Source organism: Zingiber officinale, chromosome 5B (genome assembly GCF_018446385.1).
Source record: "Zingiber officinale cultivar Zhangliang chromosome 5B, Zo_v1.1, whole genome shotgun sequence".
NCBI lineage: Eukaryota > Viridiplantae > Streptophyta > Magnoliopsida > Zingiberales > Zingiberaceae > Zingiber > Zingiber officinale.
The window spans coordinates 126,011,048-126,149,880 of record NC_055995.1 but is presented as its reverse complement, the minus strand read 5'-3'; the positions used below and the strand labels follow the sequence as shown (position 1 = coordinate 126,149,880).

Here is a 138,833-nt window from a genome sequence, read left to right as displayed (position 1 = left end):
ATAGTATTATTTTAATTATCTCAGCAAGCAAAAATATTTTTTAAAAAGAGCAAAGATGATGTGATAGCCGATGCATTGTTGAAGCTCAGTCAGTTAAGGTAACGTAGTTGCCAACCTAAATTCTTAACCCACATGTCAACAAAGGATTATTATTGGAGTTTAATGATAATTTTTTTATTTTCAATTTATTAAATACCATTGACTGTATACTTGTGTGTAGGGTGACGGTGCAACCAATATGGGCAAATGATAATTTCTCCTTAGATATGCAATCTTTTATGACAATATTTGATTGGACACAATATACCAATGGGGATTGCATAAATGTTTATTGGAATATTCTTGCTAATGAAGCCAAACACTCTAACTCACCATACCACCCATCCATATTTTGTGGGGTTGGATTCCCAGTATGTCCCTTATCTCATTGTAAATTGTTTAAATTATATATTGGATGCAGTCACCATAATAGCTCTATTATTTGCATAGGACTTGTTCGGAATGATGCACGTGGATACATTGAAACAAACTGCAAAAACTGATGGCGACAAGGACATTAGATATATTTTTTGTCCTCTACATAACCAAGATGATCATTGGCATCTAATGGTCATGGACCTGGAGGAACGACAAATAATTCATTATAACTCTCTTGGCACCACAGAAAATTACACTTCTGTTTTTAATCAAACTGTAAGTAATAAATTTATTATATCCAATAATCATTGTTTATGTATTAATTACTATGGTTTGATATTTGTAGGTGTTGTTTTTTAAGGAGCTGAACTGGTCATACTATCACATATGGCATAAAGGTTTAGAACCATTCTCCGGGAGAGAGTATAAAACGATGCAAGTTATTGGCCCCACACAAAGCAAATCGTAAGTATTAGTGTATGTTTCATAATAATTCTATTTGCCATTTCTATGATGGATTGTGCATTTGTTTTGTAGGTTGGATTGTGCTTTTTTTATAATGCGCTATGCAGAGAGTTTGCTGTTCCGGAGATCTACAGACTTTGTACAAGCTGATATGAGAGCTTATAGATTTAGACTTGGACACAAAATCATGTCTGACAAAAACTTTAAACTATAGAAATAGTGAACAATTGTAATAATTTATTGTAGTAATGATTTGCTGTTTGTGTAACTAAAATTTATGGTGAATAAAATTATTGTAAATTAAATTTATAAGAAAGGATACCATACCAAGGGCACTTTGGGCCTGATATGTTTGGATATCAGTCCCACGTTGGCCCTGATATGCACACATATCAGGCCCACGTTGGGCCAGATATCCAAGCATATCAGGCCCAACGGAGGTTGATTGTATTTTAAATTTTTCCCAGCACCTATAAATATTTAAACAATTATTTGCCACCAGATTCTGAGTCCTTGCAACTCCAGAATACCACTAGAGCTAAAATGGGTCCAATCCGATGTGTCTAGGTCCATCAGTGGGTTTTGACCAAAACCCACTGATGGCCCTCCCCTACTTGGATTTTCATGAAATCAAGTCCCCTGTGAAGGTCTTGGTTGGGAGATGGTATTTATGGTGTCAAACATAATTTATACACCATGGATTACGAAGTATGGCTCCGTGCCAGTTGCCATTTATAAGTGTCAAGGCCACTTTGGGCCTGATATGCTTGGATATCAGGCCCACGTTGGGCCTGATATCCAAGCATATCAGGCCCAACGGAGGTTGATTGTATTTTAAATTTTTTCCAGCACCTATAAATATTTAAACATTTATTTGCCACCAGATTCTGAGTCCTTGCAACTCCAGAATACCACTAGAGCTGAAATGGGTCCAATCCGATGTGTCTAGGTCCATCAGTGGGTTTTGACTAAAACCCACTTATGACCCTCCCCTACTTGGATTTTCATGAAATCAAGTCCCCTGTGAAGGTCTTGGTTGGGAGATGGTATTTATGGTGTCAAACATAATTTATACACCATGGATTACGAAGTATGGCTCCGTGCCAGTTGCCATTTATAAGTGCCAAGGCCACTTTGGGCCTGATATGCTTGGATATCAGGCCCACGTTGGGCCTGATATGCACTCATATCAGGCCCACGTTGGGCCTGATATCCAAGCATATCAGGCCCAACGGAGGCTGATTGTATTTTAAATTTTTCCCAGCACCTATAAATATTTAAACATTTATTTGCCACCAGATTCTGAGTCCTTGCAACTCCAGAATACCACTAGAGCTGAAATGGGTTCAATCCGATGTGTCTAGGTCCATCAGTGGGTTTTGACCAAAACCCACTGATGACCCTCCCCTACTTGGATTTTCATGAAATCAAGTCCCCAGTGAAGGTCTTGCTGGGGAGATGGTATTTATAATGTCAAACATAATTTATAAACCATGCATTACGAAGTATGGCTCCGTGCCATTGGCACGGAACAGTACCAAGGCCACTTTGGGCCTGATATGCTTGGATATCAGGCCCACGTTGGGCCTGATATACAAGCATATCAGGCCCAACGGAGGCTGATTGTATTTTAATTTTCTCCCAGCACCTTTAGAAATTTAAATAATGATTTGCCACCAGATATGGAGTCCTTGAAACTCCAGAATACCACTAGAACTAAAATCTGTCCAATCCGAGGTGTCTAGGTCCATCAGTGGGTTTTGACCAAAACCCACTGATGCCCCTCCCCTACTTGGATATAATAGAAATCAATTCCCCTGTGAAGGTCTTGGTGGGGATATGGTATATATGGTGTAAAACATAATTTATACACCATGGATTAGAAGGTATGGTGTTGGGATCTTAGATGGCTAGAGGGGGGGTGAATAGCCCCTTTAAAAACTTAAACAAAACTTCTACACAGATAATTGTTAGCACAACGGAATTAGACAACTAAAGGAAAGAAAAACACAAGCACACTAACACTAGGATTTACGAGGTTCGGGGATAACTTGCCCCTACTCCTCGGCGTGTCCGTAAGGTGGACGACTCCTTGATCTTCGGTAGATCGCACCCCGGATAACTTCCGGCTACAAATCCTCCTTCTCGGTGGAGTAACCTCCCCACAACATCTCAAGAAATATCTAAGTTAAAGCACGAGACTTACAGAAGCTCGGTGGCAAAGGAGAACAAAAATGCTTACAACCACGCGAGGATCAGTAGCAGAACAGAGATCGCAGTTCACCCGAGAGCTCAAGAACTTCGCACAACAGCACAGACTTTTCTTTCAAGCTTTCTTGTTGTTGTTCTATTCTCTCCTCTCGCTGTTTTTACTGCTTCTCAAACCTGATCTCTGCTGTCACCGATCTGGTCAAAAACTGCGCAAATCAGCGCTACAACCAATCCCTCTTCCTCCTTACCTGGTTCTCTGAACTCACACCAATGATATCACAGTCATCACTGGCGTCTTCTGAGCTCGAACCAATCCCCAGGAGTCAAGCAGATCGCAGCCAGATCACAGCAGTATCCGTTGATGCCTGAAATGCACTATGCGCCGCTGAAACCAGCAGAAAGACCATTTGTCGCATTCCTCTTATGAACTTAATTTGAAATTAGGCTTGGAATGATACCTGTTAACCTGCAAACTCAAAAGCTAACAGCACAGAGGATTATATCACATAAATGAATGAGGTATATCAAAAGCGATGAAGGAATCGATACAATGAACCAATCGAGTGTGTGGATCGGTCACCGCCGATCATACAGCTTGGACCGATCAGCAACACCGATCGGTTCGAATCGGTCGTAGGACCGATCGATTGAGTGTGGATCGGTCCACGACCGATCCACCCCTTTCTCTCTTCTGCAGTCTCCGATCGGTCTCCCGACCGATCGATTGCACTCGATGTGCTCGAGTGTTCCGATCGTCCGCACCGATCGATTTCACTCAGTGCTCGAAGTGTCATCCGATCGGTCATCAGACCGATCCATGGAACTCAGTTTCACTGGATCGGTCTGCCGACCGATCCACTGATTCATGTGTCACTGGATCGGTCTACCGACCGATCCAATGTGCCATGGAATGTCCACTTAGGTCCCTCTCTGACCTAATCCAGAGAACGAGCTACCGTGCCCTCTCCGAGTCCATCAGGTCCAGAGAACGAGCTACCGAGCCCTCTCTGACCTAGTCAGGTCCAGAGAGCGAGCTACCTAGCCCTCTCTGACCTAGTCAGGAGAACGAGCTACCGAGCCCTCTCCGACTCCATCAGGTCCAGAGAACGAGCTACCGAGCCCTCTCTGACCTAGTCAGGTCCAGAGAGCGAGCTACCTAGCCCTCTCTGACCTAGTCAGGAGAACGAGCTACCGAGCCCTCTCCGACCTAGTCAGGTCCAGAGAACGAGCTACCGAGCCCTCTCTGACCTAGTCAGGTCCAGAGAGCGAGCTACCTAGCCCTCTCTGACCTAGTCAGGAGAACGAGCTACCGAGCCCTCTCCGACTTCGCGTGCCAAGTTTCCAACTTGGACTTTTTCCTTCCACCTGATCACCCTTGATCAGTTCAATTAACATCTGATACAAACTTAAATCAGTGTCAACATCAAAACAACAGCCAGGTCAGACTGTATCAACAATCTCCCCCTTTTTGTTGTTTGACAACACGATTTAAGTTTAGATCAGAGATATTCTTATTTTCATAATTTTAGGGGAATCAAGATCCTCCCCCTAAGGTGGATACACCACCAAGTCAATGATGGGAATCAAGATCCTTCCCGTTATCCTCTCCCCTAAAATCAAGCTTTCATACATTTCTAAACTTAGGTATCCTCTCCCCCTTTGTCAAACACCGAAAAGGTGCAAATGAGGTGACAAAAACTCAAAAGGCTTCCCCTTAACCCATACTGCCTTCTCTTAATGTACCTAGAGTTCCCTCTAAGGTCACAATATGACAATAAGAAAGACATAAGATACAATCAAATCATGGCATAGGAACAACATATTAATATGAACTGAAGCATAAGTAAAAGCAAGAAATGGACAAATGAATAGCAAAAATATAAGAGTAGCATAATATATGAGTAGCATAAGTATCGAGTCAGACAAAGATATCCATCAAATAGCATACAAAAATACAGACAGACAAGGTGACACACAGACTGTATCAATCAACGTCCTCAACATGAGGAGCATCATCATCATCTGCAGGAGGCTCGTAACCCTGAGGAGGTATGCTGGAGCCCGAAGGTGGATGACCATAGTAACGCTGCGGAGGTGGGTAGTTGGCCATCCAGCCCAGAAGCAGCTGCTGCGTCACCAGCTGCTGACTGCGGAGATCATCATAGCGCTGGTCAATGCGTACGCGCAGTCCATGGAGCTCAGCTGCCAGTAGCTCATCGTGCCGATCGAAACGGCTCTCCAGCTCCGCAATCTGCCACCACAGGTCAGGGTCGGCCTCACCAACAACAGGAGGAGGAGGAGCAGCAGCCTGTCGAGGAAGTGCCCGTGGTAGCTCTCCCAGAACTCTCCCATCCTTCCACCGAACTGTCCCATTCTCCCCCAAGATACCGGACTTGGAAAATGCTCGTTTCCCAAGTCTACAGTCCTGTCTAACCATCTTCACTATCCTACCCTTAGACACATCTATCTGAAGGGTCTCGAGCCAATATGTAATTATATGCCCATAAGGCATATAAATGATGGAGCTGCTAGGCTGAGAATAAGAGATGATCGAACAATAGATGCTCGCCATGATATCAAAATCAAGACGGCGACGCAAGCCATAGAGCATCAGGCAGTGGTATGATCGGATCTCTGCCAGAGGTTTGGATGTGATCGGAAGAAGACAATTGGTGACTATCTTAAACAGGATATAGTCAGGAGGAGATAGTCTCAGGGCCACAAAAGTGGGAAACTCGACATCCAACTCATCCAGTCTATCTGGTCTAGGATGTCCAAAGAAATACTCATAAATGGTATCAGGTGACACATCAAAAGGAGGAGGTAGTGGGTCCGGTAAATCAGGATACAGAGAAAAAGGATCCCCTGAAGACTTCCGACAACCCAGATACTCAAAGAATCCTACAATGGAGAAATCAACAGTCCTCTTGGCAACTCTGGTCCTATAAGCACCAATATCGATCTGCTGAAGATTGTTGTAAAATTCCGAAACTAAGTCATAGTTGATATCCCTCTCTAAGTAGACTAAGGAATCAAGTTTATAGTAGGCTAGGGTCTCGGTTATAGTGGGACAAAACTCATCCATGAATTTTCGATCTACAGATCGACATGGAAGCAGCTTGAAAGTCCTCTGTTGAAAGGCCTGTTCAAATTGTTGGTTCGGGAACCTTGAAGAAGAGGATGGTTGAGGTCGGGAGGGTGCATGGGACTTGGATTTCTCAGCTGGGGACTTAGAAGAACCCTCACCAGTTGCTTTCTTCCTAAATAGATAAAGATTTGGAAACGGTCGGGGCAAATGGGAGTCCACGGGAGCCACACAGAGAGAACCGAGACAACACACATAGAGAAACTGTGAAAAGAAGCTAAAATGCTAAGAGTGAACAAATCTCGGGAAGAAGGAGAGTTACCTGGGCGCCATTTGAGGTTTTCGGAGAGGATGAAGAGAAGAGTCGGGACTGAGGAGGGGTTCGGCTAGGGTTTCGGCGTGAAATGAGAGAGCGAGGGATGGGGAGAAGTTAAAAGAGGGTCAGAAGATCAGAAGATCGGACGGCTGTCCGATCAGGAGAAATCCTGACCGATCAGGGAACGTCCTGATCGGTCAGGGAATTCCCGGATCGGTCGTTGAGACCGATCAGGGAGCCTCGCGTGCCATATCCTCCTGATCGGTCGTGGAGACCGATCAGGGAGCCTCCTGATCGGTCCCTGGACCGATCAGAGGTCGATCAGTAACTGAGCATACGCCCCTGATCGGTCGTAGAGACCGATCAGTGTCTGATAGTCAGCGATTTCAGCCTCTGAAATTCTTATCAAAAGCTCTGAAATTTTGGTTTAACAGCTTCCAAGTTCAGAACCTAGGATCCGGAGAGCCCACAGAATATATTCAGTGATACCAATGAATATTTTCTAATGATGAGCTCTAATGGTTTGGAATTATTTAGGGCTCGAAACTTTTTCAGACACATCATAACAGATGTGCTGAATAAGTTTACTTTGTTTGCTTGTTTGTTGAAACTATGATTTATAGTGAAACAAGTACTCAGGCTATCGGTTCAAAATATCTCCTTGTTATGAGTAGTTCCAAGTTTGTCAAAATAAATTTTTTTCACCAACTTGTCCTAAATTCAAACAGGAAGGTATCAAGCAATGGTATCAATCAACACAACAAGGTTAGAGAATTTCTAGACATAGGTCCAACCAAGATTCCTTGGTTGAAATATATGAGTAAGATCTAGGAACCAATCACACATGAATTGTGTAAAGGTCTTCCCCATACTCAATCTATATCTCTTCAACCTAATTATTCAAGGGATGCATTATACATTTTGAATAATTTGGTTGATCCTAGCATCTCACCCCATTTCTAGCAAACAAAAATATTTTGTTAAACCTTATAGTTTGTGTGAGATGTTCCCAAGTAATCCAAATTATTTTCCCAATTTCTCTTGTCATTTCAATGGTCCTTAGTGATCATGATGTGGTCAAAAGGACTTATTGAGCCAAACACATCCCCAACTCCCTCCTTAAGTGACTAAATTCATTTTCCGGGAGGGGTTTGGTGAAAATGTCCGCTAGGTTTGACTTTGACTCAACATATGTGAGTGCAATGTCTCCCCTAGCTACGTGATCTCTAATGAAGTGATGACGCACTTCAATGTGTTTGGTCCTTGAGTGATGGACTGGATTTTTCGTTAGGTTTATTGTGCTAATGTTGTCACACAACACTTGCACTCCTTTATACGAGAGTCCATAATCTTCTAGAGTGTGAATCATCCACAACAATTGTGATACACTCTCTCCCATGGCAATGTATTCAACCTCGGTCGTGGAGAGAGCAACACAATGTTGCTTCCGACTTGACCAACTGACCAATGATGAACCTAAAAATTGGCAACCCCCACTAGTACTTTTCCGATCCAATTTGCATCCAGCATAATCGGAATCGGTATAGCCTATCAAATCAAAAGACTCCGTACGAGGGTACCACAGTCCTACTCTCATTGTGCCTTTGAGATATCTCAGAATTCTCTTAACTGCAGTTAAATGAGATTCCTTGGCACAAACTTGATATCTAGCGCACATACCCACAGCAAAAAGTATGTCCGGTCGACTAGCTGTGAGATATAGAAGACTACCGATCATGCTTCTATATTGCGTTAGATCAACTGGTTTCCCACTCTCATCATTGTCAAGGCGAGTGCTTGTCGCCATTGGAGTGGTTACTTCCTTAGAGTCACTCATTTTGAATTTTTTGAGCATCTCTTGAGTGTATTTCGTCTGATGGACATAAATTCCATCTCGAGTTTGTTTGATTTCAAGTCCAAGGAAGAATGTCAATTCTCCTACTAGACTCATCTCAAACTCACTTTCCATGTGAGAAATAAATTCATTCAAATAGCCCTTATTATTTGATCCACAAATTATGTCATCGACATACACTTGGGCTACAAAAATGTTTTCACCATCTCTACGCAGAAATAGTGTTGGGTCTATTTGGCCTCTCACAAATCCCTTTTCTAGTAAATATGTTGACAACCTTTCGTACCAAGCTCGTGGTGCTTGCTTAAGCCCATAAAGTGCTTTCTTGAGCTTGTACACGTGGTTTGGAACTTCGGTATTCACAAACCCCGGTGGTTGTTCAACATAGACCTCTTCTTTGATGAATTCGTTTAAGAAGGTTGATTTAACGTCCATTTGATAGAGCTTGAAACCTCTATGTGCAGCAAAAGCTAGCATCAAACGAATGGACTCTAATCGGGCCACGGGAGCATAAGTCTCATCATAATCGAGACCTTCGACTTGACTATAGCCCTTGGCTACAAGTCTTGCCTTGTTTCTTACAACTTCTCCCTTTTGATTTAACTTATTTTTGAAGACCCATTTAGTTCCAATAATGGTGGTCTTCTTAGGTCTATGAACTAAGTCCCACACTTGGCTCCTTTCAAATTGACCTAACTCATCTTGCATAGCTATGATCCAATCAGGATCGCGCAATGCCTCATCAACTAATTTTGGTTCAATCTCTGAAATCAATGCGACTTCATTAGACTCATTTCTAAAGAATGACCTAGTCCTAACCCCTTGGTGGATGTCTCCCACAATTTGGTCTTGGGGATGACTAGTGGCTATCCTAGATTGTCTTGGTGTTGGTGGTGCCTCATGAATGGTCTCACTAGGCACAGGCAAGGACTCGATATCAGGCAAAGAGTCAGATTGAATTCTTTGTTGCCTTTGCTCATCACCATCAGAGTCAATTTCGACTCTTTCTATGTTTTGATCATTCAAACTTAGCCTTCTAAGTTCAAATTGAATTTCTTCTACATCCCTTGATTGATCATTTGAGTTAGGGATTTCTTCAAAAGCTACATCAGAGGACTCCTCAATCAATTTAGTCCTATTGTTGTAGACCCGATAGGCTTTGCTGGTGAGCGAGTACCCAACCAGTATCCCTTCATCAGCCTTGGCCGAAAATTTTCCAAGATGGTCCTTGGTGTTCAAAATAAACACCTTACAACCAAATACCCTAAGATGTTTAATTGTAGGTGGTTTCCCAAACCAAAGTTCATGGGGAGTCTTTCCTAAAAACATATGTATCAGTATTCGGTTTTGCACATAGCAAGCTGTATTCACAGCTTCAGCCCACAAGTAACTCGGTAGTGAGTACTCATTGAGCATGCTTCGTGCAGCCTCTTGTAAGACTCGGTTCTTTCTCTCCACAACCCCATTTTGCTGTGGGGTCCTTGGAGTTGAGAACTCATGTCTATACCCTTTTGCTTGACAAAATTCTAAAAACCTATGATTTTGAAATTCACCACCATGATCACTTCTAATGGTTTTAATTGTTGTCGATTTTTCATTTTCAGTTCTTCTACAAAAGGAAATAAAAATATCTATGGTTTGATCCTTAGTTTTCAAAAAGAAAGTCCATGTATATCTAGTAAAATCATCAATAATTACTAAACAATATCTACTACCATTCAATGAAATAACATTGTTACAATCAAACAAATCCATATGTAATAAGTCTAAGGCAGTAGATGTACTCACAGTGCTTTTACCTTTATGAGATGCTTTTGTTTGCTTACCCATTTGACATGCATCACATAGTTTGTTCTTTTGGTACTTGATGCTGGGTAAGTCTCGCACTAATCCTTGGTTGGCCAACTTCCGGATGTTCTTCATGTTTACATGTGCCAACCTTCTATGCCATAGCCAAGACTCTTCTTCTTTCGACATGAAACACTTAATCAAAGCATTAGTAGCACTTTTAAACGATACTTGATAAATATTATCAACCCTTGTGCCTACTAGTACCGTGTCAAGTGTGTCAATGTGTTTAACCAAACATTGACTTGAATGAAATTCAATTGTGTAACCCGTATCACACAATTGACTGACACTTAGGAGATTAAAAGTCATCCCCTTGACTAGAAGGACATTCTTGATATGGAGACATTCGGATATATGAATGTCTCCAACTCCTACAACCTTAAGGCTACCATTATTACCAAAAGACACATTACCTCTACTTTTGTTTTGAATGGTTGTAAACAGTGATCTGTCCCCGGTCATGTGCTTGGAGCATCCACTATCAACAAACCAAGTTGATAGATGCTCCCCCTCGACCAATGCCTACAAGACACGGAAGATAGAGGTTTTAGGTACCCAAATCTTGGGACCTAATGCTTCTACAACAAAAGACCTAGGAACCCATGCCTTGGTCATACCTTTCCTAGTTCCATGAGCCTTAGAAACATGTGTTCTACTATTTTGAGTTCTAGACATTAGAGAAATGAAACTCGACTCCTTGGGTTGATACCCTAGCCCGGCCTTGTTGTAGACTGCCCTTTGGGCATTTAGAATCATGTCTAGAGTCTTAGAGCTAGTTGAGAATTTCTCAAGCATTTTCTTGAGTTTCTCAACCTCACCCTTTAACGCCTTGTTCTCATCCTCAAGGACTTCTAGATGTAGGTCATTGACCTCATCTTCCCTAAGGGTCCTTAAGGTTTTTACTTCTTCTTTTAACACTTTATTTTCTGTTTTTGACTTTTTAAGCAATGTAGATAAGTGAGTGATAGTCTTATAACACTTTTCTATATGAGAAGAGGTTACCTCTTCATCATCCGACGATGATGAAGCTGCGGTTGAAGCGTCGCTCGAATCTCCCTCACTTTCGGAGTCCGAAACCTCCCTTGCCATGAGTGCTAATTGTCGTGTGCTCTTTTCCATCTTCTCTTCTTCCTCCGATGAGCTTGATGAGGACTCATCCCAAGTGGCCTTGAGAGCCTTCTTCTTCTTGCCTCTTTCCTCCTTCTTTTTGGCTCGTTCCTCCTTCCTCTTTAACTTCGGACACTCGCTCTGAATGTGTCCTTTCTTGCTACACTCATAACATATAACATTAGATTTATCAAAATTTTGATCATTAGTTTTACCTTTTTCTTTGTATCTTCGGCTTCTTCTCATAATCCTTCTTACGAAGTTCGCCATCTCACTTGATGATGATCCACTTTCATCATTGGATTTGGAGGAAGAGGTGGATGAGGAAATCTCCTTTTCCTTCTTCTTTTCCTTCTTCCTTCTTCCCTCCTTGCTCTTTGGTCCTGCAAATAAAGCAATACCCTTCTCTTTTTGACCTTTGTTAGCAAGCTCATGAAGTTCCATCTCACAGAAAAATTCATCTAGTTTAACAATGGAAAGATCCTTGGATACCTTGTAGGCATCTACCATAGATGACCACAAGGCATTCCTAGGAAAGGATTTAAGAGCGTACCTTACTAGATCGCGATTCTCCACTCGTTCGTCCACAGAGTGTAGACTGTTGATGATCTCCTTGAATCTCCCATGAAGCTCACTTACCGTTTCATTGTCCTTCATGGTTAGATTTTGGAGTTGATTCAAGAATAGGTCCCTCTTGGCAATCCGAGAATCTCAAGTTCCCTCTTGGAGCTCGATGAGTTTGTTCCATAGGTCTCTTGCACTCGAGAACGGACCTATCTTGATGAGTTGGTCCTTGGCGATTCCACATTGCAAGGTGACCATAGCCTTGGCATCGGCTTGTGCTTTGCGGAGTTGTTCGGTAGACCACCTTGACGAATCGAGTTCCTTACCTTCTTCATCCTTTGGTGGTGTGAAACCTTCCTTGACTGAGAACCACATGGCAATGTCGGTCTTGAGGTAATACTCCATGCGGCCCTTCCAATATTGAAAATCTACTCCTTCGAAGTAGGGTGGTCGATTTGTGCTAAAGCCTTCCTTCATAGCCATCCTTGTTTGCTCTTTTGGGTGTTAATCCAAATCAAAGAGCCCCTTGCTCTGATACCACTTGTTGGGATCTTAGATGGCTAGAGGGGGGGGGGGGGTGAATAGCCCCTTTAAAAACTTAAACAAAACTTCTACACAGATAATTGTTAGCACAGCGGAATTAGACAACTAAAGGAAAGAAAAACAAAAGCACACTAACACTAGGATTTACGAGGTTCGGGGATAACTTGCCCCTACTCCTCGGCGTGTCCGTAAGGTGGACGACTCCTTGATCTTCGGTAGATCGGACCCCGAATAACTTCCGGCTACAAATCCTCCTTCTCGGTGGAGTAACCTCCCCACAACATCTCAAGAATTATCTAAGTTAAAGCACGAGACTTACAGAAGCTCGGTGGCAAAGGAGAATAAAAATGCTTACAACCACGCGAGGATCAGTAGCAGAACAGAGATCGCAGTTCACCCGAGAGCTCAAGAACTTCTCACAACAGCACAGACTTTTCTTTCAAGCTTTCTTGTTGTTGTTCTATTCTCTCCTCTCGCTGTTTTTACTGCTTCTCAAACCTGATCTCTGCTGTCACCGATCTGGTCAAAAACTGCGCAAATCAACGCTGCAGCCAATCCCTCTTCCTCCTTACCTGGTTCTCTGAACTCACACCAATGATATCACAGTCATCACTGGCATCTTCTGAGCTCGAACCAATCCCCAGGAGTCAAGCAGATCGCAGCCAGATCACAGCAGTATCCGTTGATGCCTGAAATGCACCATGCGCCGCTGAAACCAGCAGAAAGACCATTTGTCGCATTCCTCTTAACTTAATTTGAAATTAGGCTTGGAATGATACCTGTTAACCTGCAAACTCAAAAGCTAACAGCACAGAGGATTATATCACATAAATGAATGAGGCATATCAAAAGCAAGAAGGAAGTGAACAATATGATCGAGTGTGGATCGGTCACCGATCGATCCAAATGTTCCCAATCGATCGGTTGAGGTCATTCTGATCGGTCGTAGGACCGATCGATTGAGTGTGGATTGGTCCACGGACCGATCCACCCATTTCTCTCTTCTGCAGGCTCTTCTCCCGATCGGTCTCCCGATCGATCAGGGCCATGCTTCCCTCGATCGGTCCGCAGACCGATCGAGCAGGGCATAGAATCGTAGTAAGTGATCGATCCGTGGATCGATCATCGATTCCTCCGATCCATGATCGGTCGACCGATCCACGATTCTGTAGCCACTGATCGGTCCCACCGACCGATCCAATGTGCCATGGAATGTCCACTTAGGTCCCTCTCTGACCTAATCCGGAGAACGAGCTACCGTGCCCTCTCCGAGTCCATCAGGTCCAGAGAACGAGCTACCGAGCCCTCTCTGACCTAGTCAGGTCCAGAGAGCGAGCTACCTAGCCCTCTCTGACCTAGTCAGGAGAACGAGCTACCGAGCCCTCTCCGACTCCATCAGGTCCAGAGAACGAGCTACCGAGCCCTCTCTGACCTAGTCATGTCCAGAGAGCGAGCTACCTAGCCCTCTCTGACCTAGTCAGGAGAACGAGCTACCGAGCCCTCTCCGACCTAGTCAGGTCCAGAGAACGAGCTACCGAGCCCTCTCTGACCTAGTCAGGTCCAGAGAGCGAGCTACCTAGCCCTCTCTGACCTAGTCAGGAGAACGAGCTACCGAGCCCTCTCCGACTTCGCGTGCCAAGTTTCCAACTTGGACTTTTTCCTTCCACCTGATCACCCTTGATCAGTTCAATTAACATCTGATACAAACTTAAATCAGTGTCAACATCAAAACAACAGCCAGGTCAGACTGTATCAACATATGGCTCCGTGCCAGTTGGCACGGAACACTGCACAGCTTTTCTTTTCTACCGTATGGAAAGTGACTTTTAAAATTGATGTTATTTTATTATTTTGATCAGGCCCCTGTTAGCATGCGTTCCTTTCTTTATATTAGGGGGAGAAAGAATAATGCTTTATTAATTGATACTCATATCAGGCCCACGTTGGGCCTGATATCCAAGCATATCAGGCCCAACGAAGGCTGATTTTATATTGTTTTTTCCCAGCACATATATATATATAAATAATGATTTGCCACCATCTTCTGAGTCCTTGCAACTCCAGAATACCACTAGAGCTGAAATGGGTCCAATCAGAGGTGTCAAGGTCCATCAGTGAGTTTTGACCAAAACCCACTGATGGCCCTCCCCTATTTGGTTCTACCTGAAATCATGTTCCCTGTGAAGTTCTAACTGGGAAGATGGTATATCTGGTGTCAAAACGTATTTATACCCCATTTCTAATAAGGTATTGCTCCGTGGCAGTTGGCACGGAACCTAGTGACGTGCTCTGGAAACCGACTGTTGGTCCGAGCCTATTTGATTTTTTAAACAATCCCAACCGTTACCATGTTTTCAGTTTTGAGAATATAGAAATGGTGTGCATTACAACTTATATACATTGTCTCTTTCCACTGATAAGCACCAGCATTGCATTTTGTATTTTGTGATTTATATTTATGACTAATCACTATGCAATATTATTAATATTCCAGTGACAGTTTCTAATCTTCTCATACACTACATACCACCGTATTATACAACAAAGACTACATACAAAGATATTAAAAGTCCTACACTACGTAATAATTGCATTTACATTCTATACAAGTTTTTGCCTTACAAGACTGGATATTTAATCCAATGTTTGAAAATATTTATCCCTCAAAATTGCTACCATTACATCAATTCTAATCTTTTTCATGTCTCCTTGTTTGAAGTCCATCTTCATATCATATAGGAGACATCGAATGTATTGCATCACAAAGAAGTCACAGTCAACGCTGTAAAGAACAACATCATTTTAATTGTCAATATTTTTTTATCAATTATTTATATTCACACGCTGTGCTCGATTTACCTTGCTTGTTGTTGTGGACATTCAATTGTGCGAGAGACCCATCTATCAAACGGATAATGCCTTTCCAAGTTTGGATGAATAGCAGCAACGTGCTCACGACTATATAATTTAAAATCTGATACCTGAAGATTGAAGAGGAAATTTCCATTTTCCATCAACTAGCATTTATATTAAAATACAAATAATATCATTATTATTAGATGCTCACCGCTGCTTCAAATTCATATTTGTATTTACTTCCACTTGCAAGAGAATTGTACTGATTGAACGTCATTGATTTGGTGTCCGCCACCAGCAAGTGGAAGTGTGCATTATCACTGCACAAAGGTATAAATATATACCTTACCTCTTCATCTCGTCTATCCGTCTTTATCATGTGTTGGAAGGCAAACTTACTTGACGATTTCATTAATGACTACAAATATGCAAAGTCATACATACATAACCAACTAATAAAAAGAATTCTATTTTTTATTATAATCAAATCAATTCCTTACTGTGAAGAATATTGAACAATATATTGACTTGTTGTATGTGCTTCCAGACGGGAATGCCCCCCTAAATAAAATTTTACAATACGTGTCGATTACATCCCCTCTTGTCAACATTTCTCCATTCACACCAAATAAAAGGGAATACAAATTTAAACAAAAGGGTGGTTCCTCCCAAACTATATCATTTGTAAACCTACAAAGTAAACAAATCACAGATTATTTTTACAAATTTCTTTTTGATAACCTTAGCCCAAATATGTAATCAGATATGCATATATTATACTTTACTATTCAACTATTTAATTTACATACTTTATTTCCTCCAAGGCTTTTAACAAGTACGCCACCTCTTCGTCTTGTTTTTTTTTCTTGGAAGACTTAAATTGCTTCTTCACATACTATGCATACAAACAAAAAAGGCAATTAGATAATCCATTATATCTAACAAATTGCAAAGAAATTTGCATATATCGTCTTACAGCAATTGCTTGTTTCCTCATTTTGTCATATTTGGCAAACATTTCTACATCCTTGTCTGCCTCTTCATCAGATTTGTCTTCCATCATTTGTACAATATTAATTTCTTCTTCCATTTCATCCAAACCTATTTTTCCTTTCCCCTTGCCCACAACAACATATTCTTTGACAAATTTTTTTCCTTCTCCTATACTTGTAACTTTTTCCGCAGGCTCACTTATATGTATATTTCTACGCTGCCTCTTAGGTAAAGTTTTGAGCCACAATGGACTATCAATTGGAGTATCCTCATAGCGACTTCTGTCACGTCCTATCCTACTTCTTGTTGTAACACCTACAAGTTCAATTTGAGGATCGTCTACAGGCTCGCTATATTGAGATTCCATGCCTTTTTTTTCAACTATTTTAAGTAACTCTTTCACCCTCTCCTTCAATTGCATGTTCTCCATTGTTAGCTCTTTATTTATGTTTGCTTGAATAATGCAATTACAACAATCCTTATTAATCTGCCTTCCTCCTACACTCACTTCAATTTGTGATGCCTCCATTGCATGTGGACTGTCATCAACGCCAGCAAGGTTCTCAACCAATGATCTTTCATCTTGGTTAGGGATTAGGTCAATCACAACCTGTAAGAATATTAAACCACATGTTAAAACCATACTTTTTTACCAAACTATAGTCAAAGTATTCTAAATTTACCTCTTCAGATGAAACTTGGTTAATCATTTCTCTCACCTTACTAATATGTGAAGGAATATTCCTCCACTTATTTATTCTGGCTCCTTTTATTTTGTATGGTTTTTGGATTGGAACATGCTCCAAAAACCATGCCTGATTCACCATGACAAGGGTTAACTATTTTATAATTGTTTGCAAAATATTAAAATTTTTCACACAAATTAAACACTTACTGCCAAAAGACCAGCAAATCCCTTTAGGTAAGGGAGGTTGGTGTTAGCATGTTTTGTCTCAGTTGATGAAAATATGTCCCCAATCTTAGGTAATTGTGGAGCCATAAATTCATGGATTGATTCAACCCAGTTGAATCTATCAAGATTCTCAAAATCATCTACTATATCTATAAGACTTAACGGGACCTTATATGTACTAGAAGAAAATAAGACACAAACAAATATATACAAAATATAGAATTTGCAAAATAATAAAACATCATCTTCGCCTTCAATGCGATTGCCATAAAATTTAAGCAACTCCTCAATTCTTGATCTAGTAGCTTCTTTTTTGTTTGAGAAGTAAGTTAGAAAAAGGTCACTGGATGTTTTAGCTGAATCAATCGGAATTGAAGCTCCTCGGTCTGCAATACCGAGCAGCAATGAAACGTCTCCTCTTGTGAAGCAAACCGGAACACCTGACCAAGTTAAATTATTATTAGAATTCTACCAACACATACAAAAGTATTAGGAACACCGTGGACATGATACAATGTCATATCAAGAACTGATACTCCATCGTATCAGCCCCACGTTTAGCAAAAGCTTAAATTTTACCATACAACTACTTTGTAATTAAAATATAAATTTATAAATTGTACCTGAGAATCTAAAGGTTTGACTACTTGAATCCCAATTTTCAAATATATTTACCAAAATCCCACGGATGTGCTGCATATCTTCTATGTCCAAAAAAATACGAAAGGGTGACTGTTTGATCAGCACTATGTGTCGGTCATGTAAAATAACACCACCGCCTCCATGCGTTCCTTTCTTCGTGGATGGTTGAAAAAAACTTTTAAAGTGACCGAGGACACTGTTCCAATGCAGTTTCTGTCCAACATCAACTGAACCCTATACTTTATAAAAATAAAAAAATTTAAATCATACTAGTTCAGCTTCTCAATATCACAGAGTTTGTAAAATGATAACCTTTACAGCTAATTGATGTGGCGAGGATGATGATTCACCCGATCGACGTCTTTGCGCCATTATGATACTAGCTGATTAATGTAATGTAAATCCTAGAATTCTTCACTGATGGCTCACGAACACTCCTGGTTTTTAATTAAACTGAAATGCTAGCTAGATGGCGCTTGAGAAAAACTCGAACTGATGGCTCACGAACACTAAACTAGGGTTTCACAAGACCGAACTGCACTCGCATGTCACGAAGGAGGGAGGTACCCTAATGATCGTTTTTTTTTAATATCTAAATTTTTTAAAAATATGGTTCGGATGCCTGAGAATTGATGACTGATCAAAGGTGTTGATTGGCGGTAGGAATATATTCGGTAATATACATCACTTAACCTGTGCCTTTTGGTAAATACAAAATCGTGATGCACTTTTTGATAAATACAATAAGTGTAGTACGCCTTTTAGTAAATTGTCGAAAAAAAAACTTATTCAGGAGCAAAAGGAACAGATGAGACAGTATATAGGAACAAACATGTACGCTGTAACAAATTGGTCAATATAAATCAATAAATGGACGAACAACAAAAACAAAAAATCCCTACTTTTAGACAAAAGATATGATGGAGGCGAAAGATACAGATGAGACCATTGCAGTATGGCAAGCACTGCCCAAAACATCCCCAAGTTTTCCAGGAAATTAGACCACGACCCCAATCAAGACCGTCACAGGCTTCAGGAAGCTGATGTGGATTATCCAAGTGACAAAGCTCGCGGTAGAAGTTGATCCCAATCACGCCCAAGCCGAGGACCCATGAGACCACAATTATCTAGCATTAAATGAGCAGTCAGTAATAATGGAAACATGGTGGCTTAATTGCGAGAAAGAAGAAAAAAACAATAGTGTGAGCTCACGTAGATGGAGTTCTTGTGAGGGCCCCATCTTGGTGGTGCTGCTGCTGAACTTGAGAGGGACAGGGCGAGGGGCAGCTTGAAGGAGAGGATCATCTACCAAGCCAAAGGAGCAAATATTAATATCTTATAATTTCTAAGAGTAAGATGTAATATTCTGTACCGATGCTATGATTATAAGTCTCCCTAATCCTGCTGTTCCTCCTATAATGGCTACGAAAAGGCTAGGACAGATTGCGATGCATCAAGTCACAAGGTTTCGCAACCAAATTCTTATTTTGATGTCCAGAAAACACTAAGCAAGCAGTAGATATAATGAATTTAAGAACCAAATGATTTTTAGTAATATGTCTAATAATATGTCATGGTTACCTGCATAATCTATTGATCAGCGTTTGTGCCTGAGATTGAAGAGCTTTGGCCGGAGGCCAATAAAGAGATTCCATGGATGATGGAGCTTGATTTGCCTAGCACATTCTGTGAAAACGCATCGCGAGCAGAGTTAGGGTTAAAATTTGCTGCTGTATTGATCCAGAGCTTAGTTACATACCTTGAGCAAAAAAGACGCAGAGTTCAGGGTCAAATCGCTGCATCTATCGGAGTCTTCAGCAGAGAGATCAGTAGTAGCGCACAAGGTTCCGGAGACTGAGGCCACTGCGATGTTGATGAGCAACGCCACGAACGATGCGAAGCCACGCTCTAGCAAGAACCCGAAATAAAAAAGAAAAAATGAGAGACAGAAATATGTTGCTTGATCAAATAGATTTGATTACGTTGACCACAAAGGTGACGTCTTCCTTGAGAGCACCAGTGCTGAATGCAGAAATAAGTTGTGCTTGCAAAGGCCAGCGTAGCATGAGGATTATGAACTGTGAGGTGCATTTGGTTGAGTCTGTTTGCTTACAGTATGACAAGTGCCCAGGAGGGAAATGACGTCTCCGGTGGCAATATCGCTCTGCATTCTTGGGACAAACAGGCCTTCATCACCTCTACTGCAGGGGGCTTCACATAGCTCACCTCCCCGAATTATCTGGCGGTCATCAAAAACACTAGAACTGATATCAACAGCACAAGCTTTCTGATCTGCAGGAAATTATAATTGCAGTAATCAGTAATGAGGCAATCCTCATTTTGATAATAGGTAGTAGGTCTTTTATTGGATCGTACAGTGATAAACTGACCTCATTTTGAGGAGGCAGAGCCAATCCTATCTAATCAAACCAGTTGGTCAATCTATGAAGGGAACGATATGAATAAAATAAAGAAGAAAAGATGGAGCAAGCAATTTGTTCATGGTTGTCATTCTGCTGCCAATAATGCACAACAATGTAAGTAAAAAATTTGGAATAGGCTATATAGCTCAGGATAGCCTCTACCTGCATCCGTCTCTGACTCCTTGCCCCTCCCTGCTCCATCGAAACCTCCAACTTCTAGTCGAAGGTCACCATCCTGTCCTTCTTGAACATCAAGTAGATCAAAGAGATCACGTAAAATGCCATCGCAGGAAAGACCATGACCCCAATCAAGACCATCACAGGCTTCGGGAAGCTGCTGTGGATTATCCAAGTCACAAAGCTCGTGCTCAAGTAGTAGATGTTGATCCCAATCACACCCAAGCCAAGGACCCATGAGACACAATTATCTAGCATTAAATGAGCAGTCAGTAATAATGGAAACATGGTGGCTTAATTGCGAGGAAGAAAAAAAACAATAGTGTGAGCTCACGTAGATGGAATTCTTGTGATGCCCCATCTTGGTGGTGCTGCTGCTGAACTTGAGGAGAGGGACGAGGACGAAGGACAACTCGAAGGAGAGGATCATCTACCAAGGTGAGGAGCAAATATTAATATCTTCTAATTTCTAAGGGTAAGATGTAATATTCTGTACCGATGCTATGATTATAAGCCTCCCTGATCCTGCTGTTCCTTCGATAATGGCTACAAAAAGGTTGGGACAGATTGCAATGCATCGAGTCACAAAGTTTCGCAACCATATTCTCATTTTGATGTCTAGAAAACCCTAAGCAAGCAGTCGATATAATGAATTTAAGAACGAAATGATTTTAGTAATATGTTGTTGTCACCTGCATGATATATTAGCCAGTGTACATGCCTGTGATTGTAGAGCTTTGGCCAGAGGCCAATAAAGAGATTCCATAAATGATGGAGCTTGATTTGCCCAGCACATTCTGTGAAAACGCATCGTGATCAGAATTTAGGTTTGAAATTCAATGCAGTATTGATGCAAAGCTTAGTTACCGACCTTGAGCAATTAAGACGCAGAGTTCAAGGTCAAATCGTTGCATCTATTGGAGTCTTCAGCAGAGAGATCAGTGGAAGCGCACACAGATCCGGAGACTGACCACTGTGATGTTGATGAGCAATGCCACGAACAATGCAAAGTCACTCTCGAGCAAGAAATATCCGCAAGCATCCTAAAATAAAAACAAAAATGCACATAATCTTGACATCCGAACACAACACCTTTATGTATATCAATAGCAAGCACAACCAACTAGAGGCAATACTTAACAAATATAGGGTACTTAGCTTTGTGAGAAAAAAAAAAGAAAAGTTATAAGTGATAATTATACCTGTAGTCACCCCCAGATAGGCCGACAATAACTGGATAATGAGTGCAAAGATTAGGCCAATTAATATCACCCACAAAAGCTCGTATCTATGATTTGCTCCCGCTTGCAGATTAGTCTCCACTGTCTTAAAACAACAAATCAATTCATACATTAAAAAGACATAAAAAAGGTTTAGAGAATGAGAAAAATGTTTTAGTTTCCCGGATCAAGGTAGGAAAAATTATTTTTCTCCAACTAAATATATATGAGGAGATATATTTTACTCATTGAATAATATTTTTCCAACACCTCCCATGCCAACTTGCACGCAAAAAGAGCAAAATATTTTTCTCTTCTTTCTTCTCGTAGTTCCATGGGTAAGTATAAACATGGTAAACTCATCCTCAATTCTTCTAGCAAGTTGGGGCATCTCACTCCATAAGAAAGCTTGCTGACTGTAAAAAAAAATAAAATACATTGCTAGGTTTTGTTTCCAATTTCCCTCAGATGTCTGATATTGGAAAAAAATGAACGAAGGAAAAAAAGAGATAGAAAGAATGAGTACCAAGGATTGTTCTTGGATCGTAAGGGTTAGGCCACTCGGAATCGCGACGATCTGCCTCAGCCCTGTCAATCAACAGCCAGAAGCTGGTCGTGGTAGATGGGCTATCTAGCAAAAGAGAATTCATGATCAACTAAATTAAAGTTTGGTTAACCAACAATTACAGTAGCCACTGGATCATGCCAAAGAAGATTAATGCCTAACTCATCCTCAATGCCTAAGTCCCTTTTGATTGTAATCTGTGAAGATTAATATGCCAAAGAAAATTAATTTGTTAACTAAAGATGAATAACAATCATCGAACAGTAAAATATTGAAAATTAGGGCACCTTGTGAAATGTTGGTTGATCGAGGCTAGTCAACACACTTACACTAAAATATTTTCGTCGACCAATAAACTAGAATTGGTCAACCACCTTTCACAGAAAGTGTCTTAGGCCGGAAATAGCTCAAATGGACATCATCAAAGTCCTAAATACTTTCAATGTCATTTAACAACTGGACATTACCATTGATTAAGCACAATCCATTGATGGATGGAACTTAGATAATCGACACAAAGTCATGTGTGACAAGACTTGCAAAAATAAAGGTTTTCTAGATAATCACATTACTAACTAGATCCCTCGAACTGGGGAGACTGGAGATCCTGAAGCGAGAAAACCAGGCGGGTTTCGAAAAGCTAGCGAACTGGTGCCTGCAAACGCTCCAATGCTGCAAATATTAGATGTTCATGGATCACGATAAGACTGCAAACCTGACAAAAGCACGACGAGCGTTGTATGGGCTGGGCGACAGAAGCGAGGAGATAATCATACCACATTACATGGATCCAGAAATGGAAAGAAACACACCGGGGTCAGGTGCGTATTAAAGCATTCCTTTTGCAAGTAAGAAACCAATTCCAAGAGAGGAACAAGAACAGGACGGTGTCTCACTACATTTACCTTGTGCATGATTTAATTTATGAAAGTTGATAATGTGAAAAATAGAATTCATTCTACTGTTATCCTTACTCTCACCACTTGATTTTTCCTATCACGTCTTGCCCTTTTATTCTTTAGTTGATTCCTATCTTGTTTGTTTTTTTATTTGAGATCCAAAAAAAAATAGATTACCTAATTAATTATGCTAACTAATAAAGTAAGAAACTAATTATATCAATAGTTTAGCTCCGTGTTTTAGAAATTACTCTAGCACTGATATTAATTAATAAAATAATAGATGCAATAATTATATTTAGAGTTTTGGACTATATGCCCTTGAAAGAGGCACATTATCATTGACATTAAATTGTCAAGATAATAAATGTAGCCTTTACATTATAGAATTTCGGCTCCATGCACAAAGAGTTGTGTGATTACTTGTAGTATAGAGCAGTAGACTCCATGCACAAAGAGGACTCTTAAGTCTTTTCACGCGTTCCTAGGCTTCTACCAAATTGAGTTGATTTTCCTCATTGGGTCGATTGTGGACTGTTCACTCTATTCTTATGTGAGGCATCTCACGAGATGACTTGCAGGTCATTCATTCAATTTTTATGAGATCCACTTTCGGGTAGGGTGGTAAACAAGCTGAGCTGAACAGTAAGAGGTTCGAGCTCGGGCTCGGTTCGTTATCCCTAAGCTCGAGCTCAGCTCGAGTTCAATTCGAGCTTTAGTTCTTAAGATCGAGCTCAGCTCGTAATAAAATTAAATAGCTCGAATTCGGCTCGAGCTAGACTCGAAAAAAAGCTCGTTTAAGATAATTAGCTATAATAATTAATAATAAATTATATATATATATATAAACGAGTTTCTTAACGAACATGTTCGCGAGCCTCTAAACAAACATATTTACGAGCTCACGAATCAAATACTGTTAAACTCGATCTCGGCTCGATAATATTTTTGAGCTCGAAATCAGACTCGAGCTCGGCTCGTTAACTTAATCGAACAAACTTTTTTTTCGAACCGAGACCTGAATAGCTCACGAGCAGTTTGGCTCGTTTACACTCCTACTTTCGGGTGGGTTGTAGGTCGTTCACCCTATATATATGTGTTTGTATATGCACATTCACATGATGTATTTTGTATTAGGTGGATTGCGGATCGTTCATCCCATGTACATACGATACATCCCTTTTGGTGGATTGCAGGTCGTTCACCATACCTATGTATGTATAGGTGCATACATATGATCATTTTTGTTACGAGTGGATTGCAGGTCATTCATGCTCCCATACGATGCATCTTTCTCGAGTGGATTACAAGTCGCACACCTTGATATTTTAATTTATACACGATGCATTCGTATTAGTTGGATTGCAAGTCATTTCACCTTTACTTATACGACACATCCTTGATGAATATATTATATATGTGATTAATAAACTATATTGAATTGTCGGATAAATAAGACTATAATGTGGATAATGTTGGAAAATAAGAAATTAAAGAAAACTGATGAAATGAATTAAGAAGAGAATAAAAGACAAATGATATGGAAATATAATTTGTAAATTATGTTGTTGCTTTCGTTGATTATGTTTTCATGCATATCTCTTATTTCCACTTTGTGCTCACTCTCCTTTCCCTTTGACCTTCAGGTTAATTGTTGAAATATATACATAACATTAGTGAAGTTACTTGCATGTTGTTTAGTTAGTTTCTCTCTGTATTTTGTTATAGTTCAAGCATGGAGAGTGAAGCTAGCAAATGGCAAGCGTAGCTCGTATGGGGCGTGACAACATGATATCAGAGCTTAGGTTTAGGAATTTGTTAGAGCATCATATGCATATGCATATTTGGTGAACATTCTTGACTTGGTCTTGTGCAATGCAATAATCTTCTTGAGTTGATCATGGAGTTAGTGATGTGGGTTCACATTATGATTGAGAATGTGAAGTGTTGCTCCATTTAATTGCTATAACTAGGTTGCTACTATGAATAACATTAACAAAATATATTTCTTCAGGTTCCTCTTACCGAGGGCCAAGATTTGATTTATGATTGATTAATAGATTGTGTCGTGCAAATTTTGTATGCAGAAATCAGAATGCATCCCTACCAGTGTTGCCATTCTAAAGTTTACACATTGTATGTGATAATGGTCTAAATCTCAGAAACGCTATCTACCTTATATCTACGAAAGATAGTGAGTTGATTCAAGTTTTGAAAATTAGGATTTCAAACGAGGATACTTTAGGATGTTGACTTTAGAATGGTATGGCTAGAATCTCGAAAACCTAATCAAATTTCATATACGAATAATTTAGATGCTAGAAATTACAAATATACTGGTTTGGAAGTACTAAAACAAAAAGATTATTAAACTTGTAAATCGCTTGATATCCATATGCGTGTATTCTAATTGGCTCATTATTTTGATATTGCATACATATGCACTGATGCAAATTTATATAAAACAAATGATGATATTATGAAAAGTTATTATTAGTATCACTATCATTATTACTACTAAAAATTGTATTAGAAGTTCCTGTTAATGGGTTGTGGATCTCTAGCTTTAGAGGTTAACATCAATACGTCTATTGAACCTCTTCAGAATTTTTTTTAAAAAATTAACATTTCAAAGTGCCCAATGCCTTCTCTACCAAACAAAATTTCTAAACCTTCCATCACCCCACAATCTAACTTTTGGGGGATCACCTAGGTTATTATGTTATATGCATTCCACAAAAAAAAAAAAAAAAGGAACAAAATTGTCACCATCCTTCCTATGTGCCCGGTGTTTGGAGTCAGTATCTATCAGAGCAGAGCTCTGAGATCCGAGTCAGTATCCTTCCTGTTTTGCAATAGAAACGCACTTTCGCGTTCAAATACAACACGACGACCATAAACCAGAGAAAAAAAATCTAGAACGGAAAACCAACTAAGATTACGAAAAAGAGGAGCGCACATTTTCCACGATCACGCGGTCTGGAAGCCCTAGAACTGTGGAGACTGGCGATCCTGAAGCGAGAAAAGTGGCGCCTGCAAACGCACTAATGCTGGATCCCGATAAGACTGCGAACCCTATAGGCGCTGTATGGGGTGGGAGAGAAGCGATCGAGGAGATAAACCGATTCCAAAAGAGGAACAAGAAGAGGACGGTGTGGGCTGGCATTCACTCGTCCAAAATTTATTGAACGATTCCCCAAGTACGACGTCGACAGAGGAATCCGAAGGCGTTTGTTCGCGGGCGTTCCGGACGAGTCCCGTGATTCATGGGCCAGCTTTGTTGGGCCAGACCAATCAGGTGATAGCAATGAATTAATGATGATAAAAAATGAATATGTTCGTCTCAGCGTCCCTACTAATTCGTCTCAAGATCAACACGGAAGAAATAAATCATGGGCAGTTACTAATCTTCGGAGTAGTGACTAGCACACGAAGAAAATTTTGTTGAGATTTAAATCTTAGATTTCATAATGACAACATCTCATGTACTATCCATCCAAAGGAACTGATAGCAATGAATTAGTCCCTTTACATTAATTTAACATGAGACAGTTAATTGAACAAGAGGAGATGCCTGTACTAATCGGCTCAGTATGACTCTAGATACCTCTAGTAAAAAAATGATCATTGTCCCTTACGATTTGATGCAATGGTAAAATTTAGAATGTATTGGCACGACTTAAAATAAATTCAATTTGATCCTCTCAAAAACACAAGTATTATTTCATTGAAAAATGACACATGGCTACTAATTGACTCAATTTAAACATTTATTAATTCATTAATTAATAAAGTGAGCAAACATAAAGAATAAAAACTCAATAATGCAAACTCAAAAATAGAATTATCCCAAAATTAGATAGCTTCCAAATGTGCGATCACTTCCACCATCAACTATACATTAATAATTATGAAGATTAATTAATCAATGAATAACTTAGAAAAATAAACAAATAAATAAATAAGGAGGAAATTGAAATTGATACTTTTTTTAATTATTAGTGGCACAAGTTTAGACCCAACAATTCGATTCCCTGTGAACCAAATCTGCTAAGATTCCATTGGTCGAATTAATTATAAGAATATATTTTTTAAATAATAAAATACTTTTTTTTTCACATGCACTGTCTACAACAAAAGAACACTCAACATTCCAAAAGCCATCGTATGGTTTTCTTTCACCTTCAAGACAAATCTTTCCTTTTTATTGATGAGACATTATAATTTGCCACAATTCCATATAAAAAAACCCACAATCAAATTTGATTAATAATAATAATAATAATTATTTTGGATTAAGTTGGAGTGTAGGAAATATATAGCTAAAGTTGAGTTTTCTTTTTAAAGGAAAAGAAGAAAGCATTCTTTATATTGTAGAGAGTGAGGGAAAGAGGTTGGGCTTCCTCTCAAAAGTTGGCATGATCTCATGGCATGTTTTGGTTCGCAAGGAATCGATTTGGATTTAGGGAATGAGTGGTAGGTGCAATGGTGTAATTAGGGTTTAGGGAGGTTGAGTCTACCTAATCGGTGCAATTAGCATCAATTGTCATTTTTCGATTAGAACAAAGATATGTTTCTCAATATATATAGTTGGGTTAGTCTTAAACGTGATCCATATTTTGCGTTTCTTTTCCAACTATTCTAATGAAAGAAAAAAAAAATAAGAAAGTTAATTAAGTTATTAAAAATATTTAATAACCTTAAAGAGCTCAAATTCACGTTCTAAGTCTTATTATTTTTGTGCCCTAATTTTTCTAATTTCTCATTATGGTTGGTCACTTACATTGGGCCCAAAACCGAATAGTTCAAATTCACGAGGGTGAATCATTTTGGACTTGGAGTTATAGTTTAAATCCATCTCTCAATCCATAGTTTAAATCACTAAAATTTAAATTTAAACAAAATGATAAAGTATATAGTCTTTGAAATAATCATAACAAAGAATGTGAGTTGGATGGCGAAGCTACCTACAATTTGAACAAACATGATAACCATTTTGCCATTGAATTAAAGTGGAGAAGAAAAGGGAGGGAGATTCAATGATGGGATGGCCAAAAATCCAAGAAGATGTGCAATGCAATGGAATGCAATGATGGGGTATAAGTGTTAGAGTATATACTAAAAGTCTAGTATTTGTATAAACATTTATTTAGAAATAAAGAATCACATTGGTCAAATGTCTATATTTATATGCTAAACGTAGTTGTTCAATTAATTTATATTGTAGATAATATGGTGTGTGGTGTCACACACAGAAGATCATGTTATCAGTTCCTTATAAATTATAAACAGTGGCTCACGACTAAGATGGATAGGAACAAACCATTGGAATAGTCGTAGTGTAATTTGGTATTAGTTTATCTTGACTATAAAATTACACTAGGACACTCTGAGCGTATTGAGTAGGACCATTTGAGGTAGTTTCCTTTTATACTGACTAAATAAAAGAACAATACCTCTGTTATTATGGAAGTGTGTATTCTTAATCCTAATATAATAACAAGAACATATACTTAATATTTATTTCTTTAATTTATCAAAGGGTACGACTTAGTTCGATAGATCAATAGGCCGGATAAGTTGGGAAATGATATTACTTATAGTATATGTTGTTGATTATAGAAGGAAACTGTGTCCTAGAAATCTATGTTGATAATATCCCCAAGAGGAGCTCATAAGAATTGTCATGTTAAACCCTGCAGGTGGACTTAGTCCGACATGACAATAAAGTTGAGTGGTACTACTCTTGGACTAAGATATTAATTAAAGTGAGTTGTCAGTAACTCAATTAATTAGTGGATATCCGACATCTTAAACACATGGAGATTAACACACTCATAATAAGAAGGAGCCCAAAATGTAATTTGAGATTGGTGTGGTAGTTCAATAATAATTCTTTAGTGGTATGAATTATTATTGATGAAATTAAGTTGGGTGTTCGGGGCGAACACGGGAAGCTTAATTTCATCGGGAGATCAAAACCAATTCCTCCTCTCGGTTCCTATTGTAGCCTCTTATTTATAAAGTATTATACCCCACCTATACCCACCTTCTTATCCAACCTTAGGTGGCCGACCAAGCATGCTTAGAGTCCAAGCTTGGGCCGGCCAAGCCATAGGTTGAGCCAAGTATAGGTGGTCGGCCCTAGCTTAGAGCCCAAGCTTGGTGTGGCCGGCCATGTAAAGAATAAAAGGGATTTTATTTAAAATCTTTCTATATGTGGATACCATGACTTTAAAAAAGAGTTTAAAATTTAAATCTTTCCTTTTATAGCTTTCTACAAAAAATTAAGTGAAAGGTTTGATATCTTTCCTTATTTGTAGTTAAAAGGAAGATTTTAATTTTTGATAAAACTTTCCTTTTTGTAACCATCTTGATGATATAAAAGAGAGTTTTAAAATTAAATCTTTCCTATTATAGTTTCTACAAAAGATTAAGAAAAGATTTGATATCTTTCCTTATTTGTAGATTGTGAGGAAGATTTTAATCTTAAAGATAACTTTCCTTTTTGGAAATCATCCACATGTTTTAATAGAGAGATTTTAATTTATAAAATTTTCTTTTATAACCAACCATGAAGGGAAAAATTATTAGAGAAAATTTTATTTTAAAATTTCCGGAAACAAATAAGGAAGTTTTAATTTTGTGTTTAAAACTTGCCTTATTTGGAGGACATGAGGTGGCCGGCCATGTGGAGGGTTAAAAGGAATTTTCAATAAATTTTCCTTATTAACCAAGACAACACCACCCTTCTTCTCTTCTCGGTTTCCAAACCGCCGACTACAAAAGGAGGCTCTAGGATGGGGCACCTTCTAATCTTCTTCCTTCTCTTCTTCTTCCTCTTTTTCAAGCCGCTGGCCACCAATGGATTGCTAGGAAGGGGCGCCGACCCTAGCTAGGAGAGGAAGGGGCGCGCCGACCCTAAGCAAGGAAAGAGGGGGGCGACCCTAGCAAGGTGAGGAGGGGCACCAGCTTTAAAGATAGAAGAGGATTATGGAGAATTAGAAAATTATATTTTAGGGGTCACCACCTACTCTTTTTATAACCTTTGCCATTAGTTACAAAGAAGGAAAAATAACAGAATTCTATTTAGAAAAAATCTCCCTTTCTATAACCTTGTCGCCGACCCTAGGAGGATGGAGAAAACTAAACCAAAACCAAGTTAAACCAAACCAAGTTATGGATGGGTGGATGCGAGGCTACAACAGGGAGCTAGAGGAGGAATTAGTTTAGGCCTCCTGATGGGCTTGGGCTTCCTGTGTTCGGCCCGAACACTCAATTCAAGTCCATAATAATAACTCATACCACTAAAGGGTTATTATTGAACTACCGCACCAATCCCATATTACAATATGAGCTCCTTCTTATCATGAGTGCGTTAATCTCCCTGTGTTTAAGATATCGTATATCCGTTAATTAAATGAGTTACTGATAACTCAATTAATTAACATCTGATTGCAAGAGTAGTACCACTCAACTTTATTATCATGCCGGACTAAGTCCACCTGTAGAATTTACATGATATCCTTATGAGCTCCTCAAGAGGACATCATCAACCTAAATAATTAGGACACAGATTCCTTCTATAATCAACAACACACCATATAAATAGTACTATTTCCCAACACATCGGGCCTCTTGATTTAACGAATAAATCTCACCCATTAATAAGTTAAAGAAATAAATACTAAGTATACGTGCTTGTTATTATATAGGGATTAAGAGGACGCGCATTCATAATAACAGAGGTTCTGTTCTTTTATGTAGTCAGTATAAATCGAACAACCTCAAATGGTCCTGCTCAATACACACATAGTGTACTTGTTGGGATTTTCTGGCCGCGAAAACCGCTTTCGCGTCGCGGAAACCCCGAATCTCCCTAGCCAACGAATCCGTGCGAAGAATAAAATTTTTCGAAAAACTACGAGTACGAGTTTACCTAGATCTACACTTAGATCTATAAGGGAAAAAGGTTATACCTTTGAAGCGAAGCCCTTCGCGTTCCCACTCGTCCAAATGGTGCCGGATCTCGAAGTTGTCAACGTAGACAACTCTCTATATGTATCCACACAAACAACTCAATGGAGAGAGAGCCTTAGAGTGTGCTAGCACTCCAAAGGGTCTCGGCAATGGTAGAGGAGGAGAGGGAGAGGGAGAGCTTGAGGAAGAGAATGAAGTGAATGTGCCTTGAATGAAAAATTCATTCCATGCCATCACAATAGTGGCCGACCACTTTCAAAAAGGTGTAACCCCCATTTCCACATTAAGTGCAATTAATGTGGAGCCATTAAAGTGAAGAATTGTAACCTCCATGAGGTGACATCTCACTTAAGTAACCATGATGATGTGGAGCATCATCATTGGTACACATCTTGCCAACTCACTAATGATGTGGCAAAAAGTCAAGTCAAACTTGACTTTTCCTCTTCCTCTCAAGTCAAGTCAAACTTGACTTAATCTCTCTCATGGTTGATCTAATCCAACCATTTAATTTAAGCCAATTTAATATAATGAATCTAATTCATTTAATTAAATTGATTTAATGAGTCATAATCTAAATTAGACTTATTGAACACATGAATCAACTTGAGTCCAACTCAATTAGCCCAATTAGGATTACTCTTAATCCAATTTGATTCATCAAATGAATCTAATCCTCTTGGTTCATCATATGAACCTAATCTCCATCTAATTGTCCTTAGTGTGTGACCCTATAGGTTCTTGTAACGTTGGCAATGCCCTAAACCCATTTAGGAGCATAAGTAATGAGCGGTATCTAGCAACACATCATTACTACCCAAGTTACAAGAATGTTGAGATCCAACATCACCTTGTGACTACTAATTGTGACTCCTCACAAAATATGACAAGTGTCCTTCTATCCTAGACATCTAGATTGATCAATGTGAGGCATAGACCGTGTCATCCTCTGATCAATCTAAATCCTGAACTCCAAGTAGACTCACTAAATCAAATGAGCTCAATATCTCATATTGACTCATTTGGGCATGGCCATGCACTTCGTGGTCTCACTCTATCAAGAATACCGATGTCTCTCCCGTCATATAGGAGGGATAGATCCCATCTACATCACTCACATCCCTCCGCATAATTTGTTACATACCCAGTAATCGCCTTTATAGTCCACCCAGTTACGGGTGACGTTTGACGAAACCAAAGTACATAACTCCTTATGTAGGGAACCATGGTGACTTCAGGTCTAAGGACTAGTAGTCATACTAATAGCCACATGAGAAAGTATATGACACTCATATAACGATCCATGATACTTTCTCATGGCGGGTCATTCAGTATACATTCTCTAATGTATACCCATGTGTCAACTTGATATCTCTATATCCATGACTTGTGAGATCAAGTCATCGAGTTGACCTACATGCTAGTCTTATTGCATTAACATTGTCCCTGAATGTTAATACTCGACTAGGAATGATTAAGAGTAGTGTTCCCTATATCATCTCACTATCGGTTCAACTAACCGATTGATATAGGTGAGAACCTTCTACTCAAGGATGCTATTATACTTAGTTTATTTGACATCAATACAAGTAAGTATAATAACCAAAACAAATGCCTTTTATTTATATAGAATATGATACAACAAGTCCATAATACAATCATCAAATGATTGACTCTAGGGCTCTAACTAACAATCTCCCACTAGCACTAGTGCCAATCAGTGTAGGCTCTAAGCCCCAATGACCTAGTGTGACCATCATGCTTCCTCTGTGCCAAAGCCTTGGTCAAGGGATCTGCGATGTTAGCCTCTGTAGGTACTCTACATATCTTCACATCTCCTCTCTCGATAATCTCTCGAATGAGATGGAAGCGCCGTAGTATGTGTTTGGTCCGCTGGTGTGAGCGAGGTTCCTTCGCCTGTGCTATAGCTCCATTATTGTCACAATAGAGCTCAATGGGGTCAGCGATACTGGGAACCACCCCAAGTTTAGTGATGAACTTGCGGATCCAAACTGCCTCCTTTGCTGCCTCTGATGCAGCAATGTACTCGGCCTCTGTCGTAGAATCAGCTACTGTGTCCTGCTTCGAACTCTTCTAGCTTACAACACCACCATTAATGCAAAATACGAACCCTGACTGTGATCGATAATCATCCTGGTCGGTCTGGAAGCTAGCATCACTGTAACCCTTTACAGCTAGCTCGTCATTACCTCCATATATCAAGAAATATTCTTTAGTCCTTCTCAAGTACTTAAGAATATTCTTGACCACTATCCAGTGACTTTCACCTGGATCTGACTGGTATCTGCTCGTCATGCTCAAAGCATATGAGACATCAGGTCGAGTACATAGCATGGCGTACATGATAGACCCTATGGCTGAGGCATAAGGGATCTGATCCATGCGGTCTCTCTCCTCTCTAGAAGAGGGACCTTGAGTCTTCGAAAGACTCACGCCATGTGACATCGACAGAAATCCCTTCTTGGAGTTCTGCATGGCAAACCGAAGGAGTATCTTGTCAATATATGTACTCTGACTTAGGCTAAACAATCTCTTAGATCTATCTCTATAGATCTGTATCCCTAGAATGCGGGATGTCTCACCTAAGTCCTTCATTGAGAAGCAACTCCCTAGCCAGGTCTTGACAGACTGAAGCAAAGGGATGTCCTTCCCAATGAGTAGTATGTCATCCACATACAATATGAGGAAGACAACTATATCTCCTACAACCTTCTTGTAGATACAAGGCTCATCTTCGTTCTTGATGAAACTAAACTGTTTGATTGTATCATCGAATCGAAGATTCCAGCTTCGAGAAGCTTGCTTTAGTCCATAAATGGACCTATGCAGCTTGCATACTCTGCTAGTATACTGTGGATCCACAAAACCCTCAGGTTGTGTCATGTACACATCCTCAAGCAGGTTTCCATTCAGAAACACGGTTTTGACATCCATCTGCCATATCTCATAGTCATGGTAAGCTGCAATAGCAAGCGTGATCCGAATGGACTTAAACATCGCTACTGGAGAAAAGGTTTCATCATAGTCAATACCATGAATCTGCTTGAAACCTTTAGCTACCAAGCGACCCTTATAGATAAGTTCATCCATGTCAGTCTTTCTCTTAAAGACCCACTTACACCCAATGGGTTTTACCCCTTCAGGTGGATCAACCAAAGTCCATACTTGGTTGGTGTACATGGATTCCATTTCGGATCTCATGGCTTCTAGCCATTTCTCAGAATCTGGTCTCATCACAGCTTCCTGATAGGTGGTATGCTCATCCTCTATGAGCACAACGTCATCATGGTCAGACAAGAGAAATGAGTATCTCTCAGGCTGACGACGTACCCTATCAGACCTGCGAAGAGATATGTCTACTTGAACTGGTTGTTGTTCCTCAACTCTTTGTGGAACAACATCATCCACAACACTTTGTGGTTCCAGTTCAACTTCCATCGAGGCTTCAGTGCTAGGATCCGCATCTTGAACTTCTTCAAGATCGAATATACTCCCACTAGTCTTTCTAGAAATAAAGTCCCTTTCTAGAAAGACTCCAGTCTTTGCCACAACTATCTTGTGCTGACTAGGAATATAGAAGTAATATCCCTTAGTTTCCTTGGGATATCCTATAAAGTAGCACTTGTCGATTTTGGGTCCTAACTTGTCTGAGACTTGACGTCGAACGTAAGCCTCACATCCCCAAATCCTCATGAAAGACACCTGGGCATTTCTCCCAGTCCATATCCTATATGGTGTCTTTATCACGACCTTGGATGGAACTCGGTTGAGTATAAAAGCTGTCATGTCTAGAGCATAGCCCCAAAGGAATGTCGGAAGATCTGTGTGACTCATCATAGATCGTACCATATCTAATAGGGTACGATTCCTCCTTTCGGATACACCATTCCACTATGGTGTTCCAGGAGGAGTGAGTTGGGATAGAATCCCACACTCAGCTAGATAGTCACGAAACTCATGGCTAAGGTATTCTCCACCTCGATCTGATCGAAGTATCTTAATACTCTTGCCAAGCTGGTTCTGTACTTCATTCTTGAATTCTTTGAACTTTTCAAAGGATTCAAATTTATGTGCCATCAAGTACACATAACCATATCTACTGAAGTCATCAGTAAATGTGATGAAGTACCTATAACCGCCTCTAGCAGCGACATTGAAAGGGCCATATACATCACTATGTATGAGTCCTAACAAATCAGTCGCTCTTTCGTTGTGCCCACTAAAGGGAGTCTTGGTCATCTTGCCTAGTAGGCATGACTCGCACGTCTCATAAAATTCAAAATCAAATGAGTCCAGCAAACCATCCTTATGGAGCTGGGATAAGCGCTTGTCATTTATATGACCTAAGCGACAGTGCCAGAGATAAGTTTGGTTCAGGTCATTTGACTTGAACCTCTTGGTATTTATGTTATAGATAGGACTTTCAAGATCTAGAATGTAGAATCCGTTCATCAGAGGTTCACTACAATAGAACATATCTTTTAAATAAACAGAACAACATTTGTCCTTTATAATAAAAGAGAAACCTTTCTTGTCCAAACAAGAAACTGAAATTATGTTCTTAGTCAAGGCAGGTACATAACAACAATCATCTAATTCTAGTACAAGCCCAGAGGGTAGAGATAGATAGTAAATTCCTACAGCAATAGCAGCAACTCGTGCTCCATTGCCTACTCGTAGGTCTACCTTGTTAGGATCCTACGTACTCGGCTAGAGAGGGGGGTGTGAATAGCCGCCCCAAATCGCTTGTTTCTTCCTACAATTCGTTAGCGCAGCGGAAAACTAAACTAGAAACGAAAGGAAGAATATCAAACCTTAACACAGCGATGTACGAGGTTCGGAGATGATACTCCTACTCCTCGGCGTGTCCGTAAGGTGGACGAGCCCTATCAATCCGTCGGTGGATGAGTCCCCGGAGAACCGGCTAATATAAACTCCTTCGGGGTGGAGAAACCTCACCACAATCTTTGCAACAGCAATAAGGAGTACAAGAAGAACAAAAACACAAGAACAACAGGAATGTAAAAACACTTGCTTGCCTCTTGTTGTCGATTGGAACCCAGATGAAACAGCAGCTTCTAGGATCCAAACTCAGCTAGAAAACCAGCAGGAAACTCACGCAGAGCTTCAGCACAATGAGAGCTCAGCAAAGCTCTAATCGCCGTAATCAGGAAGAAGAAGAAATAGAAGCAGAGGCTCGATCTCCTTTTATAACCTGTGAAGAAGAAGACACAGAAACTAGCCGTTGTGTCGCAACGGCTAGGACTGGACCGATCAGGCTCCACCTGATCGGATCAGTCCGATCGGTCATGGGACCGATCAGGCATCCTGATCGGTCCCGGACCGATCAGCCATATCTTCACAGAGCTATCGATCATGCTCGATCGGTGCGTGGACCGATCAGTTTAGGCCGATCGGTCCCAGACGATCGCCCAACTCTGTGAGAGTTGGCTTCTCGATCGGTCTCGGACCGATTAGAAGAGCCTCGAAGCCATCGATCGTTATCGATCGGTCACCGCACCGATCGATACCAACAGATCGGATCGATCCATCGATCGATCCGAGCTTGGTTTTGCCCAAACCAAGTCCAAACCAACATCCGGTCAATCTTGACCTGTTGGTACATTGCGCCTAGCATCCGGTCACTCCCTTGACCTGCTAGGACTCCCCGTTAAGTGTCCGGTCAATCCCTTAGACCCACTTAGACTTTTCTCTCCGTACCAAGTATCCGGTCATTCCTATGACCTACTTGGACTTCCCATCATCAGATGTCCGATCACCCTTGATCCATCTGGATTTTCCCTTGCCCGGCTTCACTTACCAGGACTTTCACCTAGCTTCACTCACTAGGGTTTTCACCTGGCTTCACTCACCAGGATTTCCACAACTGCCTGGCTTCACTCACCAGGACTTTCCAACTGCCTAACATCCCAGTTAGGACTTTCCCATTCACCTAGCTTCACTCACTAGGATTTTCACCTGGCTTCACTCACCAGGATTTTCTCGAATGCCTGGCTTCACTCACCAGGACTTTCACCTTCACCTAGCTTCACTCACTAGGATTTTCACCTGGATTCACTCACCAGGATTTCCCGACTGCCTGGCTTCACTCACCAGGACTTTCCACACTGCCTAACATCCCAGTTAGGACTTTTCCGTGCCAAGTCTCCATACTTGGACTTTTCCAGTGCCAAGTCTCCATACTTGGACTTTTCCCGTGCCAAGTCTCCATACTTGGACTTTTCGCGTGCCAAGCTCCCTGCTTGGACTTTTCCAGTGCCAAGTCTCCATACTTGGACTTTTTCCCGAATCAGGTCAACCAGGTCAACCTTGACCTACGGTTGCACCAATAATCTCCCAAACATCTATTCTTGTCCCATATCAAGAATACAACTCTTCCACGAGTGTCAAACATCAACATGCAACTCAACTAGGTCAACCTTGACCTAAGGTTGCACCGACAATCTTCCTAAGTCAAACATCAAAATACAACTCGAGTCAGGTCAACCAGGTCAGGTTGCACCAACAATCTCCCCCTTTTTGATGTTTGACAAAACCCATAATCAAGTTAGGTTAACCCGACAACCTAACTTAGGTTTTCCAATCATCTTCCAATGTCCAATGTTCTTTCCTTGAACATTCTCTGGACATTCTCCCCTTAGGTTAACCCGATAACCTAACTTGGGTTCTCCAATAATTCTCCCCCTTTTTGACACACATCAAAAAGAATTTCAATGTTCTTCCTTGAACATTCCTTGACATTCTTCCCCTAGCTTAGGTTAATCCGATAACCTAACTTGGGTTTCTCCAATAATTCTCCAATGAACACTCTCCCCTTTTTGACACACATCAAAAAGAATAAGAGGGTATCAAGGTCAAGAGTTTCTTCCTAATGAAAGTCCCATACCTTTCATTGAAACTCTTAATTTCCCCCTTGATACTAAACTCAACAATCAACTTAGCGATAATCCCATATCACTAATCCTCAAAAGTCTTAAGGAGTAAAAACTCCTCCTAAAAGTCAACTCCCCCTTGACAATTAGGTAAAACTCCCCCTAAAGGTCAACTCCCCCTTGACCATTGCACCAACAATGTCTTTGTGAGTTCCAAACCTTTAGAAATCCAAAAACACCATTTCCATAACTGAAATTTCAGACAACAGCTGAAGAATCAGAAATTCGGCACGCCCTGATCGGTCCCCAGACCGATCAGCCCTTCACCAGATCGCACTCGTGCTACTGGAACTCACTGGATCGGTCTGCAGACCGATCCATGCTTCTCTGGATCGGTCCACAGACCGATCAGGACTTACCTGGATCGGTCCCCAGACCAATCCAGACTCTGATAGGCAGATTTCTGAAATTTCCTTCCCGAAATTCAGAAACTCCTAGAAAATTTCAGAAAATTCGAAAAATTGTGAAATTTTGAGGATACATTCTTCATAACATATACTATCATGGAAAAATAGTTTTCTATGAAAATAGTTTCCATTTTTCAATCTTGATACAAAGTTCAAAAACTTTGAAATAGTTCAAGTTTAACTTAACTTTGTATCACAATGTTCAATGATGAATGCTATCACTAGGAAAGCTTCATCAAGGTTTTTCAAATCAATTTTAAAATGCTTTTAAAACCATTTGAATTTAGGACCATAATCTTAGGGCTCGATGTACATGACTTGTACACAAGCTTTCCCTATGATCCTTCATTTCTTGAATTAGGGTCATCTAGGTACAAGGACAATGCACCTTGATCCTAACTCATGATCCTAATATCTCACACACATCTAAGGTGTATCAAACCACATTCAAGTCAATTTGATGTGAGATATGGGTTAAGGTCAACTTAGGCTAAGTTCTCATGCATTTTCTAAACACCAATTTGATCTCAATATCAAATTATATGTTTGTTCTCAAATCAATTTCATTGATTATAATGCAAGAGATGATGACATGGCATATATTGATATCATAAGTAAAAACATGTGCCAATGTCATGATGTCATGGCATAAAGTTTGAAAACTTAAATAAGGCATGACATATAAACTAGCCTAAGCATTATCATGACATTTCAAATGATAATAAAATGAATATGATGTCATGGCATGGCATATGGCAACCAATCATGGCAAGTTAGCACAAATAAAATACCTAAATTCCCTATCTAAGTATCCTTAGCTAACTTAAAATCTAACCCTAGATTGCCCATATATCCCTAAGAGAAAACCAAAATCCCAATTATGGTATTTCTCTAGGTTTTCTTAAATTGTGCCAAATAAGATTAACATCGATATTTTTCAAATATGGCACAATTTACTCCTCAAGGAGTAAATAATAATTCTTTTTCATTTTCAAAGGTTATCAAAACCTTGAAAATGCTCCTTGGGTGTCAATTTCCTCAAAGTTGGGTTAACTACCCTTCTAATTGGAGTTGACACTCTCTAACCCTTTTATGGGGTAGAGAAGATGCTCCTAGGAACCCAATACCTATGTGAGCTCATTGGGTTCACTAAATATTCACTAGGGATGACTTCCCTAGCAACCCTCCTAATGACCCTCTTAGGCTTAAAAGCCTTGGTCATTTGGGTCTCATCAAGGTCAACTATAGGGGTGACTTCCCTTGTGACCTTGGTAATGGTCTTCCTAGCCCTAGGTTTTGTTCCATAATCGAATGGAACATTATGATAAGTGGGCTTGACCATTTAGGACTTAGGTTTGTAACCCAAACCTTTCTTGTCCTTGGACTTGGGTTTTTGACTCTTAAACTCTAGAGATGACTTCTCCATGTTCTTAAGAGTCTTTTCCAAAGTATCAAGTCTTGACTTCAAGACTTGATTCTCCTTCTCTAATACCTCAATTTTTTATTTATCACTCTTCCTTGAGGTATTCCTAGGCATATGTCTAGTTGATTTAGGATTCTTACCTAGGTTATCCTTAGCCTTAGATGAGTTAATTCTAGGGTTAACATTTCTAGAATTGTCCTTATCTAGGCTAACATGTTTAGCACCTAAGCATGTGTATCGATTTCTAATGTTATCATGCTTATCATTTTTGACAATAGCAATAAGGCTACTAGCATGCATCCTACTAGAATTGCAAGAATGTGCCTTAGAGATTACCTTAGGGTTTGCCCTAGCTCCCCCTATACATGTGCTCGATCTCTTGTCCTTGTGAGATTGCCCCCCCTCGGACATTGACTCCTATAGTGTCCCCTTCGCTTGCATTGGAAGCACACCACGTGCTCCTTGCCCTTGCGTATCGGGACTCCGACTTCCTTGATCTTTGGCGCCGGTGGAGTCTTCCTAACCCTCTTTGGACACTTACTCTTGTAATGTCCAAATTCCCTACACTCAAAGCATAATATATGCAATTTATTTGAAATTGAAATGCTTGAGTTACCTAGGTTTGAGGGTGGATGAGAGCTCTCTTCTTCATCCCTTCCGGAGGTAGACGCTTCTTCTTCTTGTTCCGAACTTGAAGAAGAACTCTTCTCCTCTTCTTCTTTAGATGTTGAGTAGCCCTCAACTTCTAAATCCATTCCTCCATGAAATGAGCTCCTTGGCTCACTTGACTCCTCTTCATGACTTGAAGTGGAGTTCTCCTCATGGAGCTTTGCCAAGTTATTCCACAACTCCTTGGCATCGTTATATCCACCTATCCTACACAAAACATCATTAGGTAAAGAAAATTCAATGATTTTCGTTACCTCATCGTTGATGGTTGATTGGTGGATTTGCTCCTTCGTCCACCTCTTCTTCTTGAGAGGTTTTCCTTCTTCATCCTCCGGAGGAGTGAAACCTACTTGCACACACCTCCAATTCTCAAGATTAGTCATAAGAAAATATTTCATTCTTATCTTCCAAAATGCGAAGTCGTCGCGATCGTAGAAGGGTGGAATCGTGATGTCCTCTCCGAGTTGATCCATCTCTAGCTTGTGCTCCCTCGGGTGTTAATCCGACGAAGAGCGACCTCGCTCTGATACCACTTGTTAGGATCCTACGTACTCGGCTAGAGAGGGGGGTGTGAATAGCCGCCCCAAATCGCTCGTTTCTTCCTACAATTCGTTAGCGCAGCGGAAAACTAAACTAGAAACGAAAGGAAGAATATCAAACCTTAACACAGCGATGTACGAGGTTCGGAGATGATACTCCTACTCCTCGGCGTGTCCGTAAGGTGGACGAGCCCTATCAATCCGTCGGTGGATGAGTCCCCGGAGAACCGGCTAATATAAACTCCTTCGGGGTGGAGAAACCTCACCACAATCTTTGCAACAGCAATAAGGAGTACAAGAAGAACAAAAACACAAGAACAACAGGAATGTAAAAACACTTGCTTGCCTCTTGTAACCCGGATGAAACAGCAGCTTCTAGGATCCAAACTCGGCTAGAAAACCAGGAAACTCACGCAGAGCTTCAGACAATGAGAGCTCAACAAAAACAGTAAATCGTGAAGAAGAAGAAGAAGGGAAGAGAGGCTCGATCTCCTTTTATAACCCGTGAAGAAGAAGACACAGAAACTAGCCGTTGTGTCGCAACGGCTAGTGACCGATCACTATCGGGAGGGACAGGTCCGATCGGTCATGGGACCGATCAGGGCTCGATCGGTCCCCGGACCGATCAGCCATATCTTCACAGAGCCATCGATCGTGCTCGACGGTGCGTGGACCGATCAGTCTAGGCCGATCGGTCCCAGACCGATCACCAACTCTGTGAGTTGGCTCGTCTCGATCGGTCTCGGGCACCGATTAGAAGAGCCTCAGATAAGCCATCGATCGTTATCGATCGGTCACCGCACCGATCGATACCAACAGATCGGATCGATCCACCGATCGATCCGAGCTTGGTTTTGCCCAAACCAAGTCCAAACCAACATCCGGTCAATCTTGACTGTTGGTACATTGCCTAGCATCCGGTCACTCCTTGACCTGCTAGGACTCCCCGTTAAGTGTCCGGTCAATCCCTTAGACCCACTTAGACTTTTCTCTCCGTACAAGTATCCGGTCATTCCATGACCTACTTGGACTTCCATCACCGATGTCCGATCACCCTTGATCCATCTGGATTTTCCTTGCCCGGCTTCACTTACGGGACTTTCACCTAGCTTCACTCACTAGGGTTTTCACCTGGCTTCACTCACCAGGATTTCCACAACTGCCTGGCTTCACTCACCAGGACTTTCCAACTGCCTGACATCCCAGTTAGGACTTTCTCATTCACCTAGTTTCACTCACTAGGGTTTTCACCTTGCTTCACTCACCAGGATTTTCCCGAATGCCCGACTTCACTCACCAGGACTTTCACCTTCACCTAGCTTCACTCACTAGGATTTTCACCTGGATTCACTCACCAGGATTTCCCGACTGCCTGGCTTCACTCACTAGGACTTTCCACACTGCCTAACATCCCAGTTAGGACTTTTCCGTGCCAAGTCTCCATACTTGGACTTTTCCAGTGCCAAGTCTCCATACTTGGACTTTTCCCGTGACAAGTCTCCATACTTGGACTTTTCGCGTGCCAAGCTCCCTGCTTGGACTTTTCCAGTGCCAAGTCTCCATACTTGGACTTTTTCCCGAATCAGGTCAACCAGGTCAACCTTGACCTACGGTTGCACCAATAATCTCCCAAACATCTATTCTTGTCCCATATCAAGAATACAACTCTTCCACGAGTGTCAAACATCAACATGCAACTCAACTAGGTCAACCTTGACCTAAGGTTGTACCGACAATCTTCCTAAGTCAAACATCAAAATACAACTTGAGTCAGGTCAACCAGGTCAACCTTGACCTAAGGTTGCACCAACATACCTCACCCTTCGTCAATGCCTTGCTATTTCTCAGCGCTTGTACATTAGTATAAATGTGCGAAGCACATCCGGTATCTAATACCCACGATGAAGAAATAGAGATGTTGACTTCTATAACATGTATACCTGAAGTAGAAATCTTATTTCTCTTCTTCTTAAGATCTTCCAGGTATTCTTTGGAGTTCCTCTTCCAGTGCCTTGCTTATCCTTGATATAGGTGACAAAGATGTTCAACCATATCGTAAGCGCCCATCAACTCATGTTGCTTCTGAAGCTCAGAGTTCATGGTCGTGAGCATAAGACAGGACACATCTAATGCGTCATCTTGATGCTTCTTGTAAGCATCTCGGTCTGCTCGCGTGGCAGTGGCAGGAGGAGCCTCCGGAATGGGCTGCTCCAGAACGTACAGTTTACGTTCTTGGGTGAGAACTATTCTCAGGTTCCTGTACCAGTCCAGGAAATTTGCTCCGTTGAGCTTGTCCTTCTTAAGGACAGAACACAGAGAGAAGTTGTTCGTGTTTGACGTCATGGAAATTCTACAACAGAAATAAATGCAGAAATAAATATCATATTCTTTTAAATAATTTAATTAGACTTTCAACTAAATGATGCTCCCACTGAATTCTATAATTCATGTGGGACAAGATCCACATCATACTAACCCTTGAGTTAGCTTTGGCTAATACGCCCAAGATTTAGTATGATCGGTAGGTAACGATTACCAATTACATCTTTATGCAACTCTTGTTTATAGGATCATTATCCGCAGTTATATTAAAACTTGAGTTAGCTTTGGCTAATATGCCCAAGAATTAATATAAATGTGATTTATGTCCTATCTTTCCAACCGTTGGAAGAATGCCTATAGTTGTACTCGATCCAACCGAGTTAACTAGTTACTCAATCTAATTGAGTTGTACTCACCCATGCGTTGATAGGCGGGACCAAGATTGTCCCTCCATACCCTACCAAGATAATATGTGTTGCTCTGCTTTGGCAGATTCAACAACACATGTGATCGAGGTAGTGATAGGTATCACGGCACGGTAGGCATTAGAGTTGACGTGATTTAGATCTAATCTAAACGTCGATGTTGTATCATATACTCGATATAGATCTAATCTAATCGATAGGGTGCATCTTGTACACGATGTAGATCTAATCTAATCGTAAGGGTGCATCTTGTGCACGATTTAGATCTAATCTTAATCGTTAGACACTAATTAATTACTTAATTAAACATGCATCACATACACAAGTAATTAACTAAATTTTGTGATTATGTCATGGCCCTACTACGATCTTCTCAAGCCAATGAAAAGATCGGATGGTCAACCTAAGGTCAACAGCTTCTCAAGCTCCTTCCTTTGACCACCTCGTGTTGCTCGCGCCCTCATCGTAACTCCGTCTCGAGTGGACCTTCCACCGCTTCAAAATTTACATTACAATTTTGAAACTCGAGTTACATTCGAGTCTAAATCTAATTTACAACCAGAATATAAATAGGGAGGCACGACGCGCAGGTCGCGTATCAAATACAGCACACACAAACACATGACGGCACGCAGGCCGTATTATAAATTAGAACACAAATCCAATCATATTGGGTCTTTTTGGGCCATGACTATCACAAAAATAATATATAATTCTAAATTATATATTTTTCATAATTTTCTGTAATTTTTCATAATTTTTACAATTTTTATGAGTAAATTTTTCCCGGCGGTCCCGATTAGCGATTTCGGGCGCAATCGCGAAGCAAATCCCCTTGCGGGGTTAGGGGCAGTACCCCTACCCGCGATCTAACCATCACGAGTTGCTCCTAAGCGATCCTACAGCGCCTTAGCCCGCTGTCTCAAAAAGTTTTGGTTCGAAACATTATCGTAATGGAAAAATCTTCTCGGTAGTCGAAGCCTACAAGTGTCTAAACACTTGTGCTTCGCTTCTACGAGAAAAATACCCTTTAAAACTATAAAAATCATGAAATTACAGAAATTCACAGAATGTTTATTTTTCATAAAAACCAAAATAAACTCGTGCACGCCTTCACACGTGGCTCTGATACCACTGTTGGGATTTTCGGACCACGAAAATCGCTTTTCGCGTCGCGGAAACCCCGAATCTCCCTAGCCAACGGATCCGTGCGAAGAATAAAATTTTCCGAAAAACTACGAGTACGAGTTTACCTAGATCTACACTTAGATCTACAAGGGAAAAAGGTTATACCTTTGAAGCGAAGCCCTTCGCGTTCCCGCTCGTCCAAATGGTGCCGGATCTCGAAGTTGTCAACGTAGACAACTCTCTATATGTATCCACACAAATAACTCAATGGAGAGAGAGCCTTAGAGTGTGCTAGCACTCCAAAGGGTCTCGGCAATGGTAGAGGAGGAGAGGGAGAGGGAGAGCTTGAGGAAGAGAATGAAGTAAATGTGCCTTGAATGAAAAATTCATTCCATGCCATCACAATAATGGCCGACCACTTTCAAAAAGGTGTAACCCCCATTTCCACATTAAGTGCAATTAATGTGGAGCCATTAAAGTGAAGAATTGTAACCTCCATGAGGTGACATCTCACTTAAGTAACCATGATGATGTGGAGCATCATCATTGGTACACATCTTGCCAACTCACTAATGATGTGGCAAAAAGTCAAGTCAAACTTGACTTTTCCTCTTCCTCTCAAGTCAAGTCAAACTTGACTTAATCTCAATCATGGTTGATCTAATCCAACCATTTAATTCAAGCCAATTTAATATAATAAATCTAATTCATTTAATTAAATTGATTCAATGAGTCATAATCTAAATTAGACTCATTGAACACATAAATCAACTTGAGTCCAACTCAATTAGCCCAATTAGGATTACTCTTAATCCAATTTGATTCATCAAATAAATCTAATCCTCTTGATTCATCATATGAACCTAATCTCCATCTAATTGTCCTTAGTGTGTGACCCTATAGATTCTTGTAACGTTGGCAATGCCCTAAACCCATTTAGGAGTATAAGTAATGAGCGGTATCTAGCAACACATCATTACTACCCAAGTTACAAGAATATTGAGATCCAACATCACCTTGTGACTACTAATTGTGGCTTCTCACAAAATATGACAAGTGTCCTTCTATCCTAGACATCTAGATTGATCAATGTGAGGCATAGGCCGTGTCATCCTCTGATCAATCTAAATCCTGAACTCCAAGTAGACTCACTAAATCAAATGAGCTCAATATCTTATATTGACTCATTTGGGCATGGCCATGCACTTCGTGGTCTCACTCTATCAAGAATACCGATGTCTCTTCCGTCATATAGGAGGGATAGATCCCATCTACATCACTCATATCCCTCCGCATAATTTGTTACATACCCAGTAATCACCTTTATAGTCCACCCAGTTACGGGTGACGTTTGACGAAACCAAAGTACATAACTCCTTATGTAGGGAACCATGGTGACTTCAGGTCTAAGGACTAGTAGTCATACTAATAGCCACATGAGAAAGTATATGACACTCATATAACGATCCATGATACTTTCTCATGGCGGGTCATTCAGTATACATTCTCTAATGTATACCCATGTGTCAACTTGATATCTCTATATCCATGACTTGTGAGATCAAGTCATCGAGTTGACCTACATGCTAGTCTTATTGCATTAACATTGTCCCTGAATGTTAATACTCGACTAGGAATGATTAAGAGTAGTGTTCCCTATATCATCTCACTATTGGTTCAACTAATCGATTGATATAGGTGAGAACCTTCTACTCAAGGATGCTATTATACTTAGTTTATTTGGCATCAATACAAGTAAGTATAATAACCAAAACAAATGCCTTTTATTTATATAGAATATGATACAACAAGTCTATAATACAATCATAAAATGATTGGCTCTAGGGCTCTAACTAACAGTACTAGTGTAATTTTATAGCCAAGACAGACTAATACCAAATTACACTACAACTATTCCAAGTAGATGGTGATCTCCCCTTCAAGTAGTCGTCTGGTTTCTTGGAACCCCTGCAATGAATTGCAGACATGATCAGTGACTCCCGTATCTACACACCATGTACTAGTAGATAACACCGCTAAACATGTTTCGACAACTAATGAATAAGATATACCTTTATTGTTTTCCTTTCTGCGAGGACAGTTCATCTTCCAATGTCCAGACTGCTTGCATGTGAAGCACTTGCCTTTCGACTTCTTCACACCTGCCTGCGACCCAATCCCTTGAGGTTGAATCACTTTCTTTGCCGAATCAACTTGCTTCTTCTTCTTCTTTTTGCCTTTCGGCTTAGAAGCAGAAACGTTTTCAGCAATGTGAACTTGAGAACTTTGATGAAATAGCCCTTCTGTCACTTGGAGTTCTGTCAGAAGTTCCTCCAACGAATAAACCCTTTTATTCATGTGGTTGTCATTAAGTTTCTCATGGCCTCCTGCCTGGCAGCCCGATTCTGGTGTCTGAAGAGTTTCTTGAGATTGAGCATCATGCCATAGGCAGTGGGTAAGGCCTGATGCTGATGTTGCATCACATTTGACATAGAAGTTAAAATATAATATCGTTCCATCTCATCTGCCTTGACCCATTTCCTATGTCTCTCTATCTCCTCTTCACTAGAATCCTTATCAGGCACGCTAGGACAAACCTCAAGAAGTACGAACTTGTATTCTTCAGCAGTTAAGACAATGTCCAAGTTTCGTTTCCAATCAATATAATTTGGACCAGTAAGTTTGTTTTCTTTTAAAATAATAGTAAGAGGATTGAAAGTCATTTTGAAATCCTGAGAATCATAAAATAAAAGATTTGGTCAAAACTTTAGAATTAAAAATAATATTGATTACTCAAACAATATAATTTAAATTCACCAACACCTCAAAACACCATGAATTTCGTATATAGTGTGGACGTATACTAATTCAAACATTTGTAAGAGGAGGTTTTACCCATTAATTTTATTATTTTGTCAACCTAACTTTATGACAAATAAAATTAATAGTTGGTTTATCTTCGGTCACACAAATAATAGCAGTGACTCCAATAGAGAGGATACTATTAAATACGCTTAAGTATATACCATTACTTGATACTTAGTCCATTAATTAGGATTGTGCCCCTTCAGATGGAGAAGATCATACATACCTAAGTAATTTTATATAATCATCCATAGAGGAAGTTTGATCTAGTGATCTGCAAACAAACTCATCCGATATGGAGGAAGACACTTAAATCCAATGCGCAAGTTTGAATGCATCACTTACAAACCAGTAATGGAGACCGTGAGATTTATTTAAATAATCCCTCTCCTACTTAGTTATTTAAATCAAGGAATTTTAACATGCACACACATCACAGCACACATATCACAGCACATAAAAACAGCATATAAAGACAATAAATATGAAAATAAAATTTCCAACTATTATGGCCCCATCTAACGCTGTCCTCCAATATGCTGCCGATGGATCGAGCCATCGTGTCTATCTTGCTTTCTTCTGTTGGTGCGGGAAGCATCCGACGATCGAATCTAAGTTTTGATAATGACAAAAGATTCAAAGTTAAGGTGTGTTATTATCTAACATGTTGAATGAGTGTTTCAGGAAAGTCCTAACTGCGGTTAGGCAGGTGAAAACCCTAGGGGGTGGTAACCCTAGGTCCTAGGGGGTGGTAACCCTAGGTGGAGAAAAGTCCTAGCTGCGGTTAGGCAAAGGGAAAACCCTAGGGGGTGGTAACCCTAGGTCATAGGGGGCGGTAACCCTATGCGAAAAGTCTTGGCAGGTCGATGACTTCAGGCAAAAGTCCTAGGGGGTGGTAACCCTAGGTGGAAAGTCCTGGTGTCGCGAACCAGGTGAAAGACTGGACTAGCCGGGAAGCGGATGTCCAGCAGAAAGTCCGGAAGCATCGAGTGCTGAGCAAAAGTCCAGTCGATCTGGAGGATCGCACTGGCACCAGGTAAATCTCCTGAGTGGAGTAGGTGAGGACGCGTTCCCCGTAGAGGGAACAGTAGGCGTCGGGTCGACCTAGGGTTTCCGGATGGAAACCCGAAGTCAGTCTCGGATAGTCCGGAGACTATCATTATCACTTCTATTATGCTTTATGTGCTAACTTTGTGCTCCAGGGTATATTTGGGATTAATGTATCTTGTAGGGACCAAAGTGCAAAGATTAACCTCGGATGAACAGTGTCCGAGGCGCCTCCATGGAGCTTGGAGGCGCCTCGGGTGCAAAAGCTGACCTGGCCGCGAAGCAGGGCTGAATGCGCCTCGGTTGGCTATGGAGGCGCCTTGGAAGGCGCCTTGAAGACCTATGAAGGCGCCTTCAAGGTGATAAGCACAGAATGGTTAGCGCTCATCTGCACGGTGGACTCGGAGCTATGGAGGCGCCTTTGGAGGCTTTCAAGGCGCCTTGGATGCCCTTTATAAGGGGTCTTCGAGCAGCAGTGAAGATCAACTATTGACAAGCTTTCCTTCTGCTGTGTGCTGCTCAAGAAACGACTCTAAAGTGTTGTTGCAGTCGCCGATGACCCGAAGCTTCAGTTATTATTTTGTTATCAGTATTATTTCAATTCCACTTGTACTTATTCACGATATTTTAGTTGTTGCCCACGGAAAGCGATCAAGGATCGCGGGCCTTCGAGTAGGAGTCGATCTAGGCTCCGAACGAAGTAAACGACTGTATCTCTGTGTTTGTGTTTATTTACATTTCCGCTGCGTATTTTACTCCGATAGTTTTACAAATCGAACAAAATAGTCGCGAGCGCTATTCACCCCCCCCTCTAGCGCTTCTCGTTCCAACACAACACCTTCTTTATCGCACCTCTGGTCCTTAAAATAGCACCAGACATAGCAAGGATACAAGCCGCAACAAAAAAAATAAAATTTTACATTTATCAATCTTATATTCCACAAAGGAATTTACATGTAATCTAGATCGAATAGAATGTAAAAATAATAATAATACAGCAATCAGCCGTATTTAATTATTACAATCATGCACACACAACAATCTCGATATGCCCGAGGGTTCAAATCACACACAAACACAAAAGCCATAATAGTTGGACTTAGGACGCCTGCAACCACAGAGTTAATTTTTCTTGCACATCCTACTATTATCCGATCTAAACTTATATATGATCAGTGCATAATTTAACCGAAAACCAATCACACAGAACCAGAAAACTTGCTCTGATACCACTTGAAGGCGCTGGAATTCCATTCTGTTTAAATTTCCTTGTATAAAAATTATACAAGTACAGAACTTTTCCTAGCAACCCACATGTTCGATCAGACATGTGTTTGATCAATCAAGCAAGTTTTTGAATGATCAAAGCACACCTTGATCGAAGTACAAGATCGCTGGCCTTTTGTGTTGGTATTCAAAATCGATACAAAGAAAACTAAACTAATTACGCAGCGGAATTAAAGAACTAGTTGTACATTTTCTTTGTAGCTAAAGACCTCTTGATCTTCTGCATATTCCTCTCCTCTTCTTGGACGTCGTGTGGGCGATGATCTACCAAGACAACACCACCCTCCTTCTCTTCTAGGTTTCCAAACCACTGACTACAAAAGGAGGCTGTAAGATGGGGCACCTTTTAATCTTCTTCCTTCTCTTCTTCTTCCTCTTTTTCAAGCCGCTGGCCACCAATGGATTGCTAGGAAGGGGCGCCGACCCTAGCTAGGAGAGGAAGGGGGGGGGGGCGCCGGCCCTAAGCAAGGAAAAAGGGGGGCGACCCTTGCAAGGTGAGGAAGGGGCGGCCCTAGCAAGGTGAGGAGGGGCGCCAACCTTAAAGAGAGAAGAGGATTATGGAGAATTAGAAAATTAGGTTTTAGGGGTCACCATCTACTCCTTTTATAACCTTTGCCATCGGTTACAAAGAAGGAAAAATAACAGAATTCTATTTAGAAAAAATCTCCCTTTCTATAACCTTGTCGTCGACTCTAGGAGGATGGAGAAAATCAAACCAAAACCAAGTTAAACCAAACCAAGTTATGGATGGGTGGATGCGAGGCTTTATATAGAGGCTACAATAGGGAGCTAGAGGAGGAATTAGTTTAGGCCTCCTGATGGGCTTGGGCTTCTTGTGTTCGGCCCGAACACTCAACTCAAGTCCATCAATAATAACTCATACCACTAAAGGGTTATTATTGAACTACCGCACCAATCCTATATTACAATATGAGCTCCTTCTTATTATGAGTGTGTTAATCTCCCTGTGTTTAAGATATCGTATGTCCATTAATTAAATGAGTTACTAACAACTTAATTAATTAACATCTGATTGCAAGAGTAGTACCACTCAACTTTATTATCATGCCGGACTAAGTCCACCTATAGGGTTTACATGATAATCCTTATGAGCTCCTCAAGGGGACATCATCAACCTAAATAATTAGGACATAGATTCCTTCTATAATCAACAACACACCATATAAATAGTACTATTTCCCAACTCATCGGGCCTCTTGATTTAACGAATAAATCTCACCCATTGATAAGTTAAAGAAATAAATACTAAGTATATGAGCTTGTTATTATATAGGGATTAAGAGAATGCACATCCATAATAACAGAGGTTCTGTTCTTTATGTAGTCAGTATAAATCGAACAACCTCAAATGGTCCTGCTCAATACACACATAGTGTACTAGTGTAATTTTATAGCCAAGACAGACTAATACCAAATTACACTATAACCATTTCAATGGTTTATTCCAATCCATGTTGGTTGTGAGCTACTATTTATAATTTATATGGAACCGATAACATGATCTTCTGTGTGGCACCACACACCATGTTATCTACAATATAAATTAAATAGACAGCTGCATTGACATATATATAAATATAAAATGCAAACATTTGACCAAAGTGATTCTTATTTCAAAATATTTCAAAACAGATGTTCATACAAAAGTTAGGCTTATAGTATACATTCCAACAATCCCTAGACCTACCCACGTTCCTAGGCATATGTCTCTCATTCTTGGGATTTATGCTTAGGTTTTCACCCACTTTCCTTCTCTTAAACAAAGTGGTTTGGGTCTTATTAGGTCTACCCTTAGTATATGATTTCTTAGGGTTATCTTCCATGTTAGCCCTACTTCTATAATTATACCTAAATCCATGATTATGCTTGGGTAAATAATTTACATTATTTTTAACAAGCATATAAGAATTAGAGCTTAGATTAAACTTTGAAATAGGGATTACCTTCCCTTTTACATTTGAAGCTCCTCCTTGACTTGAGCTCCTCTTCTTTTCCCATTTCTTCAAGTGCGCCAATTTTTTGAGTTCTCCTCTCTTTGAGCACTTTGTGTGGTAGTGACCCCACTCACCACATGTAAAGCACCTAATGTGCTTCTTCTTATTCTTCTTACTATAACTCACATTAGTTTCTAAATTAACTTTAGTGAGTTTATGGTTTACCTCCTTTACCTTCTTGAACGAAGGACACCTACTCTTGTAGTGCCCCATCTTACCACACTCAAAGCATTTGATGTGGTCCTTTGTGCTCTTCTTGGTAGTTGAGGTGGAGGGTTGAGCTTCCAAGATCTCTTCTTCCTTGGATGGTTCCTCTTCCTCTTCACTTAAAGATGTGGACGGTTCGACTTCCTCTTCCCTTGAAGATGTGGATGACACTTCCTCATATTCCTTCTCCTCCTCGAACGTTGAGCACGTGTCAACAATCGATTGGTCCTTCTCCTTTTGAACCAATGAGCCCTTCTCCTTGGGATCCTCCACTACTTGGAGTTTTGTAGGATCCTCATGAAGCGCAATTACCTTTTTTCAAAGGCCGCTTGCGTTCTTGTATTCACCTACATTCAATACCAAATTAAGAGGTAATAAATTAATCAAAATTCTAGTTACCTCCTTATCCACCTCCGATTGCTCCTTTTGCTCCTCGGTCTAATACCGAGGCCAGGGGTGCTTTCCCTTCTTTTCTGTTGGAGCTTCAAACGGTTCCTCCAACACAATCCATTGGTTCCAATCCATTTGGAACCAAGTCTTCAACTGCTTCCTCCAATACTTGAAATCATCTCGATCATATGGAGGTAGGATTCGGATATCCCATCCTAGAGGTCCTTCAGACTCCATCTTCCTCTAGTGCTTTGCTCCCTCAGCGATTAGGCCGTCGAAGAGCAACCTACTCTGATATCAATTGTTGGAACCTTGATGCCTGCTAGAGGGGGGGTGAATAGCGTCTCACCCAAAATGTCGCTTCCTACAATGGTTAGTGTGCAAAGCAGAAATACAAGACAAACACTGACAAAAGAAGGCAAACCTAACACGTTGTTTAATGTGGTTCAGATATGAAGCTCTTACTCCATGGCTGTCCGTAAGGTGGAAGATCTCGATCCGTCGGTGGATGACTCCCCGAAAAACCTCCGTCTATCTCGAGTAGCTCCTTATGCGTGGAGAAAGCTCGCCACAAACTCGCACAAGCTCTTGATTACTCAAGAAGACCTTGGAGGCTCTAATAAGGGTTAACCACCTTTATTTTTGTCAACCTTGGTCAAGCACCCCAAGTTTTATTAAATAGAGCTTGGGAGGAAACACCTAGCTGTATTTCCCACCACCAGTTGACTGGTACAACCACCAGTTGACTGGTCCTAAGTGAAATTCGACCATTACAAGTCAACGGTTGGCTACCAGTCGACTAATGAAAACACCAGTCGATTGCTATAATAACGCTACAGTAATGATATAGTACTACTACAGTACTGCTACAGTACACACTGGAAATTTACCCTGAGTCTATTCTTTCATGCACTCATCCTTGCCCGCACAACCTAGACCTAGCCTTCTAGCTTCCTTCATCAGTCTTGTGTCCCTTAGATGCCTCCTTATCCTTCACGCCTTGCCTTCTGGAGCTTCCATTAGTCTTGTCATCATTGTCGGGTCTTCATTTCCAAGAGCCATGCTCCGAGACTTCATCCTTTGCCAAGTCACACTTGGAGTTACATTGTCAAGACTACATACTTGGACTTACACAGCCAAGACTCACCCTTAGACTTTCCTTGTTGTATGTGTATCCTACACACTCACAATGCATATCAAATACAATAATAAATCTAACTTAAACCTTTACCCAAACATTAAAACCTAGGGTACCCAGATTGCTTCAACAAGTCTGACTGACTAAACATTTGGTGTTCTCCATGAACACTCTCGCTGACAGGATGCATTGGGGTTTAGAGTTGTGGGTCAGCTATCACAATACTTATACTATTCTTTAAGAGGCAGATCTCTTCCTGGTCTAGAGTTCTAGGGTTTAAAGCCACCGCTCAGCTTTTATAGTTCCTTTTACTCACTACAAAGATGAATTGCCTTGACTGGGCGTACTAGAGTTTAGAGCCGCCACTCGGCTATGCCGTGTACTCCTTTTGCCTCCTGTCATTTGTCGAGAAGCTGTATTTTCTCCTATCGGAGATGCTAGGGTTTAGAGTCGTCGCTTGGTTATGACGTGAGCTTTAGCCAACTTTGAACTTATATTTTTGTCACTCTTCTGATCAACTAAATATACTTCGAGGTTGGTGCCGTTTGGATATATTGTGGACAACACTTAGTCATTTTTCTATCTTCCCCTTGATTTTTGCTCTGACTACTCACCCCCACGTAGTGCCTTTTAATGGCTGCTAATGTCATCATAATTTCTTGAAAATCGCTTAAATCCCTAATCATTAATGACCAAGCATGCCATTAATGCCAAGCATGCTTGGTCATGCCCTTTAATCATGCGTTCTTTTCCTCATTAATGTCACCTGTAATTGAATGTTAAGCGTCACTTTTCCCTGTCACTGCATGTGTGATGTAATAGATGACTGTTTGGATTTGATGCTATGGTTGCTTTTTCAAAATCAACAGCCAAGATTAAACCTCATTTTTCAAAGCCCTGAATCGAACAGCTTAGATCAGCCGCCCCTAAAGTTTTCAAACCCTTCATTCTCCATTCAATCCCCTGTGCCGCTTTCGTCTTCTCGCTTTCTGCCTTTGCTTGTCGCCGGCGATCCTTGTCCAGTAAGCCCCTTCTTCTTTTCCACTTATGATCTTCATTTTCTGACCTTCGTTTCATGGCAGTCTTCTCCTCTCTCCCCCCTGGGGTTATGGTACACTTCTACTATGTCTGATTTTAATGGCGATGAGATCGATTAAATGAAATTAACTTACCATATTCCCAACTATTATCAAATCGCCATTAGAGTCGCTAGAGGGGGGGGGGGGTGAATAGCGATTGAGAAATTATCGTATCAAATTAGAGTAAGCACTGCGGAAGAATAAGAACAAAACAATGCTAACACAAACCAATTTACTTGGTCCGGAGCCTTGGTCGCCTCCTACTCCAAGGTTCGCACTTGTCGAGATCCACGTGTGACGTAGCCCAGCCAACTAGTGAGCTCCACGTGTGACGTCTGCGACAGGATAAGATTTGCACTCCTGGTGCCTGGATCCCTTCCGGACGCCCGGACCCCCATTTTCCAGCAATCAACTTCCTGCAAGAACATGTTAGTCTGAGGTAAATGTAAATTATACTATCCTGCAAAATAAAATGTTAGCACAATTATAGTAAAAGAATAGTAATTAGATTATAGTCTCACCGAGACCGAAATCTAATCAAGATCTCAACTTAGATTTCTGAAATGGTTTTAAGTTGGATCAGCGCCTAAGTTCCCTAATTGGGAATGCGTCCTCACCAAGTCACTCCTCTCCAGTAACTTACCTTAACTTACCTGCTAGACATCCGGTCATCCCATCAACCTGTCTGGACTTCGTGCCAGCTATCAGGTCAGCCCGTCGACCTAGCTGGACTTCGTGTTAGACATCCGGTCAACCCGTCGACCAGTCTGGAGTTCGTGCCAGCTATCAGGTCAGCCCGTCAACCTAATTGGGCTTCGTGCTAGCTATCAGGTCAGCCCGTCGATCAGCTGGGCTTCGTGCCAGCTATCAGGTCAGCCCATCGACCTAGCTGGACTTCTCTTGCACACTTATTCAAAGTATTAGATCACAACGAAACTAACTTAATCTACTTTGTCATTCATCAAAACCTGAGTTAGACCGTTAGTGCTAACTGTACCAACAATCTATCCCTTTTTGTTGCAATGACAACCTGGGTTAAGTTAGTAAAAAAAATATGTAAAACATAAGTGATTATAAGAAATGACATGATTTTTTAAGTTAGCCTTGTTTTATGTTTGGTATTTTGTAGCTAACTAACTTAAACTACCTAATCCTCCTCCTTTGGCATTCATCAAAAAAATGCAAGCATGGAAAGTTTTCAAGTTGACAACAAAAAATAAAAAATTTAACACCAGAGATAATACAAAATATTCAGGTTGACCTAGGGGAGTTAACTTAGAAGAAATAATTCAAGGAAAATCTTGAAAAAAATTGTTAAAAGGATCCGAAATAGTTTCCAACATCCTTTATCTTTTTCAAAATTGAGGTAATTTTCAAAGTATTTTTTAAAAATAAGTTTTGTAAAGTTAAATGAATTTTCAAACATAAGCTGAAAAATTAAGCTAATTTTCAAACATAAGTCCAATTCTTAGAAAAAAGTTTATGAAAGTTCTTTTCAAAAATAAGTTTTTGAGAACCATTTTCAAAAGTGAGTTTTTGAAATTCATTTTCAAAAATAAGTTTTTGAGAGTAATTAAAAATTTTTGAAAGTTATTTTCAAAATAAGATTTTGAAACCCATTTTTTAAAAATTTAATTTGTAAAATTAAAGCAATTTTCCAAACCATTTTGCTAGTGTATTTTTAAGGAAATGAAAAAATACTTTTCCAAAATAATTTTACAAAAATATTTTTAAAGAATAGAAAATTAGTAAGTATGAAAATAATTAATCTTCCCTCTGAACCTGATATTAACAAAACTTCAACTGTCTAACCCATAAGTTACTTACTGATTATCAGAAGATAGCAGTTTTCACTTGGTTAGTCAGGTTAAGTTGATTGTATTCAGTTAGTATTTGACTAAGCTGAAACACTTAACCTGATTAATATTTGTTTGATTTTTAAAGCCCAGACTTATTATAATGCACTGATATAAACATCTTTAAGTCCAGACAATCTGCCTATGCATCTCACCCATTTCTAAGTTCAGAAATACACAAACAAGTTAGCCCTAATGTGTTGGTGAGATGCTCAAACCTTAGATCTATAGGAGTATGCTTTCTAAGGGATTGATCTATTCTAAGGCTAAAACTGATTTTTGAAATTCTAAAAATAGGAGATTTTTGAAAACATAAAAGTTTTATCCTAGAATTTAAGAATAACATTTTTGAAAACAATTTCTGCAATTTAAGAATCCTAGTTTATTAATCAGAACATGACAAGTCAATATCTGAGATGAAATATAAATAAGTCAATATATAAATACAATAGTGAAGTGAAAGTACACGTAGACAGTAGCGATCTAATCTATCGGGATGATGAGGAGGATGGTCCGGATCCCAAGGAGAGTAACATCTCTATCAGCTCGGTATGACGAGTCCGGTCATCCTCTCGAGAGCTGGATAAGTCACGTCGAAGGTCGGAGATCTCGTGTTGCACATCCCGTTGCAAGTCAGAGACCTCCTACCGCATCTCCCGTCGTAAGTGGGAGACCTCCTGCTGCATACCTCGATGAAAATTGGAAACCTCCTAACGGAGACTCGTCATAGATAGCTCTAGTCGGACAACTTGGTCGCCTAGAGTGCGAGGAGCGGGATGTGGTGCTCGGGCTGGGGGCGGTGCCGGGGCCAGAGTGGCCTCGCCGAATAGTGCGATCATAAACTCATCCCGCTCTGCCTCCTCCCCCTGGGCATCTGGATCTATATCTGGATCAGGCTGGTGTTGTGCCCTCCTCCACCAGGATAGGACACCCTCATCATCGGTATGGATACCTCCTAAAGGGAAATTCCTAAATCTTACACCGTCAAACTCAATCAGGACTCGGACATCACCTCTGGTGACATCAATATGTAGGGAGGCAATATATGCCGTCAAAATGTGACAGTATGACATATGAACTCGTGCGCTGGTGGTGACTCCGGCTGAGTAGATAATCGTCTGAAAGATATGTAAGCTAATGTCTATATCTAAACTATGGCAAAAGGCATAAAGGAGAAATGAGTGAAATGGACGCATCATCGCGACGTCACAAGTGGTCAACGAAAAAATATAGGAGACTAAAACCCTATAGAGGACATAGTCCTGAACTCGAAGGGAAACTGACCTAAACATGGTAACAGTGGGTACTCGCTCTCCCCCAAAAAAGTACGAATAAATCGTATTAAAAGTAATATGCGAGTAAGGATCACCAAATAGTAGATCCCTAGGAGGGTAGCACTAAAAAGTGCATGTAGATGGTTGTAGACCTAAAAAGGTCTGGATGATGGTAGGGGATAGAGTGATATCAGTACCAGCTACTCTAGTAGTATATGTAAGGTCATCTACCTTGACTAAGTTGTTGTACAGTTCAGCACATAAACCTATGTTTACTGAACTGATACAGTAAACAAAGTTCTGCAAGATGTAGTAGTCAATGACCTCTACAACTAGGATGCAAGAGCACAAGAAAAACTGTCTATCTAAACACCTAGTCCAGATAGACATATAAATGGTAGAGTCAAACCTAATCCTAAGTTCTTCAGTAGGGAACCTAGGGTCAGTACTAAGCAGTGGAGGGCCCAGCACCAGTATTAGGACGTTTCCTACTTTATTAAAGAAAAATTAGACTAAGCAATAAATTATAGGAAATATTAAAAAAAAATTAGAAGAGGAACGAAAGTTTACCGATGCATCATGAATAAAAATACTAGAAATGACGATCTTGGTTGACTCGCAGCAGTGTAATAACTGAAGAAGGAAGTAAAGATTTTAATTTTAATCTCTCTCTCGTTAAAGCTCGGTGAGAGCCTTGGCAAGAGTGGAAGGAGGAGGTAAAAGGATTTGGGGGCGCCCTTGCTGCCCTATATAATGGGCGCTCCGGGCGCCTAAAGCAGAGTGCTCGGGCGGGGCGCTTGGAAAGAAATTGTAACGACTCGCCTTCTACTGACTAGGCTGTGAGGTCGATCGTTACATTAATCTGTGCTAACTATTCCAAGACCATCATCAAATCTAGGTGTGGAAGCTGTACTAATTAAAATTTTGCTAAACTATTATCATTTCTTGGTTCTACATGTGCTAAGGGGTGCAATCTAAACTATTCATGACATATATTACATCCCCCAATGGTCAAGGAACTTAACTAAGAGTTTCTTGCTGATATCAGGCCTCCCAATCGATCCACGGATCGATTGGAGTGGCCGGATCGATCCATTGATCGATCCAGGTGGCTGCTATATACGAAACTTGGGTTGGATCGATCCAGTGATCGATCCAGCACGCTACTGTGCTCGGGCAATATTCTGGATCGATCGGCTGATCGATCCAGGCTAACCAATCGATCCAGTGATCGATCCCAGAGCCTTCTGTTCGCGACAGAATTTGCTGGATCGATCGGCTGATCGATCCAGACGCCTACTATTCGTGGTACGAACTTCCCGATCGATCGGCTGATCGATTGAGAAGCCTCCAATCGATCGGCCGATCGATTGGGGTTTTTGATTTCGCACCAACACTCTGATTTCAGCACTGTTTCATGCCAGGATTACATATATGAGTTCTAAAACAATTGGAAAACATTCTAATCTCACACAACTAAGGTTCTAAGCATGATAGGGTGCATGATTTACTAATTCATAGCATTTAACATACCAAGGTGCAAAATAATGAAATGCTAAAAGGTTCTAATGTTTAACACAAAGTTTGCTGAATTCCCTAAGATCTTTATTCCAAGTTCCATCCACACACATCTTCATCGCATTGCCCTCCAGCCTCCGCTAGTCCATCTTTCCTTTACCTTTATCTGCAGTATAAGGAAAAATAGTATCTGTAAGCTTTCGCTTAGTAAGAAACCATCTACCTCACAAAAACATGCATTCGATGCAATATGCTTTTAAAACATGCTATTTGAAATATGTACTGATTAGACTAGAACATGGCATGCTATCATACATAGAAATTAAAGCTAGTCATGGCATCCTATCATCTAAAGCATGTGTAACAAAACTGGACACAGAGCTATCATACATAATCATAAGAGAGAGCTGAACTGAAACATAAACTGAGCTAATTCTAACAAATTCTAAAGCTATACTGATTTCACCTAACTATTTTGTGAGAGTTTAAAATTACATATATAATAGATGAAAATACTAATCATGCTGCTGTTTGGGCCCGGCAACTGTACGTGCTGTGCGCGCATCCCTAACTAGACCCGGGTTTGCAAGTCCCGAATTTAGTAGGGTTACTAGGTTATCTGAACCTAGGGACGACTGTGGGAGCCCAACCCAATGGATATCTAATCCAGTACAGTGCCACTGAGAAAGTAAAATATTGAACATAAGCTAATAAATTCCTGTCTTGCTTTTACTAGGTTGTCTAAACCCAGAACTAGGTTATCTAAACCTAGAGGCGACTGTGGGAGCCCACCCATTGGACGTCTAGTCCTGTAAAAGCTGTAGCAAGACTATATGAGCTGTGAAATGCTCCTATTGCATTTAACTAAGCTATCAAAATGCCTAAGTTGCATTTTAGCTGTGCTAGTAATTTAATCGAACACTTGGTATGAGCTAATTCGCATCCTTTGTGCCGAAAAGCTATATACTACTAACTAAATCATGGAATTCACACGGAAGCTACTTATACTGCAGGTGAGGGGTTTCTTACCTCTTGCGCTAGTTTTCTTACGAATCTAGTCGCTAGTTTTCCGGTGGAGACGATCTTCTCAACGATTCTCTTGCGTCCACGCGTTCCTCTCGCGGAGAGAAGCGTCCTCGTGTCGGAGTCGTCGCCGGAAGGTGCTCCTAGAGCCTTTAGGGCTTGGTGCGCCGAGAGAGGAAGAGGAGGGGGAAAGGGTTCGGCGGAAACTAGGGTGAGGAGAGGAAGTTCTCGGTGGGAAGAAAAAAATAACCCTCACTTATTTATTTTCCCATATTTATATTAAGTGGGTAATTCGGCCCAACTCAAATATAAATTTAATTGTTCCCCTTTCCTTTCAGCACGACCCTGTTGGGTTCAATTGGTTACTAAAGCTATCTATAAGTCGTAGGACCTAATAGGTCTCGGGTTCAATTCCCGCGTAGGCTATTTTCGTTTTCTATTTATTTTTGCTACTTCCGCTACTCTAAAAAATTTGTAAAAATATCCTAAAATTCCAGAAAAATACTAGGATATTTCTAATAATTATTTTGTGAATTTTCGGGCGTTACAGAAATACCAGGGGCGGGCACCCCTAGTTTCTAGCCGGTATTAAATATATATTATTATTATTATTATTATTATTATTTATTTAAAATAATTTTGTAAGTAATTTTGATATCATTTTTATGTTAGAATTTTTAAGTTAAAATTTTTTTAAAAATATGTTAAAATAAATTTTAAAATAATTTTAAAGTCAAATTAATTTTTAAAATAATTTTTTAAGTTAAATTAATTTTTAAAATATTTTTTAAATTAAATTAATTTTTTTAAGTTAAATTAATTTTTAAAAATAATTTTTAAATTAAATTAAATTTAAAAATAAAATTTTAAGTTAAATTAATTTTTAAAATATTTTTTAAATTAAATTAATTTTTAAAATAAAATTTTAAATTAAATTAATTTTCAAAATAAATTTTAAATTAAATTAAAAATTTTATTTTAAAATCATTTTTAAATTAAATTAATTTTTAGTGTAATTTTTAAATTAAATTAAATTTTTTATTCTAAAATAATTTTTTAAATTAAATTAATTTTTAAAATAATTTTTTAAGTTAAATTAATTTTTAAAATAATATTTAAATTTAAATAATTTTAAAATTAAATTAGTTTTTAAAATAAATTAATTTTTAAAATAAATTAATTTTTAAGTTAAATTAATTTTTTTTTCAATTAAATTAATTTTTAAAATAATTTTTAAGTTAAATTAATTTTTAAAATAATTTTTAAATTAAATTAATTTTTAACATAATTTTTAAAGTTAAATTTGGTTTAATTTAATTAGTTTTAATTTAAATTTAAATTTGATTTGATTTGATTTGATTTGATTCTATTTGATTTGATTTGATTCGATTTGGTTTGATTTGAAGTTCTTAGTCATCTCACCCGATCTATGTTTTCAATCAGGGAAACCTATAATTTTTGTGGGATGAAGTTAAGTTCAATTTCAGGGTTTGGTTTAACTTTGTGTTAGATTCAGGTTTAGCTTTGGGCTCAACAAATAGACATTTTTTGGATAAAGTTCTGGGCTATGGTGAGTCACTTAGACATCATTAGAGTAACCATGCCTTCGAGGTTTTCCAAATAGTCCTATCTACTGAAGTTAGTACAAATCCTTGGTCTAATTAGTTAGGATTCGTAAGGGGTAGCTTCGGTTAGTTCCACTAAGCCAAATGCACCAGGTCGAAATCATATCTTTCTAGACATGCATAGACAGAGTTTCCCTAACGTACTATCATCTAAAACTTCACTAGTACCGTAGGTCAAGTTAAACTATTGTTCCTTTTTAAACTAGTCCTAATTACCCTGTCGGGTAGGTTAGTTTTTTTGGTTACCCTGTCGGGTAGGTTAGTTTTAGAGGTGCCAGCTATTCTGGATCCTCCCCCTGAATTATTGATCCGATTTAGGTTTTAGTTTTGGGTTTATGTCGATTACTTTTATAATTATATTTAACTTGATGATAGTCTGATTTTTGGTAGGTTCTAAAATAGTTTGTTTTTGGTTTAGTTGGTCTAGGTTTGTATTTTGGCTTTTGATTTAGTTTATTTGATTTTATATAGTATTTTTATCTTTGGGTATATAATATTGGTTAATTCCTACTCGTGGTTAAGCACGCTTTTGGAACCTAAGTTTTAATTTGTTGTTTGTGTTGAGTTATTAGTGATATAAACGATTTGTTTGAACTTGACTTGTAGCCAAGTCCGAATTTATTGTACACGGCTTTTTGACTATTTAATATAAGATCTAAATTTTTAGATCTAGTTGTAAATTTCTCTAAAAGTTCTTTTAATTTATTAATTTCAACTTTTAGTGTTGAATTTCCCTCCTCAAGGGTTAAGGCTTGAGTTGGATTAGAATTTGTAATTTGTTTCTTGAGGTTTTGGTTTTCCTCAAGTAGCATTTTATTTTCATTTTCAATTGCAGTTAATTTTCTATCTGAACATGCAATTACTTTAAAAATTTCTTATTTAAACTAAGGTATACCTCTTCGGGACCTTCAGAAACGAGTTTAGACTCGTGGCTCGATTCGGGTTTGGACCCGTCTTCCGATTCGTCCTCTGATTCGCAGGCCATTAGTGCGAGGTGACTTTGGTGCTTCTAATCTTCGGCCTTCGATTCTTCTGAAGACGAATCATCCCATGTTACTTTGAGAGTCTTCTTCTTGGTTGTCTTCGACTTGTCGCTCTTCAATTTCGGGCACTCATTCTTGTAGCGACCTTTCATGTTGCACCCGAAGTAGGTCACATTTCTTGGTTCAGTAGTGGAGTTGATCTTCTGCAGGTCTTTTCTGTTGAAGTTCTTCTTTCTCCTGGTGAACATCTTCCTTACCAAGTTCACTAGGTACTCTTTATCTTCTGAATCTTGGTCAGACTCATCTTCAGGTTTAGGCTTGGTCTTTGTCTTTTCCATGGAGGAACCTGCAAACAAAGCGATACCTTTCTCGGTTCTGGCGTTAGTCTGCTCGTGTAACTCAAGTTCGCAAAACAACTCATCTAATTTTAACTTAGAAAGATTCTTCAAAATCTTGTAGGCATCCACGATGGATGCCCACAATGCATTTCGAGGAAATACATTTAGAGTTTACCTGATTAAGTCGCGATTCTCCATTTGGTGGCCTATCGTGTGAAGTCCGTTAAGGATGTCTTTGATCCTCGCATGGAGCTGACTTGCCGTTTCTCCTTCCTGCATTTTAATATTAAACAATTTATTTAAAAGAAGGTCACGTTTATTTACCTTGGCATCGCTCGTTCCTTCGTACAGTTTGACCAGCTTGTCCCATAATTCCTTTGTATTTTGGTGTGGACCTACTCGGTTCAGCTCTTCCCTCGTCAGCCCGCATTGCAGTGTGTTAAGGGATTTGAAGTCCGTCGAGACTTTCTTTTTCATGTCCGGAGTCCACTGATCTGGGTCGAGTGGATTTCCGGAGTTGTTGACCGGTGCCTTGTAGCCTCTGGTGACGCTAAACCACTGGTCGAAGTTGGTCTTCAGATAGACCTCCATTCGCTTCTTCTAGTAGGGAAATTCATCACCGTTGAATTGCGGGGGATGAACAGTGCTATATCCTTCGTTCAAGGCCATAGATCTTGCACACAAGAAAACGAGGAGAGAAATCCCAAGACTTAGTCTTGGATTAGTAGTGCGGGATTAAATTAAAAAGAATCTAAAACTGAATTGGTGTTGCACCAGTTTAGCTTAATTGCTACAAAAAAAACTTTCAAAAAGGTAATGATACTAGTTTGGATTATAACATAAAACTTAAATCCGAAAAAAAACTAAAAAAGAATTTCACCCCCTTTGTCTGACTGGTGGTTGCACCGAGTCAGAGCGATACCTAATCTGATACTACTTGTTGGATTGTGAAAGTCACTAGGGGGGGGATGAATAGCGATCGAGAAATTATCATATCGAATTAGAGTAAGCACAGTGGAAGAATAAAAGCAAAACAATGCTAATACAAACCAATTTACTTAGTTTGGAGCCTTGGTCGACTCCTACTCCAAGGCTCGCACTTGTCGAGTGCTTTCGTTGGGCAATCACTAATAGTTCACAAAATCAGATTACAATATTGAGTACAAGAACTATTAATAAAAAATACCGACAATAGTGAAAGAAAGAAAACTTTAGCAGGTTGTCTGAGAAGCAGCGTCGTAGGAGCACAGCGTAGTAGAGTAGTTGTTGGAAGACGTTGTTGTTGTTCATTCTTTGCTCCAGGGCTCACCCTTCTTATATAGGAAGCTTCGGGCGCTCGGATCCCTTCCAGGCGCCTGGACTGTGACATAGCCCAGTCAACCAGTGAGCTCCACGTGCGACGACTGTGACAGGATAAGCTTTGCACTCCGGGCACTCGGACCCCCATTTTCCAGCAATCAACTTCCTGCAAGAAAATGTTAGTCGGAGGTAAATGCAAATTATACTATCCTATAAAACAAAAGATTAGCATAGTTATAGTAAAAGAATAGTAATTAGATTCCATCTCACTGAGACTGGAATCTAGTTAAGATCTCAACTTAGATTTTCGAAATGGTTATAAGTTGTATCGGCGCCAAGGTTCCCTAATCGGGAACGCGTCCTCACCAAGTCACTCCCTTCCAGTGACTTACCTTAACTTACCTGCCAGACGTCCGATCAGCCCGTCGACTCGTTTGAACTTCATGCCAGCTATTAGGTCAGCCTGTCGACCAAGCTGGACTTCGTGCCAGACATCCGGTCAATCTGGACTTCGTGCCAGTTATCAGGTCAGCCCGTCGACCTAGCTGGACTTCGTACCAGCTATCAAGTCAGCCCGTCGACCTAGCTGGACTTCTCCTGCACACTTATTCAAAGTATTAGATCACAATGAAACTAATTTAACATACTTTGTCATTCATCAAAACCTGAGTTAGACCGTTAGTGCTAACCGCACCAACAATGCTCACCCCCATATCCCTCTGGACGGTTTCCTTCCTTTCTTTAAGGACCAATTCTTTACTGGCCAGCGATTTCTCATTCATCCTTTCTTTTCAAAAATTTGTAGATACTTTCACATTCCCTTGCATAGTTAGTGCCTAATTCCTTTAGACTACTGTGCGAGGCTGTTATTTTATTATATTTGTACAGGATTCCCCTTGTACCCCATATGTTTCACTACTTTTACTGTCCAAAGCCGTCTGAGCCGAGCACTTTCCTTTTTCAAGCCTGAGTTGGCGCAGTTTATTTTGACAAAATGTCCTCCTCTAATAAGCACTGGAAAAGCATTACTTCTTCGTTCGCCTCCCCAACCGGCCCGTTTTCCGACCGACTGGTAGATAGAACTGTTGAAACCTCCTCCACTAGAGATATCGAAGCCAGTCAGCTTACCTCCAAGCAGCCACGAGTCTGGTCAGTCAGAAATATCATATACACAGGCTGCTGTTGGAGGGAGTCTTGTATGTGTTCTGGCTAAGCTCTATCTGAACATGGCTGCCCATCCCTCTCGGTACATCATTTTTCTTCCCGTCATCTTTAAATCTAACTAATTTCTTTTTTTTTTATAGACCAAATCATGAACATAGCGTTGATAAGCGGTAAGAGTAAGCTTGATGATGCGAAGATCAACACTAAGGGAGTGGCCGAGCTGGAGAGCTGTGATTTTATCGGTCGAGCATTCTGAAGAACCGACTGGCGAAGCAGGGGGAAGTTGGGTGGTAGCCAGTGATGCAGTGGCCAACACTAGCAAGCTGGCGCCGAAGTGCCCCTCTATGGCGCTAATTATGGTCCCGTCAGAGTTTGCCACCTCTGGCGAGCCGTTGATCCAGCGCCGCAAGAGGCACCGGGCTGAGTCTTCGTCCCACTCGGCAACTTTGGCTCTACAGGCCTCTATTTCAGCATCAACTCCCCGACCTCCGTCCGAGCAGGGTGAGACTTCTTCCTCCACAATTCCTAGGAGGGTGGCTATCCTACCGACTCCCCTTTCGTCTGTCGGACTCCCGCTTTGTTCGGACTACCGATCGGGATGGTATTTGCATAGCTGATCTCCTATCTGTCGCCCCTGCCAGTCTTCTCAGAGGGCCCCACTTCCATCATTTGTTCCTCCCCCTGTCCAAGTTTTAGGACAAGACCACCTCAGAGTGTTCAAGTCTGAGCAGCCATATACATATTCGGGCCATCATCCGCTTGGCCATCGATGAATGGTGCTATCTTGATGACGTTGAGCCTCACTCCCCAGAGCACCAAGTCAAAATTCATGATGCTCTAGCGCAAACCTAGGTAGATGCTAGGGCCCGAGCGACGACCATCCCACCTGGGGAGCTCGCTGACGATTTTAGCCAGAAAACAACAGGGGTAAGTTTAGCCGAATCTTTTCTTTACTCTTCCTGATCGACACTAATGGGCTTCTTTCGATTATAGTTTTAGATGGAGAGTCTGACTATGTGCCAGAGACTGACCTTCCTGGAGCACGAGAACCAGCAGCTGCAAGCCCCGATCGAGCAAACAAACATCTCACGAGCTCGGGTCGAGTAGTTAACTACGGAGGTGACTGATAACCAGCATTTGGACCTATTATTTAGTGTTATTTCTTGGTGTTTGTATCCTCTCTTGTATTCAAAAGCATGTTTTTAGTGTGTTTCATGATCTTTGAATATTTTGTAGTCTTCATTTCAATTCCTATACATTTGATGGATATTATGGCAATTATTTGAGCAATGTTTTGTTTTGCAGGGATTGAAGGAAACGATAATGAATCAAGGAAAAAGTGCTAGTTCAGTCCAAGCTGGTTTGGTTCAAACCGATTTAATTTAGACCGGTTCAATTAAGGGAAGAAGAATCAAAGCCAAAAGCCTCATTTTGAAACCCAGTCTCAAAAGCCTCATCCAAGCCCAAATGTCAAAAGCCCAAAAGAACTTTAATCCCTAATTTCAATTTCAGTCGGGTTCAGTAGATCAAAACCGATTTAATCCAGTCTGGTTGTGGGTGCTTTATAGGAGAAATTTCAATTTAGAAAACGTGGCTCGGGCATTTCATTTTTCCTTGCACTGTTCTCCTTTCTTCTCCCCGATGCTCGACGCCCCCAATCTCTCTTCCAAGATTTCTCCAACGACGACGGACGGCGACGAGTGCTGCCAGCTGCGAGTGACAACGGCGACGCTCCCTGTTCAAGCTCAACTCTTAGGAGAGTTTTCCAGCATTTACCCTTCTGCAGCTTCCTTGTTGCTCTCGCCAGAGCCGGTTGCAAGGGCTAGGGTTCCATAGTGAGCGGCGGTAGCGGCAAGCTTCAAACTTCACCTCACCGTAGGGGTTCTGTAGTGTTTTCTCCACCCACCGTCGTCCGTCCATCCACTCCTACACTTTGTGGTTCAGACGACAGGGGAAGAAGTGGCGGCGACAATGAAGTTCTATACATCCTCTACTCCGGCAGTGACATTCCAGTTCCTTCCCCTCCATCAGCAATTTTCGAAGAGTTCCTACTGGAGTGGGGCATCTCCGAAGAAGCTTCTGCATCTCATTCGACCCTGTTGCGAGTTTTTCAGTGGTTGTTCTTGTTCTCGGATTCATCTGATTGGGCTAGGCTAGAGTGGTTTGCAAGGGTAGGGCACAATCGACGGAGAAAGATCAACCACCTTCATTTCTAGTCAACTTCCAACGAAGGAGTTATTCGTTGAAAGATTCGTTCACCGTCGTAGTTGATTGAGCACTGCCGATATCTTAGCTGTTGTCCATTGGCTTTGGGGGTTCCGGAGCTGGGTCTCTGTGTGACGGCAGAGGTAGTCAATTGGTGTATGATCGTAGAAGAGGGTTTGGTTAGCTTAGTTGATTTATTTGTTTGTTGATTGTGTTATTTTGTTGTTCATGTTTGATTGTTGTTATTGCACTTTGTTTAGTTTTGTTATGCATGATAGTTTGTTTGTTATTGCACTTGGTTAGTTTCATTTATGTATGAATGTTGATCTTGTGTTATAGGGTGACAATGTGGTACAAGTTTAACTTTTATGGATAATTAGGTTTTGGTTAATCATTGTTAAGGTTGTTTAGTTTAATTGCTTTTGTTTATCCGTTGCTTTCTTTGTGCATGTTTGAGTTCTTTATTCTGTTTCATGTTATGCCTATTGATAAATGATCTTGTATCGTAGCGTGATAATGCGATGTAGGAAGATGTTCAATGGTTAGTTAGGATAGTTGGTTAATTTCTTTACGCATGTTTCTTTTGTAGAAGGGATCCTTATAGCGTAGAGTGACACTACGCTTTGAGTTCATTTTTGTTGGTTAATTAGAGTTTCTTTTATTGTATTAGGTTTAGAGAACAAAACCTCCATTTTTCGATCCGTTTAAAACAAACATTCTATCATTAGTTTTCTGGATAAACGACCCAGTCCTCTACTATACACTTAGTGTAGGTTAAGGGGGTTCGATTGAGTATAAAAATGAAGAAAAATGATATGCTCAAGGAAAAAACCTTAAGGAAAAGCTCAAGGATAGACACATAAAGTGATGGAGCCCACAAAAAGTGAAATGGTAGGCCATGATTTTATGTGTCTATCATTGAGCTTTTCCTTGAGTTTTTTCCTTGAGCATATCATTGCTAAAAAATGAATTAATTTGATGTGAGCGAGTGACAGTCGCTTTCCACTACACATCAGTGACCCAACTGAAGAAAGACTAAGACACGAGCACTGAGCAGTCACTGGTGTCCGAGTAGGTGCTCACGGTGGAGAAGAACAAGAATCACGATCAGGCCCCTCCAACTCGACTTGCTAACCAAGCAGGCTCACCACTTTGAGTCCAAGATAAATTCTACTAATGCCAGGAAACTCCGTGTAGGTCCCTTGTGGTCGGTAAGAGGGGGGGTTGAATTATCCTGCACAATAAAATAATGAATACCTTTCTCAAACTATCGAGCTTTCAAACAATTACATACTTAAAGAAATAATAATATAATTAAGAGGAATACGAGACAAACAATTTACTTGGTTGGTAATCAAAGAATTGCTACTCTAAGGAAAATAAGTTCATTATGAAGATTCCCTTCTCGAACAAAATGTTGGAGGCGGAGAAGCCTCGTACATGGAAATAAAGTTTGGAAGTGAAAAACAGAAAGAGATCGAAGTACAAAGTGTGTTGTTCGAAATAGAGAAGATCAGAGCTTTATTTATAGTCCACTGGTCAAAACTGACCGTTTATTGATGTGGCATTGTCCAGGTGTCCCCAACGTGGCAAATCTCATCTTCTCGCAAACGGCTATGCAACGGGCAAAGGATAAAGTTTTATCCTTCTTCGGGCACTCGGACCCGCTCGGGCGCCTGGACTATTGCCGACGCTGATCCACAACGTTGATGCCTCTAGGCGCCCTTTCTACACCAATGTGGTCCGAGCACCCAGACAAGAGTCAACTCTGAGCTGACTTTTTGTCTGACCTTCTGCTCCGGCTTCTTTTGCTTGGTCAATTTTGACCATCCGGAATTAAGCTCACCCGAACCTATCTTCTAGTCTTCTCGAGTAATCTTTTGCTCCAGCTTCTCGTCCCTAGGAAACTCTGCACGCTTCCCTTTCGTCTGTCAGCGTATTCTTCAGCAACACCTCATCCCTCGGACGCATTGAGCCCGATGATTCCTTCCCGTGCCATCCTTCTCGCTAGCTTAGATATAAGGATTAAACCATAACAGAACCTAACTTGAGTTAGTTGATCACATCAAAACTACCATGGGATACTTACACTGTGAGCCATTGAAGACCTAGATATCAAAACAAGGAGGTTCGAGTCTTGGCAAAGAAGCTTGAAGTGGCAGAAGCTTCGTTGGTGGCCGAGTAGGTTAGCCGAACCGTTGAGCAAATGGCGAGCAAGCTCCAGCTCGAGAAGCACAGACGGATAATTGATGAGAAAGACGCCAAGCTGGCTGCACTGAAAGCTGAGTTGGAGGCGTCCAAGGCTGAATTTAACAAGTTTAAGGAGGAGGAGCTCGATATGCTAGAATTTTTCAGGGTGAAGTATCTTTGCTCCCCCGATTTCAACCAAATGTTCACTGATCAGACTCTCTGTTTCTTTGACTACGGCAATGACGACACCCTCCAACAGCTGAAGGACGGCGACCACCTCTCCCCTGAGCTTTCAAACAACATTATTAAGAGGGAGAAGATCATAGACAAGCTTCTAGATGAAGTGCTCGACTATCTTGTGTAGTTCTTTTCATAAGTTTATTAGCAGCTTCATGTATCTGCCCAAGGCATCTTGTAAAATTTTTTCTAAGTGTGAATCCATGCACGCCTGTTCAGCACTTTAAAGTGTTGGACCCCGTGGTTATTTTGATGTGATCAACCAAGTTAGGTTAGGTCCTGTTGTTATTTGATCCCTGTGTCTAAGTGTACAGGAACTTAGGAGCGTAGGAAGTCGAGCGAAAGACACAGCTAGCGAGAAGGACGGCACGGGAAGGGAGCCGACGGGCTCGGTGCGTCCGAAGGACGAGAGAGCTGCGGAAGAGTACACAGGTGGGCGAGAAGAACGTGCGTGACGTTCGAGGGACGTAAAGCTGGGACGGAAGCCTGCTCGAGGAGAAGGCTGGAAATTAGATTCGGGTGAGCCCTATTTCGGTTGGCCGGAATCACCCAAATGCATGAAGCTTCGGAAGTCAAAGCAAAAGAGAAAGCAAGCTTGAAATAAAGCTTAAGGTGCCTCAAGCCAGTATTGGAGGCGCCTCCACCTTGGAGGCGCCTCAAACAAACATTGGAGGCGCCTTCAATCTTGTTTGAGGCGCCTCCGACAGGTCAAAGATGACCGTTTCACAATGGATAAAGTTTTATTCATCCACTCGTTGGAGGCGCCTTGGACCTCTGTTGGAGGTGCCTCGGACCTTCGAGATAGACTTTCCAAGGCCTATAAAAGTACCCCTGGACCTAGGAATTATTCATTCATTCAAGCATTCAACTCTGTAATCAATTTCTAGCAACTAGTGAGCGTTCTAAGTGTAAAAAGGCTTCTTCACCTACAGTGAAAGAGACTCTACTAGTAGAGTTGTTCAACCGCCTTGGATTAACAACCGTGTTAGTTGTAACCAAGTCAATTTCTGGTCTTCCTTTTATTTCTGTCTTTAATTTTTATAGATGCTATTATTTTAAGTTGAAAGTCTAGAGGAGGGTATACTTTTATTTTCAGGCAATTCACCCCCCTCTTGCTGGCCCCGCTGCACCAACAAGTGATATCATAGCCAGACAGCCTCAGAAGGACTAACCGCCGACTGAAGCACAAAGCTCAAGACGATGGCCGAAGCGAACATTCATCCCCCGAAGTTCGACTGAGACTTCGCTACTTGGAAGCAAAAAATGGAGGTATTTTTTAAAACTGAATTTGATATACTTTTAATAATGAAATATGGATATGCAGCGCCAAAAGACAAAGAAGAATACAACTGGATGAAGAAGGAGCAAGCCGATTTCGTGGCTAACGGAAAGACGGAATTCCACCTACTCAGCGTGCTGCCGCCCCCGGAGGTGAGTCAGATCGGAAGCTACGACTCTGCCAAAGACCTCTGGGATAAATTCCTGGAGCTCCACGAAGGCACCTCAGAAGCAAAGCTAGCAAGGTGCGACATCCTTCGGACTTAGTTAACGAACTTCCGGATGAACAACAGCGAGAAGGTAGTGCAACTCCAGGCAAGAATTAAGGAGTTGATAACTCAACTGACCAACCTCGGAGAACCGATAACGAACCGAGACTCTATTCGGTATGCGCTCAACGTCTTCCCAAAAACTCCAGAGTGGGCGTCCTTAGTAGATGCTTACTACATCTCTAAGGACTTTGAGGTAAGTAGTTTAGAAAGTCTATTTTCTACCTTCGAACTTCACGAGTCTCGACTTGCAGAGCCTAAACAAGTAGAAAAGTCGAACCTCAGCATTGCCCTACAAGCCGAAAAAGATGATCCTGACTTCGAAGCATCGATCGACGAAACTAAAGCGGCTCTTCTGGTAAGAAAATTAAATAAGTTCGTTAAAACTAATAAGTTTAAATCGCAGTCAAGGAAACATCAACACAACATAAGGACTGCACGATGCTACAACTGCAACGAGGAAGGACACATCAAGGATGACTGCTCCAAGTTGAAGAAAAGACACAAGGAAAAGCCTCAAAGACCGACGTCCTCTACATGCAAGAGTCTGAAGGCCACTTGGGATGATTCTTCATCCTCCAAATCAGAAGCCGAAGCCTTCTCAAGATTAGCACTGATGGCCAAACATCTCTTCAAAGATGACTCAAGCTCAAAGATGAGCATAGATGAAGTGGGAGGAACATCAGAAGAAGAAGAAAGCTGCGATGAAGGGGGAGCATCACCGCTTAAGGTATGTAAGGTACGTGATCTCACTCCTACTCAGTCCTTTCAATTTATCAAATTACTTACGAAAGATCTAGCAAAATTAGAAAAAGAAAATACCGAATTGAAAATGAAGTTAGCAAAGGCATGCCCACTTGAGATGTACGACAATCTAAAATCAGAAAATGAAAAATTAAAAATTGAAGTTGAAAAATTAAAAAATAATGCATGCTTAAATAAATTTCCAAAATAAAAAATTAGAATTTATGGAAAATTGAATTGGTATATTAGACAACATCAGGGACAACTTAGAAAAATTCCTAGAAACTATATACCCCCTACGTTTTAAAATAACCATGTAGGAAGGAACCTCTATTGGGTTCCAAAATCCGTTCTAGACTAATTTTTTTTCTTTAAATTAAGGCTTTCAGAAGAAAAATTAAACAGATAATTTCTTTTGAGGCTTTGTCTAAGGAAGTGGTTGTTGCTCCAATAACCAAGAAGGCCTAGTGCCTCGCCATGACCTGGAAGCCAAAATATTGAAATGAAATGTTTAATTAACTTCTTATTAAAGCATTAAAATTAAAATTAGATAATGCTTTAATTTTTTTTTCCATACTTAGGAAAATATTCTTGCTTAGAATTTTTACTTGGAAAATCTTTAGAACTATTTTTGCCTAAGTTAAAAAGTCTTCTAAAGTTAAATTTTTTTTTTGGTTTAACTTAAATTTTTTTTGCAAAAACTTAAGGAAAATCTTAGAAATTTTTTCAAAAGACTTAGAATTTTTTTTTTTCAACAGACCAAGAACTTTTTAGAAAACCTCTTTTAAATTTCTTCTTAATTAACTTAGAATTTATTTTGAAATATTTTGTACCCCGTTTTTGCTGTGATCAAAGGGGGAGAAATAGGTACAAGTTAAGTTTAGGGGGAATTAAAACTAACTTTGGTTAAATTTTTTTATGCTTGTTGCAATTTAGTTTAATTGTAAATTTAGACTTTAAATGTTAGTTAGTAATTTCCTTAAAATTACTATTTGTTTTTATACCCTAACTTGAACTTAGGTTGATGCACATCAAAAAGGGAGAGATTGTTGGACCCCGTGGTTATTTTGATGTGATCAATAAAATTATGTTAGGTCTTGTTGTTATTTGATCCCTGTATCCAAATATGCAGGAACTTAGTATAAGGGATCGGTGGCCGGCTTGAATGGGGGTTGGATAGACGACACCCCCAAATCGATCGCTTCCTACATATTTGTTAGTGCACAACGTAAAACAAGAAATACAACCATGAATACAAATATGAAAGCTAAATATAAAGGAAGAGATGCAAACCGCTAACACGTTCGTTTACGTGGTTCGGAGATAACTTGCTCATACTCCACGGTGTGTCCGTAAGGTGGACGATCCCTTAATCCGTCGGTGGATTAGTCCCCGGCAAATTCCGGCTAGCTCAACCTCCTTGTGGGTGGAGAAACCTCACCACAACTCCAACCAAGACCTCTTGGCTCACAAAGATCTCTTGAGCACAAAAGACTACTAATTAGACTTTAACCAAGTCCAATTTTGTCAACTATAACCAAGCTCCCAAGGCTTGGTTATATAGGCCACTGGTTGGAAACCCCGCCTACCAGTCGACTGCCAAAACATGCAGTCGACTACCCTCTGTGGAAATTCGATCGCTACATCCCAACGGCTCGATACCAGTCGATTGCTAAAACTAGCAGTCGACTGCTCCACATTGACCGAACGAACAGAAGCATTCTGTTCGCTCCCAGTCGACTGCCCGGTCGACTGCTAAAACATGCAGTCGACTGCTATAATATCGCTACAGTACTACTACAGTAACGCTACAGTATTGCTACAGTGACGCTACAGTAAAATCCTAAAACTAGGATTTTACTCCGAATACAATCTCTCGTGCACTCGTACCCTCACTCTTATGACTCACTTGACACTTCTTTCACAACCTCGACCTCTTGCCTTCAAGCCTACTTCCTTTGACTTTCGTCCCTCAGATGCATACAAACCTGCGGCTCGTCCCCAATGCCATCATTCACGTATGCCTCAAAGTCACTTCCTTCGGCCCTTGTCCTTGCTGCCTTGTCCACGGTCCCTCGGATGCTCCATCCTTCACCGGACCCAAAGCCGTCAACCTGAGTCACATGTGTATCCTGCAGTCCTGCATAACTCAAGTGCACATATCAAATACAAGGGTGAACCTAACTTAAACCCTTTGCCCAAACACCAAAACACATGGTCGCACGGACCATTGGGATTTCTCCAACAATCTCCCCCTTTTTGATGTTTGGCAATACGTTTAAGTTAGGGAAAACATAATAGCAAAATAATATGCTAAAAACAATGGACTTACTTCCGCTAAATGGACTTACGATGCCAATGCTACACACTTGGACTTACTCCGCCGAATGGACTTACGATGCCAAGGCTACACACTTGGACTTACTCCGCCAAATGGACTTACGTTGCCAAGGCTACATACTTGGACTTACACTGCCGAATCAAAAATAATACAACATGCATTTGAACCTATCCCAAGGCTCCCCCTACACCTATGCTCCCCATTGAGCTAGGAATTTTACACAAGGCTTTTTAAGAACCTATCCCAAAGCTCCCCCTACACCTATGCTCTCCATTGAGCTAGGAATTTTTCCACAGGGATTTTTAAGAACCTATCACAAGACTTCCCCTATGCAAAGGCACTAAGGTTTTCCCAACTAAACCTTACTTCTCCCCCTTTGCCTAACATCCAAAAAGTTCTCCAACAATATCCCAATTGTTGAAAACTTATCATCTAACTAACCCTAAACTCGTGTATTTATCCCCCATGGATCTCATACATCTATATGAGCTGACCCGGTCAAAATCCAGTGCTGAAAACACTTTCAGACTGGTATCAGTCAACTGCAAGAAGTACCAGTCGACTGCCCTTATCGAAATGAGCTTACAGAGACATTCTGTGCTCAAAAATACTATTACAAGTCGACTGCTAACTGTACCAGTCGACTGGTACACTATTCATGTAAAAATCAGCCTTTTCTAACCAACTTATGAAATGCACCAGAAATTCCACAGACCTCCAAAAATTCTCAAATTTTGTAGAGAGGTCTATTATATCAATGTCTACTTGGGAAAAATATATAAAAAATATATCTATCACCAATCCCAAGATTGACATAAAATTCAAAACTATCTAAATGGTTCAATTGAACATTGACCTAAAGTCCTAGTTTTAACTTCTTCTTGATGTATTTGCCCATACTAACCCACAATGCATCCATAGCATTGGTTTATATGACATCTATACATCCAAAATCAATTATCATGCTATATGACCCCAATGTCATATTTCCAAGTATGAAACACAACTCATGTGTGCCAATTCCCTAGGTTTGAGACTCAAGTTCGTCTCCAAACTACTTGGCACATTCCATGACCCAACCTAGACTCCCAAGTAAAATCCACTTGAGATCTATTGGCCATGGGTCCCAACATGACTCTTTAAGCTCCCCCTAGAGCTCTTAACCTTAGCCACCTCCCTAGGTGACTCATCTACAATTGCTAAGCCACATCGGTGCATCTACGATGACACTTGGCCAACAAACCTAACCTTCTTAACCTTGGACACCTTGTCCTTGGTTAATTTAACCTTACTTTTAAATGGTTTTCCCTTGCCATTTATTGACTTCTCCTTGCTATAGTCATATGCAACCCTAGCATATAACTTTCCCTTAGCCTTGAAGAACTCTCCCTTGCCATGATCATTTGCCACCCTAGCATATGATCTCTCCTTGGCCTTGGAGGGACTAGATCGGTATCCCAAGCCCGATCTCTCATTGTTGGGTCTTTGGCTACCCAACATCATATTTAATTCCTTAGATCCAACATTGAATCTCTTAAGGAATTATTCTAACTTATCAAGCTTTCCCCTTGAAGCTTGATTCTCCTTCTCTAGATTCCTAACCCTAGAGTTAGTTTGTCCAAATTGGACATTCCTACACCTACCCATTTTTCTAGGCATATGTCTCCCCTTCTTGGGATTTATACCTTGGGTCTCCTTAGGCCTATTGTTTCTAGAGTTATCATGAATGGATACCGTAGGGTTTTGATCTATATTAACCTTATTCCTATTATGATATTTAAATCCAAAGTTATGCATAGGTAAATAATAACAATTATTTATAGCATGCATGGAGGAATTTAAATTTGGCTTCAAATTTAAATTAGAGTTTACCTTACCCTTTACCTTTGGAGCTCCCCCTTGACATGAGCCTCCATTCCTCCACTTCTTCTTCTTCTCCCATTTCTTCAATTGCCCTAGCTTCTTGACCTCTCCCTTCTTGGGGCATTTGGTGTGGTAATGACCCTTCTCTCCACACGTGAAGCATATAATGCGCATTTTCCTTCTTTGGGCTTCTTCATTCCTACAACCCTTGTTAGTGTCTAAAATAACTCGATTGGGTTTAGGAGTTACCTTTTTCTTACCTATAGGACATCTACTCTTGTAGTGTCCTTTCTCATTGCAACCAAAGCAAATTATGTTGTCCCTTGACTTTGCTTCGGTGGAGGTGCTCACTAGGTTGATTTCTTCCAAGATTTCTTTTTCATTTTTCTTGGACTCTTCTTCAACCCTTGAGGATGTTGATGACACTTCATCTTCCTCATCCAGACTTGTGGATGACCTTTCTTCATCCTTTTCCTCAAATGTGACCAAATTCACTTCCTCTTCTTCTTTTGATGTTGAATTGGTCTCCACATCCGATTCATCCTTCTCTACTTGAGCTTCTTCATCCGTTTCTTCGGATTTTTCCTCCTCTTGTGTAGACAAAGGTTCTTCCCATGGAACCTTCTTTATCTTGCTCCACAAATCATGGGCGTTCTCATAGTCACATACACGACTCATCATGTCATTAGGTAAAATATCAATTAAAATTGATATTACCTTTGAATTTGCCTTTGACTGTGAGGTTTGCTCTTCCATCCAATATCACGGTCGGAGTTTCTTCCCTTTCTTGTCCTTCGGGACTTCAAACAGCTCTTTGACCACTATCATGGTATCCCAATCCGTGTTGAAGAAGACCTCCATCTTCATCATCCAATATGTGATGTCCCATAAGCCTCCGCCTTCAAACTTTGGCGGTTCAATCAAGCCGGTCATCTTTGCTTCCTTGGCAGTTAGTCCAATGGAGAGCGATCTTGCTCTGATACCACTTGTATGGATCGATGGCTGGCTTGAAGGGGGGTTGGATAGATGACACTCCCAAATTGATCGGTTCCTACGTATTCGTTAGTGCACAGCGGAAAACAAGAAATACAACCACGAATACAAATATGAAAGCTAAATACAAAGGAAAAGATGCAAACCGCTAACACGTTCGTTTATGTGGTTCGGAGATAACTTGCTCCTACTACACGGCGTGTCCATAAGGTGAACGATCCCTTAATCCGTCGGTGGATTAGTCCCCAGCAAACTCCAGCTAGCTCAACCTCCTTGTGGGTGGAGAAACCTCACCACAACTCCAACCAAGACCTCTTGGCTCACAAAGATCTCTTGAGCATAAAAGACTACTAATTAGACTTTAACCAAGTCCAATTTCGTCAACTATAACCAAGCTCCCAAGGCTTGGTTATATACATCACGGGTTGGAGACCCTGCCTACCAGTCGGCTGCCAAAACATGCAGTAGATTGCCCTCTGTGGAAATTCAACGTTACATCCCAACGGCTCGATACTAGTCGACTGCTAAAACTAGCAGTCGACTGCTCCACACTAATCGAACGAACAGAAGCATTTTGTTCGCTCCCAGTTGACTGCCTGATCGACTGCACCAGTTGACTACTAAAACATGCAGTCGACTGTTACAGTAGCGTTACAGTACTGTTACAGTAACTTTACAGTAACACTACAGTATTGCTACAGTAACGCTACAGTAAAATCCTAAAACTAGGATTTTACTCTGAGTACAATCTCTCGTGCACTCGTACCCTCACCCTTATGACTCACTTGACACTTCTTTCGCAGCCTCGACCTCTTGCCTTCAAGCCTACTTCCTTTGGCTCTCGTCCCTCGGATGCATACAAGCCCGCGGCTCGTCCCCAATGTCATTCTTCACGTATGTCTCGAAGTCGCTTCCCTCGGCCCTTGTCCTTACTGTCTTGTCCACGGTCCCTCGGATGCTCCATCCTTCACCGGACCCAAAGCCGTCAACCTGAGTCACATGTGTATCCTGCAGTCCTGCATAACTCAAGTACACATATCAAATACAAGGGTGAACCTAACTTAAACCCTTTGCCCAAACACCAAAACACATGGTCGCACGGACCATTGGGATTTCTCCAACACTTAGGAGCGTAGAAAGTCGAGCAGAAGACGCAGCTAGCGAGAAGGACGGCACTGGAAGGGAGCCGACGGGCTCCGTGCGTCCGAAGGACGAGAGAGCTGTGGAAGAGTACACTGGTGGGCGAGAAGAATGTGCACGACATTCGAGGAACGTAAAGCCAGGATGGAAGCCTGCTCGAGGAGAAGGCCAGAAATTGGGTTCGGGTGAGCCCTATTTCGGTTGGCCGGAGTCACCCAAACGCATGAAGCTTCGTAAGTCAAAGTAAAGGAGAAAGCAAGCTTTAAATAAAGCTTAAAGCGCCTCAAGCCAGTATTGGAGGCGCCTCCACCTTGGAGGCACCTCAATCAAACATTGGAGGCTCCTCCACATTGGAGGCGCCTTCAATCTTGTTTGAGGCGCCTTCGACAGGTCAAAGATGACCGTTTTCGCAATGGATAAAGTTTTATCCATCTACTCATTGGAGGCGCCTTGGACCTCTGTTGGAGGTGCCTCGGACATTCGAGATAGACTTTCCAGGGCCTATAAAAGGACCCTGGATCTAGAAATTATTCATTCATTTAAGCATTCAACTCTGTAATCAATTCCTAACAACTAGTGAGCGTTCTAAGTGTAAAAAGGCTTCTCCGCCTACAGTGAAGGAGACTCTTCTAGTGGAGTTGTTCAACCTCTTTGGATTATCAACCGTCTTGGTTGTAACCAAGTCAATTTCTGGTATTCCTTCTATTTCTGCCTTTAATTTTTATAGTTGCTATTATTTTAAGTTGAAAGTCTAGAGGAGGGTATACTTTTATTTTTAGGTAATTCATCCCCCTCTTGCCGGCCCCGCTGCACGAACATAAAGTTCTCTGTTCTAGAGTCTTGCGATCTTTTAGCTTATCCTTAGTGTAGGAAACTTGGCTTTTTATATTTGTCCACGTAATATGTAGAACAAAAGTTGAGCTCGGTTGAGCGACACATGCGTCTTGAGTACTTAGTGTGAGTGCTTCGCTTGCTTTTATCATGGCCAAGTGACACGAGTTTTTGACACTTAGCGCGAGGGTTTTGCTCGCTTATAATTTGGCTGAATGACTCAAGAGTCAGGAGATGTGAGAGCTTAGCTCACTTATAACTTTCCTGAATGGATCAAGAGTCTTTGACACTTAGTGCGAGGGCTTTGCTAGCTTAAAACTTAGCTGAATGGTTCAAGAGTTTGGAGGCGTGAGAGCTTAGCTCACTTATAAGTCGCCCAAATGGGTCAAGAGTCTTTGACACTTAGCGCGAGGGGGTTGCTCGCTTATAACTTAGTCAAATGGCTCAAGAGTCTATAGTCGTGAGAGCTTAGCTCACTTATAACTCGCCTGAACAGGTCGAGAGTCTTTGACACTTAGTGCGGGGGCTTTGATCGTTTATAACTTAGCTGAATGACTTAAGAGTCTAGAGTCATGAGAGCTTAGCTCACTTATAACTCGCCCGAACAAGTCAAGAGTCTCTGACACTTAGCGCAAGGACTTTGCTTACTTATAATTTGGCTGAGTGACTCAAGAGTCTGGAGGCGTAAGACCTTAGCTCACTTATAACTTGTCCGAATGGGTTGGGAGTCTTTGACACCTTTATCATAAGAGCTTTGCTCACTTATAACAAGGCCGAACAACACATGGGTCTTTGACACCTTTGGCATAAGGGCTTTGCTCGCTTATAGCACAACCGAATGACACATGAATCTTTGATATCTTTAGCACGAGGGCTTCGCTCGCTTATAATATGGCCGAATGGCACGTGAGTCTTTGACGCCTTTAGCACGAGGACTTCTCTCACTTATAACACGGTCGAATGACACGTGCGTCTTTGACACATTTAACACAAGGGCTTTGCTTGCTTATAACACGGCTAAATGAAACGTGAGTCTTTAACACTTTTGGCGCGAGGGCTTTGCTCGCTTATAACACGACCGAACGACACGTGAGTTTTTGACACTTTTGGCGCGAGGGCTTGGCTCGCTTATAACACGGCTGAACAGCATGTATGTCTTTGACACTTTTAGCGTGAGGACTTGTCTTGCTTATAACACGACTGAATGACACATGAGTCTTTGACACTTTTAGTGCGAGGGCTTGACTCTTTTATAACACGGCTAAACAACACGTGAGTTTTTGACACTTTGGCACGAGAGTTTTACTCGCTTATAATACCTTCGAACGACACGTGAGTACACTTTTGGCTCAAGGGCTTGGCTTGCTTATAACACGGTCAAACAACACGTGCGTCTTTGACACCTTTAGCGTGAGGGCTTGTCTCTCTTATAATACAATCGAACGACACGTAGTTTTTGACACCTTTAGAGTGAGGGCTTGGCTAGTTTATAACACAGTCGAATGACATGTGAGTCTTTGACACCTTTAGCATGAAGGCTTTGCTCGCTTATAACACGGCCGAACAACACGTGAGTCTTTGACACCTTTTGCTCGAGGGCTTGACTTGCTTATAACACGACTGGACGACATGTCAGTCTTTGACACCTTTAGCACAAGGGCTTGACTCTCTTATAACACGACCAAATGACACGTGAATCTCTGATACTTAGCAAATTTTCATTTAAACCTTCTTGCATTCATAGAATGAATAGTTTTACAATTTACATGAATCCCATTGTGCACTTGTTATTTGGCCCGATAGGGCTATAGGTGGTTCACGCTCCACGACCAATCAAGATTCTTCCCATTTCATCTTGTAAATAATAAGATCTCGAACTGAGCTTCTGGATTACTTTATATGGTTCTTCCCAAGGGGATTCTAGCTTGTCAACATCGTCGAATAACTTGACTCTTTTCTAGACTAAGTCGCCGACCTGGAAAGATCTGGGTATTACCCTTCTATTGTAGCTCTACTTCATCCTTTGTCGGTACTCCTATCACGACCAACATCACCCCCCGCCCCTACTAAGTGGAACATGGTTATGCGATGACTTCTTTGTGTGTGGTGCGCCCATAGCACGCCCAACAGTTCATCCACCAAGCTTCCTTCAACGTGGTCGAGTCGAGCCCTGAGCCCTCTGAGGATTTCTTTGTTAGTGACTTCTACCTGGCCATTGTTCTGGGGTAAACTATTGAAGTGAAGGTGTAACGACCCGCCTTCTACTGGCTAGGCTGTAAGGCCGGGGTTACATTTTGCTAAGCTATTCTATGCGGAAAACTAAAATAATTTAAATGTTTTGCTAAGCTAATGTAAATTCTTCTGTGAATCGCTATAACAATCTAAAATTCATGTCTAAACTACATCTTGAATTGTAGTAGCTATGCTAGGGGAGGTGTTCTGGGCTTCAGCTATCACCAAGAGTTGAACTGAGGTGTTTACAGCTGATATCAAACCTCTGATCGATCCACGGATCGACTCAGCTCGTTACTGTACTCGGGTAAAATTCTGGATCGATCGGCTGATCGATCCAGGCTAACCAATCGATCCAAGGATCGATTCGGGAGCTCTCTGTTCGCGGGAGCTAATCCCCTGATCGATCAATGGATTGATCAGAGGTCTGATATCAGCTGTAAACACCTCAGTTCAACTCTTGGTGATAGCTGAAGCCCAGAACACCTTTATGCATGATTTACTACTCATCAATAAGCTGACTAGTGTTCTAGGCATGGCATAAGCATGGTTTCACAATTCAGAATTCTTAAACATTCTAAAGATGCATAAACATTAAAAAGAACAAAAGGCTCTAGTTCTTTCAAATTTGCTAGTCCCCAAGGGTCTTTATTCCAAGTTCCTGCCCACACACATCCTTGTAGCATTGTCCTCCAGCCTCCGCTAATCTATCTTTCCTTTACCTTTATCTGCAGTATAAGGAAAAGAAGTATCTATAAGCTTTCGCTTAGTAAGAAACCATCTACCTCACAAAACATGCATACGATGCAATTTATGCTTTGAAAACATGCTATTTGAAACGTGAGCTGAACATGCTAAAACATGACATTCTAACATACAAAACATAGGAACCAAAAACTGATCATGGCTATAACTGAAATGTCAATAAGCAAAGACTAAAGTGAAACATACTGAGCTAAACTAAAGTTGAGCTAGAACTGATTTTAAAATATAATCACCTAACTGATTGTGAATTTGAAAGCTATTATCATACTAGATAAAAATACATAATCATGCTGCTGATGGGCCCGGCAACTGTACTTGCTGTGCGCGCATCCCTAACTAAACCCGGGGTTGCAAATTCCGAATCTAGTAGGGTCTACTAGGTTATCTAAACCTAGGGACGACTATGGGAGCCCAACCCAATGGACATCTAGTCCAGTACAGTGCCACTGCTGAAAATAAAATACTGGTTATAGCTGAATCTTTCTTATCTTGCTATTTCTAGGTCATCTGAACCTAGAGCTAGGTTGTCTGAATCTAGAGGCGACTGTGGGAGCCCACCCATTGGACATCTAGTCTCATATAAGCTGTAGCAAGACTAAATATGCTATTCTAAATGCTTCTACTGCATTTACTGAGCTATTAAAATGCCTACTGTAGCATTTTACTGAGCTAAACATTATATCAAGCACTTGGTGTGCACTAGAACACACCCTACGTACTGAAAATCTGCATACTACTAAACTAATGCATAAAACACACGAATAACTACTTATACTGCAGGTGAGGGGTTTCTTACCTCCTGCTCGAAGTTTCTTACAAATCTAAACGCTAGGTTTCCGATGGAGAAGATCCCTTCGGCAATCTCCTTGCGTCTACGTGTTCCTCTCGCGGAGAGAAGCGTCCTCGTGCCGGAGTCGTCGCCGGAAAGAGCCCTTATGACCCTAGGGATGGAACCCTAGGCTTGCTTGTGGTTGGCGCCGAGAGATGAGGAAGAAGAGAGGGGTGGCGTGACTAGGGTGAGGGTGAAGACCTATTACCATATTCTCTAGGCCTTTTAGATTTGATATGTTGAGTTGTGTATGATCGAACTCTGAAATCAGAGTTCTGCAGCGAAATCAGAAACTCCAATCGATCGACCGATCGATTGGAGGGACCTCAATCGATCGGTTGATCAATTGAGAGTTGATTTCGCGAACAGTAAGCCTTGGAATCGATCCCTGGATCGATTGGCAAGCCTGGATCGATCAGCCGATCGATCCAGAAGTTTCTACCGTGCACAGAAGCATGCTGGGTCGATCAATGGATCGATCAGGGGATTAGCTCCCGCGAACAGAGAGCTCCCGAATCGATCCTTGGATCGATTGGTTAGCCTGGATCGATCAGCCGATCGATCCAGAATTTTACCCGAGTACAGTAACGAGCTGAGTCGATCCGTGGATCGATCAGAGGTCTAATATCAGCTGTAAACACCTCAGTTCAACTCTTGGTGATAGCTGAAGCCCAGAACACCTCCCCTAGCATAGCTACTACAATTCAAGATGTAGTTTAGACATGAATTTTAGATTGTTATAGCGATTCACATAAGAATTTACATTAGCTTAGCAAAACATTTAAATTATTTCAGTTTTCCGCATAGAATAGCTTAGCAAAATGTAACCCCGGCCTTACAGCCTAGCCAGTAGAAGGCGGGTCGTTACAGAAGGCCTACGTGATACTATAGCCTGCACATCACTCTCTGAGCCTCCATCCTTGAAACTATCTTCCATTGTTGGAGACAAGAAGTGAGGGCGCTGAACTGACACATAATGTTCTACCACAAGAACTTGATAACATCTGTTCAGTTATTTTGGTGAGTGGTTCAGCCTCTACCTATTTGGAGAAGTAGTCTACGACCATAAGAAGAAATTTCTTTTGTCTAGTTACTAAGGAGAAGAATCTGATAATATCCATATCCCACTGGTTTAACGGGCAAGAAACTTTAAGGCTATGTTTTAATATAAATGAAATAAATTTCATTTTAATTAATGCTTCACTAATTTAGTTCCATCTAATTCTTTTAAGTAATATCATTTATTTGATCTACTTTTGCTTAACGTGTCAAATCTACTTTATAATTTGTTTAATACACAAAACTATGGGTTCTAGATTAGTTCCATTGGTGTGTACAACTTGATCACGACTAGCACAATTAATTTTCTTGACCGGCCTAATTCATTGAGCTCGTTTGCTTTTTTTTTAGCCTAATCAATCTATCTAGTTGATTTATTTATTTATCTTCATTTCAATTTCAATTTTATAAATATTATATTAGACAAAAGCTTTTCATCTATTAAAACTTTTAAAATGAGTAAAATTAAATGAGAAATTATTTTAAAAATAAAATATTCCACCTTAAATTATCCATCCAAATAAAATAGGTATGGACAATTACTTAGGGTGTCTTTGATACGTGCGTTTTTCATTTTTATTATCTGAAAAACGCATGTTTTTTGAAAAATGATGTTTGGTTTGTATTTTTCATGTCTGTTTTCTAAAAAAGTATATAGTGTTTTCTAGAAAAACAGAGAAAAACAGAGAATGACAAAAAGTCATTTTCTGTTTTCTAGAAAACGCGCGTTTTTCAGAAAATGAAAATGAAAATGAAAAACGTGCGTACCAAACGCACCCTTAGATACTCAATAAATATCTCAATTAGAAAATGTGGGACTTTGATAAATATGTACTAATTAATAAAAAAAATAAAAAACGGACTTAAATTTAATTCGGTAGTTAAATTAGTAAAAGAGAAACAACTGGATTAAGTTTAGGAAATTAGGATCGAATTTAATTTTGATCACTAAATAAGTAAGAGAGAAATAATGAGATGAATTTGGGAAAGTAAGAGATTTGGTTTAGGAAATTAGTGACTGAGTTAAATTTTGGTGTTATATCTATATTGTACCGAAAATTTAGTGTACTAAATTTTCGATAGGGTATAAATTTCATATCATTTATAGTAAACTAACTTTCGGTATAGGTATAATATATAACATATCGAAATCCTAAATCTCATATCAATTTCGATATCGACTGTACTAAAATTTTTAGTATTCTCATATCAAATTCGTACTAAAATTTTTGGTATATCGTTAATATCGATATATTCAAGATATGTTGGTATGTTATGTACGATATATCAAAATTTTTTATATTTTCTGTAGCCCTACGAAGCACCCTGCATTATAGAGATATTTATTCTAGGTTTATCATTGTTTGTTCCTTCTTTTTCTATTTAACTACACGACTCAGAGAATATTATGAAAAATAAAGACATCAGGTTGGAAAAGGTTCCTTATTCATGTTGGCCCTGATTTCCTTATTTCCTTTGCCTATCTTGATCCTGAAAATTGTAACATCTTTTTCATTCTCTAAACTTTTTGTATTTATCTTTGAAATATATGAACAAATTTGCAAGATAGAGTAAACAATAGATACGAGCTCTTATGAGTGATACTAATCAACCTTATTTTTCCACTCATTATCAAATCATTGTCAGCAAATCTAGAGGTGACTATGAGTATCATTAACACCTATAACTTTCCCTTTTTCACAAAATCAATGGATTAACATGATCAATTAGGTAAGTACCTGACTGAACTATGCAAAATAGAGTACCATATATTTGTGAAGCATTGCCTCTGGTTGGTGGTAGGACCAGCTATGATTGCTACTGATATACGTTAGGATGTTGTGTTGGGATCTCAAGATTATGTGCATTTATTCTAAATTTATTTATTTAAGTATTATTTTGATGTGTAGTGATAGGAACATCCTTAGCTCTTAATATCATATTCCAATTTGGGTAGGAGTGGCTAAGCACTAGGGGTGGTATACCATATCAATTTTTTTATATGATATTGTATACTATACTAAAAATTTTGGTATAAGAAAAATATATATCAATATTATATCAAAAATTTGGTATTCCAAAATTTTAGTATACTGAATTTTTGATATAGTACTAATTTATAGTGTTTATAATAAAATTTTAGTATCAGTAGGGTATATACCATACCGAAATCCTAAATCTCATATCGATTCCGATATCGACCTTATCAAATTTTTTACTATACCATTAATATTGACATGTTTGGTATATGTTGGTATTGTTGGTGCGGTTAGCACTAACGGTTTAATCAAGTTTTGATGAATGACAATGTATGTTAAGTTAGTTTCATAGTGATATAACACTTTGACGAAGTGTGCAGGAGAAGCCCAGCTAGGTCGACGGGCCGACTGGATAGCTGACACGAACCCCAACTAGGTCGACGGACTGACCTAATAGCTGGCACGAAGTCTAGCTAGGTCGATGGGCTGACCTGATAGATGACACGAAGTCCAGACGGATCGACGGGTTGACCATACGTCTGGCAGGTAAGTTAAGGTAAGTCACTGGAGGGGAGTGATTTGGTGAGGACGCGTTTCCCATTCGAGGGAAATAGTAGGCGTCGATCCAACTTAGAACCATTTCAAGAATCTAAGTTGAGATCGTAACTAGATTCCGATTTCAGTGAGACGAAATCTAATTACTACTCTTTTACTATAATTGTGCTAACGTCTGTTTTGCAGGGTAGTTTAGCTGTTATTTTGCCTCGGACTAACTTTTTCTTGCAGGAGAAGGACTTTCTGGAGAAAGGTGATCCGGGCGTCCGGAAGGCAAAGACTTATCTCATCGCAACGTGGAGCGCGCTGGTTGGCCGGACCTACGTCACGGTCCGGGCCCCTGAAAGGGACCCGGGCGCCCAAAGCGTCCTATATAAGGAGGTCTCACCCTGGAGAAAAATACACCAACATCTTCCAATGACTGCTCTACTGCGCTGTGCTCCTACAATGCCGCTTCTCCGAATTTTTTTCGATCGCTATTCACCCCCCGCTAGCTCTTTCACGATCCAACAGGTATGATATGTATAGTATGTGAAAATTTTTGATATTTTCTTTACCCTTATTAAGCTCCCCAAGACCGCTTGGGTTATAAAGATATTTGTTTCAAGTTCATCACTTTTTATTCCTTCTTCTTTTGTTTAGCTACTCGACTCAGAGTATATTGTGAAAAATGGAAGACACCAATGTGGAAAAGGTTACTTGCTTATGTCGGCCTTGGTTTGCTTGTCTTATTGTCCTACCTTGATCTTGAAACAGTAACATTTTTCGCATTATCTAATTTTTTTTGTATTTGTCTTTGAAATGAATGAATTGATTTGCTTGGTTTTGAAACAATGGAGACTGATTTGCAAACTGGAGCAAACCACATATAAGAGCTCTTATTTCTTATCCTCATTATCCAGTCATTGTCAGCAAATCTAGGGGTGACTATAGGTATAATTAGCACTTATAAATTTTCCTTTTTCACAAAATATATGGATTAACATGATCAATAAATGAAGGGAAGCACCCGACTGAACTATGTAAAGCAGAGTATCCTACATTTGTGAAGTATTGTCTTTGGCTGGTGGCAGATCTAATGGTTATTATAGTTGATATACCTAAAGGTGTTAGGATCTCAAGATTATGTGCATTTATTCTAAATTTATTTATTTATATGTTGTTTTGATGTGTAGTGATGGGAACATCCTTTTCTTATATTCCAGTTTGGGTAGGAGTGCTTTTGATAGCGTTAAGCACTAAGGGTAGTATAATGTACCAATTTTTTAATATGATACCATATACTACATTGAAAATGTTAGCATAAAAAAATAAATACTAATATCGTACTGAAAATCTGGTATACCGAAACTTCAGTATACCGAATTTTTAATATGATATCAATTTCATACCGTTTGTACTAATTTTTTGTATCCATATGGTATATACCGTACAAAAATTCTAAATCTTATATCGATTCCGATACCAACCTTATCAAAATATTTGGTATATCGTTAATATCGATATATTCAATATATGTTGGTATGTCATGTGCGGTATCTCAAGAAAATTTATATTTTCTTTACCACTAAGCATCCTGACACCACGTGGATTACAGAGATATGTGTTCCAAGATCATCACTATTTGTTCCTTCTTCTTCTGTTAGCTACTTGACTAAGAGAAGATTGTGAAAAATGGTGGGCACCAAGGTGGAAAAGGTTTCTTGCTCATGTTGGGCCTAGTTTCCTTGTCATATTGGCCTACCTTGATCTTGGAAATTGTAACATTTTTCTTATTTTCTAATTTTTTTTATTTGTTTTGAAATACATGAACTGTTTGCGTTTGTTTGAGATGGTGGAGACTAACATGCAAGCTGGAGATAACCACAGTTATGAGCTCTTGTGGGTGATACTAATCGACCTGATCATTGCACTTTATTAAGCCATTGTCAAGAAATCTGTAGGTGACTACCGGTATAATTAGCAATTATAACTTTTTTCACAAAATCTATGAATTAACATGATAAATAATATACCGAATTTTCTTTACCCCTATTGAGCACCTTGACACCGCGTGGCTTATAAAGACATTTATTCCATGTTCCTCATTACTAATTACTCCCTCTCATTTTATCACTGCAATTGTAATTTCCTATAGATCAAAGAGCTTGAGCTGTTGATCTCAGTTATAGTATTTTTGATGGTCTCTTGTTACTTTAGAGAGGTGATCTATGTGAAGCCACCTGTAGCAAGGTGATGAAGGGCTTGTTTGTCCCAAGACTTCAGGGAGACGTCGTTTCCCGTCTGGGCACACTTGTCACGTCGTAAGCAAACAGAGTCAACCAAACACTTGCACCTCACAGTTCATAATCCTCACAACAAATTTGTTTTTAGACACAACTTGTTTCTGCATTCAACACTAGTGCTCTCAAGGAAGACGCCACCTTCAGCCAAAGGAAAATTTTAGTTTGGGCATGAGTGTTTTTGACAGGGCTAAACAATAAGTGGTATACCATATAATTTTTTTTATATAATATTGTATATTGTACCGAAAATTTTGATATAAGAAAAATATATACCGATACTGTACTAAAAATTTGGTATACCGAAACTTCGATATACCAAATTTTTGATATGTTATAAATTTCATATCGTTTATACTCAACTTTCAGTATTGATACAGTATATACCATACCGAAATCTTAAATCTCATATCGATATTGACCATACTAAAATTTTTGATATATTGTTAAAGATCTATTTTTTTTACAATCATATCCACTGTAAAGGGCAGAAAAAAAAAACATAAGCATGCAAATATCTAAATATATCGTCATTTGTTTCATTGTATCGCAAGTTGAATTTTATCATAACCATTTTATATTGATTTTGACTAATTCTGGTGATATAAGCTAATTTAAAATAATCTAAAATAAATAAACTTGACATCAATTTGATTTGACTTTGCCTTATTACTCATTACATCCTGTCATTTTCTCATTGCAATTGTAATTTCCTGCATATCAGAAAACTTTAGTTGTTAATCTCAGTCTTAGTGTTTTTGATGACAGCCTGTTACTTTAGGGAGGTGAGTTACGGTGATGAAGGGTCTGTTTGTTCCAAAACTACAAGGTGACAGCACCACCAGAGACACCATTACCATCCAAGGCACCCTTGTCATGCCACAATCAAATGGACTCAACCAAACACTTGCACCTCACAATTCATAATGTCATTAATGTCTCGAAACTCGGCATGTCCAAGCATGTCATCCTCCATACCTTGGCAACTTACACTATGGCTATTAGTCATTTGTGATTTACCTCTTCCATCTTGGCTTAGGGACGGGTTGGTGGGGCCGCTAGGGGCGAGCGAATCGTCTTTTGCCACATAGTCTCATTAATGTCACACTTGGTCATTCCCCTCCTGAAACTTTTATCTCATTGTTAATTTGGGCTCCCTGTCATTGTTTTAGCTACTTGACGTAGAGAAGGCTGTGAAAAAAATGTAGACACCAGGGTGAAAAAGGTTCCTTGCTTATGTTGGCCCTGATTTCCTTGGCCTGAAAAGGTTCCTTGCTCAAGTTGTGTATTGTTTTGATGTGTAGTGATAGAAACAACCTTTGCTCTATATCAAATTCCAGTTTGGACAAGAGTGTTTTTATCAAGGCTGAACAATAGGGATGGTATACCGTACCAAATTTTTTTTATACAATATTGTATACTATACCAAAAATTTTGATATAAAACATATATATATTGATATAAGACATATATATATCAATACCATACTAAAAATTCGGTATACCGAAACTTCGATATATCGAATTTTCGATATGGTATAAATTTTATATCGTTTATACTCAACTTTCAGTATCGATACAGTATATGCTGTATCAAAATCTTAAATCTCATATCGATACTAACGATACTAAAATTTTCAATATACTGTTAATATCGATATATCTATATCAACCGTTATTGACAATTGTATCCACTGTATAGGGCAGAAAAAAAAAGCATGCGAACTTCTAAATATATCACCATTTGTTTCATTGTATCTCAAGTTGAATTTTATCTCGGAACCATTTTATATTGATTTTGACTAATTCTGGTGACGTAAGATGATTTAAAACAATCTAAAATAAATAAACTTGACATCAACTTGATTTGACTTTGCCTCATTACTCATTACTTCCTATCATTTTCTCATTGCAATTGTAATTCCTGTAAATCAGAAAACTTTAGCTATTGATCTCAGTCTTAGTGTTTTTTATGACAGCCTATTACTTTAGGGAGGCGATTTACGGTGATGAAGGGTCTGTTTATCCCAAGACTGCAGGGTGGTAGCACTAGCAGAGACACCATTACCCTCAAAGGCGCTCTTGGCATGCCACAATCAAACGGACTCAACCAAACACTTGCACCTCACAATTCATAATGTCATTAATATCCGAAACTCGGCACGCCCAAGCATGTCTTCCCCCATGCCTTGGCAACTTGCACTAATGGATAGTAGTCATCAGTGATTTACCTCATCCATATTGGATTAGGGACGGATTGGTGGGGCTGCTAGAGGCGAGCGAATCGCCTTTTACCACAAAATCTGATTAATTTCACACTTGGTGATTTCCCTCCTGAGACTTTTATCTCATTGTCAATTTGGGATCACTACCGTTTGTTTTAACTACTTGACTTAGAGAAGATTGTGAAAAATGGAAGACACAAGGGTGGAAAAGGCCCCTTGCTTATGTTGGCTCTGATTTCCTTAGCTTGAAAAGGTTTCTTGCTCAAGTTGTGTATTGTTTTGATGTGTAGTGATAGAAACAACTTTTGCTCTACATCAAATTCTAGTTTGGACAAGAGAGTTCTTATAAGGCTGAACAATAGGGATCATATACTATACCAATTTTTTTTATACGATATTGTATACTATACCAAAAATTTTAATATAAAACAAATATATATTGATACTATACCAAACATTCATTATACCAAAACTTCGATATATCAAATTTTCGATATGGTATAAATTTCATATCATTTATACTCAACTTTCAGTATTGATAAAGTATATGTCATATAAAAATCTTAAATCTCATATCGATGCTGATCATACTAAAATTTTCAATATACCGTTAATATCGATATATCTATATCAACCATTATTGAAGATGTATGTTTTTGACAATTGTATCGGCTGTATAGAGCAGAAAAAAATAAAAGCATGCAAACTTCAATTCTAAATATATCACCATTTGTTTCATTGTATAACAAGTTGAATTTTATCTCGAAACTATTTTCTATTGAATTTGAGTAATTTTAGTGGCGTAAGCTGATTTAAAACAAACTAAAAAAAATAAACTTGACAACAATTTGATTTGACTTTGCCTCGTTACTTATTGCTCTCGTTTTCTCAATGTAATTGTAACTTCTTGCATATCAGAAAGTTTAAGCTGTTGATCTCAGTCCTAGTGTTTTTGATGACCGCCTGTTACTTTGGAGAGGTGAGCTACGGTGATAAAGGACATATTTGTCCCAAGACTGCAGGGCGACAATGCCACTGGAGGAGGCACCATTACCCTCCTAGGCGCCTTTGTCATGTCGCAATTAAACAGACTCAACCAAACACTTGCATCTCACAATTCATAATCTCATAAATGTCTTTCTTCATACTTTGGCATCTGTACTAATGACTAGTAATCATCCGTAATTTACCTTCTCCGTGTTAACCTAAGAATAAATTAGCAGGGTGCCACATAATCTCATTAATGTCAACACTTGGCAATTTCCCTCCGGTGACTTTTATCTTATTATCAACTTCTAGTGTTTATTTCATCATATCTCAACAAATTAAATGCTTCGAACACAACCTGCATGACTACCCGGCAATGTTTTGAATCTTTTGGTACCATGATTCATATTGTACCCGTTTAGGCAAGGAAAATTTAGCAGATAATTTCTGCCTGGGAAAATTGCAATTTGCTCTTGGATGTTCAAGATTTTTCATCACTTCTGAGAATCTAATAAATTCGTTTCACCTTGCCCTCTGTAGTCAGATAATAAAGTGTGACTCTTAATTCAAGCCTTAACTCTGCTTGTAATTTGGGATCCCTTGCCGTTTGGGCATTTCTGATGTACAATTTCTTAATGCGCGTAATTCCTTCGATTGCGCTTTATTATGATTATAAAATTAGTGAATGAGGTTAATATTATTAATTCAGGGATTTAATTGTGAACCTCCAACTCCGTATGAGGAGCTGCAGCTTGAGGTCGTCGACGGTGCGCTGCAGGCTGTTGATGTACTCCCACCGCTGCTGCTCCACGAGGCTCATCGATCCCCATTATCATTTCTGGCTTCAGCCACTGGCACCTGCCAATGTCGACGACCATGCAGCAGCACCCACACAACGAAGCACCTCCATCGCCATCCGCCGCTGCAACTCCTGGCTGCTCAGAATTAGCGACGCCAGGTTCGGAATAACCGTCTGCTTCACCACCACTATCATCTGTCGTTGCTTCTTCTCAGCTTACTCAGCCCCTGTTTCCTCTTGAGCTTGCTCTATCGGGTGGGTACATCTCCAATTCTAGAGATTCCTCATTGACATTAAACATCTGGGGATGTAGCTCAGATGGTAGAGCGCTCGCTTAGCATGCGAGAGGTACGGGGATCGATACCCCGCATTTCCATTTATTTTATTAATATTTTTATTTTTTATATATGACAATAAAACTTTTATTATTAGAAAGATCCATCACCACTCCAGATGACTTTGCCATCTAAATAAGCATCAAGCCTTATCATTCGATCCAAATCTCATTGACCCGGAATCTCTCATACTTGGGCTTGAATTAAAAGCCCATATTACTCCACTTCCTATTAGATTTGAATCAAGAAAACCATTTATACTACATTTTTATTATTTTAAATTTTATAAATCCTAATCAGAGAAACTGAATTTAGATTAAATATACAAAAATATATATTTTCTATAAATAATTTATGTCTCCAAACACGACTATAATATATATATATATATATATATAGTATTTATATATTTTGGCTGCCCAAAACCAACGTATAAAGCACTTTTGTTTCTTTATTCCAATTGTCTTTGCAAGTGAGAATCCCAAACCCAAAGATATTGTTAATTTATTTACCATTAATTGAGAAATGTATGAAATTTAGTGGTTAGACATTTAGAGTGATGTAGTGATGAAAAGGAGTCCCACCAAAGAGGATAAAAGGAGGAAAAGGCTACTCGAACGGGTCTCGAGAAAGCTCTTTTATACAGGTTTTCTTCAACTAATATGAATCATCTGGCTCTCTTTTTTATTAACCGAGCATGCTCAGGTCACAGAAGTTCTTTGGGCATGTTTTGTTCAAGTCACGAAATTCAATGCAAACCCACCATTTGTTGTCCGACTTGAAAACTAACACCACATTGGCTAGCCATCTCGGAAATTGCACTTTAAGTGTGTTGCTAGTGTCCAGTAGCTTTTCCATATCCGATCAGATGATCTAGTTCTGCTCGGAGCTAAATCCGCTTTTCTTCTGCTTTACTAGCCTTGCTTTCGGTCGGAGGTACAGTTCATGCTGTGCTATGACCGGCGAGATACCCAGGAGCTCGTGAGTCGCCATGCGAACACATCATGATTTTGCCTTAGACAAGCAACTAGTTTTGCCTTCTTCTCCACACCCAGGTCGACTGCGATGAAGGTAGTGGTTGTTAGGACCGGTGCGGTCGGCAAGAGGGGGTGAATTGTCTGTACAATAATAACGAAAAAAAGCCTTTCTCTATTTTTTGAAATAATAAGAAACTTGTATAAAAAGAATTGATAAACTAAAAAGAAAGAGGCTACCGATTTTTTACTTGGTTACAACCGGAAAGGTTGTTAATCAAGACTCTGAAGCACTACTCAAATTCTCCTTTCGTCGAAGGCGGAGAAGCCTCTTACAAGCATTGGAAGCACACAAAGTCGTAGAACACTTAAAGAAACTCATACACCAGTTGTTCTAGACTACAGGGATCAGGGTTATATTTATAACTTTGTTCGGGGCACCTGGAAGGGTTCTAGGTGTCTTGTGGGGGATAAAATTTTATCTCCATCGCGATGGCTTGCGCCACGTAGAGTTTGGCTAAGATTTCAACTCTGGGTACTCGAAGGGGTTCCGGGCGCCCAGAACCAAAAAGTCAGCCTCTGTTGACTTTTTGGTCCGGGTCTTCTGGTTCGGTTCCGCTCATTTGGATGATCTCGGCCATCCGAAATATGGCTCACTCGAACCCAACTTTCGGCTTTCGAGCAATCTATCACTCCAGCTTCTCGTCCCTCAGAAAATGTCGCACGCCTCCTTCTCGTCTGCTCGCATACTCTTCAGACGCACCGAGCCGTCCCTCAGACGCACCGAGCCGTCCCTCAGACGCACCGAGCCCGTTGGCTCTCTTCCGTGTCGTCCTTCTTACTAGTTGCGTCTTTCGCTCGACTTCCTGTGCTTCTAAGTTTTTACACACTTAGACACGGGGATTAAATACCAACAGGATCTAAGTTAACTTGGTTGATCACATCAAAACTACCTTGGGGTACTAACAATCTCTCCTTTTTTGATGTGAGCAAACCCAAGTTAAGTTAGGGTAAACCTCAAAAATATCAGTTCTAATTTTAGAAAGAAAAAAAATTTTGCAACAATTTTTTTTTACAAGTAAAAATATGAAAGGTTAAGGACTAACTACCTTCCCCCTAGACTTAATTTTCACTACTCTCCCTTTTAATCACATTAAAAATCGGATACTTTTAAAAATGACTTTGGAAAAGGTAAATATAGAGTCTAATGAAAAAAAATGAAAGGTTAAGCTTCAAAAACTCTAGTTTTATTATCAAGTTTTAAAAAGAACTTTAAATGTTAAGAAGATTTAACAAGGGTAAAAATTTGAATTTTAGGGAAAAAAAATCACACAAAATAAACTTACATTTTGATAACTAATTCATAGAAAATTTTCTAACAGAAATTTTGATAAATAATTTAAATCATTAGTTAAATGTTTCACAGTAAGTTAATTAAACATTCAATTAAGTAATTGACTTCCAAGCTATGGTGAGACACTATACTTTCTTAGTTATTAGAGCATCAATCACTTTTAGACAAAACCTCTTAAAGAATTTAAATATTTAATTTTCTTTCTGAAAGCCTTTGGTCTAACAGGTCATGTCAAAAGATAATTTAAATTTAAACATGATTTTAGAACCCAAAACAGATTACTTCCTACAAGATTTATCAAAAAACTTTTTAGGAACATACTTTTGTGATATTTTTCTAATTTGACCTTTATGATATTTAAGATACCAATTTAAATTTCTATAATTTTTTCAAGTATTTTGATTATCATATGCAAAGTTTCTTGATTTTTCAATTTGGTCTTTTAATTTTTTTATTTTTATCTTTTAATTTATCATACATTTCTAGGGCCATGTTTTTGCTATGATTGTTCTTAATTTCAAAATTTTCTTTTTCAAATTATATTTTTCATTTTTAGTTTACAGAGGGATCTCATCATTGATTTAATACATGAATATAACTGGTTAGGGGTAGTCAACATACCTTACTTACTAGATCTATTCTGAAGTTTGGTTCTTTCTCCTTGCTGCTACTTTCTTCTGAGGAGCCTCCCCCTTCATCTATGTTCTCCTCCTGATGGCTTGCCATCAGTATAAGTCCAGCGTACTCCTCCAGATCTGACTCTGATGACGACTCATCCCATGTTGCTTTCAGGATTTGGTGCTTTGTTGTGGTTGGTCCCTTCTTATTTTCCTTATTCAGCTTTGGCAAGTCATCCTTAATGTGCCCCTCTTTATTGCAGTTATAGCATCTTACCTTCCTTGCTCTTCTTTTCTTTGCTTGCACTTGATTAAAGTTATTAGTTTAAAAAAAATTCTTGAATTTCCTTACCATGTATATTGTTTCATTGTCGTCGAAGGAGTTGTCAGCGTCTGATTCATCCTTCTTGGCTTTTAGAGCAATGTTATTTGATTTCTCTATTTCTTGAGAATCTATACAGCGAGACTTGTGAAGTTCAAAAGTTGAAAATAAGCTTTCAAGAGTACATACCTCAAGGTCCTTAGAGATGTAGTAAGCATCTACTAAGGTTGATCATTCTTGAGTTCTCGGAAAGGAGTTAAGTGCGTGCCTTAAGGAGTTACGATTTGTTACCTTTTCTCCGAGCTTGTTAAGCTGGGTGATCATGTCTTTGATTCTTATGTGGAGTTAGGCTACCTTCTCTCCCTTGTTCATCTGGAGGTTCGTCAGTTGGCTTTGGAGGATGCCCCGCTTAGGTCGACATAGGCATGATCGTAGGGACCGACCGACAGTGATTCCAATCGGCCTCGGAAGTCACACGCCTAGTGGTTAGAAATCCACGCTGTCAGGTGCAGTAAAAAAAGAGCAGAGGGACCAAAGATCAGCTTTGGTCCACAAGATCTAGAGGGAGTAGAAGTCCCTCATGACGACGCCTTGATTATCTGAGAGTTAATTGCTAACTACAATATTCACCGAAATTTTGTAGGTACAGGTAGCTCGATGAACATTATATTCAAGAAGGCATTTGATCAACTATAAATAGATACAAGCGAGCTACAGCCCATGACCACACCCTTATATGTTGTTCATTGGCAATGAAGTATTGTTGATCGGTCAGCCTCGGCTAGCCATATTAGTTGGGGAAGAGCCGCTAAAGAGGATGAGAACGACGAACTTCATTATGGTGGTATTTAACCATTGTGTCTAAATGTACAGGAACTTAGAAGCACAGGAAGTCAAGTGAAAGACGCAGCTAGCAAGAAGGACAACACGGAAGAGAGTCGATGGGCTCAGTGCGTCTGAGGGACGAGGTGCTACGGAAGAGTACGCGAGCAGACGAGAAGGAGGCGTGCGACATTTTCTAAGAGACGAGAAGCTGGAGCGAAAGATCGCTTGAACGCCGAAAATTGGGTTCGGGTGAGTTCTATTCTGGATGGCCGAGATCATCCAAATGAGCAGAACCGAACCAGAAGACCCGGACCAAAAAGTCAACAGAGGCTGACTTTTTGGTTCCGGGCGCTCGGAACCCTTCCGAGTACCCAAAGTTGAAAACTTAGCCAAACTCTGCGTGGTGCGAGCCGTCGCGATGGAGATAAAATTTTATCCCCCACAAGGCACCTAGAACCCTTCCAGGTGCCTCGAACAGAGCTATAAATATAGCCCTGATCCCAGTAATCTAGAACAACTGGTATATGAGTTTCTTTAAGTGTTCTACGACTTTGTGTGCTTCCAATGTTTGTAAGAGGCTTCTCCGCATACGACGAAAGGAGAATTTGAGTAGTGCTTCAAAGTCTTGATTAACAACCTTCCCGGTTGTAACCAAGTAAAAAAATCGGTAGCCTCTTTCTTTTTAGTTTATCAATTCTTTTTATACAAGTTTCTTATTATTTCAAAAAATGGAGAAAGGCTTTTTTTTCGTTATTATTGTACAGGCAATTCACCCCCTCTTGCCGACCGCACCGGTCCTAACAGCCACTATCTTCATCGCAGCCGACCTGGGTGTGGAGAAGAAGGCGAAGCTAGTTGCCTGTCTAAGGCAAAATCATGATGTGTTCGCATGGCGACTCACGAGCTCCTGGGTATCTCGCTGATTATAGCACAACATGAACTATACGTCCGACCGAAAGCAAGGCTAGTAAAGCAGAAGAAAAGCGATTTTAGCTCCGAGCAAAACTAGATCATCTGATCAGAGATGGAAAAGCTACTGGACACTGGCAATATACTCAAAGTGCAATTTCCGAGATGACTAGCCAATGTGGTGTTAGTTTTCAAGTCGGACAATAAATGGTGGGTCTGCATTGAATTTCGTGACTTGAACAAAGCATGCCCGAATAACTTCTGTGACTTGAGCATGCTCGGTTAATAAAAAAGAGAGCCAGATGACTCATATTAATTGAAAAAAATTGGTACAAAAGAGCCTTCTCGAGACCCGTTCGAGCAGCCTTTTCCTCCTTTTATCCTCTTTGGTGGGACTCCTTTTCATCACTACATCACTCTAAATGTCTAACCACTAAATTTCATACATTTCTCAATTAATGGTAAATAAATTAACAATATCTTTGGGTTTGGGATTCTCACTTGCAAAGACAATTGGAATAAAGAAACAAAAGTGCTTTATACGTTGGGTTTGGGCAGCCAAAATATATAAATACTATATATATATATATATATATATTATAGTCGTGTTTGGAGACATAAATTATTTATAGAAAAAATATATTTTTGTATATTTAATCTAAATTCAGTTTCTCTGATTAGGATTTATAAAATTTAAAATAATAAAAATGTAGTATAAATGGTTTTCTTGATTCAAATCTAATAGGAAGTGGAGTAATATGGGCTTTTAATTCAAGCCCAAGTATGAGAGATTCCGGGTCAATGAGATTTAATTCAAATCTGGAGTGGTGATGGATCTTTCTAATAATAAAAGTTTTATTGTCATATATAAAAAATAAAAATATTAATAAAATAAATGGAAATGCGGGGTATCGATCCCCGTACCTCTCGCATGCTAAGCGAGCGCTCTACCATCTGAGCTACATCCCCAGATGTTTAATGTCAATGAGGAATCTCTAGAATTGGAGATGTACCCACCCGATAGAGCAAGCTCAAGAGGAAACAGGGGCTGAGTAAGCTGAGAAGAAGCAACGACAGATGATAGTGGTGGTGAAGCAGACGGTTATTCCGAACCTGGCGTCGCTAATTCTGAGCAGCCAGGAGTTGCAGCGGCGGATGGCGATGGAGGTGCTTCGTTGTGTGGGTGCTGCTGCATGGTCGTCGACATTGGCAGGTGCCAGTGGCTGAAGCCAGAGATGATAATGGGGATCGATGAGCCTCGTGGAGCAGCAGCGGTGGGAGTACATCAACAGCCTGCAGCGCACCGTCGACGACCTCAAGCTGCAGCTCCTCATACGGAGTTGGAGGTTCACAATTAAATCCCTGAATTAATAATATTAACCTCATTCACTAATTTTATAATCATAATAAAGCGCAATCGAAGGAATTACGCGCATTAAGAAATTGTACATCAGAAATGCCCAAACGGCAAGGGATCCCAAATTACAAGCAGAGTTAAGGCTTGAATTAAGAGTCACACTTTATTATCTGACTACAGAGGGCAAGGTGAAACGAATTTATTAGATTCTCAGAAGTGATGAAAAATCTTGAACATCCAAGAGCAAATTGCAATTTTCCCAGGCAGAAATTAGCTGCTAAATTTTCCTTGCCTAAACGGGTACAATATGAATCATGGTACCAAAAGATTCAAAACATTGCCGGGTAGTCATGCAGGTTGTGTTCGAAGCATTTAATTTGTTGAGATATGATGAAATAAACACTAGAAGTTGATAATAAGATAAAAGTCACCGGAGGGAAATTGCTAAGTGTTGACATTAATGAGATTATGTGGCACCCTGCTAATCTATTCTTAGGTTAACACGGAGAAGGTAAATTACGGATGATTACTAGTCATTAGTACAGATGCCAAAGTATGAAGAAAGACATTTATGAGATTATGAATTGTGAGATGCAAGTGTTTGGTTGAGTCTGTTTAATTGCGACATGACAAAGGCGCCTAGGAGGGTAATGGTGCCTCCAGTGGCATTGTCGCCCTGCAGTCTTGGGACAAATATGTCCTTCATCACCGTAGCTCACCTCTCCAAAGTAACAGGCGGTCATCAAAAACACTAGGACTGAGATCAACAGCTTAAACTTTCTGATATGCAAGAAGTTACAATTACATTGAGAAAACGAGAGCAATAAGTAACGAGGCAAAGTCAAATCAAATTGTTGTCAAGTTTATTTTTTTTAGTTTGTTTTAAATCAGCTTACGCCACTAAAATTACTCAAAATCAATAGAAAATAGTTTCGAGATAAAATTCAACTTGTTATACAATGAAACAAATGGTGATATATTTAGAATTGAAGTTTGCATGCTTTTATTTTTTTCTGCTCTATACAGCCGATACAATTGTCAAAAACATACATCTTCAATAATGGTTGATATAGATATATCGATATTAACGGTATATTGAAAATTTTAGTATGATCAGTATCGATATGAGATTTAAGATTTTTATATGACATATACTTTATCAATACTGAAAGTTGAGTATAAATGATATGAAATTTATACCATATCGAAAATTTGATATATCGAAGTTTTGGTATACTGAATGTTTTATATATTATCAATATATATTTGTTTTATATTAAAAATTTTGGTATAGTATACAATATCGTATAAAAAAAATTGGTATAGTATATGATCCCTATTGTTCAGCCTTATAAGAACTCTCTTGTCCAAACTAGAATTTGATGTAGAGCAAAAGTTGTTTCTATCACTACACATCAAAACAATACACAACTTGAGCAAGGAACCTTTTCAAGCTAAGGAAATCAGAGCCAACATAAGCAAGGGGCCTTTTCCACCCTTGTGTCTTCCATTTTTCACAATCTTCTCTAAGTCAAGTAGTTAAAACAAACGGTAGTGATCCCAAATTGACAATGAGATAAAAGTCTCAGGAGGGAAATCACCAAGTGTGAAATTAATCAGATTTTGTGGTAAAAGGCGATTCGCTCGTCTCTAGCGGCCCCACCAATCCGTCCCTAAGCCAATATAGATGAGGTAAATCACTGATGACTACTATCCATTAGTGCAAGTTGCCAAGGCATGGGGGAAGACATGCTTGGGTGTGCCGAGTTTCAGATATTAATGACATTATGAATTGTGAGGTGCAAGTGTTTGGTTAAGTCCGCTTGATTGTGGCATGCCAAGAGCGCCTTTGAGGGTAATGGTTTCTCTGTTGGTGCTGTCACCCTGCAGTCTTGGGATAAACAGACCCTTCATCACCGTAACTCACCTCCCTAAAGTAATAGACTATCATAAAAAATACTAAGACTGAGATCAACAGTTAAAGTTTTCTGATCTACAGGAATTACAATTGGAATGAGAAAATGATAGGAAGTAATGAGTAATGAGGCAAAGTCAAATCAAGTTGATGTCAAGTTTATTTATTTTAGATTGTTTTAAATCATCTTACATCACCAGAATTAGTCAAAATCAATATAAAATGGTTCCGAGATAAAATTCAACTTGAGATACAATGAAACAAATGGTGATATATTTAGAAGTTCGCATGCTTTTTTTTTTCTACCCTATACAGTGGATACAATTATCAATAACGGTTGATATAGATATATCGATATTAACAATATATTGAAAATTTTAGTATTGTTATTATCGATATGAGATTTAAGATTTTGATACAGCATATACTGTATCGATACTGAAAGTTGAGTATAAACGATATAAAATTTATACCATATCGAAAATTTGATATATCGAAGTTTCGGTATACCGAATTTTTAGTATGGTATCGATATATATATGTCTTATATCGATGTATATATGTTTTATATCAAAATTTTTGGTATACTATACAATATTGTATTAAAAAAAATTGGTACGGTATACCATCCCTATTGTTCAGCCTTAATAAAAACACTCTTGTCCAAACTGGAATTTGATATAGAGCAAAGGTTGTTTCTATCACTACACGTCAAAACAATACACAACTTGAGCAAGGAACCTTTTCAGGCCAAGGAAATCAGGGCCAACATAAGCAAGGAACCTTTTCCACCCTGGTGTCTTCCATTTTTCACGGTCTTCTCTAAGTCAAGTAGCTAAAACATACGGCAGGGATCCCAAATTAACAATGAGATAAAAGTCTCGGGAGGGAAATGACCAAGTGTGACATTAATAAGATTATGTGGCAAAAGGCGATTCGCTCGTCCCTTGCGGCCTCACCAACCTGTCCCTAAGCCAACATGGAGGAGGTAAATCACGGATGACTACTGCTCATTAGTGCAAGTTGCCAAGGTATGGGGGAAGACATGCTTGGACGTGCCGAGTATCAAGACATTAATGACATTATGAATTGTGAGGTGCAAGTGTTTTGTTGGGTCTATTTGCTTGTGGCATGACAAGGGTGCCTTGGAGGGTAATTGTGTCTCTGGTGGTGATGTCACCTTGTAGTCTTGGGACAAACATGCCCTTCATCATCGTAACTCACCTTCTCAAAGTAACAGGCTGTCATAAAAAATACTAAGACCGAGATCAACAGCTAAAGTTTTCTGATTTGCAGGAAATTACAATTGCAATGAGAAAATGACAAGAAGTAATGAGTAATGAGGTAAAGTCAAATCAAACTGATGTCAAGTTTATTTATTTTATATTGTGTTAAATCAGCTTACATCACTAGAATTAGTCAAAATCAATATAAAATGATTCCGAGATAAAATTCAACTTGCGATACAATGAAACAAATGGTGATATATTTAGAAGTTTGCATGATTTTGTTTTTTTTTTTTGCCTTGTACAGTGGATACGATTGTCAAAAAGAATAGATCTTCAATAACGGTTGATATAGATATATATCTATATTAACGATATATCAAAAATTTTAGTATGGTCAGTATCGATATGAGATTTAAGATTTTGGTATGGTATATATTATATCAATACTGAAAGTTGAGTATAAACGATATGAAATTTATACCATATCAAAAATTTGGTTTATCGAAGTTTCCGTATACCAAATTTTTAGTACGGTATCAGTATATATTTTTCTTATATCAAAAGTTTCAGTACATTATATAATATTGTATAAAAAAATTTGGTACCGTATACCACTTATTCCTTAGCCTTGTCAAAAGCACTCATGCGCAAACTGAAAATTTCCTTTGGCGGAATGTGGCGTCTTCCTTGAGAGCACTAATGTTGAATGCTGAAACAAGTTGTGTCTAAAAACAGATTTGTTGTGAGGATTATGAACTATGAGGTGCAAGTGTTTGGTTGAATCTGTTTGCTTACAGCGTGACAAGCGCGCACAGGAGGGAAATGACGTCTCCCTATAGTCTTGCCCTTTAGCACCTCTGCCGTAGGTGACTTCACGTAGATCACCTCCCTAAAGTAACAGGAGACCATCAAAAACACTAGAACTGAGATCAATAGCTCAAACTTTCTGATCTACAGGAAATTACAATTGCAGTGAGAAAATGAGAGGGAGTAATCAGTAATGAGGCAAAGTCAAATCAAATTGCTGTCAAGTTTATTTATTTTAGATAGACGTTGTTTTAAATCAGCTTACGTCACTAGAATTAGTTAGAATAAATATAAAATGGTTCTGAGATAAAATTCAACTTACGATACAATGAAACAAATGATGATATATTTAGAAGTTTGCATGATTTTTTTTTTGCCCTGTATGGTAGATACGGTTGTCAAAAAATACATCTTCAATAACGGTTGATTTACATATATCGATATAATGATATACCAAAAATTTTGATATAATTGGTATCCAAATCGATATGAGATTTAAGATTTCAGTACGGTATATACTGTATCAATATTGAAAGTTGAGTATAAATGATATGAAATTTATACCATATCAAATATTCGGTATTTTGAAGTTTCCATATACCGAATTTTTGGTATGATATCGGTATATATTTTTCTTATATCAAAATTTTTGATATAACATACGATATCATGTAAAAAAAATTTGATATATTATACAACCCCTAGTGCTTAGCCCTATCAAATGCACTCTCACCCAAATTGAAATTTGATGTTGAGAGCAAAGATTGTTTCTATCACTACACATCAAAACAATACATAAATAAATAAATTTAGAATAAATGCACATAATAATCTTGAGATCCCAACACAATAGCTATAGGAGTAGCGATCACTGCTAACTCTGTCACCAACCTGAGGTAATACTTTACAAATGTAGGGTACTCTGCTTTGTATAGTTCACCGGGTTATTCCCTTCATTTATCTATCATGTTAATGTTGAACCCCGTGGTAGTTTTGATGTGATCAACCAAATTGGTTAGGTCCTGCTTTGTGTTTGATCCCTGTGTCTGAGTGGGCAGCTTATGAGCGCAGGAAGTCGAGCGGAAGACGCAGCTAGCGAGAAGGACGGCACGAGAAGGGAGTCGATGGGCTAGGTGCGTCCGAAGGACGAGAGAGCTGCGGAAGAGTACTCCGGTGGAGCGAGAAGAACGTGCGCGACGTTCGAGGGATGAGAAGCCAGATGGAAGCCTGCTCGAGGAGAAGGTCGGGAATTGAGTTCGGGTGAGCCCTATTCCGGTTGGCCGGAATCACCCAAAAGAACGGAGCATCGGAAGTCCACGCAAAGGAGCTGGAAAAAGGAGTTGTGCTGGAAAATCCAGCTCAAGGCGCCTTCAACAGTCTTGAAGGCACATTCAACTTGAAGGCGCCTTCAAGGCTTGTTCAAGGCACCTTCAACAATCAAAGTTGGCCGTTTACGCAGCGGATAAAGTTTTATTCGCTGACCGAGCTGGAGGCGCCTTGAACCCAGTTGGAGGTGCCTTGGACTCTCGGGATAAGATTTCCAGGACCTATATAAAGGCCCCTGGAGCTAGGAAAGAAACAACAACTCAAGCAATCAACTGTGTACTCTTTCCTAGCAATAGTTCTAAGCTTCCAAAGTGTAAAAGGCTTCTCCGCCTTCAGCAAAGGAGATTTTTCTACTGCCCTGGATTAATAACCTCCTTGGTTGTAACCAGGTTAAATCCTGTCTACTACTTAATTTCTATTTCCTTGCTTGTTTTAATTTTACTATTGCTTTTCTGAGTTGAAATCCAAGGAGGGTATAGTTAATTTTTGTTTGCAGCAATTCACCCCCCTCTTGTCAGCCTCCGCTGCACCTACAATTGGTATCAGAGCTTGATCGCCTCAGAAGGACTAACAGCCAACTGAAGCACTACGATCAAGACGATGGCCGGAGCGAACATCCACCCCCCGAAGTTCGACGGAGACTTCGCCACATGGAAGCGGAAAATGGAGGTATTTTTTAAAACTGAATTTGACATTCTTTTAATAATGAAATATGGCTATGCAGTTCTGAAAGATAAGGAGGAAAACACCTGGACGAAAAAGGAGCAAGCAGATTTCATCGCCAACGGAAAGGCTGAGTTCCACCTACTCAGTGTTCTGCCGCCTCAGGAGGTAAATTGGATCGGAAGCTACGACTCCGCGAAAGATCTCTTGGAAAAATTTTTGGAGCTTCACCAAGGCGAGAAGGTAGCGCAACTCCAAGCGAGGATCAAAGAGCTGATAACTCAACTCAACAACCTTGGAGAAGCAGTAATGAACCGGGACTCGATCCGATACGCGCTCAATGCTTTTCTGAGAACTTCCGATTGGGCCTCCTTAGTAGATGCTTACTACATCTCTAAGGACTTCGAGGTAAGTACATTAGAACAATTGTTTTCAACCTTCGAACTTCACGAATCTCGACTTGCAGAAAATCTAGTAGAGAAGTCGAACCTCAACATTGCCCTACGAGCTATGATCCTGTCCGAATGCTGAATCAACGGACGCTGGGCACGTGGCGCTCTCAGGGTTGCTGATGTAGATCTCCGGCTAGTCTCACGAAACTCCGGCGAACCTGCACAGAAGTCGAGCCGGGAAGGGGTTCCCGGCGGCGACCCTCCGACGCTCAAGTCAGGTAAGCAAGTGGTGGAAAAAGTAGCTCCAAAGCTTGTAGAACGCGTACCTCCGGCGAAGTCTGCGGCTCTTTATATAGAGCGGTGAAAGAGCTTCTACACGCCCACCGAGGCGCGTACGTGTCCGCAGCCCATACCTCGGTATGGGTTTGTCAGAAAGCTTACCTGACGCCATACTGCAACAGTCCCACCGTGCCTTCGATGGGACAACAGGACACCCCGTTGTCAGACAAGGAGTATGGCCTAGCCATACGACTTGACGGCTGTCAGCAGATGTTCCTGTCCCTATTTACCCACCGCTGGCCAGGACGTCCGTCCGGCCGGCTAGACGAAGAGCGCCGTCCGGACGGCCCTAATTCCCTGCGCCGGCCTGGCGGCGCACCCATTACGTCCTGCCTTCTCTTAGGCCTTCCGCTCGGTCATTATTTACTATTTCATTGAGCGTCGGAACCCCGATCCCTGTCAGGGCGCCTTTTACTATCAGATGTTTACTGGCAGACCGATCGGCCTGCCCTTTTCTCATGAGTCCGGTCGGCTCACCCTTCTTCGACGGACCACCTGGCCTCTCCACGAGGCGTTGACCCCTCCTTTGACCTCCACGGGGCGTTGACCCCTCGTTAGGGGTCCCGGGCTCTTACCACCGGATCACTTGCCTTCCCCTCGAGTCTAGTCGAAGGAGGCGAAGTCCGACTGACTGGACTGCCGATCTGACTGAGCAATGATCACTGCATTAGGCCGCTCGGCCAGGTATAGGGATACTCATCCGTTCGGCGGTATATTGTCCGTGCCTTGTGTTCTCTTGGAATCCATGTCCGATGCTTTCCCCTACTACCCATCACGTGCGCTTCGCACGGTAAGGGGAGCTCATTAAATGCGGCCAGTATCCTGCTGACACGTGGCGATCGTGCGTTTGTCAGCGTATGGCGGTGGCGTCACTTCCGATGGGACAGCCGCCGTTTGAAATGAGCGGCTAGATGACGACCTCGATATCGGCGACCTGAATCGGACGGCTGAAATTAATAGCGGCCGCCCTTATAAAGCTCCGACTTCCGCTTTCCGCCGCATTTCGGCCTCATCTCCTCCCGACGTTTCGCTGCTTCTTTCTTCTCCGGCGACCTTGCGTTCCGGCTCTCCGGCGACCCTACAGCTTCTTCCGATCATCTCCCTTGCCCGTAAGGCTTCCTTTTCCTTGCTGCCTCTCCTTTCTTCTCTCTATTAGCTATTTCTTTTATCATCCCGCACTCTTTCCTAGCTTTATTTCTCCTTTCTTCCATCACGCGTCCATCCCTGGCCTTATACCATGACCAGTACCTTACAGCCGACCGGCGGTGCTCCTGGTCTTTGGTATTCGACCATGGAAAGTTGATTCGATGAGGAGGACGCCTTGCGCCTCACTCGAACCTATGATATTCCTCCTGACCATCACATAGTGTTAGCCACACCGGCAGATCGGCCACATGAACCGCCGCCCGACACCGTTCTTTTCTTCCGAGACCAATTTTTGGCCAGGCTGCGTTTTCCACCTCACAAGTTCTTCTTACAAGTCTGCAATTATTTTCGCATTCCACTCGGCCAGGTAGTCCCTAACTCCATTAGGCTGCTGAGCGGAGTGATAGTCCTTTTTAAACTGAACAACATTCTCCTCGACCCTAAGATTTTTCACTACTTTTTTAATCCCAAGCAAGCCGAGTGGGGCACCTTTGTTTTCCAGTCTAGGATAGGTTTCGTCTTCTTCGATAACATGCCGAGCTCCAACAAACATTGGAAGGAGCACTTTTTCTATGTGCATTTTCTCGAGCTGCCAACTTTTCGTACCAAGTGGCAGACGGCGATGCCGGTGCAACCGGAGCTCGGCAAATTTAGAGGCGACGCGGCATACCTTCATGCAGCCGAACGGCTGGTCGGTCAACGCTATCATATTGACAAGCTGCTCCTCCCGGGAGTAATGGACATATTCGGCCTGTCTTCTACCCCAGCCGATCTGCCCTGCAGCATGAGTAAGCGATTCTCATCCCTCCTTTTTCTTTTGTTCTAATTGATTTAATCTTTGTTTCTGCAGCTGAAGTTATGTGGCGTGCTAAGGCGACCGAGAAGCTCAAATTGAAAGCCGCTCAAATTGAGGCGGTGAAGAACAAGGAGGTCGCCGAGCGGGGCCTTGATCCAGCCGATCCGACCGACGAATTATGCGAGGGGACTCAGGATGCCCCTGAAGCCTTAGCAGCTACTACCTCTCACGACGAGGCAGCGGGCGGCACAGAACCTTCTACCCAAGCCGAGGTGGAGGGTCGTTCGGCCGATGATGTTCCGCTACTCACTCGGAAGCGCCGACGACCGGAATCCGCATCTGCCTCAACTCCACTTGATGAGCCACAGCCCGAGCGGGGCGCGGATGCTCCGGTGTTGTCCGGGACGGTTTCCCTAGAGAGTACCCCGACCCCACATGGCTCTCCGAGCGCAAGCTCTGAGGTGCCGCTGTCCAGCCCTTCAAGAACTCTGCGTCGTATCAGGCGTTTGGGCGAGCTTCCTGCCTCGTCCACCGGTGGGCTATCCGGTAAGGCCGATGCTTCTCAGAGCGAGCCGAGCGGCCCGAATTTAATTAAAACCGTCCTGCGCCTCCCCTCAGAGGAATACATGGCTGCTGCTGATCGGCCAGTGGTCCCCGAGCAGCAGATCACCTTGACGGGCCCTCTTGCAAAAGCTTGGGAGGACGCTCGGCGCCGAATAAAAGCGATGACTCCCGGGCAACTCGGCGACAGCAACCTTCAACAGGCCACCGGGGTATGCTCTTTTTCTCTGTTCGTGTATTTGAATTAAGTTTTTACCTGTTTACTTTTGCTCGTAGAACTGGGTGGAGCAGATTGCCGTTGGCAATCGGTTGGCCGAGCTGGAGGATGAATTGAAAAAACTCAAGGCCGCGGGAGACAGCCGACAGTCGACGGCCGCTCTGGAGAAGGCCAAAAAATTACTGGAAGCCGAACAGAAACGAGCTTCTGATCTGGCGAGCAAGGTCGTTCGGCTCGAAGCGATGGTCAAACAACGAGATAAGGAGATCAAGATGGTGACCACTCGGAAGCGCCTGGCCATCGATGACATGGACCGAATGAAGGTGGAGATCAGAGGGCTGGAGCAATGCATCAAGGATCTGGATGCTCTTCTGACCACCGAGAAGGAGAGCCGCTCGGCTGATTTGCTCAAATTCGAAGGGGATTTAAAGGATCTCCAGGCTGCCAATGATGCTGCCTAGGCCACGCTTAAAGAGTATCAGGACGGGGAGTCGGCTCGTTCTGACGAAGTGAGGAAGGCGTTTGTCCGCTCGGACGAATTCAGAGAGAAATTTACCGACAAAATTTCCATCACTTTCGAAGAGGCGATTAAGGCGGCTGTGGATTACTTGAAGACCAAAGGCCACCTTCCCGCCGAGCTGACCATCCCATCAGAGGACCTGGCAACCGTGATGGGCGCCATTCCTGATGCTCTTTTTGAATTTGATGCGTGAGGAGGATTTTTTACCAACCATTTTTTTTTTTGTATCTTCGCCGCTCGGCCAAACTTATTTTTTGCTGTAACTTTTTTCGTTTGCCCAGTGCTTGGCGTAAATAGATCATCTTCCCTTCCTTGCAATTTTTGTTTTGGCAAGACCTTTTTCTTTCTCCATGCGATTGCGCAGCCGCTCGGCGCGCGAATGTCACTCGTTCACGTGCTCACGTCTTTAATTCTAATTAACCATCTTTTGCTGTGCGCCTTACCTCAAAGGGGTTTTCCATAGATTTTGCTGTGGGAGCCGCTCGGCTGCTCAGGGGTCTTAAAGAACGAGCTTTGTCGTCGATCGACTTCTTGCCGCCAGAATATATTACATGGATGGCTCTTCCGCTCGGACGTTTATAGACGTCGGCTCGTCTCTCAATATTTAACGTCGGAGCTCGACGGCCTTCCGCTCGGACGTTTATAGACGCCGGCTCGTCTCTCGATATTTAACGTCGGAGCTCGACGGCCTTCCGCTCGGACGTTTATAGACGCCGGCTCGTCTCTCGATATTTAACGTCGGAGCTCGACGGTCTTCCGCTCGGAGGGTTTATAGACGCCGGCTCGTCTCTCGATATTTAACGTCGGAGCTCGACGGTCTTCGGCTCGGACGTTTATAGACGCCGGCTCGTATCTCGATATTTAACGTCGGAGCTCGACGGTCTTTACGGCTAACTTCGATACTGCCGATCGGCGGAACCCTTGGCCATCCTTTGAATTAATTTCGCTTCCTGCATTACAAGGACACGGGCGACTAGCATATACACAAAAATGAGTTACATTCGTGCACCTTTCATCCAGCTCGATAAGGCTGGAGATGATTTGCACTCCACGGTCGATCCAGCTGTCGCCCGTCTTCATCCTCCAAATAATATGCGCCCGAGCGGAGCTTTTCAATCACCTTAAAGGGGCCTGCCCACGGTGCCTCCAGTTTGCCGACGTCGCCGACCGGCTTGACTTTCTTCCAGACAAGATCGCCGACCTGGAATGATCTGGGGATTACGCGACGGTTGTAATTTGCTTCATCCGTTGCCGGTACGCCATCAGCCGGACGGACGCCTTGGCTCTTTCTTCTTCAACCAGATCCAGCTCCATGTTCCTCCGCTCGGCGTTGCCCTCATCATAGCTTTGGATCCGAGCGGATTCGACTCCAACTTCAACAGGAATGACCGCTTCGCCGCCATACACCAGGTGGAAAGGCGTGACGCCTGTCCCTTCCTTTGGAGCCGTTCGGATGGCCCATAAGATGCCCGGCACTTCATCTACCCAACTCCCTCCCAAATGGTCGAGCCGAGTGCGTAGAATGCGAAGAATTTCCCGATTGGCTACTTCGGCTTGACCGTTGCTCTGGGGATAAGCCACAGACGTGAAGTGTTGCTCGATGCCGTAGCTTTTGCACCAATCCTCTAGCATCTTCCCTATGAACTGCCGCCCGTTGTCGGAAACCAATCGGCGAGGGATGCCGAACCGATAGATGATGTGTTGCCAGATAAATTTTTTGACCATCTGTTCGGTGATCTTGGCTAGCGGCTCGGCCTCCACCCACTTGGAAAAATAATCAACCGCCACTAGCAAAAATTTCCGCTGCCCGGTCGCCATCGGAAATGGATCAACAATATCCATTCCCCATTGATCGAACGGACATGAAACTGTTGATGCCTTCATTTCCTCTGCCGGTCGGTGGTTGAAGTTATGGTACTTCTGGCATGAAAGGCACGTCGACACGGTCCGAGTGGCATCTGCTTGTAAAGTCGGCCAAAAGTATCCAGCTAGCAGGATCTTCTTAGCTAGTGCTCGTTCGCCCGGATGTCCTTCGCATGATCCTTGATGTACTTCTTGGAGGATGTAAGCCGAGTCCTCCGAGCTCACGCATTTCAACAACGGGCGTGAGAAAGCCTTTTTGTAAAGCTGATCGCCGATGAGTGTGAACCGACCGGCTCTCCTCCTTAGCAGCTGGGCTTCATACTCCTTGGATGGTGTGGCGCCCGAACGGAGGAACTCTATGATGGGTGTCCGCCAATCGCTTGGAAATGTGTGGCCTTCCATCCGGTCGACGTGCGCCACCAACAGTACTTTTTCAATTGGCTGCAGAATGGCGACCGACATTATTGAGCTCGCGAGTTTGGCTAACTCATCAGCTGCTTGATTTTCTGCTCTGGGTATCTTCTGGACAATAACTTCTCTAAAATCGGCTTTGAGCTTCTCGAAGGCTTTAGCGTAGAGCTTGAGTCGAGCACTATTAATTTCGAAGGTACCAGAGAGCTACTGAGCGGCCAGCTGCGAATTCGAGTGGAGCGTTACCCGACCGGGTCCCACATGCCGGGCAGCCTGCAAGCCAGCTATGAGGGCCTCATACTCTGTTTCATTGTTGGTAGCTTTATAATTCAGCCGGACGGATAAGAGCATCTTTTCTTCTTGAGGGGAGAGCAACAATATTCCAATCCCGCTTCCGAGCCGAGTGGACGACCCATCCACATATATTCTCCACATAGCTTCCGGCTCCGGCCTTTGCACCTCAGTCACAAAATCGGACAAGGATTGCGCTTTGATCGTCGATCGGGGATGGTATTGGATGTCGAATTCACTTAACTCTGTCGTCCACTTGATGAGCCGCCCGGACGCTTCTGGGTTTAGTAACACACGACCGAGCGGGCTATTTGTTTTGAAAATGATGGTATGCGCCAGGAAGTATGGACGAAGGCGCCGAGCTGCAAGGACCAGAGCGAAAGCCAGCTTCTCGAGCCCAGTGTAGCGAGATTCAGCATCTTTTAAAATGTGACTAAGGAAATACACAGGCTCTTCTCCGCTCGCCCTCACTAAAGCCGAGCCGATTGCATGCTCGGTTGAAGACAAGTACATATAAAGTGGCTCACCCGCAATCGGCTTGGCCAATACCGGGAGAGAGTTCAGATATGCCTTCAAGTCTTCGAACGCCCGATCGCATTTTTCATCCCAGTGAAACTTAGTGGTCTTGCGCAAGATTTTGAAGAAAGGGAGGCTCCGGTCGGTAGTTTTGGAGATGAATCTGGACAAAGCAGTTATCCGACCGGTCAAACGCTACACTTCCCTTGTATTTCTTGGAGGCGGCATGTCTTGGAGAGCTTTCACCTTGCTGGGATTTGCTTCGATTCCCCGCTCGGTCACTATGTACCCCAGAAAACGCCCTCCTTTCGCTCCGAACAAGCACTTCTGGGGATTTAGCTTGACTCCATATTTGCGCAGTGTTCGGAAGGTTTCCTCCATGTCTTTGAAGAGATTGGCCGCTCGGACGGATTTGATGAGAATGTCGTCCACATACACTTCCAGATTTCGCCCAATCTGCTCTCTGAATACTTTATTCATCAAGCACTGATATGTGGCTCCCGCATTCTTCAATCCGAACGGCATCACATTATAGCAATAGGTGCCATCGGCCGTGACGAAGCTGACTTTTTCTTGATCTTCACGGGCGAGCGGCACTTGATGATAACCTTGGTAAGCATCGAGCATACATATTAATTCGCAGCTGGCCGTAGAGTCCACCAGCTGATCTATCCGGGGCAGGGGATAAAAGTCTTTCAGGCAAGCTTTTTTGAGATCCCTGAAATCTATGCATACTCTCCATTTGTTGTTCGGCTTGGAGACTAATACTACGTTCGCCAGCCAGCTCGGGAATTGCACTTCGCGTATATGGCCGGCTTCCAGAAGCTTCTCCACCTCCGCCCGGATGATGGCATTCTGCTCGGCGCTGAAATCTCTTTTTCTCTGCTTTACCGGCCGAGCGTCCGGTCGGACATGCAACTCGTGCTGCGCTATGCTCGGCGAAATTCCGGGCAGCTCATGTGTCGACCAGACGAAGACATCATGATTTCTTCGGAGGCATTGGATCAGCTCCTCTTTCTGCTTCTCCTCTAGATCGGACGCAATAAAAGTCGTGGCCTCCGATCGGGTTGGGTGAATCTGCACTTCCTCTTTTTCTTCATAAATTAAAGAGGGTGGCTTTTCAGTGATGGCGTTTACCTCGATCCGGGGCGCCTTCCGAGCGGAATTGGCTTCTGCTCGGACCATCTCGATGTAGCATCGCCGAGCTGCTAGCTGATCTCCCCGTACTTCTCCCACTTTGTCCTCCACGGGGAACTTGATCTTCTGATGGAAGGTTGAGACGACCACTCGGAATTCGCTGAGCGCCGGTCGTCCCAAAATGACGTTGTAGGACGAGGGAGAGTCGACCACCACGAAGTTTATTGTCCTTGTCCTCCTGAGCGGCTCTTCTCCCAGCGAGGTAGCCAGCCGGATCTGTCCGACCCGTAAACTCGTAGAGCGGAGTTGTCATGGGCAACAGCTCGGCTCGATCAATTTGCAGCTGATCGAACACCTTCTTGAATATGATGTTGACTGAGCTCCCTGTGTCAACAAATACGCGGTGAATAGTGTAATTGGCTATTACCGCTTTGATGAGCAGAGCATCGTCGTGGGGTACTTCAACTCCTTCCAAGTCCCCGGGCCCGAAACTAATTTCGGGTCCTTCCGCTTTTTCTCGGCTACAGCCGACCGCATGAATTTGGAGCTGCCGGACGCTCACCTTTCTAGCTCGGTTGGAGTCTCCTCCGGTCGGCCCGCCAGCAATAACGTTGATCTCGCCTCGGGAAGTATTGCTTCTATTTTCCTCTTCCCGAGCGGATGGTTGAGACCGTTCTCTGGACGCTCGGCGATTCTCCTGCCTTGGAGGACGATGCCGATCGGGAGTTTGTTGCTGTGGTCTATCAGCTCGCGTCCGATCGGCTTCATGAGTTCTCTGTCGCCTGTCAACTGAGGGAGACCGTCGTCCGACATTCCGGGGCACAGGATGAGTCACGAAGGGAAGACTTTGACAATCCCTTGTGTTGTACGTATCCGTCCGGTGGAAGGAGCAGAACATCGGGGTCCATCTCTTCTTTGGCTTGGCCCGGGCGGCAGCTACCTCTTGCACATGGGACCTGGCGTGGGGGGATCGGATTGCTTTGGCCCTTGGTCCTCTAGGCGGCTGATGAGCGGCGTGCTGTTTCCGCTCGGCAGGGGGAGCCCACTCGGTTGGAGTTTCTTTTTTCCTGGGCGCTTGCGCTTCTTCCATGTTGATGTATTCGTTAGCCCGGTGTAGCATGTGATCGTAATCTCGGGGCGCCTTTCGGATGAGTGATCGAAAAAAATCTCCATCCACTAGGCCTTGTGTGAAGGCGTTCATCATGGTTTCCGAAGTGGCCGTTGGAATTTCCATTGCCACTTTGTTGAACCGCTGGATATAAGCTCGGAGCGATTCACGGGCTTCTTGCTTGATGGCGAACAGGCTCACGCTCGTTTTCTGGTAGCGTCGACTGCTTGCAAAATGGTGGAGGAAGGCCGTTCGGAAGTCCTTGAAGCTTGTGATGGATCCGTCCGGTAACCTCCGAAACCACCGTTGAGCCGATCCCGAGAGAGTGGTAAGAAAAACTCGGCACTTTACTCCATCTATGTATTGATGGAGAGTAGCTGTGTTATCGAACTTACCTAGATGATCATCTGGGTCGGTTGTCCCATTATACTCGTCGATCGTCGGAGGCACGTAGTGCTTCGGCAGAGGATCTCGCAGAATAGCCTCTGAAAATTGGCGATTAATCCTCTCGGGTGATGCGTCCTCTCGGGGGGCTTTCCCCTTTCTGTCATCTCATCTAGGCATTTCATCCGAAGAAGATCCCCTATCTCTATGAGCTGGTACGGCTTCAGGGGTGCGGAATAGGGCTCGATGAAATGCAACGGTGGCCGGTGGTGTTTCTGCTCGACCACCAAACGTTGATGTTGCTTGCTGCTCCGGCCGCTCGGCTGTGGCTTTCTGTTTTTGCTCCACGAGCTTGGCAGCCCTTATCTCGATCAGAGCGTCGAGTTCCTCGTTCAAAAGCGTCACCATGTGTTGTCGTCCAGCCTCGTCCATTGTTTCCGATCGGATGCAGGAGCGTTCCCACAGACGGCGCCAAATTGATCCTGTCCGAATGCTGAATCAACGGACGCTGGGCACGTGGCGCTCTCAGGGTTGCTGATGTAGATTTCCGGCTAGTCTCACGAAACTTCGGCGAACCTGCACAGAAGTCGGGCCGGGAAGGAGTTCCCGGCGGCGACCCTCCGACGCTCAAGTCAGGTAAGCAAGTGGTGGAAAAGTAGCTTCAAATCTTGTAGAACGCGTACCTCCGGCAAAGTCTGCGGCTCTTTATATAGAGCGGTGAAAGAGCTTCTACACGCCCACCGAGGCGCGTACGTGTCCGCAGCCCATACCTCGGTATGGGTTTGTCAGAAAGCTTACCTGACGCCATACTGCAACAGTCCCACCGCGCCTTCGATGGGACAACAGGACACCCCGTTGTCAGACTAGGAGTATGACCTAGCCATACGACTTGACAGCTGTCAGCAGATGTTCCTGTCCCTATTTACCCACCGCCGGCCAGGACGTCCGTCCGGCCGGCTAGACGAAGAGCGCCGTCCGGACGGCCCTAATTCCCTGCGCCGGCCGGGCGGCGCACCCATTACGTCCTGCCTTCTCTTAGGCCTTCCGCTCGGTCATTATTTACTGTTTCATTGAGCGTCGGAACCCCGATCCCTGTCAGGGCGCCTTTTACTATCAGATGTTTACTGGCAGACTGATCGACCTGCCCTTTTCTCATGAGTCCGGTCGGCTCACCCTTCTTCGACGGACCACCTGGCCCTTTGACCTCCACGGGGCGTTGACCCCTCCTTTGACCTCCACGGGGCGTTGACCCCTCGTTAGGGGGTCCCGGGCTCTTACCACCGGATCAAGCTGAAAAGGTAAAACGTTTTAATAAGTTTTTTAAATCTAACAAATTTAGATCACAGTCAAGTAAACGTCATCAAAAGAGAAGAATAGTCCGTTGCTACAATTGCAACGAAGAAGGGCACATCAAGGAGGACTGCCCAAAATTGAGGAGCAAACAGAAGGATAAGGAAAGGAGCAAGAATCCTGCTCGAACCAAACACAATCTAAAGGCCAAGTGGGATGATTCGTCGTCCTCTGAATCAGAAGTCGAAGAATTCTCGGGAGTAGCACTGATGCCCAACAGTCAGCTAGAAGAAACGTCTAGCTCAGAGATGAGCATCGATGAAGGGGGAGGAACATCAGAAGAAGAAAGCAGCAGTGAAGGGGGAGCGTCACCAGATCAGGTAAGTAAGGTACGCAATCTAACCCCATCTCAGTCTTTTCGATTTATTAAATCGCTTTCTAAAGACTTATTCGAATTAGAAAAGTAAAATAAAGAATTGAAAATGAAATTAGCAAAAACATGTCCACTTGAGATGTACGATAGTATAAAATCAGAAAATGATAAATTAAAATTAGAAATTGAAAAATTGAAATCTGATGCATTCTTAAATAAATTTCCTAAATCAAAATTAAGAACTTATGGAAAATTAAATTGGTACATTAGAAAACACCAGGGTCAACTTAGAAAAGTGCCGAAAAATCATGTACCCCCTAAGTTTTTGACTAACCCTGTAGGAAGGAACCTTTATTGGGTTCCAAAATCTCTGCTAGTTTAAATTTCTCTTTTAATTAAAAGCTTACAGTGAGAAAATTAAACATTGAAATTCTTTATGGAAGTTTTGTCTAAAGAAGTGGTTGTTGCTCCAATAACCAAGAAGGCCTAGTGCCTCGCCACGACCTGGAAGTTAAAATATTGAAAGAAAAAGTTTAATTAACTTTCTGAAAAAGCATTAAAAACTAGAATTAAATAATGTTTTGAAAGTTTATCAAACATTTTTTTAAATAAACAAAAAATTTCTTTTACTTATTAATTTTTTTTGAAAATTCTAACTTAAATTTTTTTTTCATTTTAGTTAGAAATTTTTCCTGGAGAAATTCTAAAAAACTTCATTTGACTTAGAAATTTTTTTGGGATCATTCAAAAATTGAGTTTACTTAGAATTTTTTTTTGAAAAATTCAAAAATTTATTTGACTTAAAATTTTTACTTGAATTTTTTTTTTTGTAAAAACCTTTTGACTTGGGAAATTTTTTACTTAAAAATTAAATTTTTTAGAAGATTATTTTTTCTTAGAGAAATTTACATAACTTGTCAAATTTTTTACTTAGAAATTTTTTTTTTACTTAGAAATTTTTTTTACTTAGAAAATTTTTTTCAGAAAAATTCATTTTACTTGTAAAATTTTTTTTGGAAAAATTCATTTTGATTAGAAATATTTTTTTTCTGGAAAGTTCTATTTGAATATTCATTTACTTAGGAAATTTTTTGAAATATTTCCTCTAGTTAAAACCCTATTTTTGCTGTGATCAAAGGGGGAGAGAAAGGTACAAGTTAAGGGGGAGTTAGAAAATTTAAATTTTTTAACTAAAATGTGTTACAATTTTACTTATTGCAATATTTGTACTTAACATGTTAGTTTAGTAATTTTCCGTTAAAATTACTTTTTATGTCTATGTTTATCCTAACTTGAACTTGGGTTGATGCACATCAAAAAGGGGGAGATTATTGAACCCCGTGATAGTTTTGATGTGATCAACCAAGTTGGTTAGGTCCTGCTTTGTGTTTGATCCCTGTGTCTGAGTGGGCAGGAGCTTAGGAGCGCAGGAAGTCGAGCGGAAGATTCAGCTAGAGAGAAGGACGGCACGAGAAGGGAGCCAACGGGCTCGGTGCGTCCGAAGGACGAGAGAGCTGCGGAAGAGTACTCCGGTGGAGCCAGAAGAACATGTGCGGCGTTCGAGGGACGAGAAGCCGGATGAAAGCCTGCTCGAGGAGAAGGTCGGGAATTGGGTTCGGGTGAGCCCTATTCAGGTTAGCCGGAATCACCCAAAAGAACAAAGTATCGGAAGCCCACGCAAAAGAGCTGGAAAAAGGAGCTGTGCTGGAAAATCCAGCTCAAGGCGCCTTCAACAGTCTTGAAGGCGCCTTCAAGGCTTGTTCAAGGCACCTTCAACAGTCAAAGTTGACCGTTTGTGCAGCGGATAAAGTTTTATCCGCTGACCGAGCTGGAGGCACCTTGAACCCAGTTGGAGGCGCCTTGGACTCTCGGGATAAAATTTCTAGGACCTATATAAAGGCTCCTGGAGCTAGGAAAGAAACAACAACTTAAGCAATCAACTGTGTACTCTTTCCTAGCAATAGTTCTAAGCTTCCAAAGTGTAAAAGGCTTCTCCGCCTTCAGCAAAGGAGATTTTTCTACTGAGCTTTTTCTACTGCCCTGGATTAACAACCTCCTTGGTTGTAACCAGGTTAAATCCTGTCTACTACTTAATTTCTATTTCCTTGCTTGCTTTAATTTTACTATTGCTTTTCTGAGTTGAAATCCGAGGAGGGTATAGTTAATTTTTGTTTGCAGCAATTCACCCCCCCCCCCTCTTGCCGGCCTCCGCTGCACCTACAGTTAATTCATAGATTTTGTGAAAAAAGTTATAAGTGCCGATTAGTATCACCCACAATAGCTCATATTTGTGGTTTGCTTTAGCTTGCAAATCAGTCTCCACTATCTTAAAACAAAGCAAATTAATTCATACATTTCAAAGACAAATATAAAAAAGTTAAGAGAATGAGAAAGATGTTATAGTTTTCAGGATCAAGGTAGGCCAATGAGACAAGGAAATTAATGCCAACATAAGTAAGGAACCTTTTTCACCCTGGGGCCTACCATTTTTCACAGTCTTCTTTGAGTCAAGTAGCTAAAAGAAGAAGAAGAAACAAAAAATGATAAATCTGCGACAAAAATATCTTTGTAATCCACGTGGTGTCAAAGTACTCAGTAGAGGTAAATAAAATAACAAAAATTTTGATATACAACACAAACTATACTAACATATACCGAACATATATACCAAAAGTTTTGGTACAACCAGTATTGGAATTTAGAATTGATACGAGATTTAGGATTTTGATACGGTATATACCATACTGATGCCAAAAGTTTAGTATAAGTGGTATAAATTTATACCATTCAAAAATTCAATACACTGAAGTTTTGGTATATCAGATTTTTAGCATGGTATCAGTGTATATTTTTATTATACCAAAATTTTTAGGATAGAATATGTTATGGTATAAAAAATTTTGGCACGATATACGACCCCTAGTGCTCAGCCCAATCAAATGCCCAAACTAGAATATGATGTTGAGAGCAAAGGTTATTCGTTTCACTACACATCAAAATAATTCATAAATAAATAAATTTAGAATAAACACACATAATAATCTTGAGATCCCAATACAACAACTTCAGATATATTAGTAGCAATTACAACCAGCTCTACCACCAGCCTGAGACAATACTTCACAAGTAAGATGCTCTACTTTGCATAGTTGAGCTAGGTATTTCCTTTCATTATTGATCATATTAATTTATAGATCTTCTGAAAAAAAATAGAAAGTTATAAGTGCTAATTGTACCTATACTCACCCTTTAGATTTACTAACAATGACTAAATAATGAGTTCAAAAATTAGTATCACCCACAATAGCTCGTATATGTGGTTTGCGCCAACTTGCAAATCAGTCTCCACTGTCTCAAAACAAAGCAAATCAATTCATACATTTCAAAGATAAATACAAAAAAGTTTAGAGAACGAGAAAGATGTTATAGTTTCCAAGATCAAGGTATGCCAATAAGAAAAGAAAACAATAGCCAACATGAGCAAAAAAAACCTTTCCCACCTGCTGCTTGTCATTTTTCACAATTTTCTCGAAGTCAATTAGCTAACAGAAGAAGAACAAATAGTGATGAACCTCTAACAAATATCTTTGTAATTGACCGGGTGTTAGGATGCTCAATAGAGGTAAAGAAAATATCAAAAAAATTTGATATACCACACATATCATACCAACATATACCGAACATATCAATATTAACGGTATACCAAAAATTTTGATAAGGTCGGTATCAAAATTGAAATGAGATTTAGGATTTCGGTATGATATATAAAGTACTGATACCAAAAATTATTATAAACAGTATGAAATTTATACCATATCAAAAATTTGGTAAATCGAAGTTTTGATATATCGAAGTTTTGGTATACTAAAGTTTCTGTATACTAAAGTTTCGATATACTGAAGTTTTGGTATACCGGATTTTTGATACCGTATCAGTATATATTTTCTTATATCAAAATTTTCAATATGGTATCATATAAAAAAATGATATGGTATACACCCTTAGTGCTCAACCCTATCAAAAGAACTCCTGCCCAAACTAGAATATAATATTTAGAGAAAGGACACCCTATCACTACAAAGATAATATATAAATAAATAAATTTATAATAAATGTACATAATCTTGATATCCCAACACTTTCAGGTATATGAGTAGCAATCACCGTTAGGTCTATCACTATCTTAAGATAATACTTCACAAATGTAAGGTACTCTGCTTTGTATAGTTCAACTAGATGCTTTCCTTCATTTATTGATCATTTTAATCCCTAGATTTTGTGAAAAAAAGGAAATTTAGTTATAAGTGCTAATTATACATATAGTCACATCTGCTGACAATGACTATATATTAAGTGCAAACATCAGGCTGATTAGTACCACCCACAAAAACTCGTATATGTGGTTTGCTCCAGCTTGCAAATTAGGCTCCACTATCTCAAAACAAAGAAAATCAATTCAAACATTTTAAAGACAAATAAATAAAATTAAAGAATGAGAAAGATGTTACAATTTTTAAGATCAAGGTAGACTAATGAGACAAGGAAACCTGGGCCAATAACGGTTGATTTAGATATATTGATATAATGGTATACCAAAACTTTTGATATAATTGGTAACTAAATCGATATGAGATTTAAGATTTCAGTATGGTATATACTGTATCAATATTGAAAGTTGAGTATAAATGATATGAAATTTATACCATATCAAATATTCGGTATTTTGAAGTTTCGGTATACTAAATTTTGGGTATAGTATCGGTATATATTTTTCTTATATCAAAACTTTTGATATAACATACGTTATCATATAAAAAAAATTGATACATTATACAACCCCTAGTGCTTAGCCCTATCAAATGCACTCTCAGCCAAACTGAAATTTGATGTTGAGAGCAAAGATTTTTTCTATCACTATACATAAAAAAAAAACATAAATAAATAAATTTATAATAAATGCACATAATAATCTTGAGATCCCAACACCACCTATAGGAGTAGCGATTACTACTAGCTCTGTCACCAACCAGAGGTAATACTTCACAAATGTAGGGTACTCTACTTGGCACAGTTCAACTGGGTAATTCCGTTCATTTATCGATCATGTTAATCCATATATTTTGTGAAAAAAAATTTAAGTGATGATTAAACCTATAGTCACCCTTATATTTACTGACAATGATTAGATAATGAGTATAACAATCAAGTCGATTAGTATCACCCACAATAGCTCGTATTTGTGGTTTGCTCTAGCTTGCAATTCAATCTCCACTATCTTAAAGCAAAGCAAATCAATTCATATATTTCAAGACAAATACAAAAAAGTTTAGAGAATGAGAAAGATGTTATAGTTTCCAGGATCAAGGTAGGCCAGTGAGACAAGAAAATCAAGGCCAACATAAGCAAGGAATCTTCTCCACCCTGGTATCGACAATTTTTCACAGTCTTCTCTGAGTCATGTAGATAAACAGAAGAAGAAGGAACAAATAGTGATAAATCTGCGACAAATATCTCTATAATCCACATGGTGTCAAAGTGCTTAGTAGAGGTAAATAAAATAACTAAAATTTTGATATACAACACATACTATACCAACATGTCAAAAATTCTGTATATTAAAATTTCAATATACTAGTTTTTGGTACGATATCGGTATATATTTTTTTATGTTAAAATTTTTAATACATTATATGGTATCATATTAAAAAATTGGTACATCATACCACCCGTAGTACTTAACTTTGTCAAAAGTACTCCTACCCAAACTAGAATATGAGAAAAGGATGTTCCTATCACTACACATCAAAATAATATATAAATAAATAAATTTAGAATAAATGCACATAATCTTGAGATCCCATCACAACACCTTTAGGTATATCAGCAACAATAACCATTAGCTCTGCCACCAGCCAAAGGCAATACTTCACAAATGTCAGATACTCTGCTTTGCATAGTTCAACCGGATGCTTCCCTTCATTTATTGATCATGTTAATCCATAGATTTTGTGAAAAAAAAAGAAAATTTATAAGTGCTAAGTATACCTGTAGTCACCCCCAGATTTACTTACAATGACTAGATAATGAGGACAAAATTTAGGTCGATTAGTATCACCCATAAGAGCTCGTATATGTAGTTTGCTCCAGCTTGTAAATCAGTCTCCACTATCTCAAAACAAAGCAAATCAGTTTATACATTTCAAAGACAAATACAAAAAAGTTTAGAAATGAGAAAAATGTTATTGTTTCCAAGATAAAGGTAGGACAATGAGACAAGGAAACTAAGGCTGACATGAGCAAGTAACCTTTTCCACACTGGTGCCTCCTATTTTTCATAATATTTTTTGAGTCAAGTAGCTAAACAAAAGAAGAAGGAATAAAAAGTGATGAACCTGAAACAAATAGCTTTGTAACCTAAGCGGTCTTATGGAACTCAATAAGGGTAAACAAAATATCAAAAATTTTGATATATTGCACATATCATACCACCATATACAGACATTTCAATATTAATGTTATACTAAAAAATTTGGAAAGGTCGATATCTGAATCAATATGGGATTTAGGATTTCGTTATGGTATATACCCTACTGATACTAAAAGTTATTATAAACAGTATAAATTAATGCTATATCGAAAATTCAATATACTGAAATTTCATAATACCGAATTTTTGGTATAATATCAGTATATATTTTTCTTATACCAAAAATGACCAAGAGGCCTTTTAAGGCAAAGGGGTATAGAGCTAACGAAGTGTTGGAATTGGTTCATTCTGATTTGTGTGGGTCTATAACTATCCAGGCAAGAGGTGATTTCGAATATTTTGTCTCTTTTATAGACGACTATTCGAGATATGGGTATATTTACTTGATGCGCAGCAAGTCTGAGTGATTTGATCAGTTCAAAGAGTATAAGGCTGATTTGGAGAAACGTCATGGACACTACGGTCTGATCGTGGTGGAGAGTAACACTTAGGAGAGTTTAGGAGTTACTTATCAGAGGTCGGGATTCAATCCCAATTGTCTGCACCTGATACACCCCCACAGAATGGTGTGCCGGAACGAAGGAATATGACTCTTATGGAATTGGTTAGATCAATGATGAGTTATTCAGAATTACCAAATTCATTTTGGGGATATGCTCTGGAAACGACGGCGTACATTCTGAACTTGGTACCTTTTAAGTCAGTACCCTCTACTCCTACAGAATTGTGGAATTTGTATAAGCCTAGTTTGAAACATATTCGGATTTGGGGTAGTCCAGCACACGTGCTGAGGGGAGACGTTGATAAGTTGGAATCACGTACAGAAGTTCGCTTGTTCGTAGGATATCCTAGAGGAATGAAAGGTGGTTTGTTTTATAGTCAAAAGGTCATTGTTAGCACCAATGCCCAATTTTTAGAAGAGGACTATGTAATGAACCACAAGCTCATGAGTAAAATTATTTTTGAGGAAATAAGAGAGGACACTTCTACTTTAGTATCAACGGTACAAGATGAGATATCACAAGTAACTGCAACACGTGTCACAAATGATGCACAATTACAAGTAGTGTCTCGTCGTAGTGGGAGGGTTGTTAGGCAACCTGAAAAATTCATATTTTTGGAAGAGTCTTCGGACTTGATCCATGGTGAACATGAAGCCCTGGACATAGTATACAGTATCATATAAAAAAAATTGATATAGTATACCACCCCTAGTGCTTAGCCACTCTTGCCCAAATTGGAATATGATACTAAGAGCAAAGAATGTTCCTATTACTACACATCAAAACAATACTTAAATAAATAAATTTAGAATAAATGTACATAATCTTGAGATCCCAACACAACATCTTAAGGTATATCGGCAGCAATTATAGCTAGCTCTACCACCAACCAGAGTCAATGCTTCACAAATGTAGGGTATTCTATTTTGCATAGTTTAGCCGGGTACTTCCCTTCAATTGATCATGTTAATCCATTAATTTTGTGAAAAAAATGGAAAGTTATAGGTGTTAATGATACCCATAGTCACCCCTAGATTTACTGACTCGATAATAAATAGAAAAATAAGGCCAATTAGTATCATCCACAAGAGCTCGTATCTATGGTTTACTCCAGCTTGCAAATCGGTCTCCACTATCTCAAAACAAAGCAAATTAATTTACATATTTCAAAAATAAATACAAAAAAAGTTTAGATAATGAGAAAGAATGAAATATGTTACAATTTTCATGATCAAGGTAGGCCAATGAGATAAGAAAATCAGGGCCAACATGAGCAAGGAACCTTTTCCACCTTGTTGTCTTCCATTTTTCAAAATCATCTCTAAGTGCTTAGTAGGGGTAAAGAAAATATCAAACAATGATAAACCTAGGATAAATATCTCTAAAATTGACATAGTGTCAGGGTGCTTAGTAGGAGTAAAGAAAATATCAAAAATTTTGATATATCGGCGTATCATAGCAAAATATCATGAACATATCGATATCAATGGTATAGTGCGGTCGGTATCGAAATTGATATGAGATTTAGGATTTCAATACGTTATATACGGTATTGATACCGAAAGTTTAACATAAAATGATATTAAATTTATACTATATCAAAAATTCGGTATACCAAATTTTTGGTACGATATCGATATATATTTTTTTATACTAAAATTTAACTCTGTCGTTAATTTATTAAACCAAATCTCTTTCCCAAATTCATCCCATTATTCCTTACTTATTTAGCAATTGAAATTTAATTTGGTCTTTAATTTCTTAAACATAATCCTATTGTTCCACTCTTACTAATTTAACTATCGAATTAAATTTAAGTCCTTTTTTGTTTTTGTTTTTCTTTATTAATTAGTACATATTTATTAAAGTCCCACATTTTATAATTTAGATATTTATTGAGTATCTAAGTATTTGTCCATTCCTATTTTACTTAATAACTTAGATTTTAATATTTGGATGGATAATTTAAGGTACAATATTTTATTTTTAAAAGAATTTTTCATTTAGTTTCACCCATTTTAAAAGTTTTAATAGATGAAAAGCTTTTGTCTAATATAATACTTATCAAATTGAAATTGAAATGAAGATAAATAAAATAACGGTAAACTATAGATAAATCCCTATTCATGAATGTTTTTTTATGTCGGCTCCCTCTTTAAACAAAACTTATTTTACACTCCCCAAATTTTTTTTTTAACTTCCTAATACATGAATTTACAAATTTACCCCCTCATTAATTCTTTTACTCTCCCCCATTTCTTTCCCAGCCACATCCATCGGACATAACAAAAGAAAAGCCCTAATCCTAACCAAGCACGTCAATCCTCACCTCTCCCCCATTTCATTCCCAACCACATCTATCAGTCCATCTCTACGAAGGAAAAGCTCTAACCCTAACCAAACAAAGTCATTTGTCCGCCAATCCCACCGATGACAATGTAAAGCTCTAATCGTCGAGATCCACCAACCGACCGACCAAATCCATCGACGAGGAGACTGAAGCAAACGACGAAAGAAACAAAGTCGAAGTCAGCCAATCACCTCAAAAAATAGTAAGTTTCTTCGCTATTTGGAGTTTTTGATCGATTAATCTTATTTTGTTCGATTTTCACATTACATTATTTGTTTGTTGTTTGTTATTGTTCAAATTTTTTGGCTTCTCGCTTTTTAGCAGGTCATTGTGTGATTTGTACAATATTTTTGTGCTATTTGGTGGTGGTTTTTTTACATTTTAGTATCCTTTTTATAGATAAATGAGATATCTAACTACTATGAACCTATAAATTCTTCAACTGAATAATAAATGTTTTAAGAGAGATTAACTTTATGTAAGAAATCAGTTTCACTCCTTGATATATCAATTTACAAATTTACCAATTGAATTACTTTACCTCTCCCCTATTTCTTCTTCAAACATGATCTCCATTCGAAAAACCCTAACCAAACAAATCCATAGAAAATCCACGACCATGCAAAATCCTAAACACTGAGATTCAGTGACCGGCCAAACACTCCGACGAGGAGACTGAAGTAGGCGTCGAAATAGATAGTCGAAGTTTCTTCACCTTGCATTAAGCCTCTTATTAGTCCGATCTCGTTGCTTCCAACTAGTCACCTTGAAAAATAGTAAGTTTCTTCACTTTTTATAATTTTTTGATTGATTAGTCGCATTTTGTTTGATATCCACAGTTCATTATTTGTTTGATGTAAGTTATTGTTCGAATTTGTTGGCTTCTCGATTTTCAACATGTCATTGTACGATTTGTACAAAATTTTGTGCTATTGGTGATGGTTTATTATATTTTGGTGCCCACTAAATTAATGATGACATGTTTTGGATTAAGAATCTCTGCAAACCACTTTGATTTATTATATTTTTTTTAATCATTATTCAGTGCTTTCTTGCTGGAAGGAATTTGCACGAGGATAACCACTTTGGGAGGTTGGACAAAGGGATACTTAGCAAAAATGTGATACTGCAATGGGTATATTAAATAGATTCTTTGTCCAAAATATGGAACACTTTGTATTGGATATTTTTATTTTAGAGAGAGCAAGCATATAGAACCAACTAATAGAGGTTATAGAATTTTAGAAATTACATTGTGTGTTCCACTTCCTAAAGACAATTTTCTAATGTTATATAAGAATAAAGGCCGATAATATTTGAATGAGTATATTGTTCCTCATTTATGATGTGTTATGAAATTGTATATTATTTCTCAATTTATTTTGTAATGTTATGATTTGATTATGAAATTGCATAATGTTTTCTAATGCAATTTCTCAACCACTTAGGTGACGCAGGTTTTTGTTCAATTTCTTAGAGAAATGGAATCTGGATCAGGATCTTCGAATTTTTCATTTCTGGGTAGTTGCAAGTATAAAGAAGACCTCTATATGATTTCAATTTTTAATGGCTTCAGTCTAATGGAGTTGTTTCTTAATCTTGGAAGAAAATGTGAGGAGATTGCTCCACAAAATGTGATCTTGCAATATCTAGCTCCACATCAGAATATGTATGTGACATTGAATGAAGATGATGACGTCCGTATTATGACACATCTTTACACGTCTATGAGATTGGCAATAATTAATATGAGAGCGGTGAAAAAAGATGATATGGGTTCCCACAATCTTGAAAGGTAAAAAATTTCTGCCTTGATTTTTTTTTTATAGGAATTGGGTTGATATTGATGATGATGAAATTTATTTATTTATTTTTTTTTGCTTTGCTTGATATTTCATTTGTAGATTACAATTGCTGATGATATCTTGTTTAGTTATTTATCATTTTTTATCATATGTTTCATGGAGATATGTTATAGGTGTGCTTCTTGTGAATCTTGATCATGCGTGAGTTTTAGTTTTGAAGACATTGGATCATTTGAACTATTAAATAGAACATGACTATATTCCATTTACGTTGCATTAATAATTTATTAAAAGGTAAAAAATGAGAGATCAACAAAATATTGAACTACTTAAAATAGTTAAAAAATGATATCCTATTGTTTAGATTTCATACGCATCCACATGTTGTATTGTACACATTTCAGTTTCATTAATAAGTCTTTGATAATTATTTAAGAATTTAATGCTGTGTGTTTTGGTATATAGATAGTAGGTTAACTAAAATTGTTTTATGCGTACAATGATATTATACTCACTGTTAAATTGATAAGGTTTGAAACTGAAGAAGAGACACAGACTAGTAATGATGACCATCTTGAAGTGGGGTTGGTAAGAAATTCCATAGACGTTTGGAGTCATTGCATCCGTGGAGAGGGCCAAATATTCAAGGATGCTGCAGAATTTCGAAAATGTGCTAAAAATTATGCAGTTGCTACGAAACGGTCATTTTTGTATAAAAAGAATGATAATAAGAAGGTTATTCTTGTCTGTAGCACAAGCAACTGTTCTTGGAGAATATATGCTTCAAGACATAAAGCTGACAAACTTTTTGGCATTAGAAAATGCAATCTAATTCATACTTGTGGAGATGACAATCTTCGTAGTAGAGGACATCCTAAAGCTGATGCTGCCTGGGTTTCTAATATTGTGATGGACAGATTGAGGGGAGAGCCCTCGTATCGACCATGCATGATGTTGAAAGATATTCACAGAGCTTATGGGGTTGAGCTTAATTACAACAAGGTTTGGAAAGGGAAGGAATTGGCAATGCATGACATTCATGGTGTAGAGGAGGGGGCGTATGATAGATTAAGATGGTATTGTAGTGCTATCAAAGAAACTAATCCTGGAAGTTTTGTCGAGTGTGAAATTGATCATTGTAGCAATAACTTTAAACGATTATTCATCTGTTTCAACGCATGTGCAACTGGTTTTATCAATGGATGTAGGCCCTTGGTTTTCTTGGATGGCACTCACATAAAGAATAAATACAAGGGATGTATTTTGGTTGCTGTGGCAAAGGATGCTAATGATGATCTTTTCACATTAGCATACTCAGTTGTAGATGCTGAAAATGATGATAATTGGGGATGGTTTTGTTTCCAACTTAAAAGTGCTCTACTTTCACATCGCTTTATTGGGTTCCATGAGTTTACCTTTTTCTCTGACAGACATCCTGGGATAATCAAGGCTATTCAGTTAGTATTCCCAGGTAGTCCTCATGCCTGCTGTTTAAGGCATTTGGTAGATAATTTCGTGAAACAGGTTTGTCTAATGGTATACTTTTGTTAGGAAACATTACTTTTTAGATATTACTTTGTGCATACTAGTTTATATTCTTTTTTTTATTTGAATGTAGGTCATGCGAAGCTACCCACTTCATAACAAAAAATATTGGTCATCTGTTTTCAAGAAAGCTGCATATGCCCTATCGAGACAAGAGTTTCAAGAACATATTAACAATATAATACGGTCAATGCCACTTGCTAAAGACTTCATAGTATCTTCGTGTCCAGAAAGTTGGGCAAATGCATGTTTTCTAGGAAATCGTTGGGGTGTCATGAATAATAACATAGCCGAATCGTGGAATAATTGGGTTAAAACAGCACGGTTTCTTCCTATTGTGCCCATGGTGGACCATATACGCATTCAAATTATGGACATGATGCACAGACGACGTGAAGCAACAATGGGGATGGTTAAAAGATTGAGTCCATCAAAGGAGAATGCTCTTGCAAAAACATATGCTGAATCTCGCAGCTTAAAACTACGTAAGGCATGTGGCTGGAGTTTTGAGGTTGTGGATGGAGATAAATCATTTGCTGTTGATTTGTCTGTTATGACTTGTTCGTGCAGAGCATGGCAGGTTAATAGGTTTCCATGCAAACATGCATGTGCAGCAATAGAGTCAAAGTCATTGTCATTATATGATTTCTGTGACAAATACTTTAAGATAGAGTTGTATCGTGAAAGCTACAGAGGAATCTTAAATCCAATCCCTACATGTCACATGTATGAGTCCAATCCCGAGCACCCATTTGTAATCAATGCTCCTGATGTTCGAAGCCAACCAGGTAGAAGAAGAACTCAAAGGATACCTTCACAAGTCGAAAAAGTGTGACAAAGTGTGGTCGATGTCATGGGCGAGGCCATAACCGACGCAGTTGCAAAGAAGCCATTAACTAACTCTGCTTTTGTTTTGTGAAATAGTGTGAAACTGTTTGATTTACAAGTAAATTGCTGAAATTTCTTTAAGGAGCATGTACTCATATATTTGAACTAAAGATTATGGTTGTTCTAAAAACAACTAATATGTTTTCCAATGTACAGGAAAAGGGGGATGATAGAACAAAGAAGAAGCGAGGATGCATCGACAAGAAGGTGTACTCGATCTAGCGACAGTATTCGTGGTCGGTTGTTGCGTTGATGGTCCTTTTTTGTTATTGTATTCTATTAAGTCAGTGACTCCTATGTGTTGGTGCAACCTTAGGTCAAGGTTGACCTGGTTGACCTGACTCGAGTTGACGTGACTCGAGTTGTATTTTGATGTTTGACTTGGGAAGATTGTCGGTGCAACCTTAGGTCAAGGTTGACCTAGTTGTGTTGCATGTTGATGTTTGACACTCGTGAGAGAGTTCTATTCTTGATGTGGGACAAGAATAGATGTTTGAGAGATTGTTGGTGCAACCGTAGGTCAAGGTTGACCTGGTTGACCTGATTCGGGAAAAAGTCCAAGCAGGGAGCTTGGCACTGGAAAAGTCCAAGCAGGGAGCTTGGCACTGGAAAAGTCCAAGTATGGAGACTTGGCACGGAAAAGTCCAAGCAGGGAGCTTGGCACGCGAAAAGTCCAAGTATGGAGACTTGGCACTGGAAAAGTCCAAGTATGGAGACTTGGCACGGGGAAAGTCCAAACAGGGAGTTTGGCACGGGGAAAAATCCTAGTGAGTGAAGCTAGGTGAAGGTGAAAGTCCTGGTGAGTGAAGCCAGGCATTCGGGAAAATCCTGGTGAGTGAAGCCAGGTGAAAATCCTAGTGAGTGAAGCTAGGTGAATGAGAAAGTCCTAACTGGGATGTTAGGCAGTGTGGAAAGTCACAGTGAGTGAAGCCGGGAGGAAAGTCACAGTGAGTGAAGCCGGCGGAGAAAGTCCTAAGCGGGATGTTAGGCGGTGTAAATCCGGTGAGTGAAGCGGTGAAAGTCCAGTGAGTGAAGCCGAGCAAGGAAAATCCAGATGGATCGGGGATGATCGGACTTGGTGTTGGAAAGTCCAAGTAGGTCAAAGGATTGACCGGACACTTGGCGAGGAGTTCTAGCAGTCAAGGGTGACCGGATGCTAGGGATGAAGTACCAATAGGTCAAGGTTGACGGATATTGGTTTGAAGTCTTGGGACTTGGTTTGGGCAAAACCAAGCTCGGATCGGTCACCGGACCGATCCGATACTGTTGCTCGATCGGTGCCGGTGATCGATCGACAGCTCTGTTCGATTCTTGATCGGTCGGTGACCGATCAGTTAGTTCTGATCGATGCGGACCGATCGGACAACGATCGAGGCGCAAAGTTCGGGAGAAGAGCTGATCGGTCTACGGACCGATCAGAGGTTCCCAGATCCTGATCGATGGTCCCCGATCGGTCCATGGACCGATCGACCGATCAGGGAGGGAATAGATGGATCTGTGACGATATGACTGATCGGTCCATGACCGATCAGGGAAGCTGCGACGCAACGGCTAGATTTCTTCGTGTTTTCTTCGCTCTTTGCAGGTTATAAAGGAGGGCTGCTGCGAGCCTCACTCTTCTTCTTCTTCCTCCTTTACGTTGGTATTTCTGCTTGAGCTTTGTTGAGCTCGTCCAAAGCTTGTGAGCTTCCCGATGGAACAATTCTGTTAGAGTTTTTGAAGCTTTGCTTCATCCGGACTCGACGAGAAAGCAAGATTGGTAGAGTGCTTGAGTATTCTTATTGTATTTCTTGCTTATTCTTTGTACTTGTACTCTTTGTTTGCTGTTGCAAACGTTTGTGGCGAGGTTTCTCCACCCACAAGGAGTATATTGTATTAGCCGGTTCTCCGGGGACTCATCCACCGACGGATTGACTGGACTCGTCCACCTTACGGACACGCCGAGGAGTAGGAGCCCTAATCTCCGAACCTCGTTACATCCTTGCGTTGAGGTTTGATTTCTTCTCCTGTTTTCGTTTCTATTTGTATTTCCGCTGCACTAACCTAATCGTAGGAAGAAACGAGTAATTTGGGGTCGGCTATTCACACCCCCCTCTCTAGCCGCGTACGAAGGATCCCAACACTATGTACTATTTATGAAAGGTGAGCTTATTAGTAGTTGATGTTTGAGAATGGTGTGATATCTATATTTCATACTTTTAGTAAGTGACTTGTATTTGTGGTTGTTGTGTCAGTGTATTTTCTAGTTCAGTCATGAAATTAAATGTTTAGTATACTCTTTATTTCCATGTCATTTGTGGATATAGTAACATGTGTAATAGGATCTTGTCAAAATTTCATCAGTAAATAATGATAGTAAAATAATAATGGTAGCAACTTGTTTTGCTACTTAGTTACTAATTATATGTGAGGTTGCAACAAGATCATGATGGAGGTGCCACTAGAACTTTATACTTAAATTTCTTAAAATAATACACAATCTAAAACAATTCGTACTCAATTTTTCACAATGTATACTAAAAATTTACTATTCTGTACCAATAATTTACTTGCCCTTGGCATAATGATGGTAGTAAAATTATTATGGTAATAACTTATTTTCCTACTTAGTTACTAATTACATGTGGGGTTGCTACTAGATGATGAATGAGAAGCCTCTAGAACATTATACTCGAATTTCTTAAAATAATACACGATCTAAAATAATTCGTACTTAAATGGTCACAATGTATACTGAAATTTTACTATTTTGTACCAATAATCCACTTGCTTTTGACAATTTCTTGGTAGTGAAATAGTAATGGTAGCAACTTATTTTCCTACTTAGTTGCTAAATTACATATGAGGTTGACTCGAGATGATGAAGGAGACGTCACTGGAACTTTATACTCAAATTCCTTGAAATAATACTCAATCTAAAATAATTCATACTTATATTTTCACATTATATACTAAAATTTTACTATTTTATACTTATATTCATAATTGAGTTTGCATCAAGATCATAAAAGAGGTGACACCAGAACTTTATACTCATTTTTTTTAAAATAATACTTAATCTAAAACAAATGATGAAAGAGACGCCACAGGAACATTATACTCGAATTTCTTAAAATAATACTCAATATTAAACAATTCATAATTAAATTTACACAATGTATACTGAAATTATACTATTTTGGTTTTAATAATCCGCTTGCACTTGGTATTTTCTTGGTAGTGAAATAGTAATGGTAGCAACTTATTTTCCTACTTAGTTGCTCGATTACATGTGAGTTTGTATTAAGATCATGAAGAAGGTGTCATTGGAACTTTATATTCAAATTTCTTAAAATAATACTCAATCTAAAATAATTCAAACTTAAATTTTCACAATGTATACCGAAATATTACTATTTTATATTAATAATCTGCTTGCCTTTGGTATTTCATAATAGTGAAATAGTAATGGTAACAACTTATTTTCCTATTGGTTGCTAATTACATGTGAGGTTGAGTCGACATGATGAAGGAGACACCACTTGAATATTATAGTCAACTTTCTTAAAATAATACTAAATCTAAAACAATTCATACTTGAATTTCCACAATGTATACTAAAATAATATCATTGTGTACCAATAATCCGCTTGCTCTTAGCATTTTCTTGGTAGTAAAATAGTAATAATATCAACTTATTTTTCTACTTGGTTGCTTAATTACATGTGACTTTGCATTAAAATCATGAAGGAGGTGCCACCTTTTACTCAAATTTCTTGAAATAATACTTAATCTAAAATAATTCATAATTAAATTTTTACAATGTATACTAAAATTTTACTATTTTGTACTAATAATCTACTTGCTCTTAGCATTTCCTTGGTAGTGAGATAATAATGGTAGCAACTTATGTTCCTACTTAGTTACTAATTATATGTGAGTTTACATCAAGATCATGAAAGAGGTGTCAATTGAACTTTATACTCAAATTTCTTAAAATAATACTCAATCTGAAATAATTCATACTTACATTTTCACAATATATACTAAAATGTTACTATTTTATACTAATAATCCGCTTGCTCTTGACATTTTCTTGGTAGTGAAATATGTAATAGTAGTAACTTGTTTTCCTACTTAGTTGCTCGATTACATGTGAGTTTGCATCAAGATCATGAAGGAGGTGTCATTGAAACTTTATACTCAAATTTCTTAAGATAATACTCAATCTAAAACAATTCATACTTACATTTTCACAATGTATACTGAAATATTACTATTTTATACTAATAATCCGCTTGCTCTTGGCATTTTCTTGGTAGTGAAATAGTAATGGTAGCAACTTATTTTCCTACTTAGTTGTTTGATTACATGTGAGTTTGCATTAAGATCATGAAGGAGGTGTCATTGGAGCTTTATACTCAAATTTCTTAAGATAATGCTCAATCTAAAATAATTCATACTTAAATTTTCACAATATATACTGAATTTTTACTATTTTGTACCAATAATCCGCTTGCTCTTGGCATTTTCTTATTAGTGAAAAAGTAATGGTGAGAACTTATTTTCCTACTTTGCTGCTTGATTACATGTGAGTTTGCATTAAGATCATGAAGGAGGTGTCAATGGAACTTTATACTCAAATTTCTTAAGATAATACTCAATCTAAAACAATTCATAGTTAAATTTTCACAATATATACTGAAAGTTTACTATTTTGTACCAATAATTCGCTTACTCTTGGTATTTTCTTATTAGTGAAAAATTAAGGGTAACAACTTATTTTTCTACTTGGTTGCTCAATTACATGTGAGTTTGCATCAAGATCATAAAGGAGGTGTCATTGGAACTTTATACTCAAATTTCTTAAGATAATACTCAATCTAAAATAATCTATACTTACATTTTCTCAATATATACTGAAATTTTACTATTTTATACCAATAATCTGCTTGGGCTTGGCATTTTCTTGATAGTGAAAAAGTAATGATAGCAACTTATTTTCCTACTTAGGTGCTCGATTACATGTGAGTTTGCATTAAGATCATGAAGGAGGTGTCATTGGAACTTTATACTTAAATTTCTTAAGATAATACTCAATCTAAAACAATTGATACTTAAATTTTCACAATATATACTGAATTTTTACTATTTTGTACCAATAATTTGCTTGCTCTTGGCATTTTCGTATTAGTGAAAAATTAAAGGTAACAACTTATTTTTCTACTTAGTTGCTCAATTACATGTGAGTTTGCATCAAGATCATAAAAGAGGTGTCATTGGAACTTTATACTCAAATTTCTTAAGATAATACTCAATCTAAAATAATCTATACTTACATTTTCTCAATATATACTGAAATTTTACTATTTTATACCAATAATCCGCTTGGGCTTGGCATTTTCTTGATAGTGAAAAAGTAATGATAGGAATTTATTTTCCTACTTAGGTGCTCGATTACATGTGAGTTTGCATTAAGATCATGAAGGAGGTGTCATTGGAACTTTATACTTAAATTTCTTAAGATAATACTCAATCTAAAACAATTGATACTTAAATTTTCACAATATATACTAAATTTTTACTATTTTGTACCAATAATTTGCTTGCTCTTGGCATTTTCGTATTAGTGAAAAAGTAAGGATAACAACTTATTTTTCTACTTAGTTGCTCAATTACATGTGAGTTTGCATCAAGATCATAAAGGAGGTGTCATTGAAACTTTATACTCAAATTTCTTAAGAAAATACTCAATCTAAAATAATTTATACTTACATTTTCTCAATATATACTGAAATTTTACTATTTTATACCAATAATCCGCTTGGCCTTGGCATTTTCTTGATAGTGAAAAAGTAATGATAGCAACTTATTTTCCTACTTAGGTGCTCGATTACATGTGAGTTTGCATTAAGATAATGAAGGAGGTGTCATTGGAACTTTATATTTAAATTTCTTAAGATAATACCCAATCTAAAACAATTGATACTTAAATTTTCACAATATATACTGAATTTTTACTATTTTGTACCAATAATTTGCTTGCTCTTGGCATTTTCGTATTAGTGAAAAATTAAGGATAACAACTTATTTTTCTACTTAGTTGCTCAATTACATGTGAGTTTGCATCAAGATCATAAAGGAGGTGTCATTGGAACTTTATACTCAAATTTCTTAAGATAATACTCAATCTAAAATAATCTATACTTACATTTTCTCAATATATACTGAAATTTTACTATTTTATACCAATAATCCGCTTGGGCTTGGCATTTTCTTGATAGTGAAAAAGTAATGATAGCAACTTATTTTCCTACTTAGGTGCTCGATTACATGTGAGTTTGCATTAAGATCATGAAGGAGGTACCACCAGAACTTTATACTCAAATTTCTTGAAATAATACTCAATCTGAAATAATTCATACTTACATTTTCACAATGTATACTAAAATGTTACTATTTTATACTAATAATCCACTTGCTCTTGACATTTTCTCGATAGTGAAATATGTAATAGTAGTAACTTGTTTTCCTACTTAGTTGCTAGATTACATGTGAGTTTGCATCAAGATCATGAAGGAGGTGTCAATTGAACTTTATACTCAAATTTCTTAAAATAATACTCAATCTAAAACAATTTATACTTACATTTTCTCAATGTATACTGAAATGTTATTATTTTATACTAATAATCCGCTTGCTCTTGACATTTTCTTGGTAGTGTAATGGTAGCAACTTATTTTCCTACTTAGGTGCTCGATTACATGTGAGTTTGTATTAAGATCATGAAGGAGGTGTCATTGGAGCTTTATACTTAAATTTCTTAAGTCATACTCAATCTAAAATAATTCATACTTAAATTTTCACAATATATACTAAATTTTTACTATTTTGTACCAATAATCCGCTTGCTCTTGGCATTTTCTTATTAGTGAAAAAGTAATGGTAACAACTTATTCTCCTACTTTGCTGCTTGATTACATATGAGTTTGCATCAAGATCATAAAGGAGGTGTCGCCATTACTTTATACTCAAATTGCTTAAGATAATATTTAATCTAAGGTAATTCATACTTAATTTTTTACAATGTATACTGAAAGTTTACTATTTTGTACTAATAATCTACTTGCTCATGGCATTTCCTTAGTAGTGAGATAATAATGGTATACTCAATTGAACTTTAGTTGCAATTTATAGTGAAATAGTAATGGTAGCAATTTATTTTCCTACTTAGTTTTTAATTACATGTAAATTTGCATCAAGATCATGAAGGAGGTGCCACCGGATCTTTGTACTTAAATTTTCTTAAAATAATATTCAATCTAAAAAATTCATACTTAAAATTTTACAATATATACTAAAATTTTATTATTTTGTACCAATAATATACTTGCTCTTGGCATCTCCTTGGTAGTGAAAT

General features: G+C 39.9%; 1 protein-coding gene, 2 non-coding genes and 1 pseudogene across 3 annotated transcripts; 2 read left to right on the top strand and 2 right to left on the bottom strand.

The window, feature by feature from the left end:
• Positions 1-18,612: 18,612 nt before the first annotated feature.
• LOC121987027 lies at positions 18,613-127,772 on the bottom strand (annotated as a pseudogene).
• TRNAA-AGC lies at positions 94,183-94,255 on the top strand. Its single transcript has one exon. It is a non-coding gene; the product is annotated as a tRNA-Ala (tRNA).
• TRNAA-AGC lies at positions 100,112-100,184 on the bottom strand. Its single transcript has one exon. It is a non-coding gene; the product is annotated as a tRNA-Ala (tRNA).
• Positions 127,773-128,776: 1,004 nt separating the features above from the next.
• On the top strand, positions 128,777-131,656 carry LOC121987026. Its single transcript, XM_042540940.1, has 6 exons — positions 128,777-128,991; positions 129,532-130,525; positions 130,620-131,126; positions 131,214-131,375; positions 131,471-131,479; positions 131,591-131,656. The coding sequence occupies exons 1-6, from the start codon at positions 128,777-128,779 to the stop codon at positions 131,654-131,656; spliced, it is 1,953 nt and encodes a 650-aa protein (XP_042396874.1).
• Positions 131,657-138,833: the final 7,177 nt, after the last annotated feature.

Excerpts from the sequence above, each read along its gene's own strand:
- LOC121987026 (XM_042540940.1), top strand. The coding sequence starts at position 128,777 with ATGGAGTTGTTTCTTAATCTTGGAAGAAAATGTGAGGAGATTGCTCCA. Across the intron at positions 128,992-129,531 it reads GGTTCCCACAATCTTGAAAG|GTTTGAAACTGAAGAAGAGA; the intron begins GTAAAAAATTTC and ends TAAATTGATAAG. Across the intron at positions 130,526-130,619 it reads TAGATAATTTCGTGAAACAG|GTCATGCGAAGCTACCCACT; the intron begins GTTTGTCTAATG and ends ATTTGAATGTAG.